This window comes from Capricornis sumatraensis, chromosome 7, assembly GCF_032405125.1.
Source record: "Capricornis sumatraensis isolate serow.1 chromosome 7, serow.2, whole genome shotgun sequence".
Classification (NCBI taxonomy): domain Eukaryota; kingdom Metazoa; phylum Chordata; class Mammalia; order Artiodactyla; family Bovidae; genus Capricornis; species Capricornis sumatraensis.
In genome coordinates, this window is record NC_091075.1 from 116410616 (window position 1) to 116552648 (window position 142033).

The following is a 142033-nucleotide window of genomic DNA, read 5'->3' on the forward strand; positions in this document are numbered from 1 at the left end:
TCAGATTTCAGTGGCTTAGGAGGCACAGCTACCCTGGGAGAAGGGTCCAGAAAGAAAGGCTGGAGGCTGACATCTCCCTGCCCCATGGATCCCAGGGCTTCTGACACAGGCCCAGGCTGAGGCTGGTTCAGGAAGGTTGGTGCCAGTGGCAGACACCAAGGCTGGCATGGAAAATGGGACTGGACTTGGCTTGGGGCTTTGGGGTGGACAGCTCCTTAGAATCTGGGACCACCAAGGCTCAAGAGGTGGGCGTGAGCTCCGGGGCACAGGGGCTGGCCTTGTAAACCTCTAGTACCCAGGACAGTGCCAGCCACAGATGGGGGCTCAGTGCATGCTCTGAGTGACCCTACACACTGGGCACCAAATGGCACTCCACTAGGCAGAATGACAGGTCCCGAGCCCACTAAGGGGTCCAGTCTTTACAGTCAGGGCAGCAGAAGCATCTAATCTAGGTTTGTGCTGTCTAACTGGAAGCTGCTAGTCACGTGTAGCTGCTTAAACTTAACTTTAACGAAAACTTAACTCCCTAGTCACACCAGTCACACTTCAAATGTCAGCAGCTGTCATACTGGACAGAGTGGGTACAGAACATTTTGCAGAAAGTCTGTTGGGTTGGGCTGCTCTGAAAGCACTGATACCTGGGAAAGCTTTGGGCTCCAGTCTCGTTACCAAATACTCCAGTGACATCCTGGGTCACAGAGCACTGCTGTAAAACTGCCAGCCCCCTCGGAGGGAAAATGTCAGTAAGCAGACAAGAAGAATGTGCTAGAGAACTCTATTCAACATCCTGTGATAAACCATGATGGAAAAGAATGTGGAAAAGAATGTACCTATGATTATAACTGAATCACTTCGCTGCATAGCAGAAATTAACACCACATTATAAATCAGCTAAAAAAATCCTAAAGGCAATCAATCCTGACTATTCATTGGAAGGACTGACGCTGAAGCTAAAGTTCCAATATTTTGGCCACCTGATGCGAAGAGAAGACTCACTGGAAAAGATCCTGATGGTGGAAAAGATTGAAGGCAAGAGGAGAAGGGGACGACAGAGGATGAGGTGGTTGGATGGCATCACTGACTCAATGGACATGAGTTTGAGCAAACACCGGGAGATGGTGAAGGGCAGGGAAGCCTGGTGTGCTGTGGTCCATGGAGTTTCAAAGAGTCGGACACGACTGAGCAACTCAACAACAATAAATTAATCATACTTCAATAAAATGAATTCCTAAAAATAACAAAATTAAAAGAAGAGAGAAAATACAAAACATCCCCAAATAAAAGTGAGAATTTGATTTGGGGGAAGAAAGAGAAAGAGAAGGTTGTGTTGACATACAGGCAGGCATGGTGACCTCTGGGTATGGGTGGGGAATTCCTGTAATCAGCAGAGGGCCTGTCTGAGAGTTTGAGTAAACTCCGGGAGTTGGTGACGGACGGGGAGGCCTGGCGTGCTGCAGTCCATGGGGTCACAAAGAATCAGACTCGACTGAGCGACTGAACTGAACTGAACTGGACTGTCTGAGGTGCGAACTTCAGAGCTGAACTGAGGGGGAGAGTGGGGCTCCACCTGGAAAAGAAACAGCAGTCCCCGGCCCTGGGAGGGAGGAGAGTGTGTGTAAATACTCAGGGCTTGTGCTGAAGGAAGGCGGCATAGCTGTGACTTACGGGAGGGGGCAGAGTGCCTGCCGTAGAAAGTGCTGTTGGGACGTTGACGTGATCTGACGGTGGCCGTAAAGCATCAGGTGGGAAATGACCTGCTCCCAGGCAAGACCGGGACCAGACACCTGATTGGGAAGCTGTGTTCACTCAGGTGAGAGGGGAGGGTAGAGGGCCTATGCTCAGGGTGACCACGTGTCCGGTTCGCCTGGGACAGGCCAGGTGTACACTGTGTCCCAGGGCCACTGGTAACTAGCACCTTCTAGTCTCGGGCTGTTTTCTGATCTGGATAATTTCGTGAAGGTGTCTGCTGAGATGGAGAGATGCGGAGAGATGCTTCAGGTAGAACCAGGACCTCTGATGGGCTGTCCCTGGTGAGGAGGGAAATGCTTTCATTCCTGACCTGCATCATGAAGTAGATACTAAGGGCACAGTATGTACATGCGGACAGGGTTTGGGGGCTTCGTGAGAGTCATTGCTGTTGTCGCAATAAGATTAGAGATTGCTGTGGATTAAATGTGTCCCCAGATTCATAGTTCAGTTCAGTTCCGTCGCTCAGTCGTGTCCGACTCTTTGGGACCCCATGAATTGCAGCACGCCAGGCCTCCCTGTCCATCACCAACTCCCGGAGTTCACTCAGACTCACGTCCATCAAGTCGGTGATGCCATCCAGCCATCTCATCCTCTGTCGTCGCCTTCTCCTCCTGCCTCCAATCCCTCCCAGCATCAGAGTCTTTTCCAATGACTCAACTCTTCGCATGAGGTGGCCAAAGTACTAGAGTTTCAGCTTTAGCATCATTCCTTCTGAAGAAAACCCAGGGCTGATCTCCTTTAGAATGGACTGGTTGGATCTCCTTGCAGTCCAAGGGGCTCTCAAGAGTCTTCTCCAACACCACAGTTCAAAAGCATCAATTTTTCGGTGCCTAGCTTTCTTCACAGTCCAACTTTCACATCCATACATGCATAACCGATGCCCTAATCCCTCATGTGACGCAGTAGGAGGGGACCTCTGGGAGGTAATCAGGTCGCGAGGGTAAGGCCCTCAACAAGGGGGTCAGTGCCCTTGTAAGAAGCTAGCTAGGTCAGAAGAGAGATGCTCTCTGTCTGCCAGGTGAGGACACTGCCCACACATCTGAGAGCAGGAAGGGGCTTCTTGCCGGGGCCAGGCCCAACCAGCACTCTGATCTTGGGGCTTCAGGCTCCAGCACTAAGAGAACGTGACATCTTGTTGTCTGAGGCTCCAGTCTACGGCTTGTGTTAGAGCAGCCTGAGTGAACGGAGGTGGAGGCTACAGACTGTTTCATCCCAGGGCACCAGCTGCTAACCTGCTGGGCAGGCGCCCATCCTTTCCTTAGCCACGAGCTCCAGGGCCACAGCCAACAGCCTGCTTGTGGATCCCGGCATGCCATCTCCAGCCCTGTGTGCGCTCCTGTCCCTTCGTTGGCCTCCAGGAATATGTCCTCATCTGGCAATACTTAAGTTTGGCAGCGCCTTCTCAGAAAGCCTCCGCTGACCTCTGGGGCGTTTATGGGGCTTCCTTTGGGGACCTTCTCCAAAGGGTCAGTCTTATCATGGTCTGTGTGCTGTCTGTCTGCCCGGCTTGGCAGTGGCGGGCATCGGCATCTCTCCTGTCAGCACTTTGGCCTGGGTGAGGGGCTCAGCGCCCCAGCTCGAGGGGCTGCCTCTGCCAGGGCTGTCCTCAGGCCATCCTGGGGCCGACACAGGGTCTGTCCCACCCCCGGCTCTGTGCCCACTTCCAGGATGACTGCTTTTAGCGGATGCCCTCCCCAAGTGCTGGCGGCAGAAGGGGGCCCGTGGCTGGAAGTGACAGGCGTTTATAAGAAGCGGCTTTTCACTTTCACAAGTTGTAATACATCATCCTTTATTTTTTCCAGGCTCCCCTGGCCTGACAAGACGTTCACTAGTGAGAAAACAGGGGTTTCCAGCGGCTTGGGCTCAGCTCACGACGTGGAGGGAAGCATATACTAGGTGCTCAGAAACCCCCTCCCTGGCCAAGCCGCGCTGGTGAGAAGCCGGGTGCACAGCAGGACTACAGGGGGCTGAGTCACGCGGACTGAACACGGGAACGTCCAGGACGCAGAGGAAGACGCGGCGGCACGAAGGCGGGGCCCACTCTCTGGGGACACCTGCGCCGTGTTTCATAGGCCCCTCAAAGCGGTGCACCACCGTTCAGGTGCCCCACCCCACCCGCACGGCCGGCAGGTGCTCCTGCCGACTCTGCCAGTCTAGGCAGCATCTCCCACCCCGTCGTCCCGGAGGGTGTGGGTGTCGCTGGTCTCAGGACCGGACACCAGCCTTCCCTCCCTGGGGGTGTTTTACGGGGCGGGGGCGCAAAGTGGGATACCACTGGCCACATGACGAGGAGGACGCGCTGCAAGCTGCGGCAAGCGTTATCCAGGACCGTGGGAACCCTTGATTCAGGGGCTTTGGCCATCAGGGGAGGATGTTTTCTGCAAGACTTGGAAAATGACAGCGAGAAACGCAGTGTGGCCGTGCTTTAGGCGTCCTTACAAACCGCGGTAGGGGGGTGTGTGGGCGGGGGTGGGGTCTGCCTTGCGGGGTGCCTGTGTGACAGGCCGAAAAGCAAAAGAAAAATCCACAGAGGAAACAGACAGGGAACACACACAGCCTGAAAGTACACAGATGCGAAAGTGGGGAATAAGGCTGGGGCGCGCCCTTTCAGCGGGGCCATAAAATTAAACTCTTTATATATGTCGTCTTTGTGTTTAAGTAGGCTCTACTCTTTAACAAAATAAAAACTTCTGTGTTAAGTTTAAAGATATCGTTTAGGCATCTAAGGGATGGCCTGCAAGAGGAACGCAGTGCACGAAGGGCCCCGGCAGAAGGTGCGCCTTCGGGTTGAAGGTCCTCCCTAAACACAGATTCATCACGAAGGCTGCAAAAATCGACCCCCACGCTTCCGACAGCCCCAGGGAGGCCCAGGGCGGGGGACGGGGGCTTGCATGCCAGGCCGTGCCTCCCAGGCTGAGCAGAGAAGTGGGGCCAGGGATACCAGGAGCCAGGTGCCCAGCCACCGGAACCTGCCAGTGCCCGCCACTGATTAAGCCTCCTCGGGCGTCCACTCCCGCCCTCTGTGCACCCCGGGGGGCCAGCGCAGAGAGGGCACTGCAGGGAGGTGGGAGGGTGGGCTGCGTGCGTCTAAGTGGTCCTGCGTCTCTGGGCAGCAACCTCGCCGCATCCTCCTTCCTGATGGCAAGCGGCAGCGGGGAAGGACAGTGCAAAGCCAGGGGTCTGGGCTGCAAACTAAGCGCGGGAGTGGTGCTGGCAGAAACCAGAAACGGGGGCTTTACCTGCTCTGGGAGCTCCTCCCGCCCCCAGCCCCCGCCAACCGGCCCTCCCCAGGCTCCCACCGCCGCCCGCCTGCCATGGACACAGAGAAGCCGGAGCCGAGTGTAAGAGGAGGGGGTCTGGTGGTTCCCACAGGCGCGCCCGTGGTCAGGGTCCCCCCACCCCCCGGCAGCATCAGAACAGCAGGGCTTTCTTCTTGAGGTCATTCCTCTTCCAGAGGGCCAGGCGGTCGAACTCTTCCACGCTCATCCCAAACACTTCCCGGAACTCCTCGGGCGACAGGTGTCTCTGCAAATGAAAAGGGAAACCCAGAGCGGGGCAGTGAGCAACCTGGCCAAGCGCCCCTAGAAGCGGGGCCTCTAGAGAGAATGGGGGTCTCCCTGGGTGCGTTTGGTTCCCCAGCTTCCCTCTGCACCCCCGGAGGCGGGACCTGCAGAGAGGATGGGGGGGGTCTCCCTGGGTGCGCCTGGGTCCCCAGCTTCCCTCTGCATCCCCACCAGGCTGCTCTGCAGTGGACAGAAGCTGGCCCAGAGGAAAGAGAGACGGTTAGGGGACCCACGGTGAGCAGCTGCCAAGCAGGGGCCAGAGCCCTGACTCCTGACACCTGCAGAAGCATCTCCCACCGCAGACCGAGTGCAAATCAGGCCTGGAAATGGCGGGCGGTGTGCACACGTGGTCACGTGTACCGTTTCATTTCCTTTTCACGGCTGCTGTGTGAGCAGGAAGTGTCCCCACTGCTCGCACGAGGACACGGAGGCAGACAGGCCCAGGCCTCACTTCAAATCCTCTCCCCAGCCCACCTCTGCTGTGTGGCCCCGAGCGAGCTTCTCGTCTCTCTGAGCCCCAGCTAGCCTGCCTGGAGTCTCAGCCTGCTCATGTGTAAACGGGGTCACCCTGGCACCCCCCGGGAGTTGCGGGGTGAACGGGTCAGCGCAGGTCAGCCCCCAGGGCTGAGCCCGGCCCTGGGCAGCGACAGTGAGCCCCGGGCACAGTTATTACGATCTGAGACAGAGCCACCTCTGCCGCCGCCTGACGCCACCTGAATTCTAGACTCTTCCTTGCGGGTGTCTGCTTCCTTCGCCCCCATGTGTGTCTTCCTCAGCCGGTGCTGAGTAACTTCTTGTCCTTCAAGACCCGGCTCAGGTGGGCACGGCACCCTCTCCTGGGGGGCTTCCCAGGAGTGAGGCCGGCCCTCCCCCCTGCCTGGGAGGAGCTGGGGAGAAGATGGAAAGGTGGGTAGGCAGCCTGCAGCAGGGCCAGCTCCGACCCCAGAGGGCCTGGTTCAAAACCCCCTCCCGCCCCCATGTAAGAAGTGTGGCTTCCACGCGGCCGTGTGGAAACCAGCCTGGCCATTCCTCCGCACGCCTAGCAGAATCACCTCAAGACCCAGCAGATCCCCAAAGACCAAAACCGGGGACTCACACGGCTGCCTTCACACCCGTGTTCACAGAAGATTATCCACACCGGTCCAAAGCGGAAGCAACTCAAGTGCCCACTGAAGGACCAAGGGGTACGCAAGATGAGGTCGATTCAGACTCTGGAACGTGACTGGTGAGCACTCAGTACCGTCTGACGCTTTGCGACTCCACGGACTGGGGCCTGCCAGGCTTCTCTGTCCATGGGGATTCTCCAGGCGAGAATCGGAGTGGGTAGTCATGCCCTCCTCCAGGGGATCTTCCCAACCCAGGGATCAAAAACCTGGTCCCCTGCACCTGCTGCCGGAGGGTTCTTGGCAGGCGGGTTCTTCACCTCTAGTGCCATTGGGAACATGATTCATCCAGAAAAAGTCGTGACACTCTGACCTTTGCTACAACACGGATGGGCGAGGAAACAAGCTAAGTGAGTCCATTTGTGGGAAACATCCAGAGTGGGGAACACCCTCAGGGACCACAACCAGCTCAGTCATTGCCGGGAGCTGGGAGACGAGGGGGCTGGGGAAGAGCTGGTTGGTGGGCATGCGGTTTCCTCCTGGACCCAACAACCGCGTTCTGGAATTCCGCAGAGGTAGTGGAGGTCACACAACATTGAGAACGCACTAAAGGCAGTCACCCGCACACTTTAAAATGGTTGCAGTTGTGAATTTCATCATTTAAAACCCAGTTCCTGCCAGAAAAAAAAGAGTGCTTTCTTGAATTTAAAACACGTCCTGCTAAAGGTTACTGTGATGATCGAGAGAGAAAATGGTGTGAAGACACGTGGGGAACTATGGAAAGCAGAAACAGCCATCACCGCCAGGCACATCTCTCACAGAAATCACAGCCCTGTGTGACTTGCCCTGGGTTTTGGAGCCCGGTCACTGGCATGATACGGGGGGAGGAGACTCAAGGGACGCCTTTATGCTGAGTCACAGAAAGTGTGAGTCTCTCTGTCGTGTCCGACTTTTTGGGACCCCCATGGACGGTAGCCCGCCAGGCTCCTCTGTCCCTGGGATTCTCCAGGCGAGGATACTAGAGTGGGTAGCCATTTCTTCCTCCAGGGAATCCTGCTGACCTGGGGATGGAACCCACATCTCCTTCACTGCAGGTGAAGTCTTTACCGTCTGAGCCACCAGGGAAGCTCTAAAGGCCCCCTTACCTGAACCTAGGCCTGGAGTCCTCAGAACTGGCACACACAAGCAGACGCACACAGACACACCAACACACGCAGGGACACACACATCCCATCAAGCTAGCCTTGGCCGGGGAGGGGCCACCCGCTGCCTGCTGCCATCTCAGACCTGCAGACAGGAACAGGGTCAGAAAAACGCTCATACCCACGGTGCTGAGCCCAGGGTCTCCTGACCAGCTGGGGAACCCACAGCTCAGCCTACGGGGACTCAGAACCGTCATTCCAGAGAGCAGCACCAGCTTCCGGGGGCCACGTCACGACTTTCCCTGTGACTGTGGGACCAGCAAGATGCCAGAGAGGATCAGGGAAAGCCGTGTCTCCTCCCTCTGGGTTTGTGTCTAGTGGGTGTCTGACGCAGAGTCCCAAGGCCCCAGGGGGGAGGCCGGGGGCGGGGGCGGGGTGGTTAACAGGAGCACAGAGGGGTCAGAGAAAGATCAGAAGCCTGAGTGGGATGCTGGTCCTCAGGGCACAGCCCCGGGGAGGTGGGGGTGAGGGGGAAAGGGCCCCAAGGCGGCGGTGGACAGGGATCCTGGGCAGAAGTTTGGAGTGGGCTCACGGGGTGGCGCCCAGCGCCCTTGCAGCCTATGGTCTCCTGTTTTAGGGCCCTTGGGTGAGTCCGGGGTTGGGTCTCCCAGGTGATGACACGTGGGAGGGAGGAGAGGGGAGGGGGAACTACAGGGGTCGCGGTGTTCTGAGCTGAGAAGGGGAGAAGGGTGCAATGAGGGTGGCCCCGTGTTCCCCACCTGGGGGCCTCCCGCTAGCACAGGGGGGCAGTGGCAGGGCCTGTGGGCACTGCAGGGCCCAAGCAGCTTGTCCCTCACTCCTGGCTGTAGCTGTGGGGTCAGTGGTGCAGTCTTACTGCCCCCAGCTGGCCCCACTGCCTCCCAGGGGAGAAGGGCTTGAGGCGCCCTGCTCCTGGCAGCCAGCCACTGGCACTGAAGGTAATCCCACTCACAGCAGAGTCAGGACCCCCGTCCTGGGTTCCTCCTCAGCTGCCTGCCAGCTGGTGCTAGTTGAACCTGCCTGCCAGTGCAGGAGATAGGAGAGAGATGGGTTCGATCCCTGGGTCAGGCAGATCCCGTAGAGGTGGGCATGGCAACCCACTGCAGTATTCTTGCCTGGAGAATCCCATGGACAGAGGAGCCTGGAGGCTGCAGTCCCTAGGGTGGCAGGGGGGACATGACTGAAGCGACTCAGCTCACGCACTGCCTGCCATAGAGCACAGCTGGCCCCAGAGGCTTTCCCCCAGCCCAACTCCCCCAGTCGCTGGCTCCCGAAGGCTCCCTGGAGGAGGCAGGCCTCCCCCACCCCAGGTACCCGCCAAGGCCAGGCTTGGCCAAGCTCCGGCCTGAGCCGGCAGGAAGGAAGCCTGGGGCACAGCGCTTGGGCAGAGGGACATTCTGGGATGGCCCTCTCTTCTGGGGGTGCCCCGTCTCCCCCAGGAGCACCCCTGGGAAGGAGGCATGGGAGGGGTCACACATGCTCAGCTGGGGGTTGGCCTGTTGGTCACTGTCCAGGATGGGATTGTGCAAAGGCCTTGGGCCCAGGAGCCAGACTCACGGGAACCCCGTCCCGGCTCCAGGCCTGCCCAGCTGTGCAGAGCGGCACGACCTCGGCGGCAATGTCTGTGAAATGAGGATTATCTGCGCCTTCACCCCATTCTTCCTCTGCCTGGAGTGCCGCCCCATCCTGGTCCACCCGGGTAACCCCCCTGACCCTCTCCAAGTTCCCAGACCTGAGTCTGAGTCTCAGCTCCTCCAGAAAGCCTCTCCTGACCGTGCCATCACCACAGGCTCCCGGGTCCTCAAGCCTCCTCCTCCCCCGTGGTGTGGATACCCACACCACAGCCAGTTTCAAGCTTCCAGGAGATGCTACTGAATGAGTTGGAAAGAGGTGCCCAGGGGACCTAGCTGTAGAATGCGCCTTCCACGCAGATGTGATGGAGGCAACCCACCCCGAGGACACAGACGGTAGTGAAAATTGTCAGAGAAATTAGGGAGCAGGGGAGATGTCTCTGTCACCTGTGGTTTAAATATAATTTATGAATCTCAAGTACACTTGATGTGCTTTTCAGTAATGGCTGAGTTTAACAACCAGTGTGGAAAATGCTTGAGAATTTTAACAACAGGAGTAGCTTCACAGCCACCGATCTGAGCAAACTGTACTCTGGTTCCCTCTGCAAGGAACACCCCAGGGTGGGAAGGGGAACCTGCGTGCCTAGGACCCTGTACAGGCAGCTCCTGGGTGGTGGGGTGACCGGAGAGCTGGGAGGGCTGGAGACAGCTCTCTCCTCCCTCACTTGTGGGGCATCAGGTGCCGGGACGCAGAGATAAACCAGACCGGGCACTGCCACCCCACAGCGGTCTCGCACCTGCCACGGAGGAGGGTCGGAGAGCAGTGAAGCCATCTGAGGGCCGCAGATCTGGAGGCCTGATGCCCCGTGAAGTGTCAGGGAGGCTCCCACCAGCATCTCACGGCCACAGGTAGTTTTCTGACTTCACCTTGAGAAATGGAGTATTCCTGCCATATCAGTGCACAAGGCTGTCACAGTCCATCTGCGATTCTGGCCCTCTGAAGGTGAGCTTCTGAGCCCTAAGGGCACTCAGGAAGGAAAACAATACCTGCCATCCAACAGCCATCAGGCTGCAGTCACTCCCTGCAGTGAGCACAGAGGAACTCGGGATGTGAAAACAGGCAGGATTCTGGCCCCCAGAGCAGAGATGCACGTGGAAGGAAAGACTTCCCTGAACCCAGACTCTTCGCCTTCCCATACATAGGAAACTCCTTAGCTTAAGATTTCTGCTGCGTGCTGAACTGCTTCAGTAGTGTCTGACTCTTTGTGACCCTGGGGACCGTAGCCCACCAGGCTCCTCCCTGTCCATGGGATTCTCCAGGCAAGAATATTGGAGTGGGTTGCCATTTCCTCCTCCAGGGGATTCTCCCCATCCAGGGACCGAACCCACGTCTCTCTCATCTCCCACTTTGGTAGGCAGGTTTGGTATCACTAGCGCCCCTCATCCTCTGTTGCAAAACTTCCAAATAGCTTGACTCCTCCCCTCCTCCTTGGAGCCATTCTCTCAGGGCTACTTGAGATGCTGTCTCCTGGGCTTGAAGTCCTAAAAATCCTCACTGAACAAAACATAATTCTCCACGTTTAGGTTGTGACTATTCTTTTTAAGTCGACAACCTTGTAACCAGCTCTGCTGGCAAGAGTTCCCCGGAGACAGGACTCAGTAAGGACTGAGAGGGAATATTTCCTGCCGTATCAGTAAACAAGGATGTCCCAGTCATATCAGAGATTGCAGCCCTGGGTATGAGCTGCTGAGCCCTAAGGGAATTCAGGAAGGAGAATACTACTTGCTATCTAAGACCCATCACACTGCAGCCACTCCCGACGGTGAGCCCGGAGGAAAGGAAGCTCAGGATACGAAAACAGGTCCTGGTGCCAGACAGGTGAAGCGTGTATGAAAGGAATGATTTTAGCAGGTCCCCTCACACAGAGAAGCGCTAAATTCCTCGAGATATCTGGTTTTCCGTAATTAACAATAATCTTTCGATGTCCAGATCACCAGCCCCTTGTCACAAACTTCTTTATAACCTGGATTCCCCGCCCCACCTCAGCTCTCTCAAGGTCACTTGAGATGCTGTCTCCTGATCTTGAAGTCCTGAAATTTCCCACTGAATTAAACATAACTCTCGACTTTCAGGTTGTGACTGTCTTTTAAGTCAACAAGCTTGTAACCGGCTCCATCAGCCAGGGCTCCCTCGAGACAGGACTCGGTAATAAAGAACCTCTGCTCACAGCAAGAGCTCATCGAGGGACCATCTGTGCCAAATACACACTTGTGCTCATACCCAGGGAGGTGGCGAGTGTGCAAGGCGGTGGTGCCCACAGGATGCAGACTGATGGGGACGTCTGTCCCAGATGGGGATGTCTCCTGCGTCACACAGCCCCAGCAAGCGGCACTTGGAAACTCAGACCTTCAGGCCGGGGGTCTAGGGCTCTTTCTGAGAGGCTGCCCCCAGCTGCTCCTCAGGACCACGTGCGGGTCAGACAGGCAGGTCCACGTAGCCGGGGACTACCCCTGCCCGTGGCCGACAGGCCCACTGAGGCCTGTCCATTCTGAGGCCATTGGGGCAGCAATCCCCAACTCTTTCTGGACCACAGACCCTCTGAAACATTAAGGAAGCAGCGCATCTCAGTAGAATTACGCGCACTCACACACCCTTAGCATCCAGGCTTCAGGAGGCGCCATGGACGTCCTGTGGCCTACTTGGGTGAAGGAGGAAACAGACAGAACAGGCTCCATCTTGAAAGCAGAACTCCATCTTGGGCCAGACTGTGGACTTTAAGCTATATCCCAGTATCTATGGAAACGACACACCAATGGAAAACCAGGACCCCAGATGGAAGAGCCCCAGGGTTCATACCTAGACTCTCCCTAAAAGAACACCCTAATTATCTCTGTAACCGAATAGAATCAGACATTCTATTATGCTTATTGGGGTATGACCACAGGCCTATTGATAACTGTCCACTGTTAACTACCTAGGCTTAAGGCTTATGAATCACGGGTTAACTGCGATTGTATCTTTCTTTTCCTTTGTTCAGACTAGTTTCAGGGAATTTGGGGAGGCGAGTTTAGGCACATACACTTAGGGTATATAAGGTTTTCACAAAAACTGGTTGGGGTCCTTGGCTAAGAAGAGACTCTGCCTTGGGCCCGCCGGTATAATGAACTGCACGCCACTGTCTGCATCGTCTTTCTGAGTGGGTTTGTTTCCTGGAAGGCGTGGCTACAGACGGGGACCCCACCACCCCCTGCACTGACGGGGGACACTGCCAGGCTCAGGAAGGGGCTTCACAACGTTTGCTGCCATCCTCACCCACCCTGAGAGTTTGCTCTCACCTCACAGCCTCTGGAAGCCCAGGCTCAGAGAGGTCCCGAGCCTCACCCCAGGGCATGCAGCCTGGGCCCCAGGCCAGGAGGCTCGAGAGCCGGGCCCTTCCCTCAGTCCTGACCGCCTGTCTCGCGGCGGCTCCTGGAAGCGTCCCAGGCTTCGTGGTGAAGGCCCTCGGCCTGAGCTTGCCCGGCTTGCCGGGACTGGCCTGCCTTGATTCCCGCGCAGGCCTCACCTAGTCCCACCACCTCACCAAGCTCAGATGCCCACTGCAGCCCACCAGCTACCACCAGACCCTGCTCTTGGGGGTGCTAAGCAGGTGAACTCAGGCCCAGACCCCCTCAGCCTGTGACTCTAGGAGCTGTGTTCCTTCAGAGGTCTGGGCCCCACAGTGCCTCCCACACTGTCACAAGGCACAAGGAGGCCCTGTCTGCAGAGGGGGCTCCTGCTGAGCGGGGTCCATGCTCCTTGCTCCTTGACCTCATCACCACGACGACATCATCACAGCAATGACACCATCACCATGACATCATCACCATGACGATGACATCATCACCATGACACCATCACCATGACAACATCACCACCACGATGACACCATCACCATGATGACACCATCACCACGATGACATCACCACGATGACACCATCACCACGATGACACCATCACCATGATGACACCATCACCACAATGACATCATCACCATGACATCATTACCATGATGGCACCATCACCATGATGACATCATTACCATGACATCATCATCACCACGACGACATCATCACCGTGATGACGTTATGGCTGTCATAAGGATAATGGCCTCTGCTGTCTGTGGAGTGTTCCTCTGTGCCAGACAAGGGCCAGGAGCTCTCCATCACCGGCTTGTGACCTCACCATAGCTTACTGGGTAGGACGGGGATGGAGGCTCCGAGATGTGGACTGATGTGGCTGCCAGGCGGCCCCGAGGCCCTGCATCACCGTGTTCTCTCCCACCACGGCTCTGCCCCATGGAGGGCATCTGTAAGTTCTGAAGCACGCCAGGCTCTCTGGCACCCAGAGCCTGCAATGCTCTTCCCCCACTTCACAGAGCAGCTCCTCCTCCTTCTGCAGGTCCCAGCTCAAATGTCCCCTCCTCTGGGGGCCCTCCTGGGTTGCACTAGCCAAGCAAGCAGGCCCCGGGCCACATGTGTCCCTCAGTACTGAGCACAGCTGACCTCATCTGTCTCAGCCCCTCTAGGGCAGCATGGGCCTGATTCCTGTCCTCATCCAGGGATGATCTGTGCTTTGCATCCCTGAGTCCAAATCTGTGCTCTCACCTCCCCGGTCATGCTGCCTCCCAGCTCCCCCTCCTCCAGCAGGGCCTGCCCTTCTCTCCGCACGCCTCCCTCTTCCCTCCCCACCCTCCACCCCTAAAGTCCTACCACCTGTCCTGGCCTTCCAGGATGGCTCACATTTGTGTCTCTTCAGGAGGCCCTAGGGGCCCGGAGGCTACGGCAGACGCGTCTCCCAGACACATCTGCGTGGCTGGGAACACAGTCACCATCAGTCTGTCGGGTTCTTCTGAGACCCATCAGACCGGTCGGATGACTCTAAACAAAGGATGTATTCTTTAAACCTCAGGACCTTGGGTTTCAGGTGCATTCCTACAACTCGGGCTTTTCCTGCTTGAGCAAACTCAGGTGTGTGTTGAGCCCCAGGGTCTGGCAGGCAGGGAGCTGCTCAGCCCTGCCTATGCCAAGCACTCAGAAAGGAGCACCCTGGGGACCGCAGCCTCCAGGCCTCGGGAGGACACACCCTCCTTCCCCACCTATTCAACCGCCAGCCTTGATCTCCGCGGGAGTTGGCCAGGCCAGGCCCTGGTGCCTGGCTGTTTGGCCAAACAGTCCAGGGGTGGTAAAGGCATTCTGACCACGTGGCCATGCCTACAATCAGCCTTTAAGTGAAGATGCAGTGGCCGCTTTCACTCTGCTGGGGCAAACACTGAGGGCTTCCCGGAGAAGGAGGAATTCTGTCTCTACATGTCAGCTCCTTCCTGAGTGTCCAGTCGGCTGCCCTGCCCCACGGATGCCACACTTGCCAGCCCCACAGGAAGCCAATACCTTAAATTAAATTTCTTGATGTTGGATTGGCCAAAGTTCATTCAGATTTTCCATAACATCTTGCTGAAAAATCCAAATGAACTCTTGGGGCCAACTCAACACTTGTCCGTCTGCGTCTCTGTCTGTCTGTCTGTCTGTCTACCCATCTGTGTCCTGTTGGTTCTGCTGTTTCTCTGGAAGGCCCTGGCGGACATACTTTCCTACCTAAGGAGCAGACTGCGTGCTCTGGGAGGTTGGCGTGTGGAAGAGGGGTTAGAAATCAATATTCCGCACTGTAATTCATCTGGGAAGACGCACAGCAGAGTGGCCCCACCTGACATCTTAACCAGAACTGCAGATCTGCTTCCTAGAAGCTGCAAGGCCTGGGGACATCCTCCAGGCTTCTCTGTACACCCCCGCCCAAGCCTTCTCTGTACCCGCCCCCCAAAGCCTTCTCTGTGCCCAAGCCCCCAAGCTTTCTCTGTACCTGCCCCACCAAACCTTCTCTGTACCTGCCTCCTCAAACCTTCTCTGTACCCCTGAAACTTCTCTGTACCCCCATAAACCTTCTCTGTACCCCCCCAAGCCTTCTCTGTACCCCCACAAACCTTCTCTGTACCCCCCAAGCCTTATCTGTACCCCCAAGCCTTCTCTGTACCCCCCAAGCCTTCTCTGTACCCCCACAAACCTTCTCTGTACCCCCCAAGCCTTATCTGTACCCCCAAGCCTTCTCTGTACCCCCACAAACCTTCTCTGTACTCCCCCAAGCCTTCTCTGTACCCCCGCAAACTTTCTCTGTACTCCCCCAAGCCTTCTCTATACCCACTGCACCGAGTTGTGAAAACCAAGTACACCAATGACTCGAGTGCTTGAAACAACTTGGTGGTGGTGATCAAGCGCTTATTAAGTAAGCCAAATCTGATAAATTCTCAAACATCCTGCTTTGTCCCAGTACCAGGCATCCAGGAGGGGCTTCCTTTCTGCAGGTGGCCAGGCCCATGCCTGACCCTGCCTCCATTCATCCCCCGGCCACCTCGCTTTTCCGGGAAGTTCTCAGCAAGCACTGTCTGGCCCGCCCATAGCACTCCTGTTTCCATGGAAACCGTTCTCCAATTCTACTGGCCCACGTGGCTCTCAGGTTGGTAAAGAGGGGATGACACGGACAAGACGACTGAAACTGCACACCACACCTGCCTAGGGCTCTCCCATGGCAAGCGCTCCTGACGCTGAACAACTGGACAAGCCGCCCAGCCGGACTGGCACAGTGATGTCATCTGATGACTCAGAGGGGCTGAGTAACTGGTCCAGTGTCACATAGCTAGAAACATTCTGGAGGAACACCAGGACCCGAGGTCTCTCTCCCTCCACCAGGGTGCCACCTTTGGACGGCAAGAGGCTGACACAGAGCGAAATGGCCATGTCTTTCAGCGAATGCTGGGCATATGAGTGCAGGGCTGGCCTTAGTAAGTGGATACTGGAATCTGCCCAGGGCAGGCAAAGCTCTTCCCCTCAGGGTGGACGCTCTGGGCATGGCAGACCCTCAGGGGGCATCTGCCAAATGCAGGAGGACCCAAGAGCCGCCACGGTACGAGGCCCTTGGGTGCTGGGGTGGGGTTGAGACCCAGACCCTCGGGGAAAGAAAGTGCTGGATCTCAGGCATGGCATTAAACTGGCCCCAGACGGGTCTCCCTGGGAAGCCTGGTCCTCGCCCTGCCCATGGGGATCCAGGATTCGTCCGGCTGCCGTCCGTGTGACAGCGAGGAGGGCCACCACACCCTTTCCAGACTCCTCCTCGAGACTATGGGCTACCAGGTGCCCACGTGGCGTCTTTCTCTTCGCCTGGCTGAGCGTCCTGAATTCCCTTGTCCGTGCCGCACAGGCCAGAGCATCAGTCATCGGCAGAACCTGGATCCGTCCTGTTGAACCCAGTGACCGCCATGTACCCACCACCCCATCCCGACACCCTGGAGTCACCCCAGGTGTGTCCCTGCCCCTCCCCACAACACCCTCCCACCTCGCCCCCCAAATACGGCCTGAACGCACCCGCTTCTCACCCCAGCACTGCCACCCCTCTGTCCAAGATGCCATCAGCTCTGGCCCAGACCACCCAACCGCCTCCTCAACCATCTCCTGTGTGCACACAGCCAGCCCAGGCTTCACATGCAGCCTCAGGCACGGTTTTCAATATGAATGTAATCATGTCGTCCCCCAACTTGAAAGTCATTGCTTTTTGGCTAGAAACTGAACTGCTTAACCTACGCTCAGGACCCCACAAGGCTGGCCCTCCTCGCCGCCACCTGCTCCAGCACAGCCTCTGCTGCGTCCTGCCCCGGGCCTCTGTGCCTGCTGTGTGCTTGCCTGAAACGCTCCTCCCACCTGCCACTCTCACCCTGTGTGCAGGTACACGCACACACACGTTCAGGCACACTTACCACACCCACTTAACTGTTCAGTTCAGTCGCTCCGTCATGTCCGACTCTGCAACCCCATGGACTGCGGCACGCCAGGCCTCCCTGTCAATCGCCAACTCCCATGGCTTACTCAAACTCACGTCCATTGAGTCGGTGATGCCACCCAACCATCTCATCCTCTGTCATCTACTCTCCGCCTGCCCTCAGTCTTGCCCAGCATCAGGGTCTTTTCAAAAGAGTCAGCTCTTCGCATCAGGTGGCCAAAGTATTGGAGTTTCAGTTTCAGCATCAGTCCTTCCAATGAATATTCAGGACTGATTTCCTTTACGGTGGACTGGCTGGATCTCCTTGCAGTCTGAGGGACTCTCAAGAGTCTTCTCCAGCACCACAGTTCAAAAGTATCGATTCTTAACTGTATCCCTTTTAAAATGCTCACGGGCCCACGTTCCTCTCCTTTAGAGGCTCCATCTCGGGCTATAATTTTATGCCCTCATTAGTCATCAGTTGATGGACGTCTGCCTCCCCTTCAGGCTGAGTCTGAGGGCAGCACTCCTGCTGGCTTTGGCTTACCATGCATCCCCAAGGCCCGGCTCGATGCCAGGCCCATATTCACCAGGCTGGTGAGGCTCAGCCAAACACTCTGCGGTAAGGATGGATAACAAGCTTTGACCATTGACAGACAGAGCGGTCCTCCTTCCAGGGGCTGATCCCACATCCCTGGTGGTGTGTGGGCACCACCAGCTGTCCCCGCACATCCACCGTCTCCCCTTGCTGGGCACACAGCAGACCCACTGCTTTGCTGGGTGATGGAGCCCCAGCCAATGGCCTGTCATCCACAGCCTGGTCCCTGCCAACCTCCCCTGTGTGGGATGGGAACAGGGCAGGACCCAGTGGGGCTCCTGGGCACGGAAGTCTTCCCCTGTCCCTTGTCTGTCAGGGACAGACTCCAGCCTCTGCGACCTCCCCTGAGTCGTAAAGGGCAGGTTCAAACAGCTGCTAGTCAGGGAAGGGAGAGGATGCAGAGACAGGAGGAGCAGCCAGGAAGCGACAGTACAGCCCTGGGAAGGCCCTGGTTTGCCTCAAGGGATGCACCTAATGATGCTGTTTGAGCTCTTTATAGAACTATTTCTCAGAAAAGTGGAAGTGTTAGTCACGCAGTCATGTCTGACTCTTTGTGACCCCATGGACTGTAGCCCACCAGGCTCCCCTGTCCATGCATTTTCCAAGCAAAAATACTGGAGTGGGTTGCCATTTCCTTCTCCAGGTGATCTTCCTGGCTCAGGGACTGAACCCGGGTCTCCTGCACTGAAGGCAGACTCTTTACCTTCTCAGCCATCATCCCTGGTCCTGTGAGCTGGCATGGACTGAGGAGTCTGCCATTTCCTTCTCCAGAGGATCTTCCCAATCCTGGGATCAAACCCAGGCCCCTGCCCTGCAGGCAGGTGCTTTACCATCTGAACCACCAGGGAAGCCCTCAGAAGGTGAAGAATCTGCCTGCAATGCAAGAGACCAGGGCTCCATCCCTGAGCCAGGAAGATCCCCTGCAGGAGGAAATGGCAACCCATTCCAGTATTCTCGCCTGGAAAATCCTACTGACGGAGGAGTCTGGCAGGCTACAGTCCATGGAAAGAGCTGGACACAGCTGAGAGACAAACACTTTCACTTTCATAGAACTAGTAGGTTGCTGAGAAAGTAACTGTGATTTTTGCACTATTGAAATTTGCCATTTGATAGCAGAATATATTCTAAATAAATGTTGTTAGGTGATACATCATTTTAATATGCATCTCTCGCTTTTTTTTGCTAATGACTTGTTCCTTGCTGTTTATTCTATATTTATTGTAGACGATGGACACGATGGTGTTGCTGCTGCTGCTGCTAAGTCACTTCAGTCGTGTCCGACTCTGTGCGACCCCAGAGACGGCAGCTCACCAGGCTCCCCCGTCCCTGGGATTCTCCAGGCGAGAACACTGGAGTGGGTTGCCATTGCCTTCTCCAATGCATGAAAGTGAAAACGGAAAGTCAAGTCGCTGAGTCGTGTCCGACTCTTAGTGACCCCATGGACTGCAGCCCGCCAGGCTCCTCCATCCATGGGATTTTCCAGGCAAGAGTACTGGAGAGGGGTGCCATTGCCTTCTCAAAAGCAAATTCGAGTGATTTTTCTTACTTGGGTTCAAAATGAGTCATAAAGCCGTGGAGACAACTCACATCAGTAACACGTTTGGCCCAGGAACTGCTAACAAGTGCACGCCCAAGTGCAGTAGTGGTTCAAGAAGTTTGGCAAAGGAGACGAGAGCCTTGAAGATGAGTGGATTGGCCGGGCATCAGAAGTCAGCAACAACCAACCAAGAGCCATCATCGAAGCTGATCCTGTTACGACCACAGGAGAAGCTGCTCAAGGACTCAGCGTCGGCCCCGCTATGGTCGTTCGGCACTTGAAGCAAACTGGAAAGGTGAGAAGGCTCGAAGCCTCGTGAGCTGACCGCAAACCACAGAAGCTGGCGTTCTGCAGTGCCGTCTTATCCCGTTCTGCGCAACAACAGTGGGCCATTTCTTGATCGGATTGTGACGTGTGACAAAAAGCAGATTTTATATGACAACTGGCATCGACCAACTCAGCGGCTGGACCACGAAAAAGCTCCAACGCACCTCCTAAAGCCAAACTTGCACCAAAAAGGGGTCACGGTCACTGTGTAGTGGTCTGTGCCTGTCTGATCCGCTATAGCTTTTGGAATTCCATCGAAACCATTTCATCTGAGAAGTATGCTCAGGAAATCGATGAGATGCCATGAAAACCGCAACGCCTGAAGCCAGCAAAGGTCAACAGAAAGGGGCCAGTTCTTCCCCATGACAACGCCTGACCACGCATCACACAACCAACACTTCAAAAGCTGAACAAACTGGGCTACAAAGTCTTGTCTCATCCGCCATGTTCACCTGACCTCTTGCCAACCGGCTAGCGGTTCTTCAAGCACCTCGACAACTTTTTGCAGGGCAAAAGCTTCCACAACCAGCAGGAGGCAGAATATGTTTTCCAAGCGTTCATCGAATCCTGAAGCACAGATTTTTATGCTACAGGGATAAGCAAATGTATTTCTCATTGGTAAAAACATGTGGATTGTAATGGTTCCTATTTTGATTAATGTAAATGTGTCTGAGCCTAGTTACAAAGATTTAAAATTCACAGTCCCAAACTGCAATTATATTTGCACCAATCTAATAAAACCCCCAATAAATGGAAGGTGCCAGCAGTCTTCATTCCAGGGAAGGCCACCTGAGGCCTTAAGCTTAAAGGAACCAGAAAAGCTCACAAGAGATTACCTGAGACCAGATTAAATGAGTGCAGGCCCTGCAAACACCTTATCAGCAACTCCACCCTTGAACTAGAAAACTCAAGGAACCATCTCAGGTCGGGACACAAAGTCCCCCTTGGCCTGGCAGAGCAGTTCAGCTCTTCTTTCCTACTTAACCCAAAGTCCTGTCTTGGAGATTCAATTTGGCAGCAGTGCACAGAGGCCAAGTTCTGGGCAACAGAACGCCACAGGACTAGCACGCAGCTGTCTAAAGGGACAGGCAGACTCCCATGAGCTGGCGGGGAAAAGGTTCACAACAAACTGATGCCAAGCTGCATCAACAGTACAAGCCTGCTTATCCAAAACAGAATGCAGTTATCTCTGGGCATTTGTGAGAAATTAAAAAAAAAAAAAAGATTTCCGGAAACAGGTCCACCCCGGAGCTAACAGGAGTTATGACTCGGTGGGGGAATTCCATGGAATGCTTATGTTCTTCATGTTTTTCTGGACTTTTACAAGAGTTAGGAACTGTTTTTATATTAAAAATTAAGCTCTCTCCCCTGAGATGAAAACATTATTGTATCTTTCTCTCCTGCTGGGATGCAGCCCACCCCCCACCCCCAGAGCCCTTCCTGGCTCAGGGCCCAGCTCCCAACCCTGGAGGTTGTGAGACATACCACGTGTGGCAACACCTCCAATCTGCCTCCTAGCGTGGCTGAGATCAGGAAGAGAATGACTAGAGAGCAATGCACGCTCTGGGGTGTTCTTGGAAATGGGGGTGATGAAACTCATTACCCTCATGTCCAAGGCTTTTTTTGGAAAAAAAAAAAGGGGGGGGGGGAATGTTTACATGTATTAACCATCTGCTATTCTGCACCTTCATTCTGTATTGCAGCAAAATAAAGGGGGGGGATGGGAGTTGGTGAAAGGGCACCCCACTCCCTAGGAGGGTAACAGCAAGTCCCAACGGGCTGGTGGCCCTGCGGCCGCTGGTGGGTCAGGAGCAGGAGCTGTCGGCGCCCTGCTCTGAGCTCACCGGCTCCCTGCCCCCTCCCCCTCCATGGCGGGAATGGGAGCCCTCAGGGTGTTCACAGTCCATGCACCGCCACGGGAGCCCTTGAGGCGGGTCCTGACAGCCACCCAGCCCGCATGTGCCCTGTTTTACAGCAGTGAGACCTGAGCACACAGCTACCAAGGGCCTCACTTCAGCAGGAGCCAGAGTGTGTCCCCTGCAAAGAACTCAGGAGTTGTCACCCTGAGGCCCGGGCAGTGGCTGCCCTGGGCCCCGTCCTCCAGACCACGTGGCAGGTACTCCCTGAGCTTGATTTGGGGCCTACTCTATTCATTCCAGGCTTCCCAGGTGGCACTAGTGGTAAAGAACCACCTACCAGTGCAGGAGATGAAAGAGACGTGGGTTCGATCCCTGGGTCACAAAGATCCCCCGGAAGAGGGTATGGCAACCCACTCCAGTATGCTTGCCTGGATAATCCCATGGATGGAGGAGCTTGGTTGGCTAAGATCCATAGGGTCACAAAGAGTCGTACACACCTGAAGCGACTTAGCACATATGCAGAACATCATAGACTACGCTGAACAGTTCACAGAACAAGGCCACAGTCTTTATCTCCTTCTGTGCGTGCTTGGGAGAAGGCAATGGCACCCCACTCCAGTACTCTTGCCTGGAAAATCCCATGGACGGAGGAGCCTGGTAGGCTGCAGTCCATGGGGTCGCTAGGAGTCGGACACTACTGAATGACTTCACTTTCACTTTTCACTGTCATGCATTGGAGAAGGCAATGGCAACCCACTCCAGTATTCTTGCCTGGAGAATCCCAGGGACGGGGGAACCTGGTGGGCTGCCGTCTCTGGGGTCGCACAGAGTCGGGCACGACTGAAGTGATTCAGCAGTGCATGCTTAGTCACGTCCGACTCTTTGTGACCCCATGGACTGCAACCCAGCAGGCTCCTCTGTCCATGCAATTTTCCAGGCAAGAATACTGGAGCGGGTTGCCATTTCCTCCTCCAGGGGATCTTCCTGACCCAGGGATCCAACCCGAATCTGCTGTATCTCCTCCCTCGGCAGGCGGATTCTTTACCGCTGAGCCACCTGGGAAGCCTTAATGTCATAATCACGAGCAAATAATTTGTGAAATACTTTCAATGCACGGCATGCTTTTCAGTTTTTCACTGGTAACAAAAAGGCTTCTTTGCAATTAAACATTGCATGGACGATTTTGGCTAAGGCAGGCTGTGAGAAGTGAGAGAGTTCTGTGTTGTTCATCAATAAGGGAATGAAACTAGTACCTCAAATCACACCCAAAAACCAGGCTTGTTATTGTTAATATTGTCCTTACGTTTTCAACTCTCAACAATAGCTGCATCACTAAATAGCTGCTAGTAAAAAAAAAAAAAAGCTACTAGTAAAGAGTTAAGTGGATAAATTACCGTATTTATCCCACATTATGTATTTATACCGTAATTATCTGAGCCCAGCACCTGCCCCCTGTCTCGAGGTCCTAGGTCCCAGGTCCCAGAGCCCCTCTGGGAGCCCCACTGGGTCTCTTTCATCCAGACTTCGAGTCTGGGGGAGGGGAAGTGAACATCTGTCTGTCTGTGAGGCCGACACACAGGGGAGGCACTCAGGAAACAGGAGAGAACCCGGGTCTGGGGGCTTGATCAGACCTCACCTGAAGCCCCGTCGGTCAAACAAGCTAGCAGTTCCCTTCTAGCTTACTTCTGGTTACTCATTGGAAAAGACCTTGATGCTGGGAAAGATGGAGGACAGGAGAAGGGGACGGCAGAGGACGAGATGGTTGGATGGCATCACCAACTCAATGGACGGGAGTTTGAGCAAGCTCCAAGAGATGGTGCAGGACAGGGAAGCCTGGTGTGCTGCAGTCCATGGAGTTGCTAAGTCAGACTTAGCAACTGAACAACAACTTTCGGTCAGGCTCCATCATCACAACAGAAGGTTGATCCCCACCCCCCTACCCCAACACCGCTGCAGCCCCACCAGCGTCCCCGTCCCTCCTTGCCACCACTACCTGGAGCCCTGGGTGAGGGGCTCTCGTGCCTCTCGTGAGCACAGCTCCCCACCCAGCAGATATCAACATCATCTTAAAGGAAGATCAGGGCCCCATAGCATCCACCTGGACCCCTGAGTCTGCGCTTTTTTTCAGATCAACCTGGCCTGGACTGGGATGGGCTTCCGCCTGGCAGCCCTGCTGAGCCCCCGGCACTGCTGGGGCCCCTGGGCCACATCCACGCCCTTACTGCTCCCTCCCGGCAGCCTCCTGAGCCCGCACCCACTCCCACAGCTGCTCCCAGCCCCTGGGCACAGACGGGGCAGGTGGCCCTGGGCCTTCAGGAGCCCCCAGACCCCTCATCCCTGTGAAGCCTTCCTGACACGGCTCGGGAGGTGCGGTCCATCATTGGACACTGGTTTCCTGGTGGGAGGATGGTGAGGATGAAGGAAGTTTTTATGCATGCTGACCACCCGGGACCATGGCTCATGGTGGGGCCTGGCCAAGAGATGCCACCCACACACCCTCTGTGCCCTTGTCCTGCAGGTCCTTTAAACATGCTCTTGCTCCCGGAGTTAAGCACCATTCAAGGTCAGGGTGAAGGTGATCAGATAAGCAACCGGGACCTGTGCCAGTTTTCCCAGCGTTCAAGGAAGAGGCGAATGTTACCCAGTTAGGCACAGTGACGAAGCCTTCCTGGCCCCGAACCGCTGCAGCTGTGCGCCCTTTGGCAAAGCCATCTTTGTTGGGCACATAACCATAGTCTCCGGTCTTGGAGACAACTCAGGTCCTTAATTCCGAGCCTGTCACCGGGCCCTGCACATCACTGTGGGGATCTCGAGAGTGCTGTGTCAACACGCCGGATGGGGAGAGATGTTCCCAGCAGACATGGTCCTTCACCCCTGGGGCCCCCTCACCTCCAGTCTCGTCCGATCCACATCCTTGGGCAGCTTCACTCGGATCCGGTTTGTGACAATAAGGGCGTCATACGGATAGATCTGCAGGGAGAAGAAAGCCCGGGGTCACCCAGGGAGCAGGTGCGTCTGTGAAGAAGGAGGCCAAGAGCTGAGTCGAGGCTAAGGAAGAGCTACGTACATGTATCCACATCTGACACACACATTTCACCGGAAAGCACAAGAAAAGGAATGTTTAACCTGGGCGGGCGCGGCGCAGCAGGCAGAGGTCAGCGTGGGAGCGGGCGGCCCTTACCTTGTATTCTGTAAGAGAAGCAGAAACCACAGGGGCCAGCTCAGAACTCGCACGGGCTTGGCCCAAAGGTGGAGCAATCCCACCCAGACCCCGCCCTGTGGCCGACAGGGCCACGCTGCTTCCACCCCGCAGCATCCTCGGAGCTTGGGGGTGGGTGGGGAGGCCCTGGGGTCTCCGTGGGAAGCCAGGAGCGGGAGGCATAGTCTGGAGACTGGAGGCCAGACTGGGAGCCTGAGGCAGCGCTGTGTTCTCTCTTGGCTGGGCTACTGTCTCCCTGAGGTGGGGGGGGCTCCCCAGACCTGCCTCAGTTTACCCTCTGGGCTTACCCACCTCTTACCGTCTTACTTTCTTCACCCTTCAGCTCCTCCTTTTAAATACAGAGCCCCACACGCTAGCTTATTAAAGATATTTTTTTTCTTCCAGACTAAAAGTGGCTTGTTAAAAAAAAAAATCATACAGATGGGCTGTCTCCATGAGCACGCATCCCCCCCAGGGCGGCATCTCTGGGTCCTGGCGGTAAAGCCTCCCTCTCTGGTGGGAGACATCAGTGAGGAGCTCGGGCACTGGGTGGCTGGTCCCTGAACTTCCCCGTGTGCTGTGCGGGGGCCTGGCCAGGCCAGTTCTGAGCCCGGAGACCTGGAGACCACTTAGAGGGTGCAGGCTGCGACTCCCTCCCCTTTCCCCAACTCCAACATCCAGCGAGGATCAGCCCTGGAGAGCAGGCTCCCGTCACTGTTGGGTAACAGCCATGAGCGAGCATCGCGGCCCTGTGGTTGAGGACTGGCAGAGCCTCCCAGGCGGATACCAGCCATATGAGCAGGTCTATCCAGTAGCGCCAACCTCCCTGCAGGCCATCCTGCCGGTGCGAAGCCCCGGGAGGCTGCACTGTGGGCGCGGGGGCTGGGCGGGCTTTACCCTTCCACTTTGCCTCCGTTGTGTGTGCTCAGTGGCGTCCGACTCTTTGCGACCCCCACGGACTGCAGCCCACCAGGCTCCTCTGGCCAAGGGATTCTCCAGGCCAGAATACTGGAGTCGGTTGCCATTTCCTCCTCCAGGGGGAATCTTCCTGTCCCAGGGACTGAACTCGCGTCTCCTGGGGCTCCTGCACTGCAGGTGGACTCTTTACCCACGGAGCCTCCTGGGAAGCCCCGAGGTGGCTTTTCCCTGCGGCTCTGCCTCCCTAATTATCGTGGTTGCGACAGTCGGTGTTGGGTTGGCCGCCGCCCTGGCCTGAGGTGGTCATTCAAACACAGATCTCTTGCCTGAGTGACTTGTAGTGACAAGTCGTCAGGACAGGGTGGGCCCGTGCTCCAGAGGGGAGCACCTAGAGCAGGAGACGGGGGGAGCCCTGAGTTAGCACCTGGGTTAGAGGGGGACACCCCAGGGAGAAGAGGAAGCATGTCAGATATCTCACGATGGAAGCGAAAACGGAAGCGCGACCACGACCGGAAGAGGCGGGGACACGAGCATCCCCAGCTTCCGCCGCCCGGGCACTCGGGGCCTTGTGCCGGCGGCCATGGCAGGGAGGGTGGTCTGGGAGCGGGACTCGTGGACCCCTGTCAGCGGCCCCTGCCCCAGCCAGAGACCCACGGGGTCCCCGCCTCCTGTACCTCGCGTGGCCCAGCCGGCATCCGGGTCTGCTCCACCAGGGCCCACATTGGCATTCTGGAAGAGAAAGAGAGAGGGCGGCAGGGGCAGGTTGCAGGGGGCAGGCAGTCGCCGGGGTCCTGGCAGCCGGGCGGGGGACGAGGGTCGGCCTGGGGCGCCCGCTGGGACCAGGCTCTGGAAAGGCCGCCGGCTTCCCAAGAGCAGGTGTGCTCACGCGCCTCCTGCCGCCTTCAGGGCGCCCCTGCCTGGCCCGCCAGCTCCTAAGCCGCTGAGACGACAGCCCCTGGGCGCCTGCCCCTCGGCCCCACAGCGGGCCCGGACCCCGCGGGCATCTCACCGGGGCTGCGGCTCCAGCAAGGGGCCTCCGGTCCCGCTGGACGAGTGGGCCCCTGGGGGCTCGCGTGGCCGGTGTCTCTAAAGCCCCTGGCACAGATGCCGCGTGTCATGAGCGTGGCTGACATGCTGGCACTCAAGGGCTGGCCCTCGGAGGGGCGGCGGGCCTGGGAGCCCGGCACCCCCTCTCAGGTGCCTCCTTCACCTGTCCGTGGCATCTCAGCAGCCAACCCTGATGTCTGGCGCTCTCGTTCCCTTTGCCCACCTGAAAAAGTCATCCTGCAAACCTCTCCGGAGGGTCCCCGCCCTGCGACACGGGCACCAGGGCCCTGCACATCAGTTGGCCCCTGTCCTGTCCACTTTGTCTAGGCCTTGAGTCCATTGCCCGCAGTGGAGAAAAGCATTTCACGTGTGCTCACGTCTGGCACCGGGTACAGCACCTGACCCGGGTCAGGGCTCTTGGCCGGTGCTTCTGAAACTGGGCGCAGTGGTTAAATTTCCACGGAGGGAGCCCTGCAGTTAAAGGGGGCGTCACCTCCTCACCCTGGGTCGTATTACAGGGAGAGGGCTTCCAGCACTCATTTACTGCTAGAAGTGACAAGAGAGCAGCTGGTCACAGTCCTCGCGAGCATGGGGCAGGGCGAGGCCTCCGGGAGCACCCAGTCCAACGTCCTTCATCCTGAGCGGGGAAAACTGAGGCCCAGAGACGCCGGGAGGAGGTGGCGAGGCAGGTGAGCGCGTAAGCGGAGGGCTGTGGCGGTCTTTACGTGTCTGATCCTTTGTCCATCGCCAATTAAAAAAAAAAAATTAATTTGGATTGCTCACGAACGTTGTATGAGCTGAGTCCTTTGGTAAGAGCCTGGCACGCCGCACCCTAGTCCCAGCGCTGGGACCTAGGGCCGGCCAACCTCGTACCCACTGAGTCGCCCGTGAAGGACTCCCCTTGGGAGTTTCAAGAGCGAAATTTGGAGACGGTTTCTCAGGCCGCTGACAAACATTCCCTCTGCCCCTGCACCTGTCTGGATAGAGAACTTCCTGCACGAATTCTAGGCAGCTCTGGTCTCCCACCTTGGCCTTCTCCCCCGGGGCCTGTTCGGAATACGAAAGAGAAATGCTGCCACCTAGTGCCCACTGCTCTGCATCGCAGGCGGCAAGCTCCCGGGCCAGGGAGCAGCACCTCCACCTGCGGCTGTGGGAAACCCACTTTCGGGCAGCAGGACCAGCGTCGTCTTGTCAGCCAGGCTCGGAGACAGGGCAGAGACTCTGAGCAGGGGGGAGGGCATCCCCCAGGTGGAGGGGGCACCGTGTCAGTCCAGAGCAGGGGAAGAGCAGTCTACTCCTGATCTTCTAAGTACCCAGTGTGGGAGGACATTCATGTCCTTTTTGGTTCAGGGGAGCCACGGGCCTCTGGCTCGATGTGTCGGCTGGTAGGACAGCTAAGCGGCCCTGGGGGATCCCACAAAGGCCGCACCCACAGGCACACCCATAGCTGATCCCTCTTGCAGTCTCAGCGGAGAACAGAGAGTCTAAAAGCAACCAGCTCCTCTCCCATTTGTTTGGTGTTATTAGGTGCCAGCTGCCCTACACACACATTCACTCATCTGCAGCCTCAGGAGGTGGGCGTTGTTATCAGCGTGTAATGGCTGAGGCTCAGAGAAGATACTTGTCCAAGATCACACAGCTAATACATGGAACTGTAAAAGACTTAACCGAAGCTTTTTAGTTTCCAAAAATTATACTGGGATTAATAACAGGGAGAACGAAACTGGCCACTCACCACTGACTGCTCTTTTCTTGCTAAAGCTCACGCTTTGCTTAGGAGCCGGTGACGTGGAGGTAAGAGAGGGTGGAGACGTGCTTTATCATAATTATTCATTTGGGAACGAGGCTTACAGAGCTTAGAAGGTTTCACACCCGTCACGTTACTTGTCCAAATGATAACTTTAAGAGGTAAGGATGACTCTGTGTGTGTGCGCATGTGCATCTGTGTGTGTGTGCATGTGTGCGCTCAGTCACGCAGTCATATTCGACTCCGCGACCCCATGGACTGCAGCCTGCCAGGCTCCTCTGTCCTTGGGATTTTCCAGGCAAGAATACTGGAGTGGGTTGCCTTGATTTTTTTTTTTTAAAGACTAGGAAATAGAGACTCTAAATTTAAGTCACTTGCCGAAACACACACCCAGTATGTGGCAGAGCTGGGATCTGTACTCGGGGCTGCCTGACACTAATGCATGTGTTCTTTCCAGCATCACAGTTGGAAAATATCAGACTTTTACACTTTGTTAAGGTTTTCTTCATAGTGATATACACTAATTAATGTTTTATGGACATGTGAAAACCTAATCCAGAAGATAAGGATTTTTCATACACCTATTAGTTTAATTTTGTTTTTTGGCACTATTAAATTGCTCTCTATCCTTTTTTCCTTCACTAGATCCTTATCTGATTTCAAAAGAGTCTTATTCAAAATGCTTTCCATACTTGCATTTGACCAAGGTCTCTGGCGTTGCCATGGTGCTCGGTACATTTAAGTTTATGAATGCTGTAACTGATTTATAACTTGGGTCGTCAAGAACGAAATGTTCCCCCTTCATACCACTAAGACTACTAGTTCACTTTACCCTTGACTTCTGCCTTGTTCAGTGTTGGCCACTTAGTTGCGTCCAGCCCTTTGGACCCCGTGGGCTGCAGCCCACCAGGCTCCTCTGTCCATGGGGCTCTCCGGTCTCCTAACTGCAGGCCGGCGGCACATGTTGGAACTAGTGCTCTCTGGTCCACGGGAAGGACTTTCACAGGTGGCTCTTTTCCCATTTACCCTACAGAGAGGTGTGACTGTCCACCACGTGGTAGGCTCTGTGGCTGGCTAGTTACTAGGACATTTAAACAAGCTTTGGGACCTAGGGTGAAAATGAAGGTGAAAGTCGCTCAGTCGTGCCCGACTCTTTGCGACCCCATGGACTATACAGTCCGTGGAATTCTCCAGGCCAGAATACTGGAGTCGGTAGCCTTTTCCTTCTCCAGGGGATCTTCCCAACCCAGGGATCGAACCCAGGTCTCCCGCATTGCGGGCGGATTCTTTACCAGCTGAGCCACAAGGGAAGCCCTTGTGGGGCCTAGGGTGCTGGCTCCAAATCCATCCTGGAACAAGAACCAGGCACATTTCCACCTCCTGATTTACTAACAACTTCCTTCCACTTGACAATGAGCACACACAACTGATCCCGCCAGCCTCTGTGCCCTGGTCATCAGGAAGCTCGCAGCTGAGCTTCGATGGTTTTTCCAGGCAGTGTTCTTTTGTGTGTTCTGACATAATTTTCTCCCATTTCTTTCTTCTTCTTTCCTCTGGGATTTGGTCTCTCTGCATCTGTGCTTTTAATTTAGGTCACCTAGAATCCTTTCAGAAAGTGAAAAAACAAACCAAGAAACAACTTAATCTGACATGGCTGAGCTGTAAAAGACTGGCCATCAATTATCCGGTCTTCTGGCCAAAAACAGGCAAACAGTTATATAAGAGTCTTAGAAAGAGTGAAGAAGAAAAATAGGAGAGAACATAAGTAAGGAAAAAAGAGTCCCAAAGAAAAGTCAACAAGGATTTTCACCAGCCTCCGAGCTAGTCTAATGTGAAAAGCTGAAAGTCCTCATGGGGTGATAAATTCCATCTTTAGCAACTCCCTAAGATGTACAGACGGAGAAGGCAATGGCACCCCACTCCAGTACTCTTGCCTGGAAAATCCCATTGATGGAGGAGCCTGGTGGGCTGCAGTCCATGGGATCGCTAAGAGTCGGACACGACTGAACGACTTCACTTTCACTTTTCACTTTCATGCATTGGAGAAGGAAATGGCAACCCACTCCAGTGTTCTTGCCTGGAGAATCCCAGGGATGGGGGCGCCTTGAGGGCTTTCGTCTATGGGGTCACACAGAGTCGGACACGACTGAAGCGACTTAGCAGCAGCAGCAAGATGTACAGAAGGGCTCAAAGGTTTTCTAACACTCTGCTCCCTACCCTGAGGTCAGCAGGAGAAACATTCCTGGAGGGTTCAGTTGTCAACTCTGTGAAGCTTAAGTGTCTGCTCTCTGCTCTAGGAGAGGCTTGGAGACGGTGTCCCTGCCAGACTATCTCCACCAGCTGTTCCCAGGCTCCTTGGGGGTGGAGCATCTGGAGGTCACGACTTCCCTGCAGGTGCTGGGGGCCACTGACCAGCGTCCTTCCAGCATGGCAGCCAAGAGGGAACTCTCCCTAGACAGTGCACAGCTCGGCCACCAAGGATGCAAGCCTGTGGGTACTGACACTCATCCTCTTAATTGCCTCCCACATTTTGAGAGAAACCCCCCAGACTTGGCTTGGGGGGGCGTGGAATGCCTTGGCATGGATGTGGCCCAGCCAGTGACCCTGGCGCTTGCAGCCCCTGAGTCACAGAGCAGAGACTCAGGGAGCATTCTGATCCAGTCCCTCTGCCCTCAGGCCCCTCATGCTGAACCTAAGGATCTACCTTCTCCCGTGCCCAGGGGATCCTGTGGACAGGACTGGAGGACAGGAGCAGAAAAATCCTTAAAGGAAATTCAGAGAAGCATGCTGCGTGCCCATTCCTGCTTAGCCCATTCTGAACAAGCAGGGGAATGGTCGGTGGGATGCATGCGGTACCCCTGAGCGGTCAGTGGGATGTGCGTAGTTCACCTGCGCCTTCATTGGAATGGGCTCAATTCACCTGAGTGATCAGTGGGATGTGCGCGGTTCCCCTGAGTGGTCAGTGGGATGTGTCTGGTTCACTCGAGCTAATCGTGCAGAGGCTCTGGGGCCCAGGACAGACCTAGCAGCAGGGCCCACAGAGGCCGAGGGTGATGGAGCAGGGCCTGAGGATGCCCACAGCTTCCGTGATGGGGACCCTGTCCTAGGACGTGCCCCGTGGCTGGACCCTGGGTCGGAGGTCAGCGCGAGGGGTCACCGCTCCTTGCATTCCACTCGTGGTGACAGGACCACCCGGGGGAACAAGTGGGGACAAGTCTGAGGGGCTTCTCTGGGAGGGTGGGAGCGCTCATGTGGGCAGTGTCCTCCAAGCGGTGAGAGGCTGCCTCTGGGGAAGCAAGTGTCCTGGGGCTGTGTGTGTGTGGTGTGTGTGTCTATGTGGTATGTGTATGTGAGCATCTGTGTGTGTGTCTTATGTGTTGTGTGTTGTATGTGTGTGGTGTTTGTCGTGTGTGTGTGTGCTGTGTCGTGTGTTGTGTATTCTGTGTATGTGTTGTTTGTGTGTGTGTTGTATATGTTGTGTCTTCTGTGTGTATGTGTTGTGTGTGTGTGGTGTGTTGTATATGTTGTGTGTTCTATGTCTGTGTGGTGTTTGTCGTGTGTGTGTGTCGTGTTGTGTATGTTGTGTGTTCTGTGTGTATGCGTGTGTTCTCAGTGTGTTTTGTGTGTTGTGTATGTTGTGTGTATGTGTGTGGTTTGTCGTGTGTGTCATGTGTTATGTTGTGTATGTTGTGTGTTGTGTATGTTGTATGTTCTCTGTGTATGTGTGTGGTGTTTGTCATGTGTGTTGTATATGTTGTGTGTTCTGTATGTGTGTTCTGTGTGTCATATATGTTGTGTGTTCTCTGTATGTGTGTGGTGGTTGTGTGTGTTGTGTGTTGTATATGTTGTGTGTTCTATGTGTGTGTGGTGTTTGTTGTGTGTGTGGTGTGTGGTGTGTGTTCTGTGTGTATGCGTGTGTGTTCTCAGTGTGTGTTGTGTGTTGGGTATGTTGTGTGTTCTCTGTGTATGTGGTGTTTGTTGTGTGTCGTATGTGTTGTGTATGTTGTGTGTTCTGTGTGTATGTGTGTGGTGTTTGTCATGTGTGTGTCGTGTGTTATGCTGTGTGTTCTGTGTGTATGCATGTGTGTTCTCGGTGTGTGTTCTGTGTGTATGTGTGGTGTTTGTCGTGTGTGTGTCGTGTATGTGTGTGTGTTCTCTGTGTGTTGTGTGTTGTGTATGTTGTGTGTTCTCTGTGTCGTGTGTTGTGTATGTTGTGTTATGTGTGTGGTGTTTGTTGTGTGTCGTGTGTTGTGTATGTTGTGTGTTCTCTGTGTGTCGTGTGTTGTGTATGTTGTGTGTTATGTGTGTGGTGTTTGTTGTGTGTGTCGTGTTGTGTATGTTGTGTGTTCTCTGTGTGTGCGTGTGTGTTCTCTCTGTGTTGTGAATGTTGTGTGTTCTGTGTGTATGTGTGGTGGTTGTGTATGTGTGCATCGTGTGTTGTGTATGTTGTGTGTTCTGTGTATGCGTGTGTGTTCTCTGTGTCGTGTGTTGTGTGTTCTGTGTGTATGCGTGTGTGTTCTCGGTGTGTGTGTGTTCTGTGTGTATGTGTGGTGTTTGTCGTGTGTGTGTGTGTGTGTGTGTGTGTGTGTGTGTCCATCTGTCTACCGCTGGGCGGGTCCGGCACCTCACGCCCACCCCGCCCGGGGGGGCCTCGCTGCAGACCAGGACGAGCTGTGGGAAGAAGGACGAGCACGTGGGCCCGGCTGTGGGACACGCCGGGTGCTAGGCTGTCTGGGCTACATTCTCGCGTCCCCACACTCAGGGGGCGGGGAGGGGGTGCTTAAAGCAGCTGCCAGGAGAAAGCAGAAGACACCAGCCCCTCGTGTGACCCCCAAAGCACTCACGGTGCTGAGGGCACCATCAGAGGCAACCGTGAGGTACCAACAGTGGCGGGGGGCAAGAACACGCTAGGAGAGGAGGTGGACGCTGGGCACACATGGCTCCTGACGCGCCTCCATCCTTTCTGGTCCTTGTTAGGCTCCAGGTCACAGGAGAAGGGAGTCAGGAAGGCCTTAACGAGGGTCTGATCCCTCTGAGTGACCCCATTGCCCCTGTCCCCCTAACCCTGGGGTCTCCCTGGGAGCTGGAGGCAGACAGAGGAGGGGTGTTGCTGGGTGGTGGTCTGGCCCTCGGTGCGGCAGCAGGCAGAGGCAGGCAGGCGGGTGAGCGGGGTCCCCAGGGCCCCTCCTCCTGGCCAAGTGGTCCCCAAGCTGTGGGACCCGCACTAGCCCTGGGAGCTGTTAGCACGCGTGTGCCGGGGAGGGTGTGCGGGGTGGGGGGTATCGAGTACCTACCCGGTGGTCCAAGCCATTCTTGCCATGTCCTGTGACAGGGTCAGACTTGGAATAGGGAAACCCTGGAACAGACACAGCACAGCTGTCACGCAGGCGGCCAGGCTCGGCCAGGCGCGGGAAAGAGGCATGCCTGTGTGGGTGGGGGGGTGACTGGGTGACACGGGAGGGCCCTGAACATCCCACCTGCCTCATTCCAGACCCCGATCCCCCGGGAACTGACTGAAGATGGACATGGGAAGGGGGTGTGTCCCCAAGCCCACCATTGACCCCGGGAACGCCATGGAGCCTTACCCGGCCTGGTAGGCACACGTGTCCTGTCACCTGGCCAGCTCTTCACCCAGCTGACCAGGAGAGCTGGGGGCAGAGGGGGGAAGGGGCCCTGTGTGGGCAGGGCTGGGCCACCCTGAGCCAGAGGTGACCAGCGGAGGCCCAGCTCCACCAGAGAGGGCCTGCAGACTACCTTTCAAAACCCTTGAACTGTTTGCAATTGGGGGCTTTCATATTAAAGTCCTAATTTCTGACTCCTCAAGGGGCCAGTCTGAGACACGGGGCTCTGAATCCCCTGTGCAGATCCCACACCGGGTGCCCCTCCATCGCTCACCTTCCTGGCTCCCCTGCAGGGCGGGTGGGGGGGGGGGTTGCCCAGGACTTTGAGACACCTCCCCTCCCCCGCCCCATCATTAACCACTTCAGTGCCACATCTAGAGAGAACAGAGCGGAAGTTCCTGGCTCAGACATGAGTGTGGGACATGCCCCGGAAGGGGAACGAAGGGCAGAGCTGGGGTCCCTGGGGGGTAGGGGACCCCTCCCCACCCTGGGGGAGCAGACGTCCCCCGGATGTCTGAACATCTGTCTTTCCATAGCCCGTGAAGAGCAGCGGCCATGTCTGGTGATTCCAGGGGATTCCCATTCCCAGCAAGCGCTCCTGGGAGCCACCAGAATGTCCCCAAGGACAGAGGACCGAGCCCCCTGGAGGTGCCTGCCCCCGCAGGCACTGTGCGCAGAACGCCTGCCAGCCCCACGGCCCTGCGGCCCACTCCAGGAAGGCCAGCTTCCGAACAGAGGGTGCTGTTAATCCGGGTGCCTGTCTCCTGGGGGTTGGCAGAGGGAGGGGTGAGAAGACCTTCTGAACAGGCCACATTCACAGGAAAGGCTTCAGCTGGGGGCCTGCCTCGGGGACGCGTGTGTCCCGGGATGGCCTGTGGGAAGGTTCCAGGTCAGAAGGGGCCCTTTACACCGTCAAGGGCAGGGATCTCAAACTTCTTTTAGCCAAGAAGCCTTCTCGTCACGGGAAGCCTGTGTGAAAACTGATCCGTGAAACAGGAGACAGCAGAGCTGGAGAAAGCGAAGCGGGGCGAGGCACCCGGGCCAGGCCCACCGGGCGCCTCTCACTCGTGCGATCACCCTGGGCCCCGCCCGGAAGTGACCCAGCTGGCTTCTCCCATTTCACGGAAAGGGGGACAGAGGCCCAGGGCCACAGAGGAAGCTGGCCAACCTCACCCGGTCCTGAGCCACAAGATGAGGCTTCCCGACTTACAGTCCCGGGGTCCCTCCAGGACACACCTGCTCCCCAGTTTACGCACAGAGCCAGAACTCTTTGGGGGTGTGAGGCTGAGGGCCTAAGGGGCCCTCAGCAGAGACCCAGGAACTCCTGATCAGCCAAGGGTGCTGGCGGCACGTCTCAAAGCAGGGTCTCCGACGAGCGGCGCCAGTCTTGCCCAGGAACTTGTCAGAAAGGGCAGGTTCTCAGGCCCTGCCGCAGACTTACAGAATTCTGGGTCTGGGGTCCTGAAGCCTGTGTTTTACAAGCCCTCCGGGGCATTCTGAAGCTCACTAAGGCTTGGCACCCCTTAGGGCCCCGGGACCAGCTATGCCCCCTCCTCTAGTCTTATCTGCTCTAAACCAGTGATTCTCCACCCGGAAGCCATCACCAGACCAGCTTCTAAAACTCCCTGTGCGCAGGCTGCCAGCCTCTGTCTCAGCATCCTACGCTCGCATGAAGTGTAGAGACCTCACTTCCATCAGGCCACTTCATTTTCCTGACTCATCAGCTATGACTGTCTTAGCTCTTTCTTCTACCTGCCTTGAGCTTCCGTATCGCATGCTGCTATAATTTTTGATCATCAACAATGACTTAAGAAACTCATCAAAATGAAAGACAGTTTGTTATGCTGACCTCTATCTTCACCTACTTGGACGTTGTTCCTTTCTGAATTTCCGAGCCCTCTTATCACTTCCCGAATGGAGAATGTCCTTTAGACAAGTATGTTTGCCAGTGAAAGCATTGCTGAGTTTTCCTTTGTCTGAGAAGGTCTCCATGTTCCATTCATTCCTGAAGGATATTTCCGCCCAAGATAGAATTCGCATCGACAGCAAATGTCTCTCTGCACCTGTAAAATGTGCCCTCTTCCTCTGGCCTCCGTGGTTTCTGGCGGGAAGTTGGCTGGGAGGGAGTATAAAGTGACTTTTCTCTTGAACTACTTTCAAGATTGTTTTTTCTGTCTTCTGGTTCTGAAGCTTAAGTATGTTTGTGGATAACTTTGGGCTTATATCTACTTGCAGTTCACTGAGTTTCTTGAGTCGGTAGGTTTATGTCTTTTTGCCAAATTTTTTGTTTTCAGGCAATATTTCTGTGAATATTTTTTTGGACCCATTTTCTCCCTCTGTGTCTCCAGTGGCATAAGTGTTATCCTACAGGTTCCTGAGGTTCTGTTCAGTCTGTCTTCCTACTTTCTCTCTGCTGTTCAGGTTGGATCATTGCTCTTGTTCTGTCTTTAAGCTGGGAGCCTCTCCTCTGACATATCCTCCTCTTCTGTTAGGGAGCCCACCTGTGAATTTTTAAATCTTGCATATTCTATTTTTCAGTTCCATCATTTCCATTGAATTCTTTTTTTTTTTTTTTTAGATTTTAGAATTTGTATTCCTTCTGTGAGACTTTCCTTTTTTTTTTTTTAACTTTTTCAATTGTTTCAAGAGTATTTGTAATTGTTTGTTGAAGCATTTTTGTGATGACCACCTTAAAAATCCTCCTCAGATAATTCTAATGTCTTTTCAGTGTTAGGGTATGCTTTGAACTATGGTGCTGGAGAAGACTTTTGAGAGTCCCTTGGACAGTAAGGAGACCAAACTAGTCCATCCTAAAGTAATATTCATTGGAAGGACAGATGCTGAAACTCCAATACTTTGGCCACCTGATGCGAAGAGTCAGCTCATTGGAAAAGACCCTGATGCTGGGAACAATTAAGGGCAGGAGGAGAAGGGGATGACAGAGGATGAGATGGTTGGATGGCATCACTGACTCAATGGACACGAGTGAGCAAACTCCAGGAGACAGTGGAGGACAGGGAAGCCTGGTGTGCTGCAGTCCGTGGAGTCGCAAAGAGTTGGACAACAGCAAGGACGTGCTGACTGTCTTTTCTCATTCACATAGTTATGTTCATGGTCTCTGGTGCGATGAGTGACTTTCTCCTGTATCCTGGACATGAGAATTTTATGCCAGGAGGCTTGGATCCTGGTTAAGTCTTCCATGTTAGCAGGCCGTCTCCCTGTTTAGGTTTAACATGTAGGGCCTGGCTTATTGTGGACTGTGCTTCTGAAGACGAGTCAGTTTTCAGAATGCTTGTTAAACTGCTCCTCTGGTCTTCAGAGTCCGCCTGGTGTTGCTGGTGACACCCTGGTGATGAAAGGTGCTTTCCTGCTTGCTCTGTGCCCTGAGGTGGGGGTGGGAGGCACTGGCCACAGATGGAGAGTGTCTCCCTGGGCTGGGCGCCAGGGAGGGCAGTTTACTTGCTCTCCTTGTCTGCTGCGTGGCCGGTGGGAGGCGCAGGTCCTGCATTTTCCCTCACGTGCTCAGGTCTGGCCAGTCCGCATCCGCCCTATTGTTTTAGGGCCTTTCCACTCTACTGAGTGGATAAGGCAGGGAGAGAAGAGTCTCCACTTATCACATCCCTGGGGTGCTATTAAGACCCATTAGAATTGGTTTCTCTTGGGATGGGACCAGCCATCGGTAGATTTCAGGGGTCCCTGGATCCTGGGTGCAGCCAGGATTGAGAACCACCAGGTTAATCCCTTCACACATTCAGAGATTTTACGTGACCATCACAAGCCAAGGCATTACCCATGAGCCCATTTTACAGGTGAGGAAGCTAAGGCCTAGGGAAACTAAATGACCTGCTGCTGCTGCTGCTGCTAAGTCGCTTCAGTTGTGTCCGACTCTGTGCGACTGCACAGACAGCAGCCCACCAGGCTCCGCCGTCCCTGGGATTCTCCAGGCAAGAACACTGGAGTGGGCTGCCATTGCCGTCTCTGAACTGAATGACCTATAGAAGGTCTAATGATTACTCCTGAAGAGGATGAGACAAGCTCCCAGGACTTTATACCTTCTTCCCTAGTAACACTGTCCACTACAGGAGCTCTGCTCTGGTGAGGGTCTGCAGGCGTGGGAGTCTTCTAGGGCCCTGCCTGTCAGCTGGCATCAGCTGGCCTTAAGAGCATGTGAGGTGTGTGGATTAGAGGGAGACAGAGGGCACATACAAAAGGCAGGTCAGTGGCAGCTGGGCACTCGGGGCCCCGAGCTGCAACAGGCCCTAGAGGCCCTGCACGCCTGCCCACGCCCCATTTCCAAGCTCAGCCTAACCAGGCCCCCTTGCCACCTCCTTCCAGAGGCCCTCCTGTGGCAACTTGCCCTCAGCGTTCTGCTGGGACTGCTTGTGGGGCCCTGAGTGGTGTCTCCTTGGGTCTGTCCCTCTTCTGGGCTGGCTCATCCAGGGTTAGAGTAATCGCTGAATGGATGGGCAAGGAGAGGCCCCTTGCAGGTGGATGACTGTTCCAGGTGCAGCTCGAGACACACGGCCCCTCCAGGATGCCTTGTGGATAAGGGGCAGGGAGCCATTCCCCTGGGCAGATCTCCGTCAGCTTCACCAGCATAGCAAACGGGTTTTGCTTCACTGATCACGGATACGGAAGTCTGCAGCTGCACGGCCCTGCTCAGGTTCAGGTCCCCTCTCAGCACCTCAGTGTCCCCATCCAAGGAAGGAGGGCCTGGAACCACCTTCAGCCCCAAGGAACATGGGCAGGAGGCTCCTTGGGCAACCTGAGCTTCAGGCTTCAGAAGCAAGTGAGAGGGGTCCATTTCAGGCTCACCACGGCTGGCCTGTGGACCTGACCAGCTCTGCATGACACCTCAGGGGTCAGCCCACAGGATGCTCACGTTGGAGCACCAAAGCCCAGGTGCTTCCTGCCAGGAAGACGGCAGCATGCCCGCCTTCACAGATGAGGCGATGGCAACTCCACACTCAGAGAGGTCTGCTCTTGTACCCAGGGTCACGCAGCAAGGGAGAAGCCAGGATTCACCCCCAGGGGCACCGGCACCCCAATCTAGCCGCCTCTGCTGACCCCTCACGTGATCTCGTGTCCACAGTCACTGCTGTGGTGCCCCCACCATGCTGGGACCCATGAACGAAAGTAGGCTCTGCTCAGGGAAGCCCTGGGCACCCTCTGCCCCACGGGCACTCACTGGGGGGCTGCTGCAGGCACAGAGAAGGCGCAGGGGGCCCCCTGGACCCTGCCCCCAGGGGCTGACGGTCCTTGAGGGGGAAAGGACACGGAAGGCCCCAGATAAGGTGCTCCCTGCTGGGGCTGGGAGAGGAGAGACAGAGCTCCCAGGTGGGTACCGCGAGACCCAGAGCTGGATTGTGAGGGGTCATAAGAAGCCTGAGAGCTGTGACCCGAGATGTGGGCTCTCACCCCTGGACACCTGAGGGTCTGGGCCTGGCCTGTGTCCCTGCCCACAAATCCGAGGTCACACCCATCCGGTCCCCATGCTGGGGGCAAGCCTGTCCAGCATGGGGGACACAGGGACCTTTGCTGAAAGCAGAGTCCCAGCCAGCCCCCAGGGAATGGCAGGGAGGCTCTGCCCTCACATGCGAGGGGGCTTCTCTTGGGCCAAGGTCCCCTCCCTGACGTCTGGAGCCCCCATTGCTCTTGCTGGGACTGAACGTGAGCGGGAGGGCATGGGACAGGCTGTTCGTCCAGATGGAGGCCAGGCGGGCCACACTCTCCTGGCTGTCTCTGCCCCAGGGGCCCCTCGGCTGCTTGCGGGACGCTGTGCGCCTGACCCGAGCCTTCCAGCCCCCTTGGGCCTTTCTCGCCCAGGCTTCCCCCATTTCCCCCCGCCCCGGCCCCGGCTCTCTCCACCCCTGGGGCTCTCCGGGGGCCCCCCCTGCCCACGCTTTCTCTCCACCCTTGCCCCAGGTCCTGCAGGAAAGGGGGATGGAGGAGGAGGATGGGGGCAGAGGTGGGTGTTGAACAGGAGAATCACAGCTTCTCTGGGCCCCAGACCCTTTGGAAAAAGCAATGCAGCTCTGGAACCCACCTGGTGGGGGGTGGGGGCTGGGTCTCAGGTTGCCCACACCCCACCTCTAGGCCCGCCTGGGAGCCAAGGGCCCCAGGGACTCTGCCTCCAGGCTAGACCTCTCCTGAGGGCCCCACCTGCCCATCCACCTCCATGCATCTCTGGCTCGGTGTCTCCCGTCCAGTCTAGACAGGAAGAGCCCACCTTGCTCCTGCCCCGCCTCTGAGTAAAGGTGACCCCGCCCACCTGAGCCAGGAAGACCTGGACGGTCATTCTTGATCCTACGCACTCCCCCTTGACCGCTCACACCAGTCCTGCTGCTTGGACCATTCAAGGGGCTTCCCCGCGGCTCATCTGGGCCCCGCAGTCCCCTTCGCCCTGGCCCGGCAGCCTCTAGTCTATGTTCTGCAAAGCTGCCTGTCTGCATTTAAATGGGTAAAACTGTCAGCCTCGTCTCCCGCTCACAACCCTGCTGCCCTGACTCTGGTCCCTGAAGATAGAGAAGAAAGTTCGCAGCCACCGCACACGGACCACTGGCTTCTGGCTGCCGCCCCCAGCCTCCTGTTTCCCAAACGGCCACCTCGCTTCTCGCCCCGAGCCCCAGGGCAGTCTGCTCGGAGGGTCCTTCCCTGGGACACCCCCAGTTCATCCCCAGAAGCCTCCTCCGCGATTCCCCCCGCCCCAAGCCTGGATGACTTCAGCATGCCCGCCCCTGACAGTCCTGCTGGGGGCTCAGTCAGAGGCGGCCCGGGTGCTGCTGAGAACCCGTAGGCCCACCCGCCACTCGCAGGCCAGGCCGGGCCCTCCCACGGCCCCCAAAGCCCTTTGGCGACCCTGCACATCCCAGCCCCCACGCCACCTGCGGCCCAGCAGCCAGGCTTCACCTTTGTGGGGAGGGTCCTCTCCCCCAGATACCTCACTCTTCGAGCCTGCTCACTCAGCGCCCTCCTCCCCCAAGCCCAGCTGGGCCTGGCCCCCTGACTTGCAGGCGCTGTTGCTCAGCTGTGTCCGACCCTTAGCGACCCATGACTGCAGCCCGCCAGGCTTCCCTGTCTCACCATCTCCCAGAGCTTGCTCAAACTCATGTCCGAGTCGGTGATGCCGTCCAGCATGCAAAGGCAGGCGCCATACGCCTCACCTTTTCATCTGGACTTTGTGTCACCGCCCCCCCGCCCCCCAGCTCTAGACCATCAGCTCCTGGTGGGGGGCGGGGTGCTGTCTGTGCAGACTCCGCTGTGCCCCCAGCACACACCCAGGGTCAGGGCGCAGGAGCCCTCACCAAAGCTTGGTTGAGGTTGGGCGGCCGCGCCCTGCCTCCAGGCCTTCTCTTGCTTGTCCGACAAGGAGGGCTGGGACTGACGTCCCATCAGTGTGATGCTCATGGATTCTGCCCCCTGGGTCTCAGGTCACAACACCCAGAACTGAGCACACCCCCACGCTCTGAAATTCACATGGGGTTGGCACACTGTAAATCGGTTCTCTCTCTCTTTCCGCCGTGGACTACGCAACGTGAGAACGATCTATTTTTCTCCACAGCCTGGAAACTCCCAAGGACTAACAGAGGACGGGGAAAGCCACTTCGGAGCGGGCCTGACACCCGCTTCTCTGCTGCTGTTGGCAGGGAGAGACAGACAGCAGAGACGCTGTCCCCCGACCTTCCCTGCTGGGTACTGGGGCTGGTGACCCAGGGGGCAGGCTCAGACCCCAGCTTCCAGCCAGGCCCTGACTGGGTGGGCAGCAGGTGGCAGACAAGTGGACGGGACTCCACGGGGTCGGACACACAGAAGGTGGCACAAGATGGCAAAGTCACAGGCAGCGTGGGGGGCGCTGGCCCCCACAGGACCAGCCCTCTGTGCTGCCTTGGTTTCCATGCAGAGAGGTCCTCCCCTGACCTCCAAGCCCACCCTAACTCCACCCTAACTGCCGATTCCCTTCCGGAGGGTGGGGTCCCCTCCAGGGCTCACGGAGTCTTCAGGGAAGGGTCTCAGCCAGCCTGGGGCTCTGTCTGACATCGGCACACCTCTGAGCCCCTGAGTAGGGGGAATGTGGGGAACCTCAAAAGGGAGAACAGGACTCGGAGGGCCGGGGGGGCCGGCTAGAGCAGCAGCAGGCCGGGCCACAGGGCCCAGGCCAGGGGAGGGGCCCGCACCTCCTGGTGTCCTTCATCCTGTGACCCGCATCTTGTGAGGCTCAAGACCCTCTCCTTATAACAGAAAATCAGTACCATCCCTTTCCTGGGCAAAAATCAGATTCAGCAATAATACAACTGACTACATGCAAGAAAGCAAGCAAGCAAGCAAGCAAGTGAAAGCATTGGTTTGGTTGTTCAGTCATGTCCAGCTCTTTGTGACCCCGTGGGCTGTAGCCCACCAGGCTCCTCTGTCCACAGGATTCTCCAGGCAAAAATACTGGAGTGGGTTGCTGTTCCCTTCTCCAGGGCATCTTCCCAACCCCAGGGATCGAACCTGGGTCTCCCGCTTTGCAGGCAGATTCGTCACCAACTGAGCCTCCAGGGAAGCCCAGCCAACTGCACGCATAGCGCAGATAATGAACACAGGAGTGGGCTGCCGTCTCCTTCTCCAGGGGAGCTTCCCGACCCAGGGATCGAACCCAGGTCTCCTGCGTTGCGGGCAGATGCTTTAACCTCTGAGCCACCAGGGAAGCCCAGATAACACCCTGGGTGTAGCATAAAGGAAAAGAACAGCAGTCTATCATAAAACGTGTGTTTCGGTGAGACCTCTCTGGAGGGACGAGCCGTGCCGGCTGAGAACCACCGTCTTAGAGGAGGGAGATGTCACACAGGTTTCTCAGTCATCTGCTTCCCTGTGGGAGAGCGGGGACTGGGCCATATCCACCACCTCCTCTCTGCTGCCTAGCGCTGTGCCCAGCACATAGCAGGTGCTCAGTTAATGTTCGGTGAAGGGATGGGTGAGTGACTGAACGATGAATTCAGCCTCAGGTGAGATGTGCTGATGGTGTCACGAGCGGGATGAGGTCGCGCCTGGCACCTGTGAGCCCACGGAGGACCCCAGGTGGGCAGCGGGGTGTATGCACTGGCTCCCAGCAGCCCCTCTGCCTGTCCCAGCTCCCTGCGCACTTCTCCAAGACGGGGTCTCCCCCTCAGCGCCCTGCACAGCGTCTGGCACAGAGTGGGTGCTCAATAAATACCCGTTGAATTTAGCGCATCTCAATTCAACAAACATTTATTGAGCGCCCACTGTGTTGAGTGTCACAGTCCTACCCTCTGGCGCGCTACAGATGACATCCCGGAATGCAGGCGGGCCTGCCCTGCTGTGTGCAAACCGCTTTGTTCAGTAATGACTGCAGATTAAACTGGTGTTGATGGACTCACGACTGGGGGCCACTTGCATCTTCTCATTGCAACTTGAGAAAAGAAGGTGGGCACCCCTCTCTTCTCAGTTTAGGCGTGCTGCTCATCCTGCCCAAATTTCTCAAGAGGCTGGCAGACAGCAAGGCACACCTGACCTAGGCAGGACCAGTAGCCTGGGTCCTCGTTGCTATTTCCATGCATGATGGGAGCAGAGCGATATCACCAGGGCAGAGATGAAGTCACAGGTGCAGTGGTTAGACACCGTGGGCTCCCCACTTGCAGGAACCAGTGTCAGAACACCAGCAGAAAGTGAAGCGATGACAGAAGCATTATCACTTCTGCACAAGCATTATTATTTGTGAGCCTGCATCCCTGAAGGAGGACATGCATGCACACGCACCCGCACATAAACATATACAGATGTGCACACACACGTGCACACAATGTGCACACATGCACACACATGTACAGATGTGTGCACACATGCACACACACGCACACACAGCACACATACATGTACAAATGTGTGCACATGTGTATTCACACGTACACACCCATGTACACACATACATACGTGTACACACATATGCATACATACAAACACAGACGCAGGTTTTTGTACTTCAGAGGGCTCACCCAGTTCGAGCACGAATTCCAGCACAGACACTGCGATTCCTGCAGGCTGGGCACCCCTGCAGCTTGCGATGGGAACACGGCAGCAAGGAATGGGGTTGACACAGACCTTGCAGGTGTGTGATTGCCCAAAACAGCTGCACAGCCTCCAGGCCTTGCAGGGTCTACTGCCTGGGGGGAACACCTGGGACGACTCCAAGGCACCTTGTGTGGCACAAGATGAGGAAGTGGTGCAGGGAGGTGGGCAAACACGCCCAGGTCACAGGCAGGTCAGTGCGGCACAGGGAGGCCCCTAGGAGGCAGCCTCTTCCTGCCTGGGCTTCTCCCCAGATGGAGCCCCCCACTAAGCCCCAAGCCAGAGGCAGGCCACGAAGGGACTCTCTGGGGACAGCAGCTACTGCCCCCCACGCCCTCCCCGAGGAGAGACTTGGGGAGACCACCAGCCCTACAGACATGGGCCCGCCCACCATCCAGCAAGGAAGAGCTGATGCTGGCAAAGCCCGCCTGAGAACTCGAGTGTCCGCTCCCGGGAGTGAACGCTTTGGTGCCCCCAAGGGGGGTGCTGCTGGGGCACTGCTGGGGGTGCTCTGGGGGGCTGGTGCAGTAGGAGGTCTCCACCTTCCAAACAATTGCCATTTGGAAAAGCAGAGGGGCCATGGTTGGGGCCACAGGCAAGTCCTGAACCACCCCCCCTGCCGCCACCCCACTTGGGCAGAGAAGGGCTTGGGGGTCTGGCTGAAGCTGCCGGGTCTGGGTCTGCCCCTCACTGCTCCTGTGAGAAGCCCTGCACCACCCCTCACCCCCGCCCGCCTGCCTCGGCCTTTCGTGCCCCGCGCCGCCGAGTGAACGAGTCTTGCTGAGGGTCTTCCCTGGTGCAACCTTCCCGAGGGGATGCCAGCCCTGCAGTGACTCTGGCTTTCACTCGGACAGCGGCTGCCCAGGCCGGCAAGGCGCCTACAGAGATGGCACACAAAATGACACGCGCTTGCGGTGCTTAGACGTCTTCTTTAACAAGCGGTCGCCTGCACGCTTCCCGGCCCCTCCCACGTCGGAACACACGCGCCTTCGTTTGTGAGATGGTTCACAGTCAGGAGGATGAGGATGAGGATGGTGGTGAGGAAAAGCAGTCCATCTGCTGAGCATCTACTACGCGCCCGGCTGAGCGCTGGCGGCTCATGGCTTCCCCGCCCCGGGTGGCAAACAGCCCCGCCAGGCACACGGGTGAAACAGGCCCAGGACCGGCGCAATGGGCCCAAGGTCAGTGTCCAGCAGGGACTTGAACTCGGGCCTCTCTCAAAGCAAAGCCAGTGTCTTTCCTGGGCTTTCTCACATGCACACCCATCCCTTCCTGGCCTTCTCTACTTCCAAACTACACCTCTAGCTGGTCCACAGAAACCCACCCACAGCCGCTGAGACCCAAAGAGTCCATCTGCCATCTCCAGTGTGCGCCAGGCAGCAGCTTGCTGCTGCTTCCTCCATAACTCACAGCCTCCGGACGTGCAGAGCGTTACGGGGAGGTCTGCCCCACATCTGAAGGGCACACCGACTGAGTGTCACGATCCCCCGGATCAGGCAGATGCGGGTCTTTGTCCCACCTTGCTCCCTGAGGACATGGGGTCCCGGGTCCTGGCCCCTTGCTCAGGAGGGGCACACAGTAACACGGGCCAGCGTTCTTGCACACGGGACAGCGCTGCTCTCGGCCCCGAGTCTGGACTCACCGCCTGGACCACGCTCCATCCGCTCCGGCGGAAAACAGGCCCTCACTTCCAGCCTGGAAGCCCTTTTCCCCCTGAGGACCCCAGGAGCCTGAGTCAGCCTCCTCCCAGCCGTGGAGAGTTCAGGGGGTACACTGGCACGGCCTGCAGGCAGCCTGCTGGCTCGGACGCCATCGAGGAAAGAAAGTGCGTGGCTACGGGTCTGCTTCCTACCCGACTTGCCCTTCTGTCTGTAGGTGTGCTCTCAGAGTTTTTAAGGAGCAAGGCTTAGATCTGGGGGGGATCGGCTCGGGGTCATGGGCCCCTTTTCTGCAAGGCCTTTCATCCCGCACCGACAGCCTCTTGCTCAGAAGAACCACTCACGTGAGTAGAAGTTGTCCCCTGGCACTGTCTGGGGAGGGCCTCTGTCGGTCCCGCTACTGAGGGACAACGACTGGCTGTCTAGGTCCGGAGAGTTGGTCCTCGTGTCTGCCTCCCCCTTGAGAATCAGCCAGCTGGTCTTCTGCTAAGAAAAAAAAAACAGAAACTCTGTGAATTTCAACTTGACCTGCAGGGGCACTGCCCCATTTTACAGATGAGGAGACTGAGGCTGGGGAGGTCAGGGCCCCAGGTGAGGTCATACGTGGCGGGAGTTGGGTAAGCCAGCCTTGGGCTCCTGCCACACTCACCCACCTTCCTTAAAGACCAACAAAGGGTCTTAGCTCTTGAGCCAGGGTGGACTCAAGATTTCTTTTCTTTTCTTTTCAGTCATCTTCTTGGTTAAAGAACCAAAAGTGGCTCAGACAGTAAAGAACCTGCCTGTAATGCAGGAGACCTGAGTTTAATCCCTGGGTCTGGAAGATGCCCTTGAGAAGGGAATGGCTACTCACTCCAGTATTCTTGCCTGGAGAATTCCATGGACAGAGGAGCCTGGCAGGCTACAGTCCACAGGGTCACAAAGAGTTGGACACAGCTGAGCGACTAACGCTTTCACTTTCAAGTTACACAGCAAAGAATGAGGACTTTGGTAGAAGAGGTACTATTCCTAAGTGAGAGGAGGCTGGTGGGACTGCCTCTTAAATGTGGTTCCATGTGGCCTGCGCCAGACCCCTAAGGAGCAGCACCTAAGGGGAGGGGCTGTGGCTTCGAGTTGGAGAAGGGCCCCCAACACTGGGCCTGCCCCTCATTACCTTCCTGTTATCCAGGTCGAAACCTCCATCCTCCCCATCTGATCGCCTCGCAGCTGGAAGGGAAACATCAATCGGTCAAGGCAGCGTACCATCAATGGCAGGTTTGCATGTCCTGGTTCCCACTTCACAGTCATGCTCAAAATGGAAATGAAAGAAACGTTGCCAGCACTTGTACTTTTGAGGACTGAGGAATCAGATCGGCTGGGGGACTATCCCCGCAGGAATGGGGGCTGCGGGCCTTGCATAGGATTCGCTAACAGAAGAGCTGGTGTGTGATACGATGTCTCATTAACAATCCAGCTGACCCCTCCTTGGCCGCTTGGCATTTCGAAGATCATGCTTTCTACCTTCCAAGTTTAACTTTAAAATAACAGAAGGGCCTCGTGGTCCAGCCCCCAGTGGGTCAGACTCTGCTGGGTTGAGCTTCAGAGACTTCACTGCTTATCCCCACGTGACCCATTTCTCAGATCAGAGGACTGAGGCTCAGAGCCTGACATGACTTTCTCAAGATCACAGATCAGCGGGCGGCAGAGGCTGACATGGGACTCCAAAGGCCTTCCTCTTGTCTGCCCCACCTCACTGCCCGCAAGATGCAGAGCGGTGAGTGAGCGATGCACTGGGAGGACTCCAGGAAGAGCAACGAGGGGGCGCAACACAGACCGGAGGTGGGCTCGACGAGAGAGGGCGCGAACGTCCGCCGCTCGGCAGACTCTCTGGAGCTGAGTCAAGAGGTGTCTGCATTCTCTGTTTCCCTTTTTTTTGCGGGGGGAGGGTGGGGATCGCCACCCAGCAGGGCTCATGTTATCGTCTCCAAACTAACATGATGAAATAAACCACACGAGGGCAAGGCCAACAGTTCTCAGCATCCAACTCAGTGACAACCCATCCCGTGCGTCCCGGGCTAAACCACTGACCCCATGCACGCACGGAACCATGAAAGGAAGACCCCAGGGTCCTTCGCCACCTGCCACAGAGGCCGAGGACGCACACAGGGCGGGCTCCTTACCTGCAGCCTGCGGAGGGCTCAGACCTTCTAGCCCTTGGGAGCACCCTGCCTTGCGCACCACCAACGACAAGACTGACATCAGACCCGAGAGCTTGGAAACGGGGGACTGGGCTACAGGACCTTGACAAGATAAGGCCACAGTTGAAGACTGTCCTGGACGCTCTGACATTTCGTTATTCCCAACGACTCCCTGTTTCTCCTTCTCCCGGGAGAGACAGCAGCTTGCAACGTGAAAAGAAAGACCTCGCTCTCTCCACCGACAGAGGGCAAAGGCTGCCAAGCCTGTGTGCAGGGCACTGTGATGGAGCGGCAGGGGATGGGGCCCAGAAGCAGATGCACGCCCAGCGGCGAGGGCGCTCCCGCTGCCCAGACGATGGCTGTTGCTGGGCAGCAGCGCCCCGGGCGTCGAGCCATGCATCAGCCGGACTCTTGGTGGCTGGCGCAGCACCCTCAGCAACAGTCGGGCCAGCGGCTACTGGGGGCTCTGAGAGCTCGGCCACTGTCCAGCACAGAGACGGCCTCCAGGGCTGGCTCTTCTGGTAAAAGTGAGTGATCCTCACTCCTCACCAGCCCGCAGAGGCCCCTGCAGGCACTGCTGCGATTAGGGTACCTTGCAAACGCACAAACAACAGCCAAAGGGCTGTGGAGGGCGTGAGAGTCCCAAGGCTCCGCGTCCCAGGGACCAGCACGCCTCCACCCCACCTCCTGGGTCTGAGGACCCCACACGGCCTTGGGCGTCACACGGGGGCAGGAGAGCTCTGGCTGTAGAGCCACCTCAGGGCTCAAAGAACTGCCCCACCTCTGATGGGGGGACCCCACCAACATGCAGCAACTTTTCTCTGCAAACGCCTCCAGCTCCAAGAGGTGTGCACGAGCTAACCAGACTCAAACAGGGGTTTTCCAGAGCCGTGTAACACACGGCGGGGGTCTCTCCAAAAATACGAAATGGGCTTAGGGACACAGAGGACCCTGGCGCTTCGTGTGGCTTGCGGGCTGCTTCCTTAATGGCCCTGAGCCTCAGTTTCCTGATCTGTAAAATAGGCAAATGCCACCCACCCCACCCCCTTCACGTGAAGAGGATCACGTGAGATGAACATGGATACTGCCACATATGAGGAGCTCAGCTCACAGGTCTGAAATATTAGGAATAAACGAGAGGCGAATTGTGCAGCGAATTTGTAGCAGGCCATTTCGGGGTGTCAAGAACAGACAGATCGGTTCAGGACAAGCAGAGAAACAGAGCTGTGTGTGTCTTTCCTGTCACAAAAAGTGGCTCCATCTGAGCTGCGGAAGGTATCTGTCATGAGAACCCTTTTGGGCTAGGCTGATGTCCTTGCTCCTGCTTGCCCAGGACCTTTGCGGGAAGTACCCTGATGGGAGGGCCGATCTGCCCAGAGCCATCCCCTTTTCCCCCAGAGCCAAAATGCGCCTCCACCCCACTCTGAAGGAATCCCAGAGAGACACATGAGATGTGATTAATTTCTTTAAAGGATTAATCACTGTGTCATTTCTGCCTCTTTGCAACCCCATGGACTGTAGCCCACCAGGCTCCTCTGTCCATGGGATTCTCCAGGCAAGGATACTGGAGCGGGTTGCCATGCCCTCCTCTAGGAAATCTTCCCAACCCAGGGATCAAACCTGGGTCTCGGGCATTGCAGGCGGATTCTTTGCCGCCTGAGCCACCAGGGAAGTAGTTACAGGTTGCACGGATGGCCCCTGTGGCCTGGTGCGGGTGGGTGGCTCTGGGAGGCAGGAGGGAGCCCCTTGCTGAGAGCAGGTGTGGGAGGTGGTGAGGCACCCCCCACCCCCTGGGCCGGGGCTCCCACGCAAGCCGCCGCCTGACAGCTCCCACGCACTGGCCGGTGAAACGGAACATCTGTCCTCGCAGCTGGACAGCTTCCTGGGAAGTCTGGAGGGAGGCATTACATTTCCCTCTTGAATTCCCTTTTAGCACTGAGCCAGCTCACTCCACTGGGAGGAAAGTCCCCCGCTCTGTGCCAGGCATCACGTGGCTGCACACGGAGCTCCTGGGAGCCAGGACCCTCCTCCCCAGAGCAGGACTCAGAGCTGGTGGGGGAGTCCTGGCCGCCTCCCAGAGGGCCAACACTGGGCTCAACACTGCAGGTGACTCAGGGCTGTTCAAAGAACCCAAAAAAGGTCCCCGTCACAGCTGGGGGTTTAGCGGGTGGTGGGAGGCCTCCTGCGGACCCCCAGCCTGTCCAACACCCTCCGCTGATCCGACAGCAGCTCTTCCCAGTGGGATGTGGTTCTTCTTTCCCTTCTTTCTTATTTTCCATTCAGTTCCTTTGCTTCCTTTCCTGTTTCTCATTCTTTTTTAAAAACATGTCATTAAGTTGTAACCAAGCAGAGACATGATGAGAGACAGAGGAGCCTGATGCGCTGAAGTCCATGGGGTCGAAAGAGTCAGACGCGACTGAGCAACTGAGCGACAGGAGATGGAGCTAACGTAGTCGAAGAAAATACTGCTGGTCCCCAGTGACGTTCAGTGAGAGCAGCGGGTTCAGGGGTCGGGCAGACCTGGGGTGGCTTGCCCGTCAGCTGGTCACGACGGCCACTTCATGGCTCTGACCTCAGCTTCCTTGCCTTGGACCGCAAGGAGATCAAATCCGTCCATCCTAAAGGAAATCAGTCCTGAATATTCATTGGAAGGACTGATGCTGAAGATGAAGCTCCAATACATTGACCGGCTGTTACGAAGAACTGACTCTTGGAAGAGACCCTGATGCTGGGAAAGATTGAAGGCAGGAGGAGAAGGGGGCGACAGAGGATGAGATGGCTGGATGGCATCACCGACTCGATGGACATGAGTTTGGGTAAACTCTGGGGGCTGGTGATGGACAGGGAGGCTTGGCGCGCTGCAGTCCACGGGGTCGCAAAGAGTCAGACACGACTGAGGGACTGCGTGGCAGCTAACAGGGCTATGTCGAGATGGGGCCCCAGCACACACGATGCATTTGCGGCAGCTATGCAATCACTAATCCTGACCCTGATCCTCATCCTCAATGTCAGTGCCCCCCGCCCTCCCCTCCCTGAGTCCCCAGGCCTGGCTGGAGGCTCATTTCCCCAAACATACAAGTGGGATGAAGGCATCAGAAAAAAGCGTTGCTAAATTAAAAACAACTTTTGATGACTTGGCAATAGAAAGTTAAATAGTAAATACATTAATTAAAAAGCATACATTTTTAAAGCTCACTGAATGTATCATCTTAAACTAATTAATAGGAAGGCATGTCAACCCCCTCCAGTATTGCCTGGAGAAGGCCTGTGGACAGAGGAGCCTGGCAACTTCAGTCCATGGGGTCGCAAAGAGTTGGACACGACTGAAGTGACTTGGTGGTTTAGTTGCTAAGTCGAGTCCGACTCTGCGACCCCGTGAACTGTAGCCCACCAGGCTCCTCTATTCATGGGATTTCCCAGGCAAGAAACACTGGAGTGGGTTGCCATTTGGCTTCCTAGGTGGCCCTAGTAGAGAACCTGCCTGCCAATGCCGGAGAAGTGAGAGATGCGGGTTCGATCCCTGGATCAGGAAGATCCCCTGGAGGAGGACGTGGAAACTCAGTCCAGTATTCTTACCACTGGGATTGCTGAGTGGCTAAGGCGTTGGACTTAAGGTCCAATGGACATGTGTCTGCGTGAGTTCAAACCCTGGTCCCGGTAGTAGTGACATAGCAAACTAATTAAATGGCCCAGGAACTCAACGTCACTGCCCGGAGTTTGTTTCTGGCAAGTCGGGAGATTAAACTGACGGCTTCTCCAGCCTGAGGTGTGTTCCTCTCTCCATTGAGAGATGAGTGGACGGTCGGCTTGCTGCTGAGATGGGGAGAAGGGGCTGCACATGGACTGGAAACACACAGGACACACGCGCATGCTCACACACATGCGTGCTACACACATGCATGCTACACGCATGCACGCCCCCCACCCCCGAGGCACTTCCGGTGGACACGGTCCAGCTAGATGGGGAAACCTTATAAAGTCAGAACATCTCAAATGCACCCCATCACACCCATCCATCTCCCCCAGGGGGTTGTCCGGGGAAAGCAGGACGAGAGGACTCGCGGCCCCTGAGAGCGCCTGCCTCTCTCACGGCCCCTTTACAGTCAAGCAGGGGCTGACTGTGTTCCTGCTCATCCCACCATGAGGCTGAACGCTCGGCAGAGAGCAGGCGCTCTATAAGGTTCATTTCATAACATAATCAATAAGCTCAAGTTCCAGAACGTTAAAATAGTGTGGGTTCAAATAGGAATTCACTTGCCTTTCAATAGCAAAGGTGTAAATATCCAGATTAAAAAATAATATATGAAGATCACCCCTGGTAAGAACAAACTGGGATTTCCCTGATGGTCCAGTGATTAAGACCCTGAGCTTCTGCAGGGGCCATGGGTTCAATCCCTGGTCGGGGAATTTAGCGCCACAAGCTGCACGGTGCAGCCAAAAAAAAAAAAGTAAATGGAATCTCTGTGGCACGATCCAGTTAAGAGACTTAGTGTGAGAAGTTCTCTGTCTTGGATCTCGGCCTCATCAGATGCTAGGGAGCAATTTCACAAGCTGATTTACCGCCTGGCCCCCTCCTACCCTGTGTGTGTAAGTGGTGTGTCACTGGCTGATCAAAGGCCAAGTCAGTCAGTTCTCCCCCCGCAGACAAGGACAGCGTCAAGGCTGGAGCATGGGCGCCCCGAAGGAAAAACATCACTGTCTGCCTGCCCCTGCCTTCCTGAGCTCAGTTTCCCCACGGATGACAAGGGGGGCTGGTCTGGACAACCTCTGAGGGTCCTGGGGTTCACGAGCCCCGCCCTCTCTGATCCCTCGGGAAGATCTGGGTTCCCTGCTTCTCCGATCAAAGGGGAACAGTAAAAGGCATCACCTCCTGGAAGCCCAGGAGTTCCCAGTCATCTCTTGCTTTCTTGGGGAGAGGAAGAAATACCCAAAGCACAGGGCCTACTGCAGTCAAGGAGAACATTTATAAAGCAGACAGACCACGGGCTTGTAGTAAGCCCCAGCCAGCCAGCCAGCCAGCCAGTCGTGTCTGACTCTCTGCGACCCCACAGACTGTAGCCCACCAGGCTCCTCTGTCCAGAGGACTTCCCAGGCAAGAATATTGCAGTTGGTGGCCATTTCCTCCTCCAGCGCATCTTCCCGACCCGGGGATCGAACCTGCATCTCTCGTGTCTCCTACACTGGCAGGTGGATTCTCTACCAATTGCGCCACCTGGGAAGCCCAGTAAGCCACAAAAAAACACGATCTTTGGCCATACTACGTGTCATGTAGTATCTTCGTTTCCTGACCAGGAATTGAACCCACGCCCCCTGCGTTAGAAGCCTGTAGTCTTAACCACGGGACCGCCTGGGAAGTCCAGAATACATGCTCTGATAGCTTTCACCCGACAGCATCCTTCCAGTTGTCGACAGGGGTCGAGGCCGTCTTGGGGATGCCTCTGGGCAAGAACTTTAAGCATGGGAGCTCCCTTTCCCATCTCTCTAGGGATTTAATAACAATCCCGGATCACGACAGTTTAGAATGCGATTTCACTTTCATTACCCGAGCCGGGCCCTCCCAACCAGCCTGTCCAAAAGGCAGGACGGAGGATCAGTCCTGTTCTGCAGATGAGGAAACAGAGGCTCAGGATGGTGAAGCAACACATCCCAAATCACCAGAAATTCTCTGAAGAAACAGAGGTGAGACCTGGAGCCTCCTGTCCCCTGAACACCTGACTCCTGCAGGCTCAGTGGAGTGCAGACGGCTGGTCACATCTGGGAGGGAAATCGGAGGCAGGGCCGGGGGCGCGGTGAGAGACACCCTCGCCAGCAGAAATCACCTGCCCCTATTTGCTGAGGCTTGAAATCCCTTTAACCAAAGGCCAAGTCGTTAATTCTACCATCAGAGAGTCTCAAAACTCAGGACTTATATTCTCACGGAGGGCTAGAGGACTGATTCTGGTTTGTGCTATTTTCCAAAGACCAGACTGGGCCACCCCGGGGTCCAGGCACCTCCATCCCTCACCATCTAGGCTAAAATCAAGCTGGCTGCTCCCCTCAAAGCAGTGCCCCTGAAGCCACACGTGGGGACCAGCTCGCGGTTATAAGCCCTCATCTGCAGCCCGGCCCTCGAGTCAGCCCTCGGTTCACACACACACACACACACAGAGGCGCTTACTCAGACACACTCTCCGCTGCAATTTACGAAGGGGTCTCCCGGGATCCCACCAGCAAACACCACGCACCTAATGCTCAGGCCGCAGCCCCCGCAGCCCCCTCCCCGTCACGCATCAAAGCACAGCAAGAGCAAGCACGCAGAAGCAAAGGCCCCGGCAGGCATGCAGGGCAGACGCAGCAGCAGGGGCTCCGAGGGCATGTACCATGCTGCTTGTAGATGGGGGGTTTCCTATAGATGTTATCTTTGACGCCAGTGTCTGGGAAAGGAGAAAGGAGAAAAAGGAGAGAGATGGCAGGGTGAGCAAGCGCACTGTGGTGGTGCCCATTCTCCCGCCATCCGTCAGCAAGCAGCCCGCCACCCAGAGTCCCCAGCAAGGATCGAGGACCCCAGCGACGGGCGCCCGGGCCCCACACACCTCAGCTGCACTCAGCCCAGATGCCACCCACCGTTGTGAAGGGGGCAGAGGGCCGGAGGGGGCCAGAGTGGGTGTCCAGTGACAACCTGTCTCCAGTCCACTCCCAGAAGGGCAGCCACGCCTCCCCGGGATTTGCGGGGCTTCGGGAGAGACTCAAACACGTGCCGGTTTGGGGATGTGCACACCACCCATCTGTGGATTTTTAAAGCATCTCAGAATATGGGGGTGGGGTGGAGGATGAAGAAGCTTGGGGAACATGCGAATCCCAAGAGGTAAGGGCAGACGCCCGCCCCGACAGCTCAGGGGCGGCCCATCTGCCTGGTGGGTGGCCGTGTGTCCTGGGCGCCTACCTGGGACGTGGAAGTGGCGAGGAGCCTGCTGGTAGGTGGAGGGGGGAGGCTTGCTGTCTGAGAGCACGGAGAGGCTGGGAGTGCTCCGGCCACTTTCACTGCCTCCAGACGGAAGAGCGAAGACAGCAGACAGAGGCGGGAGGGGAAAGCAGAGGAGAGCATTTCAAGCGTGAGAGCTTCGGGAGCCCCTGTCTCCCCTGCCTGGTGGGGCCTCCGTGCCCTCTGCCCAGGGGAGAGAGTGTCACCCCCCCCTCCACCGACACCTCCAGATGGGGCCCCACGACTCATTAATCCAACCTCGAGGGACCGCCTTCCATGGCCTCAGAATGGGGGAACAGGAGCACCCAGGGCAGGGCCCAGCCCGCTTCCAAGTTCCCGGGATGGCTGGCCGGGCCATCGACAGTGCCCCTCTTTCCTTGGGTGGTGGGAGTGGGCATGGCCAGGCTGCTGCCTGAATCTAGGAAATCACAAATTCATGAAGACTAAGCACCCCCACTTTTTCCTAAGTATTCTTGTGTAAAAAGATGCTGACTTCTTGGAGGATTCACAAATCAGCCATTCACAACAGGGGCTGAAGTGCTAGAACTCATTGACATCTGTCTTTCAAAAACCACTGAGGATAATTTTATCAGCTACAGGAGAAAAAGAGGCAACTGGTGTTCATCAGCTGCCATGTTCCCAAATAAAGCAGTTTTTTTTTTTTTGCTAGATTGAAGGGGAAGAGCCCTCTGATTTTGGCTCCGACTTTTATCCCATCTGGATCTGTCAGTTCAGTTTTTGCGGACAAGGTTGGATTATCAAGTCACAGACTTTAGACAGCCGTGGTCACCCGGTGGCCCTCCCCGCCCCACCCCCACACCTCCTGAAGGGATGGTGCACGGCTCGTCTCAGCAGGACATACAAAGGCACAACTCACTCCCCACTTGAGCTCAGGGAACGTCACGTGACAGCTCGGTGAAAGGAAAGGGACGTCTCGACCTGAAAACACCCCGGACTGGGAGTCACAGGACCCCAAGGCGACACGTGATGAGGCAGCACGGGCCGGCCTGGAGGTGGGCTGACGGGGGTGGAGCGGCAGACGGGCTTGGGGGGTGCTCTTGCCTGGGGGTGGTGCGCTGGGGACCCCAGAGGGCCCGAGGGGCAGGGTGGGCACAGCATACCACAGCCAGCTCCCCAGACTGACTGCAGCTTCCAGCAGCTTCCCGCCAGGACACCAGTTTCATCTGTCAGCGTGGACAGAACGTCGGGTAGAGAACTGTACCCCTCAGGGAGGGGGTGTGAAGCCCGCTTTTCCCTTAGCACCGCCCTCCAGCACAGCTCAGACCTTCTGGAGCCTCAGGCGAGGCTGACGCTGAAACCGCACAGAGCTCCTCGTGCCCGGACGTGTGGCCCCTCCCGGAGGTGGGTCAGCACGGAGGTCGCTTCTGACCTCTGCTACGGACGGTCCTCAGCGCCCTCAGGGAGCCGTGAGGGCCTCGGTGGGGGAGCCATCCCAGAGCCCAGGAAGCGCTGGCCCGTGAACAGCCGTCTCCCCTGCCCCCGGGAGTCAGTGCTTTGCTGCGGAGCAGTTCCGGTCGGCACGGAGGTTTCCCGTGAATCCCACGCGGTTCCATCTTACATGCAGCCAGCGGTTCGCCACCCTGGTGTTGTCCAAACGCCTTGCTTCACTCAGATTTCACCTGTTTTCTGCTCGTGTCCCTTGGGTATCCCGGGACCTGTCCAGGACGCCAGGCGACATGGTCTTCATGCCCCCACAGACCCCCCGGGGCTCTGACTGCTTCTCTCTGTCCGGCACCTCATGACCTGGGCAGTTTTGAGAAGTTCCGTGCAGGTGTCTGGCAGACCGCCCCTCAGGGAGGATTTGCCGGGTGTGTTCTCATGACCAGACGAGGTCACAGGTTTGGGGGGAAGAGCCCGGAGGGGAGGAGCCCTCCCCTCGTTGTCAGGGGTGCTGCCGTCCATGTGACCTGGTGCTGAGATTGACCTTGACCCCACAGCCAAGGTCGTGCTGGCCCAGGATTCTGCATGTCCGGCTCCTCTCCGCCCCTAACTCTGCACTCTTTGCAGGGAAACTGCCCGGCACACGCCTCTCCTGGCGGCAGGGAGGAGGGCACCCCTCCTGGAGGGCAGAGGGTCCCCGTGAATCACTGGGGTCTCTTCTGCCGGGAGCTGGCCTCTTCTCCCCACTGGTTGATTACTCGGCCATGCTTTACATGGCTGTGGACCCATGGACGTTTGTACCCTACTTTCCGAGCCAGCACCATGCCCTTCGTTCCGCTGCTCAGCTGTCCTCACTCAGCCCTCGGGAGCGCCCCCACCTGGCTCCATGGATCTTCTCAAGGTGACCAGAGGCGAGGCCAGCCCCCAGCCCCTGCAGGGCTCCCACGGGACACCACGACGCAGGCGGGTTCCACCTGCCCGGCCTGCTGCCTCAGGCCACCTGGGCCGACCACGGCCACCAGGCGGATGGCCCCAGAAGGGGGTGAGATGAAGAGGTGCCGACAGGCGCCACCAGTGGGTGGGCAAGGGGGCTCCGATGAGAGGCTCCGCCTCTGCAGCCCCTCCTCGCCCCCTCACACTGCGGGCGGGGGGCTCACGGGTCACTGCCCCCTCCTGCCCAGCAGCATGGTCCTGCCAGCATCACCTCTCTCTGCACTCACCTGCTGGTCCCTGCGGCCTGCTCCTTAACAGGTGAGAGGTCGGGCTTAAACCTCACACTGCCCCGGGAAATACACCAGGGACTGAAATTTATACTAAAGTGCAAATGGCTGCCACGGGCACCTAAGCTGCACACAGGTCTTGTCAGGAGGGTGGCCCTGGGTGCCAGGACATGGTGGGAAGGTGTGTCTGTGAATGGAGGGGTGAGGTGGGAATGGAGGGGCATGTGGTCAGGTCAGGGCAAGCGCTGGTCCCTCCTGGGTGAGCCCTCAACCTGTAGCATCGTCCAGAGGGAAAATCTCCAGCTGAGCAGCCAAGGAAGCTGAGCTGCTGGGAGGAGCGGCCAGGGAAGGCTTTCCTAGAATGCAAGTGGACACCAGGCCCCATGACCAGCTGAGAGGAAGGCAGGTGGCCCTTGGCATGGCTCGCCACAGAGCGCCCACAGGCTGTGATGCACCAGACCCCGTGGGCCTTGGGGAGGAGCGGTCCCACAGCCTGCAGGTGGACGCACCTGGTAGGTGAGGGCCTGCCTCTGGGCCCAGCCCTGCAAGCTGGCTCTGCACCTCCGTCTCCTCAGGGGGGAGTCTGGGAAGGGGGCTGGGGCTCCTGAGGTCACAGGCGGCCCTGGAAGTCAGCAGCAGGCAGACCTGGGGGTGCCAGGCAGGCACCCTCCACATCCTGCACAAGAGAGGAGGGTCGGGGCTTTGCCCGATTCCTGGACAAAGAGAACTGGGGGAAAGAGCCGGCAGAAGGGAAGCCGGGTGGCCCACTGTGGAGCCAGTGCCCACCTGGAGCACACCGTGACCCCTCCCTGACCTCAGGGTGCTCTTGGAGGGGCTGTGATACAGTTTCTGAGCCATGCTTCGGTGGAGAGCTGAAGGGCAGTCCCTGGGGCCGCCTAGATGGGTGTGGACAAAGCTGTTTCCCTGGCGGTCAGCCCAGCTCCCAGGGTGGGGCAGCTTGCCTGGCCTTGCCTCTGGGCCATACCTCTGCCAGGGACCCAAAGCAGGGCCACGTCAGGCAGGAGGAAAGCTGTGTGCTCAGCTTTCTGACCTTCGAGACAAGAAGGGGCACCGGCGTGGGTGACCTGCGGGGCCGCGTCTAAACATCAAGCTCCCTCCGGTTTGCAGTGAGTCTTCTGTCCGCTTCTGGGTGAGGCCACATCCCAGCCACATGGCACCCTCGTCCACATGGATGCACGTAAGCCACGCTGCTCTCCTGCCCACAAGATCTGGGGCTTTGCTCCTTCTCAGAAAAGCCAGGACGTCCAAAATAGTCTGGGAGCTGTGGGGCCAGGTCCACAGAGAGGAGGGGAAAGCACCCCACTGACCAGGGGGCTCTCTTCTCAGTTAGACTAACGGGGTCACTCAGATGGGTGGTGACAATGCATGTGAAAACCATCCAAATTCCAAGGAGCCGGGATGGGTGACCATCAGTGATGCATTAATCCCGCTGGGCTGGCCTCTCCCGGTCCCTCGGGGTCAGAAGGTTCTCCTGAAACATTCTGCACTTGGCAGCCATGAGGAACGGGGACCCTAACTCACTCCGGGGGAACCAACAGACCCACCGCTGCTTCTCTTGTGCTCTGGGGGATCTTTCCGGGGTGTATCAGTCAGTTAGGGCTGCGTAACAAAGCACGTCGGTTGCCCGGCTTGCACAGCAGACATTCGTTTCTCCCGGAATGGAGGCCGGAAGTCCCGGATCAACGTCTAGCCGGGCTGGGTCTCAGGTGCAGCCTCTCTCATCGGCAGAAGACGACTGCTCTGGCCTCACACGGCCTTTCCTCTGAGCACACGCAGACAGACTGTCTGTTCCGCCTCCAAAAAGGCCACCCACCCCATCGGATTAGGGCCCCACCTTTATGACTTCACGCAACCCTAATACTCTCCTAAAGACGCTTTTTCCAAATGCAGGCTCACGGGGGCTCAGGACATCAACAAATGAATCTGAGGCCACAATGCAGTCCAGAGCCCAGGAACTGGCCCTTCTCCTGGACTGATTCACATACATGTGCCTGGGCATGGGTGGGGCAGACGGGCAGGTCTGAGCCCTGGGAAGAGCTGCAGCCACGCGGGGTGCCCGGCCACCATCAGATGAAGCCGCGGACACCTCCTGGTGACTGTGGCAAGCAGTCCCCCGTGCCCGCCGAGCCGAGGGGGAGATAACACGGGGTGACTGAGGTAAAGGCTTCGGAGCCAGCCCAAGGTGGGCGTTGGGTAGGTCCTAGAACCCTCTTCCCTCCTTGCCGCTCGCTTTTCTGACACAAGCAGCTGCCTCCTGGGAACACGGACACACCAACAGAGCTGGACACACAAGACACACAGCGGGGAGCACGGGCGTGAGACGGGGGCTTGGGGAAGCCATGCGGCAGCAGACACAGGGCAGCAAGACAGGACGCACTGCGGGTGGCCCGGGGCACAGCCCGCAGCCTCGCGCGCCTTACCTCGGAAGTACGGGATGTAATGATGTCTGAACACGGAAGAAGGGCTTGGGTGTTGGGACAGGGACAGGCAGCTACTGGTACCGACGCTCGCAGTACCAGCTGCGGGCGACAGAGAGCAAGTCAGAGTCAGCCCACCCGGCCACACGGCCGCAGAAGAGCCCCAGGCCCCGCTCTGCCGTCTCGACCCAAGAACACACACCTTTCTGAGGCACCTCGAGGGGCTGAGCCGCCAAGCACACTCGGGGCACCTCTGCTCCGGGCTTGGAGGGAGGAAGGCCTGCCCGCTGGGGTCAAGGTGCCCAGGCCCGCTGCAGGCCTGCTGGGTGGGAGCAGCTGGCCCCCTGGGTCTTGCCCACTGCCCCACAAAGGGGCTTTCTTGGGATCCGGGACCCAGGCGGAGGGCAGTTAGCCAGACTGGGGAGGGGTCGGTCACCGGACAGGCACCAGGCCTCACCCAGGAGAAAGTCAGGCCTTGATCTTGGGGTGGCCATCTGGCCAGGCACCAGCTGGCCAGCCCAGCTGACTCAAATACAGCGGTCAGGGGTCAGCAGAGGGGTCCTCAGAGAGGCTGATGGCCCTTCTCCCTGACCTACCCACCTGCCTGGTCAGTCACCCCCTCATTCCCTCACTTGCTAATTCACTCTCTCACCCACCCACCCACTGACTCACTTACTCATCTATTCATTCATTCCCCCACTCATTCGCTCATTCCCCACTCATTCATTCATTCACTGCTCATTCATTCATTCCCCCACTCATTCATTCATTCCCCCACTCATTCACTCATTCACCCACTCATTCATTCATTCACTACTCATTCATTCATTCCCCCACTCATTCGCTCATTCCCCCACTCATTCATTCATTCACTACTCATTCATTCATTCCCCCACTCATTCATTCATTCCCCCACTCATTCGCTCATTCACCCACTCATTCATTCATTCACTACTCATTCATTCATTCCCCCACTCATTCATTCATTCCCCCACTCATTCATTCATTCCCCCACTCATTCATTCATTCACTACTCATTCATTCATTCCCCCACTCATTCGCTCATTCCCCCACTCATTCATTCATTCACTACTCATTCATTCATTCCCCCACTCATTCATTCATTCCCCCACTCATTCGCTGTCACTCACTCATCATTCATTCACTCACTCTTTCATTCACCCACCGACTCATTCATTCCCTGAGTCAGTCATCACTCATGCATTTACTCACTCGCTCACTCACTCATTCATTCATTCACCCACTCTTTCACTCATTCACCTACTCATCCATTCACTGAGTCAGTCACGCATCTCTCACCACTCACTCACTCATTCACTCACTCACCCACTTTCCAAACTTCTATCGAGCAGGACGTACCAGGCACATGGCAGGGAGGTAATGAAAATAACTTTGCCAATGAATGGAGCTTTGATTTTTCCACAAGCTCTGCAAAACTCAAAAGCTGAGTTCATGAAGGTGAGAATGGAGCCATGCAACAGCTGGCCGAGGAGAAGATGCTTGGAAAAATCCCTCAGAAAAGCAGCCTCTGTGTGGAGTCCCTGTGACTCGGACACACTGAGGCAGCTCAGAGTTTTAAAAGGGAAGGGAAAGCAATACACAGCTGGGCGCCAGGCAGGGGATGAGGCTGGGGCAGGGGAGAGAGGACCCTCCTCAGGCTTGTCCCCACGGCTGTCTTTGGGGCCACTGACCCAGAAAGAGGTGAAGCGTCCATGCGTATGCTGATGCCAGTTTTTGCCCGCTGATTTCGCCTTCACAGTGCAAACCTTCCAAGAATTCCGGGAGCTCGGAACTCAGTGACTCCTGCACTTTGCGTGGTTTTCATTCCTGACACTAACACGTGAGCTGGGTTCTACGTGCCCAGCACTGCCTCGCGTGTTTCCCAGGATCGCTCCTCTAATCAACAGGGTAACCTGCCGCCTCTGCACTTCACCTCCCCACCCAGACCGCAGAGGGCCTTTTGTTTCTGTCACTAAAAGCACAGCCCTCCATCTCCCAGCCCGTCCTTTTTCCAGCTGTGCAAAGTATGAGACAGACCTCTCAGGAAAAGCAACAAGAAACACAGGTTCAGGGGGGTGAAAGGAGCTGTGGGGGCGAGGCCAAGTACCTGGACGGCTATAGTGCTGGGGTGATCGCGAGGTTGGGGTGTAGCGGCCGAGGCTGACCGAGCCGGTGGAGCTGGGGCTGGAGGTCCGGCACTGCTTGTAGGAGCGGTCGTCCTGCTCCCCCTGGGAGGAAGACAGCCTGGTGAACGCTGAGCCGGGAGCACCACCCGCCTTATCCCACCCTTCCGCCCTCCACGCCCCTTCCACACGCCTGACCCAGGAGGCTGACTCAACGTGGCCTCAGGATGGAGTCCTCGAACCTGCACCCGCCAGGACACTTCTGAAGAGCCGGGCGGGGCGCTGGCCTTGGTGCTGACGCTCCCTTCGGCCTGAGCATCCTTTAGCAGCTATCAGCTGCTAGAGGGTGGGATTGTACGCATCCCTTCACAGCACCTCCTTGAGGCTGGGCTCCAAGGGTGGGTAAAGGCACCTGGCTCCCCTCACTTCCTTCACTCCCCATCTTGCCCAATCCTTGGCCCCCAAGAGTCCTTGGGAGACACTTTGAGACCCACGGAGATTCTGTATTCTACCAGCCTCAACAGGGGCTCTCCAGGTGTGGGAGGTGAGAAGCCCCTGAGCCGGGGCCCAGAAGCTCAGTTGAGTCAGACGCACGGTCACCAACAACACAGACTCCACTCAAGCAGGACGGGCACTCTCTAGAGTGGTCAGAGCAGGAGGCGTGAGATGGCATGGCACCGTGGGTGGGGGGTGGAGACCGCTGGACCACCGCAACTCGGCACCCTGGCCAGAGTCATGATGTGGCCTGGCATCCTGCCGTGGGTGGGCCCCACTCCTTTGCCCACCAGGCCGGCATGGGGATGAGGACTGGGAGGGTCTGGGTCTGGCACTCACGGCTCCCACGCCCTTCCCAGCTTACCTCCCGCCTCCCAGGGCTCCTCTTCAGCTAAGCCCGCATGAGCCACTGTCCCTAAACCTTGCCTGCGTGCCCACCTGCATGCTCCGCTCAGGCCGCCCTCATGCTGGGAGTGCACTTGTCAGGGCCTCCCCCCTCCCCGCGCTTAACACTGACCTCCTGGCCCGCCACCACCCCACTCCCCACCGCCAGCGACGGGCACTTAGTCTCCTCTGGGGCTGCCACATTCCAGCTGTCTCGTCTCCATCCCTGGGCATTCTCTGCACAGCCCCACTGAGCAGCTTATATTTTACAGGTGTCTTGTCGCCTCACCTGCCCTGTCCCTGGGGCTCGCGACCACACGTGCACGGGCCACTCGGTGCTAGCTGCCCACCCACAGGCATCTGTCGTCACCTTCCTGTGCCCAGGATCTGATACCTCTGGAGTCTAACTGGCAGCCATCTATGTCATGGGTTAATTTTGAGAAACAGACATGAAGGGCGGGCCGCTAATTATAAATGCTATTTGATACAGAAACGCTTTCAGCACGTCCACCCTCAAGGCTCCAAGGATGCTCCCACAACCCCGCTCAGGCGGATGAGGTGGCCCCTGCTACCCCAGCCCCTGGACCTGCCCTCTAAAGGAAGCCGTGGACCAGACCGCAGGACGCCTGTGTCCCAGGTGCCCACATCGCCAGACTGGCAGACGCACAGGGAAGCATGCGGATGAGACACCATTATAAAAATAACCAGCGCTGAGGAGGGCACCCCAGCCTCAGAGGGCCACGGCCTGATGCCAGGGCCAGAGGCCACGGCGAAGGGCCTGGGGGGCCCTCCTGGGGGAGCCTCGGGCGGTCATCTTTATAATCTAGGCAGCGGAGCGATGAGCAGATGGGCGGGCTGGGGGGCGGTTACCTCAGGCGGCGTTGGCGAGAGCAGCTGAGGGGACTGTGGATACAACACAGGGGACCCCGTTAGGCCCGGCACCAGGGGTTCAGGAGGGGAGGGGCCCACACCCGGCCCAGGCACATCCACCCCAGGGACCCTCCTCCTGACGGGAAGGGACTCCTCCCTGCTAGATCCCACACAGGTTCCAAAGCCTTCTCTTTGGAGACCTACCATCAGTGGACGCCGAGAAAGAGGCCCCCAGGACGGAGCTCTGTGCGGATGAGCGTGGACCTGTCTCCTGGCTGGCCTGCCCTGCCCTGCCACCCTCCCGTGAAGACACATTTCCAGTAGGAGGACTGTTGGCTCAGGGCATCGGGTCACCACCCCGTGAGCCCACAGGTCTTCTCCAGGAGAGATAAGGAGCCGGGAGAAAGGAGGGTGATTCGGAGCCTCGGGGTCTGGGGAGAGGACCAGAGTGAGCGGCTGGGGGCCATCGGGGCCCCGGGGAGCGGTTGCCAGTCAGGCACCTCCTGTTAGAACAAGCGCACCTTCCACCATGTGTATAGGGGTCTGTATATGGGCCATCCACCACCTGTATACAGGCTCAGGGAGGCAGCAAGTAGCAGAAGGGGCTCTGGAAACTGAGCTTCCAGGCCAGAAAGCTCACCTGTCTCCCCCACACCTGGACAGCTAGGAAGATGCTGTGGAGAGTTTCCTAGGAGGAGGCCTGAGTAACTGGGGGCTCTTTCTTGTACCATCCCCGCCCTTAGAATGGGAAGGGGGAACTTGTACCCCAATCTGCCCATTTCACAGATGGGGAGACTGAGGCTCAGAGAGGCTGGCAGAGCTCTGTGCTTCTGGCCCACTGCTCTTTCCCCTGCGAGCTTTCCACCCTGGGGTGAGCGGCTGTAAGGCTGCAGGTCTAGAGAAGCAGGCGAAGCTGTCCAGCCCTAGGCCATGTCTGCCCAGCTCAGTGCCCCAAACCCCGTTCTGGGGCTTCCCGGGCCCCCCTTCATCATCTACTCACATAAAGGGCCCCCTCAGAGCCCACCTCCGAGCAGGCCCCCCGGTTGGTGCGTGGTGGGGCCTGCAGAGATGAGAGGTCCCCGGAGACGGAGGTGGGTCGGGACCGCAGCACCTCGCTCTGGGCAATGGTAGTAGCCGGCACGGAGGCCGCAGTGACCAGAATCGGCCACCCGGGCCCACGCCCTAGCTCTGCCCCGAGCCCCACGGTCCTGGGGCCAGCACATCCCCCCTCGGTCTCCTCTTTGCAGAGCGCTGCGCCATGAGCGGTGGGCAGCGCCAAGCCCGGGGTCAGGGCAGAGTGAAAGCGGGTCTGAGCGTGGGTGGCAACTGTGGCCGCAGCAACCATGGCGGGGGTGGCGCTGGGCAGCTGCTGTGGCATACGGTGAGTGCACCCCGGGAGGACCCCACCCCGCCTTCACATCCCACAGCAGCGCCTGCCAAGCTGGGTTCACCTGCATGACCCCCATCGAGCCTGGAGACCCCAGAGCCTCGGCCACACCTCGGGGAACTCGGTTACGGCCGGGGCTGAGCTCTGCCCCCCGAGGGGCCGCCCTGGCCAGGCCACCGCATGTAACTGGCCCATGGACACGGCCGGCAACTGACAAAATGCTCCTCCCCTCCAGCCCAGCCCCCAGGGTCACACCCAAGTCTCAAAAAGCCAAACCCAGCAACAAGTTCCAGGTTAAATGAGAGGTGCAGCCGGGAGGCCTAGACGAGGGCACCGCCCGAGGGACAGAAAGGAGGAGTCAACTGCGGTCCCACCAGGGGTCAGACCAGCTCGAGGTGCTCACGGGGCAGAGAAGCGTGTGAGCAGGGAGCGGGGCCAAGAGCGGGCTGGATAAGGGAACACGGTCCATTCCCCGGGCGTGAGCATCAGCCCAACTGAAGACAAGGATGAGATGCTGGCTTTGCCCCTGGCACTTTCCTGATCATCCTCGAGCTTCCCGCTCCCTGGCCCCCACTCCAAAAGGGCCTCCCTGTCCAGAATCACGGGGCGGTTTGGGGCAAGAGCACTCTGGGGACTCTGTAAAGAGGAGGCGCGGGCTGTCTGAGGGGGTAAAGGAGGTTGAGGCCGCCAAGGCGACCCACTGCGGGGGCCCCGTACCTCGCTGTAGCTCTGCCGGTCCCCCACCGAGTGGCTGACATAGGGCGAGTAGGAGATCATGTCGGGGCGGTCGATGTTGTAGATGGCCTTGCTCTTAGGGAGGGCGGCCAGGTCTCTGTAGTCCAGGATCTCATCACCCAGCTTGGCCTGAGAGAGGGCAGGAGGGGCCACGAGGGCTGGTCAGACCCACACCTGGGGCCGTGTCGCCCAGCAGGTGTGGGAAGAGGCAAGTCTGAGTGAAGCGGTCGGAGGGGCAAAGGCAAGGGGGCGGGGAAGCCTCCTGGCCCTACAGACAGTGAGAACTCAGCCTGCGGTCTAAACACACACTCACACAGTTATGCTCGCATACACACAGACACACACGTGCACAAACAAATACACGTGAGAGCACAGCAAACATATATACACACACATACACGCACGCATGCAAATACACGCTTGGATGCAGACACACAAACACGGACACGCACGGACACACACACTGTGCGTGCCGGCACAGAAAACTCATCGCTCGGTCGTGTGCGGCTCTCTGCTGCACAGTCCACGGAACTCTCCAGGTCAGAACACTGGAGTGGGTTGCCGTTCCCTTCTCCAGGGGATCTTCCTGGCCCAGGGATTGAACCAGGGTCTCCCGCATTGCAGGAGGACTCTCTACCAGCTGAGCCATCAGGGAACGTGCACACATGTGTACGAACGCACACATGGACGCATACTCACAAACGCTTGCCCATAATAGACCTGCATGCATGCGAACACAGATACATATGTGCTCACATAAAACACACACGTACATAAAGGACACACACACGTGCATTTAAATGCCTGCTCAATGTATGCACAGATGCAAACGCCCAGCTCACGCATGCAGGCCTGCACATGTAATACACGTGTGCACACAGAGAATGTGCCCGCCCACAGCTATGGAGGGGGACGCTGACACACCCACAACTCCACCCACTCACACTCACCAGCACAACCTGCAGGCACCCACACACTCGCACACACTAACCACACACACCCAAACCAGTACTCATGAACACACCTGCATACCCAGCCACTCGTACACACGCTCAGGGCTTTGGAGCACTCCCTACACACAGCCAACGGCCTGACGTGACAGGTGACAGCCCGAGGGCGTGTGACCTCACGGAGGTCACCACGGAGGTCACCACAGAGGTTCTCACTCGTGGCGACGCACCTGGAACCATCGCATCTGCTCGGCTGAGGTCCACAGGCGGGCTCACTGTCATGACTGGGCTCGGTCTGCCCCACTGCCCACCAGCCCCTCCTCCTGGCTCTGGGGGCTGCCTGGGGGCGTGCAACCAGACAGGCCTGGGAGCTGAGCTCCACGAGACTTGGCTCTCACAAGGGCTGAGGTTCACACCCAAACACCGGACTCAGCCCCGGTGTTCCCGTGGCACACCCCCCCGGCAAGTGCGCATGGAACGTTTACAGCTTGCGATCTGCACAGAAGAAGGGATGTGCGGCCCCAGTGCGCTCCCAGCACCGCCCAGTCCCTGGTGGAGTGGACACCCAGTCTCCTATCCCTCCTGGAGCAGACACGCCAGTCACCTCCTTTCCCCCATGTCCCCTCTGAGGGTTAATCTCAGCCTGGCCTTGCCAGTCATGGGCAGAGCTGGCCAGTCGGGCTGCCCCCATTAGCTCAGCTTGACCCCACAAACCTCTTGAGAACCCTCATCTCGACCTCAGCCTCCCTCAGGGATCCCCGGTCCAGTCAACGCAGCCCCTGCCCGCCTCTCTGCCCCCCTCCCAGCCCCAGGCAGCTTTGGTCAAGGTCCTCACGGCCCGAGTCCAGATCTAACCTCTGCCTCTGGGTGTGGGGGTGGCCGCGGGGAGAGGCGTCCTGCCAGCAATTCTTCCAACAAACCCCAGCAGCAGCATGAGCTCTGTGCTCCACCCCAGACAGCAGTGGGCCAAGCCCACGAAGGGGGGCACGCACAGGACCTCCACTCCACAGGGGAAGAAGCGGAGCCCAGAGAGGTCAGGTGACGTGCGCAGTCCCACAGCCAGGGAGCACAGCAGGCGGTGTGCTCGCACGGCAGCTCTCCTCTCTGCCCGGGCCACGTCCCTCGGGCTCCAGGGCCCCCTTCGCCCTCCAGCTCACATCCTCCGGCAGCCCTCCCGGGACAGGTGACATGGCCCTCACTGCCGTCTCCGATGTCTGGAGGCAGATGTCCCCAGTCTGTCTGCTGTACAATCTCTCCCCTTCGTGCCCTCGTGAGCCGGGCTCAGCCCCGACGCCCCAGCTTTCCCACTTCCTCCCAGGTCTGGCAGCTCTAGCCCACCTCCTCCAGGAAGCCTTCCCTGACCACCCAACTCCTAGGCTCCCGGGAGGCATTGGGTACCACATGCCGTTTGTGACACAGGTTGAAAGAGTGAACACCCGATGTCTCAGACTCTGGTGATTCCCTTTGGAACCCTGGGCAGCGCTCGGAAGACCTGAGTTCAAACCCTGAGTGTGCCATTTGTCATGACGATGACCCCTGATCAGCGTTTCTGAGCTGCTCCTCTCTGTACTGGGGAAATTGGAACTGAGGCCCCTGGAGGTCCAGCCTTGTGTATCCGCTCATCGGAGCCCCTCACTTCCTGGCCCAGGAAACCAGCCACACCCAGCTCCTTACTGCTTCCTCACGTCCAGAGCCTGAGGGCTCCACCACGTAGATCCCTCCCTCCAACACACCCTCCCCAGACCTCTTTGCCCGGCTCATGGTCTGGTCCTTCCAGAGTCAGCAGAGGCCTCTCCTCCAGGAAGTCTTTCCTCTCTCTCTCCCGTCTGGGTTGGATGTTTTCCTCTTTTGAGGAAAGGTGCTGATCTTCGCTGGTGCATCAGTGTCCCCTCCCCGCAAGGCTAGCGGCTTGTGGACCCAGGACTCTGCTTCACCATGGAGCCCCTCCCCCTAATTCCATGATTGACATGACACGGTGGTCAGGGCAAGCATGCCGCACTGAACTAAAATCAATCGAGCACTCGCCAAAGCCAGGTGCACTCTCTGGGCCTTTGTCTCCCCCTGAAAATGGGAATGCCACCTGGGCCTCGCCATCTGTGGATTTCTGAACATCCACACGGCTTGACCTAAAGGGCAACGTTGCCATGGGGCTGGGGGAGGCTGTGGCCACCCACTCTGCCCCCTCTGCCCTGCTGTGATCACAGTGCTCAGCTGCCCGCTGGGTTGTTCAGCCCCAAACGCATGGTCAGTGAGGCCCACCTGGCCCTGGGTCAGCCCCTGACTGCAGGAATCAGAGAGAGCGCTTGACAATGCCATCAACATGAGCCAGGCTCAAAAAGAGGCCCCCAACCCTCAACGCCCAGCCAGGTGGCTAAGTGCTCCCGGCTCCTGACAGCCACACCAGCCAGCGGGGCTCACACATCCATTTCCGAGCATCCAGGTCCTGGGGTGGTTGCCGTGACAACGGGCTATGCCCTCCCATTGGCGGAAGGCCACTGGGCTGTGTGCGTCTGCGAGTGTTTTTCCCCCGCTTTCTCCTCCCTACACTGTATCCAGCACACGTGTGTGCTAAGTCACTCAGCCGTGTCCAACTCTCTGCGACCCTGTGGACTGTAGCCCACCAGGCTCCTCTGTCCATGGGATTCTCTGGGCGAGAATGCTGGAGTGGGTGGTCACGCCCTCCTCCAGGGGATCTTCCTGATCCAGGGATCGAACCCACATCTCTTATGTCTCCCGAACTGGCAGATGGATTCTTTACCACTGACGCCACCTGGGAAGCCCCTAGGATGTGGCCATATACGACGTTACAGCTGTAATATAATCCTGCCGATAATACAGTCTGATGATGCACTTGTACACTACGCCACTCACTGCTTTACTGGCTGGGGAAGAAAGGGTGCAAAACAATATAGCCCCTGTGACTTCGTTTTGTAAAAAAGAAAGAAAGAAAATACACGCACACGGAGAGAAAGAGACCAAAAGCGTGTACTTCAACATATAAACATGGGCTACTCTGGCTGGGAGGACTATAAATGGTATTCATGTTTGTCTCTATACCAATCACTGTTCTTCCCTAATAAATGTGGGTTACCTTTGTAATAAAGAAAAAAGCAGTGAAAAGATTACTTTTTTAAAAACCCACCATTTATTGAGCTTCCCTGGTGGCTCAGATGGTAAAGAATCTGCCTGCAATGCAGGTGACTCGGGTTCAATCCCTGCGTCGGGAAGATCCCCTGGAGGAGGAAATGGCAACGCACTCCAGTATTCTTGCCTGGAGAATCCCATGGACAAAGGAGCCTGGCGGGCTACAGTCCATGGGGTTGCAAAGAGTCGGACACGATTGAATTACACACACACACTGTGCCCATGTTTTATCCTGTAAACATACTAGCATGAATGAGGCATGACCTCTGCCTGCCAGGCACTCACAGCCCATGGGGAAGAGGTTAGCCACAGCGCACGATGAATTCCGCCCCATTCCTGCACACGCAGACCTCAAGGGGGAAGCGATCTCTTCCTGAATGGGGGAAGGAGGAGGGTGGGGAGGCTGCATTTAATGACAGCAGGTGCTGCAGGATGGGGTGGCCGGCGCCCTTTAAAGCTCACTGGGCTGGGGCGTGGATCGAGGCCCCTGCCCTGAGGTCCTGAGTGTGCCCAGCACCGAGCAGAGTCAGGACCACAGGAGGGTGGGAGCAGACACCAGCGGGAGCGGGAAGACGAGCAGGAGCGAGCCCGAGGAGGCGTGCTTGACTGGACTCCCGTCTCCTTGGTGAAGGAACTGCAGGGGCGCACCGCTGACCGGAGCCGACACCAGCCCTGACCTGGGAGGGAAGGCGGCGGGGCAGGGGTCGGGGATCCAGGCCGGGCACCGGCCACAGTGCTGGGAGTCCATGTGTTGGAAATGCCCGGGTGTCCTTGGATGGCGGCTCCCTGACTCAGAGGCTGGGACAGACTGGCTTCTGCCCCTCTCTGAGCTACATCTGAAAAGTGGGATGCCGAGAGCTGGAGGCGGCAGCAGGCGTGGGCCTTGTTACCTGGTACTCAAGGCACCTCAGCTGTGTCAGCTGAGAGCAGGTGTTTCAGACTCAGGAGTCTGGGTTCAATGAGCCCTCTGGAGGCCTTCTGTTTTAAACCCTGGTGCATGGGTATTAGCCGAGCAAGAAGCCTGTCTCAGCTGGGATGGTGTGACCAGGTAGAATCCACTTCGGCTGAAGGCACGCCCAGATGGTGGGGACCTTCTCGGCCCACCATCACCCTCGGCAAACTCCTGTTGCCCAAGGGTAGGGACGTCAGGGGACCTGGCCTAGGGGGCATGGCCGTGGCTGTGCTGAAAACAGCCTGGTGAAGAAGGCTTTCAGCCCTGAGCAACGGGCTTTCCTGAGCAGAACCCAAGCTTTGGGGTGAGAAGACCTAGTCTCAAAGCTAGCTCTACTGCTTACTACTGCGAGATCTTTAAAGTAACAGGGACTGCGGAGACCAACGTCCTTGCTGACGCCACTGTTTTACGTCAGCACTGTACTCAAGTCCCTTCAGTTCAGTTCAGTCACTCAGTCGTGTCCGACTCTTTGCGACCCCGTGAATCGCAGCACGCCAGGCCTCCCTGTCCATCACCAACTCCCGGAGTTCACTCAGACTCATGTCCGTCAAGTCGGTGATGCCATCCAGCCATTCTATCCTCTGTCGTCCCCTTCTCCTCCTGCCCCCAATCCCTCCCAGCATGAGGGTCTTTTCCAACAAGTCAACTCTTTGCATGAAGTGGCCAAAGTACTGGAATTTCAGCTTCAACGTCAGTCCTTCCAGTGAACACCCAGGACTGATCTCCTTTAGAATGGACTGGTTGGAAAGCCCCTTACAAACAGCAACTTGTTCAAAACATAATCATGGTTAACCAGTCCATCCTAAAATATTCATCCTAATGAATATTCATTAGAAAGACTGATGCTGAAGCTCCAATACTTTGGCCACCTCATGCAAAGAGCTGACTCATTGGAAAAGACCCTGATGCTGGGGAAGATGGAAGGCAGGGGGAGGAGGGGGTGACAGGATGAGCTGGTTGGATGGCATCACCAACTCGATGACGTGAGTTTGAGCAAATCCCGGGAGATGGTGAGGGAGAGGGAAGCCTGGTGGGCTACAGTCCACGAGGTCACAAAGAATCAGACTGAACGACAGCAACGAGCAGTTACTGACAGTAGCTGCCATCTGTGAACAGGGCCACACTCAGTGTGCCATGAACGCGATCTCGTTCAAATGGTAACAGTCGCTACCACTGGTCCTGATGATGACGGCATTTGGGGTGGATCGCGTCCTCCTCCTTTTTTCATGGAATCGCTAACCCCCAGCACTACAGAATATGTATTTGGTGATAGTGACCTTTAAAGGGGTGGTTAAAGTGAACCGAGGTCAGCAGGGTGGGGGCCCCTGAGCCAGCACCCTGGGGGTCCTCCTGTGACGAGCAGGTCAGGACAGACGTGCACAGAGGGACAACCACGTGAGGACATGCAGAGAAGACGGCCATCCACACGCCCAGGAGACGGGCCTTGCAGGGAACCGACCCTGTGACTCGGACTCCCAGGCTGCGGGACGGTGAGAAGGTACGTCTCTGTGGTTGAGCCCCCCTGGTTTGGGCACTCGGTACGGCAGCCCCACAGACAAGCACCGATGTCACAACAGTAACTCCAGTGAGCGCTTCCTGGGGCCCCGCTCTGGGCTCAGGGCTATGCCCAGGGCCTCCCACTCAGGCCCTCCGTGGCCCTGGGAAGCAGGTGCTGTGGGCCCCCAGGTATGGGTGAGCTCCCAGAGGCTCAGAGAGGCTAACGCCTTGCCCGAGGGCACACAGCTGGCCTGGTGACATCAGGCCGTCTTTCTGAACCTCTGAGTCTGCAGCTGCCCAGGGTCATCCGGCTACTCACTCTACAGACTACAACCTGGGCTCTTATCATTAGAGCAGGAACGGCCCTGTGTCCAACCAGAGTGAGAGTGCCGGGGGCTGAAAAGAAGTGTCGAGAGGAGGGAATCCGATCTCCATCGTGTTAGAGAAAGACCAGGCTCTGGCCGTGAGTGGGGGGAATGGGAGAGGAGACTCGTCCTGGCCGACCAGCCTGCAGGGGTGAAGCCGGGCTGACCAGCCTGCAGTCCAGGGCTCACCCCGCTTTCCCATTCCCTCCCCACAGCACAGGCTCTTTAGACTAGCAAACCAGCAAGTAATTATAACAGTCACCTTCCATTTCTAAAGCCACCACCCAGAGGTAATTGCTGTCAATAATTAGTTAAAATGTTCTCAATTGTGTTTAGACTTGTATGTGCACAGACACACAGAGACACACACCCACACACACAATATCCATACCCGTACACACACGGACACACACACGCACGCATGTAGACACACTCACACACATATCCATCCATACATGTGCGCACACACATGCCTACATACACACACACTCAAATACACACAATACACATACGTGCACACAAATACACACACACATAAATGAGAATGGGATCACGGAACGCATGTCATCCTTCACACGCTCCTTCGAGAGACACGTCAGGAACTTTCCACACCCACAGGCACGGGTCTGCACCGTGGCTGGCGAGCGCTGTGTGTTCAGGCGAGTCCTGGCTGCGGGGTGCAGGCAGGTGTCCTCACCGGCACAGCTGTAAACCACGGCCGTGAGCACACCTCTCTGCACGCCGGACGCCACATTCCGGGGCAGCCGCGGTCACACAACACATCCACGCAGGAGGCCCCAAGTCAGCCTCAGAGCCTGTGCCAATCTCTCCCACGGCCCCATGCCCCGTGCCCCCGAGGGCACACTCAGCAAGGACCCCAGGCCCCTGGTCTCCTCCCCCTCCACAGAGAATCCGACTTACATAAATCACGCGGCTCGGAGACCCTGAGGTGCTGGAAGCAGGTACAGAAATGATGCTCTCTGAGGAAGTCCTGGTTTCCTAGGAGACGAGGAGACAGGGAGAAGCTGAAGCAGGCTCTGTTGACGCAGAGAACCTTCCGGAGGCAACTATAGCAAGCCAAGCGCCAGCAGAAACGCTGGAGCTCACGAGACCCTTTCTATGGGCAGGTGGAAAAATAAACACGCAGGCTTGGATGAACGACAAGGAAGCTGTAACCGGGAGACACAGCGGGTGACCCTGGCCGCCAGCAAAGGGGCCGTGTGCTCCCAGGGCAGGATGGACTCGCTCCGCGACCACGAAGCTTTCCCGTCGCTGAAATGATCTTTCTATTTGGAGGGTGAGAGCAAGCGATGATGCGTTTTCAGGGATTCTGCACGCCCCGCCGGCAAAAGCAGGATTGAGGCGCTCGGGGAGCGGATTCTCCGCGTCAATTCCGGGGGGCGCGCTGCAGCACCTCCAGCCCCGCCTCTGTTGGCCGCTGTCTGGCCGTCCCGTCTGGAACCTGCTCCTCGCATGCGTCTGGGGACCATCCCCCAGCCCTCCTCGCTCATCTCTGACCATGACGTCCACACCCCGGAGGTGACAGACCCCACAACCATCCATCTCCTCTGCTCTGCTGGGTCAGGCCCTCCACCACCGTGACGACCCTGTGTTCCTCCAGCTCCAGCCCCCCTCTCTGCACCCAAGTCCATCCCCGCCTGCCGGGCATGACCTGGCAGCTCCTGGACTCTCTCCTGGTCTAGCCCTCTGGCTGGCCAGGACCACCCAGCCTCCTAGCTTTCCAGCCCCGCTACTCGCCTCATCCGAATGAAACCCGTCTCCACGAACGGGCTCCCGCTTCCCGCCCCCCACTCACGGCTCCTCCCGTGTTCTGCTTTTTTATTTGGCCAGGCCACAGGGTTTGCGTGCCTCCTGCAGTGGAAGTGTGGAGTCCTAACCACAGAAGGCCAGGGAGGTCCAACTCCTCTCTCGTTTTCTAAACAGGCCCCCCCTCACCCCTGGAGTCCTGTCCAGCCCCTCACAGTGGTCCACACCTCCCATCGGGAGCCTCGGAGGGGCCGTATCGTGAACTGAACCACTCCCCTCCAAAGCTCATGGGTTGAAGCCCACACCCCAGGACCCCAGAACATGACTGTGTTTGGAGACGTAATTAGGTTTAAATGGAGTCTTCAGGACAGGCCTGGATCTGACTGTCTTCCTCATGAGAAGAGGAGGCTAGGGCACAGACGGGTGATGGGTGAGACACAGGGAGGCGAGGCTGCCCACACGCCCGGAGGTGAGGCCGGCCACACGCCCGGAGGTGAGGCCGGCGGGCCCTGGAGCTGCAGCCTCCAGAGCTGAGAGAGGACAGTTCCGTTCGCTGTTTAAGCGCATCTGGTGTGGCTAACACCTGGAGAAGACTCTAGAGAGTCCCTTGGACTGCAATGACATCCAACCAGTCCATCCTAAAGGAAATCAGTCCTGAATATTCACTGGAAGGACTGATGCTGAAGCTGAAACTCCAATACTTTGGCCACCTGATGTGAAGAGCCAACTCATTGGAAAAGACCCTGATGCTGGGAAAGATTGAGGGCAGGAGGAGAAGGGGACAACAGAGGATGAGATGGTTGGATGGCATCAGTGACTCGATGGACATGAGTTTGAGCAAGCTCTGGGCACTAGGGAAAGACAGGGAAGCCTGGCGTGCGGCAGTCCACGGGGTTGAAAAGAGTTGGACACGACTGAACAAAGACGCCTGCCATGGAGCGCGCCCTCCTCCCCTCCGGGGAGATGACCCCCAGCGCCTCCTACACTCAGCACAACACCAGCGGGGACGGGACGACACCAGGACCAGACGAGAGCCCGATAGGCGGCGACAGGGGCAAACCTGACAGGTGTAGGGGGTGGCACCCGGAAAAGCCTGGTGGGAAACCTGGGTCTGCATCTGGAAAGGAAAGAGAAGGGCAGGGCGTGAAGCTCCGCGGAATCGCCATGCTCGGTCACTCGCCAGCCGGTCCAGCCGCCTCCTTACCCCAGGCATCACCCTGGCATCCTCTGTGAGGCCCCACGGCCCGGCTGCACACACGGGATGGGGCATCAACTCAGGAATCTGCCTGTCCCCTCGGACCATGGGCTCGCAAAGGTCGGCAAGAGGCTGAGGTCCCTCGAGAAGCTCAGCCCAACCCCTGAGGCTCGGCCACCCCCAGGAAGACACACATCACGTGCTGCAGTTTCAAGGGAGACACGCCGTGCGAGGCGGGAAACACAGGGTCTGTGTTTTACTGCTGTCCCAGCGGCCAGGTGGCCCGTTTTGCTAGGCAAAAATGCTGTGCCTGTGAGTTTGGCACATCTGAGAAAAACCTTTGACGCTCAGCTTCCTTCTCTGTGAAGTGGAAAAGCCTGCCTGGAAGGCTCTTTCCGTTGCTGAGGACTCAGACGCGCAGCCTGCTAAGGACTTGGCTCTGGTGAGTCACTCTTGCTTTTATCTCAGTTCAGTTGATTCCAGCTCACGACAGGAAGTTCCTTCTTCACAAAGCCGACCAACACTGGGTGTTTCAGAAGACAGTGCCGAGCTGAGAGCGACAGCAGAGGGCCTCGAGGGGCGCTCCCTGGCATTGTCAGGGCAGCACCGTGGTTACTGCCACCACGACCCCAGTGGAAGGGGGCTTGGGCTGTTTGCACGGCAGCAAGAGGGTCCGGCTTTCTCCTGCACGTTTCAGGGTCCCGAGCAGGCAGCTGAGCAGCTACACGGTGACCCCCGTCTCTGTACCCCGGTTCCCGGCCCAGGAAAAGCGAGGGCGGGGAGAGGAGCAGCGCCCCCACCCCCGCAACGTCCTCCAGGTTAGGGAGCCCAGATGGAAGGGGGCTGAGTCCAGGCGGTTCCCCCAGAATCAGGAGACCTGGGCCGTCTCTCACCTTCTCTCTACCCTGCCTCCAACTAGCCCAAAGGAGCCTCACAACCAAACCCAGCACCCAGCTGCGTTCTCCGGGGTGCTGTTCACACCCACCCAAGGCCAGGCAGTCGTCCAGCCCTGTCCACCCAGCCCAGCCCCAGGGAGCACCGTCTCACAACAGGGTCGAGGGGTGCCTGGCTCTCATTAAGGTCAGACACAAGCTACTTGGACACACAGAGGGAGGTCAGTGCCCGCTCGTCTCCACGTTAAAGCCGAGGGGCTGAGGCTCCGAGCGGGCCGGTGGTTGGCCCAAGGCCACAGAGGCTCCAACAGCGGGTCTGGCTCTCCCACCCCGGCGGCCGCTGCGAATGCCGCTAGAACAGCCTCGCTCGGGGTCAGTCTCTCCGTCCTTGTGTTCGGGCCCCCGGGGCAGCTTCACCAAGCCTGGCTTCTCTCTGTTCAGCAGCCCCACAGTCAGTGCAGGGGCTCTGGCTTCCTCCTCTGGGTGCCCCCCCAGCCCCGCAGTAAGCAGCCAGGACCTCCGTGTGCCCCCAGGGTAGGTGTGCCCACAGACAGCCGCAGCCTGGGGGAGACCAGCCCTCCCATCCAGGCTCCCTCTGGTCCCACCGGAGCAGGAGCCGCCAGGCTGGCCCTGTCCCGACCACCTTCTCCATGCACCAAGGCCTCTCCAGCTACTCAGCAGACATAGGGCCGCCCCTTCCCACGGCTCTGAAACCTCCTTCGATCCCTGCCTGCCTGTTCACAGTTCCTCAGACTCGGACCCCACACCCAGAGCAGGGCTGGCCCCTGTGACCCACCCTTCCGCACACCTGCCAAGCCCTGGCTCCAGGAAGCCAGGCTCTCCCCCAACCCCGCCGGCCAGGCCCATCCAGCCAGCCCTGTCCCTCCCTGCCTGGCAGGCAAGCATCCTGCACCCTGGAGCTGGCCCATGCGTCTCTCCCCAGCCAGACGCTGTAGGGCAGGGACCCTCATTCACCTCTGTGTTCCTGGCGCCCAGCCTGGAACGCACAGCAGGTTCTCGGGGACCATGTGCTGAAAGACGGTACGATCCGACGCCCAACGAGGCACCCGGGATGAGCTGTTAGGACCACAGCCTTCCACGGGACCCCCCCAGGCACCCTCGGCAGACGTGCATCCTTGTCCTGAGGGGCAGCCCTCCCCCCGGGGGGGCACACAGTCAGGGATCTTCCAGGAGTGAGGAAGGGCTGCTCTCCCTCTCCTGGCTCGCTCGCAGGGACCCCGGAGCTGGCCTCGGGGGCTGGACGGCAGTCCTGGAACCCACTGGGCCTGGCATGCCTAGTTAGCTGACTGCTGAGCACCCCTCCAGATGGGCAACTTAGCTCTCATCTGGGTTGCCAGGTTACAGCAGAGCCACCTCTGCCCAGAGGCTGGACTCAGAGAGTGATGCCACCTCTGCAGTATTGCCCGGGCTGACGGCCGCCGAGCCGACTCCGCCAGGCTGACTCAGAGCTGACCAGGTCCAGCAGGTTCATGCTCCTTAGCTGGCTCCCACTCAACACACCCTACAGAAAAACACGGCTCTCTCCTGCCGCGCAGGCCAGGGGCGGTCAGCTGGCTGGGAGAGCTGTCTCCACGGGCCCGAGTGACCGGGAAAGTCATCTATGCCCTCCCTGTCCACCCGCTGCTCTGCCCACCAACTGCCCTGCACACCGACTGCCCCATCCACCCACTGCCCTGTCCACTTGCTGCCTGGCCTGCCCAGCATTTAGTCTCATTTCTCAGGCAAGACGGAAGAGGCTCTGAGGGGCAGGGGTGGGGAGGGTGAATCAAGGGACACGCAGGGCATGACCAGGGCCTGGATCCTGTCACCGGATATGAGGGACAGCTGTCCCCAGGCTGCCGGCCTCTGCCCTCAATGTTCCCGAAGCATCTGTGGAGACGAGCTCCGGAAGCCAACTCTGCGGCCATGACCGGTCCCCGAGACAATGGTCCTTCTTTCTGCCCTGACCTGCTAGCCTCCAGCACCCAGAGGGCCTCCTTCCGGCTGGGCCAGTGGCCCACGGTCATCCAGGGCGGGGGCTCCAGGCTGAGAGCAGACACGCCTGCCACCTCCAGGCCCGCTGGGTTCCCTGCAGGCCCTGACGCCAGCTCAACAGTGAGTGGGTCCAGCATCCAGGGTTGGCGCTGGTCCCCCTGACTTGGTTAGAGGAGGCGCAGGGCACGGAGGACCCTGGGCACTTTGTCCTCCTCCATGGAGCCCTCCCGCCCTGGCCCAAGGCCACCTTCCCCAGGCCCTCACGCCACGCCGGGTATAGTGGGATGGTCCCCATGGCCCTCAGACGCGACCTGCAGATAAGTCCCCTGCTCCTCCGAACAGCAGCAGCTGCGGGCCAGGACTTGTGACAGTCACCTTGGCGCCCCAGACTGAGAACCAGGCTTGGCCCAGCCAGACTCTCGCTGAAGGTGTGCTGAATGAATGACTCATGAAGGGGTGGAGCCATGAAAAGCAGAGGCTTCCAGGCCCACTGAGATCAACAGCTAGAGGAAAAAGGAGTCTTTCCCTCTGCTGACTTCTTTCAGAACGGGCTTGGCGAGCGTCTGTTGAACTGCTGGGTCCCACCCTCCCTGAGGGGCCCACACGAGGAGAAGGGGCCCCTCCACCAGCAGCGACCCATCCCATCTCCTAGGACAACGTTCATGAGGGTGGATCTCCGAACCAGCCCCTACGCCGCAAATTCCCAGCCCTGAGCACCACCGCCTCTGCTGGCTCAGGGGACGGTTTCCGCTCGGGCCCCACCCACTCCCCATGGCTGAGGCATCCCTGGACCCCCTCACTCCCACAGTGGAAGTGTCACTAAAGGACTCAATGAGCAGAGCCAGCATCCCCAGCAAACAGCAGAGTGCCCCCAACAGCAGAGCTCTGCTCCTATCGTTCCGGGCCCGAGTTCCTCGGGGCAGTGGTCTCCTTCTGATGCACGCAGGTGCCGGAGACCCTCGGGGGGGCACTGAGAATCACCCCTCCTAGAGCAGTCTGCCTCCCACGCTCGTCCTGGGGCCCTGCCTCACTCTCCAGCCTCCACTCCACTCAGACCCTCCCCACCCCCACCCAGGGACCGCCCCTCCCAGGGACCGCCCCTCCCCTCGCCGCCCCTCTCCCCACCGCCGCCGCCATTCAGCTTGACCTCCAGACCTGGAGCTGCCACTAGCAAAGCAAGCCCTTCGCTCCCCCCAAAAGGAGGCCTGGGTCCCAGCTCTTGCAGTGACTCCGCACACCCCGCTTGATTTCCCGCAGGCACGTCGGCCACCCTGCAGTCCCCCAGCTGTCGTTTCCAAGTCCGGATGCAGAACCGCCCCTGCTATGGGGCATTTGAGTCACCAGGGTCTTCAAGGGCCCATCTGCCCAGTGGCTCACCCGTAGCCTGTTTGGCGACTTTCAAAGTCTTGGCGAGGCCTGGGCACCCTGCATGGGGGCGGGCGTGGGAGCCCAGGGGTCGCTGGAACGAGGCCAGGAGTTCTGTGGGTCACACACGACTCACCCCCTGGGGTGGGGACGGGTGCACTCGCTCCCGGGGTCTTCAGGGTGTGGATCCCAGCGGAGGTCGTGCAGGGGTGGGGGTGGTCCCTGCCAGAGCAAAGCTGGCTGCCACACCTCCCCTTGAGGGGCCTGGGGGGCTGGCGCCCTGAGCTGCAGTTCACCCAGATTCACTTGCTCCCTTCATCCCGCAAACACTTCTCTGTCATCGGCCAGGGCTTGGGCCGGGGCCAGGCGGTTCAGGATGGAGGCGCCTGGAGCCCGGTGAGGAGGCTCCGAGTGGAGGCGTCTGTGAGGTTTCAGGGGATGACATTCTAGGCAGATCTGAGAGCCCACAGGATGCGTTTGCTGGGAGGCAGGGTGCCAGGCACGAGAGGGCAGCCCTGGTGGGAGGATCGTGTCTCTGCAGGTGCGGGCGGAGCACCCCTGCCCTGCTGACCGCCCCAGCGAAAGGGAGCTTGCCTGTCCTGCCCCGGGGCCTCTGCCTGAGCCCCCAGCCCTGCCTGGGACCCCCCACCCTTCTTCAGGGTTCTGCTCCCACTTGATTCCTCTGGAGGACCCCCTCCATGTCCCCACCGTCACCATCTCCATGAAAGTTGGTCCTTCCCCTGCTCTCCGGCCCTGCCAGCCTGTTGCATCACTTGCTTGTCGGGGCACTGATTTCTGTCTCTCTTGGGGACACCAGCCCAGGAGGGTCCCGGGGCGGGCCGGCCCCCTCCCTCACATGGCACCTCCGGCCGGGCACCCCAGCAGGGCCTCTGCAGGATGAGGAGTCTCCCTTGGCCCAGAGGGGAGGGCTGGCCTGGCCTCGACACAGGTCCTGCCCTGCTTCTGGAAGGTGATCGGTGTCACACCTGGTTGGAGCTCTCTGTTCGGGGGGAGGGTGCTCACCACACCCCTAAGGTCTCAGGGTGGGGCAAGCCATGCCAGAAAGACCAGCCCTGAGATGCTGGCGGTCCTGGGTGATGTCACCAGGAGAGTGAAAGCAACCACACGGGGCAATCAATCAACAGGCCAGTCAACCGACTAACGGAGCCCCGGTAAGATCTCGGGGCTTCCGTGGTTGGTAACGCCTGGTGTGTGCCAGCGCTGGGAGGTGCGGAATCCGGACTCCACCAGGCGAGGACGGTGGCAGCCTGGGTCCAGGCCTCCCCCCGGGACCCTGCCTCACGCTGGGCTGAGTCCACTCCACCCTCTTAACCGGGCTGCGACACTTCTCACTGAGTCCTTCTTACTTGTTTTTGAACCTGAGGGCAGTTGGGGAGACGCTGAGAAGCAGCTGTTGGCGTCAGAGGCATGGACGTTCTTGGGGACTCAGGAGAGGTGCTAACTTTTCAGTGGTCCCTGAACTTTCACAGCCATCGGCGTCCACTGAACAAAGGAGGGCCAGGGCAGGGAGCCCCCGGGCTGGCTGGCCAGCAGCTGGTCTGCTCTTTCTACCTGGACACTTGCGGGCCTCGGGCCACCTGCCCCATGGCCCATTAGGACTAACCACTGAGCCGCCTCAACTGTGTGATGTAGCTCGGAAGCTGGGGAAAGGGCATCGAAGAGACTGACTTCCACCAACCTTGTTTTTGTCTTCAGTTCTGGCTGCTTGTCGACATGCTGGGTGCCAAATGGAAGAGCCTGCGGACAGATGGCCAGGAGGAAGAGTTAGTCTGGACTCCCAGAGGTGGGGCTATGTGAGGGTCAGGAGGAGGGGGTCGGTGTCCACACTAGGATCCCACCACGCTCTTCTCTGCCGAGTCACACTGAGACCCCACGAACCTCCTCTGTGCTGAGTCACACTGGGAACCAACCACCCTTCCCTGTGCTGAGTCACACGGGGTCCCCACAGGCCTCCTCTGTGATGATCACACTGGGGCCCTACCGCCCTCCTTTGTGATGATCACACGGGGGCGCCACAGGCCTCCTCTGTGCTGATCACACTGGGGCCCCACCGCCCTCCTCTGTGCTGATCACACTGGGGCCCCACCGCCCTCCTCTGTGATGATCACACTGGGGCCCCACTGCCCTCCTCTGTGCCGGGGACCACACTGCCTCCTCTGTGATGATCACACTGGGACCACACCGCCCTCCTCTGTGATGATCACACTGGGACCACACCGCCTCCTCTGTGATGATCACACTGGGGCCCCACCACCCTCCTCTGTGATGATCACACTGGGGCCCCACCGCCCTCCTCTGTGCCGAGTCTCGGGTTGTTCCTGGGTCTGCGGCTCTCGGGGCTCTGGGGCTCACAGTCCCACTGGCGACATGGAATAAACAGCTAGCGCATCGCCATGAGCCAGCGCTCCCACAGGGCCCCTCGGGTCCCCAGCTCCCAGAGGAGGCTTTCGAGGAGCGCTCTGGGGGTGGCTTCTCCTCAGACCCAGATAATTGAGGCAGCAGATAAAGGGCGCTGCTCCTCTCCATGAGGTGGGCAGGGGCCAAGCCCAGCCATGGGCACAGTGGAGGGTGGAGCTGGGCGCGATCTGAATGGGGGGTGAGGGCTTTGGGGCGGGGCTCTCAGCTGGAAAGCAGGAAGGAGGACCTCAGGTGGGAACCTGAGGTGTGGGCTGGAGAGTGGGACTGTGGGCTGGAGGCCCAGCCCCTCACTGCTTCCCAGGGTATCTGAGCTGTCTCGGTCATGCCAGCCCCACCCAGCTGGCCCCACCATTAAGGTCACAGGTCCCCCAGGGCCCCGAGGGCCCTGCGTGTGTGCTAAGTTGCTTCAGTCGTGTCTGCCTCTCTGGAGCATAGCCCGCCAGGCTCCTCCTATTGTTTATGATTGCAAAGGTAATAGATGTTCTTTTTTTAAAAAAAAAAAAATGTACTTATTTGGCTGTCCCTAGTCTTGGTTACAGCATGCAGGATTCTCCAGGCAAGAACACTGGGTGGGTTGCCGTGCCCTCCTCCAGGAGATCGAAGGTGTATCTCTTGTGTCTCCTGCACTGGCAGGCGCGTTCTTTACCACCAGCGCCCTCCCCGCTCCCCACCCAAGGGTCCTGCTCTTCTCTAATTCAAACTCGACCTCCCCAGACCTCAGGCTTTTCCCACGTTCACTCGGGGCCAACAATAATCCTACCTCAGCAGGCCACTGGGAGAACTTCACACGATGAAGCAAGGGTAATAACTTCAGGGTCCGGAAACCCTCTTCCTCCCTCACTGAACCTCAGCCGGACCCCCTGTGGCCCCCACCCACCCACACCCCACTCACACAGCCCTCTGCCGGGGAAGGTTTCCGCCCTCTGGTGCCAGGCCAGCCCACGTCCCCTTGGAGACGGGAGCTGTGTCCACACCACTCTCAGGCCCCCCGGAAGGCCACACAGAGCAGACGTAGTGGGGGGCCTGACTCGACGTGGGGGCTTAAACCTGGGGCAGGACGGAGCTGCAGCCCGTTTCTGCCTGCAAAACCTCTAGGTCACGCGCGTTAACCCTTGTGGAGGGAGCTCATTTCTGCCCTTCGCTGGAAAAGCACCTACACCAACCTGGAGCTCCCAGAGAGACAGGGAATTGATTGGTGTGTGAGAGCTTTTATTAAAAAAATATATTGTTTATGATTGCAAAGGTAATAGATGTTCTTTTTAAAAAAAAAAATGTACTTATTTGGCTGTCCCAAGTCTTGGTTACAGCATGCAGGATCCTTAGCTGCAACACGTGGGACCTAGTTCCCTGAGCAGAGATCGAACCCAGGCCCCCTGCACTGGCAGTGAGGAGTCTTAGTCGCTGGACCCACCAGGGAAGTCCTGGTACTAGGACTTCCTATTTTTTAAATTTTTATTAAAATTTAACCAAGACCTTAAAGGAATAAGCAAGAAAATGGGAGTCATCTGTCGCCTCCCACTCGCTGCCGTCCAGCGCGTACGCGCACGAAACACGACGTTCACACAGCTTTGTGTTCTGTGAGTTTTGCTTTAAAATGTCTTAGTGGTCCTCCACATAAGCAAATACCAAAAGTGTAACTTTTAAGGGCTGCATAATATTCCTTCGTAAGGATCAATAGGAATCTCTTTATCTGCTCCCTGACCGTTATTTCCAACATTTTATTTCTTAATAAAGTCATGGGAACTCCATGAAACACAAATTCCACTTCGTCTCTCTTACTGGCTTGAAGGCTTCCTAAAAGTGGGTCCTCCTGGCTCAGAGAGTCTGGGTATTTTTAAGGCTTGTGAGGCATTTTGGCAATTTCACAATTTTCGCTCCATCAGCCTGGTAAGAGGTCCGTCTACTCCAATTCTCCAAATAGTGGGATATGTCTGTCGTTTTTACCTTTGTTGATCCAATGGGGAAAATAGCATCTAATCTATTTTAATCTGGGTACCCCTGATAATTGGGCTTCCCTCGTGGCTCAGTGGTAAAGAATCCACCTGCTAAGAAGACTCGAATTCAATCCCTGATCCAAGAAGATCCCCTGGGAGGAGGGAATGGCAACCCACTCCGGTATTCTTGCCTGGAGAATCTCAGGGACAGAGGAGCCTGGCGGGCTACAGTCCATAGGGCTGCGAAAGAGCTGGACACAACTGAGTGACAAACGTAACAACCACCCCTGATAATGAGAGAGTGCCAACCTTCTTCCCCTGTGGGTACCGAGTCTGCAGACAGGCAGGTGCGTCCAGGGCTGGGAGGCGGGGCTGGTATTTGGTGGGAGTTTGGTGGGGGGCTGCCTCATCTCCCTCAGAGGCCAGAGCCTTCGTGACCCTGCTCCTCTGAGCTTTTACTGCTCAGGATTCATCCATCAAACAAACCCTCCTGGAGCCCAGCACGCAGGTGGACCAGGCAGGCAGCGGGTCTCATGGTGTCCATACAGGGCGGGGGCCTCACCGTGCGACTCCCGTGCTCCGTGGAGCAGGCGTGAATACCACCAGGTGGGTCTGCACCGTCAGGACACAGACTGGGAGACGGGAGGTGGGGGGACGGGCTTTGACACCCCACAGGAGGTCAGGGCAGGTCCAGCTTTAGGAACGGCGAGCTGGCCTCAGCCCAGAGCCGTGAAGAGCGTCTTTGTCCAGAGACCGGGTCCCCTCGATGGCGAGCTCGTGTCCCGAGCTTCCGTTCGTGGTGTCAGCACGTCCCGAAAGCGGTCGTGGTGGGGGGTGGGCGCCTCTGGCTGCAGGGGGCTTCCTCCCCACCCAAGACATCCTGGCACAGCTGGGAGGGGCCCAAAGGACCCCTTTGATAAGCTCTCAAGACTAAAGAACAAGAGGGGACACTGGGGACCAGGCCGTCCCGGCTGACGTCAGCCCCCGAGCTTGTCTCAGAAAGGCAGGCCTGTGTGACACATGGTCCCCGGGTGAGGTCATCCCACGGCCCATCTGGGGGACACTGTGCAGCCCGCTCAGCTCGCCTCCAGGGTCAAGAGACAGAAAAGACGCTGTGACTGCGGTGGGGGGCAGGGGAGGGGTCTTGGCATCCCACCATCCCCTGCCAGGCCCCTCAGGGAAGGCCTTCAGCCTGCGAACCCAGGCCCAGCGAGAATCCTGCTGAGCTGCCTTAGCCGGGGGGCACAGGGACTTCCCAACCCTTGACATATGCCCAAGCTCCTCGGCCGCTGCCTCCGACTTGGCGTCTAGGCCCCGGGCCTGCCTTCAGCAAGGGGTCCCCCTCCGGTTCTCCTCTTGATAATTTTCCATCCACACATTTCCCCGACCCCCAGCGCCTTGGCTATAAACCCCCCGCACTGTCCTTGTAGAATTCGGCCTGATCCCTCTCCCCGACTGCCATGAACTGCAAAACGTCTTCCTATCGTTTTGACAAGTATGTGAACAATCTTTATCAAGGTCAGGAAAGAATGAGCCACAGGTGGTGGTGGTGGGGGTGGGGTGGGGGACAGGTTCGTCAAAATGATAAAACTAAGTGCAGTTCAGAGGAGAACTGCCTGCACCCCAGGCAATAAACGCGTAAAGAAATAGCTGGGAGCTGGGTGCGCCGGTCTGAGTGTTGATGTAAGTTTTTTTAAACAAGCAGCAATGAGCTACGAAGAAGGCCCCCTGCAGAAGGAGGGAGGGGACGACCGGCCGTGACCTGCTGTTCCTCCAGGTCTGGGGCCACAGGACGCCTTTAGTCTACTGTTACTGTGATTTGAGTGGTGAATGGGTCCGGGATTTCCCACAGAATGGGCGACAAGGTTGGCCACGCCTTCCTCTAAAGCTCTCTTTACCGGTGCTTTGGCGACTCCCCTGACCGGGAAAGAAGCCTCAGGAGCAGCCCGTGGCTTCCACTCCCCCTCATCAGCCTGCAGAGGTAGGAGTAGGGGTGGCGGGAAACCCTGAGACTTGCCTGCCCACCCCACCCTGGGCTAAGGGCCTTTCAGGACAGGCTTGAAGCAACCACAGACCACATGCTACTGGGACCCACACGTCCACCAGTCCTGGGTCCTGCTCTTGAACAGGGTCCCTGTGGGGAAAGCCTGCCAGCCCTACCCCCAACCTCCGGCCCCGCTGGGAGGCGGGGCTCCCTAACCAGCGGGAATTCGCTCACTGAGCTGCCAGCACCCCGGGACAGGGCGCGGGTCCCTGAACGCCTGTCTGGCTCCCTGAGTCCCGGGCGGCACGGCCCTCTTCTTACCTTGCAGGTACATCTCCTCGCCTTCTGCGAACATCCGGCCGCACCGGACACAGAGCGCACACAGAGGGTGGTAGTGCTTCTCCCCCGCCTGGAAAAAGCACAAAGCACAGGCGTGTCTGCCGGGGCCAGGGGCTCGGGGCAGCAGCATCAGCTGGGCCACACCACCCACTGCCCCCACCGCCCCCACCGCCGACGCAGGTGCTCAGGTGAGGCGGGAGGGCCGGCCGTGCGGGGAGAGTCCACATCCGTGGGGATGGGTCGGGGCCCATGACGCTCCAGGCTGTCCAGGGTGTGTGTGTGTGTGGACGTGCCCCTGTCCGCTGGGGGCCAGGCCTCGGAGCAGAGACCCACCTCCAGAAGCAGCCACTTCTCCCGTCTCCACCACCGCCAGGAGGCAGAGGGGGCCAGGTCCTCTGTATGTCCGTGCGGACACCGAACTAACGTTACTTCTCCAGAGGGAGGGACAGGACAGGCGGGGTGAAAACGACAGGTCATGTTTGTCTCTATTGTTCCCTTTTCTCCATGAGTGTTTTACTGTTTTTATTGTTCTTAAAATTCATCCAACTCAAAGTTGGAAAGAGAAAGTTGCTCAGTCGCGTCCGACTCTCTGCGACCCCATGAACTGTACAGTCCATGGGATTCTCCAGGCCAGAGTACTGGGGTGGGTAGCCTTTCCCTTCTCCAGGGGATCTTCCCAACCCCGGGATCGAACCCAGGTCTCTCGCGTCACAGGCAGATTCTTTACTAGCTGAGCCACACCCGGGATTATTTCTACACGGTACCAAAAAAAATCACCCCAAATACTGTCTTCAGCATGACGGAACAGTGACCATTTCCCTCACCCGCGGGAGGGGGCAGCCCGCTGCTAAATGTGGACGTAACCCTCGCTCACTGCCTGCTGAGATGTGAAGGTTAATCACCCCTCCATGAATCTGAGTCAGGAATACTCACTCTTGCACCAGTAAGTGACAAGGTGAAAGTTCATCACAAGCCTCTCACTTTCCTGCCCCTTCCCCACTGGTGACTTTGGTGCCAACCAGGTAACCCTCGAGTACTGGGGGAAAAGTTGAAAGTGAAAGCCACTCAGTCGTATCCAGCTCTCCAGGCCAGAACACTGGAGTGGGTGGCCATTCCCTTCTCTGGGGGATCTTCCCAACCCAGCAATTGAACCCAGGTCTCCTGCACTGTAGGCAGATTCTTTACCAGCTGAGCCACAAGAGAAGCCTGAGTATCGGGGAAGAAGAATCCAAAACAGACTCCTCTCCTGCGCGGGGCTGGCGGTGCCAGTCCACGCGGCCCAGCGTCTCCAGGCCAAGAGCTGCTTCCCCCCGGGGCCACCCAGAACGTTCCCAAACTCTTCTCCAATGCCACCTCCTCTTGGAAGCTGCCCCTGATTGCTTCCCTGCTCGGGGTCCCCCACAGCCCCATGGTCACAGGGTTTGATAATTCATTCGGAAATTCTTCCCCACAAGACAGTGAGCCTCCGAGAGCAGGACTGGCTTGGGGCCACTGCAGGAAGCCCTGTTCGCAGGGATACATCTGGGGAGCAGGTCACAAGGCAGTGGTGGGCCCAGATGGAGCGAGAGTGAAGCTGCCATTTCAGTGAAAACGCCACGTGCTCACAGCAGCTCCTACCCCGAGGTGTAAGTGGAGGGGTTGGAACAGCCCTGGCTTTAAACGGAAGCCACCTGTTGCCAGGTCTCTGCTGTCAACTGAGGACTCATGCGCTCTAAACACCTGTCCTCACACCCTCCCCAGGCAGGCACCCCCTTCACTCTCGGCGGGGGGAGAGGGGACAACCCACCCTCATGATGTCACACAGCAGAAATTCTGCAATAGCCACTTGGGGGTCTATATGGCATACACCCACAAGGCACGTCCACACTGAGGCAGGTGGGAAGAGAAAGCCATGGGGACGGTTTCAAAGAGGACAGGCTTGAAACCCCAGCCAGACCAAGGAGAATTAGGGATGAGTGGAGAGACAGCCCCGCGGCCACCGTGAGGGGCTGGCCCTGCGTCCACTCGCTTCCCTCCACTTGGAAAGCTGAGGCTGAAACTCCGATACTTTGGCCACCTGAAGCAAAGAGCTGACTCACCGGAAACGACCCTGATGCTGGGAAAGATTGAAGGCGGGAGGAGAAGGGGATAACAGAGGATGAGATGGTTGGATGGCATCACCAACTCGATGGACATGAGTTTGAGTGAACTCTGGGAGTTGGTGATGGACAGGGAGGCCTGGCGTGCTACCATCCATGGGGTCTCAAAGAGTCGGACAGAACTGAGCTGAACTGAACTGATTCGGAAAGCATCACCCAGCCCAGCCCCCGGCAGATGACCTCACTCCCGGCTCCAAAAACAGCAGCAACCAGCAAACTGTTTCTGCAAGGAGCAAGGGGATGCCACTTCCCACACTAACGGGTCTCCACCCCTGGGACAGCCTCATTTCCATCAGGGTGCAGAGAGGTGGAGGAAGCTGGGCAAGGCCACACAGCAGGAGGGGCAGAGCCAGGAGTCTGGTCCTGTGACCCCTGCCCTGAGCTGGGCGGTCCCTGACTCTGCAGCACGCATCCCATGTTCACACGCATCTCTCCCCCCACCCCTGCAACAACCCCACTCCCTGAGCAATCAACACGGAGGCCTCAGAAGACCCAAGGCCTCGGAGACCAGACACTGCAGAGCAGATCCCATACAGTTAGAATCAGGGTGGTGGCTGCCTTGGGGGCCCCAGGCGGTGTCTGGGGTGTTGGGCACGTGTTCTCCTGGTCGGGATGCTGGTTGCCTGGGTGTGCCCAGTTTGTGAGATTCATGGATTCCTCTGTGTGTTACATGCCAGTAAAAGAGTTTTCCCACAAAAGTATAAAACCACAGAAGAAAGTACATTTTGCTGACCCCAGATTTGGCAGTGGACTCTTGGATAGGAGGTGCAAAGCACGAGAGGCAACAACGTGAGAGATAAATTGGGCTTTGTAAAGATTAAAACGTGTGTGAATCAAAGGACGTTATCAGGAAAGTGCAAAGATAAACCACAGATGGGAGAAGGTATCTGCAAATCATAGATCTGATGGGGCTGAGGATCCAGAACACATGAAGAATTCTTACGGCTCAACGACAAAAAAGACAAAGGACTCAGCTAAAAAACGTGTAAACGACGAGAAAGGACATTTTCTTCCAAAGAAGATACAGCAACAGTTAAGAAGCAAGTCAGAGATGCTCACCACCACCGTCATTAACGAAAAGCAAACCCAAACACCAACGAGATACTGCCTCAGCCCACCAGTGGGAGTGAACACGTGAGTCACTCAGTCGTGTCCGACTCTGAGACACCATCGACAGTAGCCCGCCAGGCTCCTCTGTCCGTGGGATTCTCCAGGCAAGAATACTGGGGTGAGTAGCCGTTCCCTTCTCTAGAGGATCTTCCTGACCAGGGATCGGCCGAGTCTCCCACACTGCAGGCAGATTCTTTACCACCGGGGCCACCGGGTCTAATTTAAATAAAACAAAATGGAAAATAGCCAGTGCTGGTGAGGATGTGGAGAAGGTGGAGCCGTTGCACACTGGTGCAGCTGCTGGGAAAACAGTGCCAGTGACTCCAAAAGGGAAACATAGAACTACCCCATAACCCAGCGATTCCACTCCTCCGTATGTAGGAAAATGAAGAGCGAGAGAAATAAGGGCACACGCCCACCCAGAACCTGCACATAAATCCGCATAGAAGCGTCACTGCCAATAGCCAGAAGGTAGAAGCAGCCCACAGGGTCGTCACCGGGCGAGTGGGACAAACACGACGGAAGACTATTCACAGATCTGTCCGCGGAAAGAAACGAAGTCTTGACTCTTGGGGCCCCGATGGTGTTTTATAAGGACCTCAGTGTCTTTATGAGATGAGGCATCAGCATTTTCTGCCGTGGGGGAACACAGGGAGAAAGTGACCATCTCCAAGCCAGGAACCCAAAGGGCTGGCACCTGGATCTCAGAATTCCAGCCTCCAGAAATGTGAGAAATGAGTGTCTATTGTTTGAGCCTAGCAGTTCACAGCATAGCAGCCCAGGCCAACCAAGACAGGCGCATAAGCTCAAACACAGTCGAGTCTTCAGGCCTTCCACCAGTCCCGTCGCTGCTCGGTACTGCTGGTGTGGTCACACTGGCCGGGCGTTCCCCATCATCGGAACATGGCTGCACCTCCTGCTCCGTCACCCCCCAATATTGTCCAAGAAGGGCCTCAGCCGTCAGCCCCAGGGCGGCACCTGTGCTGCCGACCCCCCAGCCCCCGCCCGGCAGGCGGCACAAGCCCTTTAAACCCAGGTGGGGCTCAGGGTGGCCCAGACTGCCAAGGGGATCAAAAGCCCGTGAGATTCTGCAGCGCGCGCCTTCACAATGATGTCGCGTGCCTTCCGACAAGCGGCTGTCGTCTTTAATCAAGCAGAACAAGGCTCGTTAGGAACGCAGCCTCCAGGGGCACTGAGCGGGCTCTGCTCCTCGCCGACCCCCAGGCAGAGGGGAGGGCTCCAAGCACTGCAAACGCGGAGGGCTGGGCTGGTAACACGAAGTGGCAGAGCCTCTGGGTCCCCAGCCCTCTCTCCTCCCTGCCGAGAGGAGCAGGCCAGCCCTCCCTGCTCCCTCCTCCACAGGGGAAGCACAGAGGCTGGGGCTCCCGCAGCACATCAGAGGCAGGCACCCCCTGCCCCTCCCAGATTCCTCCACGGCCTCTTCCGTCTCGGGAGAGCCGGCCTGGCCTCTGCCTACTTTCTGAGGCCTCCCCTGGGTCCCCACCCCGCAGGGCCAGCCCTGTAGGGCACACGTTCCCCCCCAGCCCAGAATGGCCAGCTCCCTGTGGCTGCTCCTGACACATCCCCGGATTTGAAGCTAATTTAGTCTCCTTTGCGAATGACCAGAACCGGATCCAGATCTTTAAAAGGTCTAATCATAGAGCATACCGACAAAATGAAATTTACCAGGAAGCTCATCGACAACCTTTATTTAGCAGGAAGCATGCAGCGGGGATGGGTGGGGGTGGGGTGAAGGAGCCCACACAGAGGGCCCTGCAATCTGACTCGCCCAAGGAGATTTTACCCCAAAAAGAAGAGCCTGGCTGTGTGCCATGTCAGCAAAGACCCTCCCCAGAGCCCCTGAGTCAGCCTGGACCCACGGCTGATGCCACTGGCCTCAGGACAGGCTCGTGCTGGGCTCAGGGGCTCGGGGGAGCATGTCGAGGCTGGTGTGGCCCCCTGGCCCTGCCCCTCTCTCACCCTCACTCAACCTGGGGAGACTGGTCCAGGACGGAGCCACGTCCCCTCATCCTCTGCTGTCCCCAGGCCCTAGAGCAGAGCTGCACGCAGAGGGGGTATCTCATAAAGACGTTTGGAATAGGGAAACAGTGTCCACCCGTCATGCATAACGGAGTCCTATGCGACAGGGGGATCCTGGTCAGAGTGTGGGAGCAGAGAGATAGCACACTCCACCTCCAGGCACGTCAGCTGTCAAGGCTCTGAGAAGTCCTGCAGCGAGCACGTCGGCCCAGGGTCCTTGCACGGGAATGTGCTGACGGATGGACGGCTGAAGACAAGGAGTGGAGACGCCACTCCTTGCTGGTGCTGAGCCGGGACGCGGCGTCAGGCTGCAGGCAAGTCAGCACGTGCCTGCATGGGGGTCTCTGTGTGTGTGTGTGTCTGTGGGTGTCTGTGTATATCTGTTGTGCATCTATCCTTGTGTGTGTCTGCATGCCTGTGTATATCTCTGTGTGAGTATGAGTGTGAATCTCTGTGTGTGCGTGCGTGCATATATCTGTCTTCATGTGTCTCTGTGTGTCTATGTATATCTGCTTGTGTGTCTGTGTGCCTATGTGTGTATCTGAGTGTGTGTCTGTGTGCATCTGTGTGCATCTGTGTGTGTATCTGTGTGTATCTGAGTGTGTGTCTGTGTGTCTATGTGGGTGTGTGTGCACACAATGAGCAAGGATGACATTTAAATGCTAACGGTAGTTTTTTTTCTGGGTGATGATATTCATTACAGGTGATTTTTGATTTATGACAAACAAGTGTTCCTTCTGAGCGTGTTTTTAAAATAAACACATTCATTAAACTTTAAAAAGAGAGAGAGAGAAGCTGGGGCCTTGAGAAGTTGACTTCACATTCATTAAATTTAAAAAAGAGAGAGAGAAAAGTTGACTTCACCTCTGTCCTTCAGAAAGGCTTTTATTTGTTTAGAGTCGGGGCTTGCTTTCTCTCTGTGATAAAAGTCCTGCCAGCTCACAAGGGTGAAAAGGAAAGTTCTGGAAAGGAGAGGGGGGCACAAATCTGCCAGCTCTGGAGTCATGGAGACGGTCCACTTGAAATGGAGAAACATTCAGGTGGCCAGCCCCGCACCCCCCAGGGGTCCTCCAGGCAGAGGAACTCCTACCACGGTCATCCCTGGGAGCCCAGCCCCCAGGCCGGGGTGGGACAGTGCTCAGGAAGGGTCTGCAAGGTGAGTGGAGGGCAGAGGAAGGAGGGGTAGGAGGAAGGGAAGCAGAGAGGAAGCAATAAGGGAATGAGGGGGTTAATTAGTGGTTCCGGAGGGACCCTGGGCTTCTCGTTACCATGGAGACAGCCAGGCTGCAGGAGGCAGGTGGGACCGAGGTTAAGGAGGTGGGGCTGAGCAAGAAGTGCCCACCCCCTCCCCCAGGACCCACCTGTTCCTGCTAATACCAGTGAGAACGAGAGGAGAAGGTGGTGATGGGGCCACCGAGCCAGGGACACCCCCTCACTGGGCACCTCCTCTCCGGATCAGACGCTGGTTGGTCTTCTCAGAGCCCGGTCCCCTGGCCACGCACCACCAGCCCACTTTCCAGCTCGTCCGCAGAGCAACTCCATCCCCCGGAGCCAGCCCTGCAGGGCTGCTCCCACGCTCCAGGGGGCCAGCCAGCCAGCGACTGGGTGGGGGACCGTGTCAGCCTCTCCCGGGTCCCCTGCGGACCCAGTGTGGAGCGGGCTCATGGGGACAGACACCCCAGACACGCAGGATGTGGGCATGGGGCAGAGGATGCTGAGTATTTAGCGTGGCTGAGGGAGTTAAAGGCACATTTCGCGGGCGGGCAGGCGCCTGCATGAGATGGCTCCAGGCCCAGGCACACAGACGCGGCAGACTCCTGCAGGCGGGGAAGGGGCCCCCGAGCTGCTCTCCTACTCGGGCTCTGGAGAGGAGAGCCTCTTGGGAGGCAAGTCAGCAGGATCGGGCTGGTGGCAGGTGCCTCAAGGATCTCACCCCTGCTGATCGGCCCGGCTCCCAGCAAGCCCACCCCACTTCTGCCAGCACAGCCTCCCCACCGGCCCAGGGAGCTTCCTACCTGCACGCAGTCCTGGCACCAGAGCTCAGTCCAAGCAGTCACCCCCCCTTGCCTTCCCAAGGCCCCTCTGCAGCGCCCCTCCAGGGACAGGCCGGCAGGAACAGACACCGTCACCCTCCAGCCGGCAGTCTGGATCCTTCTTGTCCTGTTTGCAGGTCCTGTCTCGGCCGGCCACCTGCCGCACAACCCCCGCCACCGCTCCCCAATAAGAGCCCTCCGCCTGGCCAGCCAGGTCGCCAGCAGGCTCTGGGCCGAGCCCAGGCAGCGCCGCCGTGGTGACGGCAGCCCCCCTTCTGCGGAGCCGGCTCGCGGAGGATGCTCTGAGCCGCGCAGGGCCCCGCCGACGACTCAGCCACCACCGCGCCGGAGCTCGCCCGCAGGGGCGAAAACAAAGCATTCATCTTCCCAGGAGGTTCCTGCACCCTCCACCGAGACCTGCCTTTCTCCTGCTCCTCACGGTCAAGGCGGACCAGGGGACACCCCACTCACAGTGCCCAAACCCCGGAGCCTGTGTTGGGCCCAGCATTGAATGTCAATCAGGGAGCTAACAGGCAGACCCAACAAAGACAACATGCAGACGGGGTCGCTCCCTGGCCTCCGAGCCTGATCCGTCAGGGGAGACCCCCCACCCCACCCACCACCCCCAGGGCCACCGCTGAGCGGGGGGGCGTCCTGTAGGGTCCCCTGAGGAGATGCTGGCTCGCTCTGCACAGGGCGGGTTCAGGACTGGGAGAGGCAGGGCGGCCACAGGGTCCGGGTCAGGAGCGTCCCACCCACACCTGCAGCAGCGACGCCCAGACCACAGAGCCCAAGAGGCCCCCACTCAGGGCATCGGGCGGCACCGAAGCAGAACAGCGCCCACCAGTGACTCCACAGGGCGAGAGGCCGGGGGGCGGGCGGCGGGGGGCCTGGCTGGGCAGCCTGGGTTCAAGTAGGCTCGGCCCCGCGTGGGGTGGCCGCTGGCCAGCACGTGTTTTCCCGGACACAGAGACGGGCCTGGGGGAGGCGAGCAGAGCATGGTCTGGGGAGGGAGGTGGGGGCTGGATGGGGGCAGGTCAGCATCCCATGGAGACACCTGACTGTGAAGGGGGGGACAGCAGAGGGGGATGGGAGCTGTTCATGGAGCCCCTGGGGGGGTGCCTTGTGAGAGGGGAGGTGAGGGGGAGGTGAGAGGGGAGGTGAGAGGGGAGGTGAGGGGGAGGTGAGGGGGAGGTGAGGGGGAGGTGGGCCCCCCGGGGAGGAAGGGGGCCGGCAGGGCAGGGTCAGGCCCCAGCGGAGGCGGGGATGGGGGGCATGCCTTGTGAGAGGGGAGGTGAGAGGGGAGGTGGGGCCCCCGGGGAGGAAGGGGGCCTGCCTCCCACAGGAGGCACAGGGGTTCAGACCAGGACCAGGTGGGAGAGAGTGTGAATGGGGGGAGGGACAGACCCTTGCCCAGGGAGCTTCGCAGACAGCCCTGAGTGACCCTGGACCCTCTCCCGTTAAATCTCAGACAAGGCCGTTGTGGCTGGCAGGCTGGGGTGTGGGGGGGGTGGGGAGCAGCCCCTGGGAGGATGGAGCTCGGAAGCTCTGGAACAGTCTTTGGGGCCCTGTGGCAGGTAGGGCCCCAGTGGGGGAATTCTCCAGAAGCCTCAGTCCTGCAGCTGGGTCGGGTGGGAGGGGGGCTGACTGCCCAGAGCAGGATCTGCAGCCAAGGGCTGGGAGAGGAGAGAGGCCCAGGACGAGGGGCGCCAGGCGGGGTGTCACGGTGGGGTGCAGGGGAGGGGCGCAGCGTTCATCCGGATCCAGAGGATGTGGGTGCAATCGCTCAGCCCGCTCACCACCCAGGAAGACACAAAGAGGTCTGGCGGACGGGACGGCAACCATCTCATCGTGCGGCCATCGGCCCAACTGCGCCAGAAGCACACGAAGACCCCGGCGCAGAAGCAGACAGGTCTGATGAAAGACAAGTGCAGCGCAAGAACGCTGACTGACTGACCCCAGTGTATAAGCAGGCAGCGCTGATGAAAGGGAACTTAAATTCAAGAAGAACTCTGATTGGTTAAAAATGACAGAACACAGCACCTCTAGGGGTGGAAGGGGGACATATGACAGCGAAGTTCACATTCTCACCTGGCGCAGGATTTCATAAAGATTACACCCAGGGTGGGAGATCAGAATAGACTTTTTGGAAAGCACTTTACAACTTTCAAGAGCCCTGAAAATGCTCACAGTTGCTGGCTCAGTTTCTGCACGTCCGCGAACTAACCTTCAGGAAAACTAGAAAGTCAATAAAACAGATGCTCATCCCAGTGTTATTTATCACAGCCAGAGGGTGGTTAGCAGTGCTGCGTCCAACGACGAGCGATCAGCTTACACGTTTCTGGTCTAGTCCTGTGATGAGACACAGGGCAATACTGAAGCGCGCTCGTGTACCAGGCACCTGTGAGACAGAGGCCGCCGCAGAGGACAGCAGGGCGTACTTCTCCATCTGTAGGAAACGCCCAGAGGTGGAAACGCTACAGAAACCACAAGTGGACCGGCGCCGCCACGGGCTCGGGGAGTGGGCGAGCACCGGCTAAGGAGCACAGGCTCCCTTTTAAAACCCCCAAGCCTCAGATTCGCATCTAGATGCCAAAGGGCTGAACCAAGATCACACAGCTGAGAGAGTGTGGCAGGGAAGGCTTCCTGGAGGAGGCGGCACTCACTGAGCAGAGCCTGGACTTGTCCTCTGGCAGAGCTGGGAGGAAGAGGGGGGCAGAGGCTCAGGGGCGTGGATTCCTGCACAAAGGAATCCTTTCGGATTCTCTCGGTTAAGTTCCAGGGGGGCAGGCAGGTCCCAGGGCCCACAGCAGGCCTTAGAGCGGCGGAATCTGCGAGGCCGGGTCCCGGGTCCCACCTCCAAGCTGGCCTCCTCACCTCCAGCACGTGTCCCGTGATGTACTTCTCACAGCCGTCGCAGCGGATGCCGAATTTGGCGTGATAGTCGGCCTCACAGTAGGGCAGCCCATCCCTGCAACAGAGCCGGCAGTCAGGACGGTGGGGGGGCACCCTGAGGACTCCCAAGGCCCGACAGTCCTCACCAAGGAGAGGGGCTGTGTCCAAGGGGCAAACGCCCACTGCCTCCTACTCCAGATAACAGCGGGCCCTTGGACGGCGTGTGCTCAGCACTTACCTGCCGAGCACAGCACGGCCCCTCAGTCCCCCTAGCAGCCCAGTAAGAAATACCACAAAGATGGTCCCATTTCACAGGTGCAGAAACCAAGGTACAGAGGTGGGGCCGCCTGCCCAGGGGTGAGCGAGGGGCTGGCGGAGGGCTCCAGAGAGCCCAAGGAACCAAAACTGCATCTGGGAAATAAAAGAAGTTTCTGCAGACGTGACTCTTCATTCCAGTTTGCTCTGTCCAACGCTCAACAGCCGGGTTGGGTGTGAAATGGTCTGTTTCCTCATCAGGTGGCTTCCTGTTCCTTCTGGGGCATCCTTGCGAGCTGACAAGGGGGTCTGACAAAGCTGCCCACGTCAGAAAACAGGTCTGGGGGTGACAAGATGCCAAGCAGGGCAGGTATGCCTTGCGACTGACCCTCACTGTCCCCGGGCATGGCCTGGACCTTCCGCTGCTTCGGAAGGAGCTGGAGAACCACACGCAATGTGCTCACGCTGCCCGCGAGCAGCGGGCCAACTCTGCGCGGGGTGTGGCTTGAGGCTTTGGGGATTACGGATGAGAGGGGCGTCCTGGTGGGCGCTGCTCCTGAGTATCCATCCAGGCAGCTGCAGGCGGGCTGCTCAGACGCTGGGCTCCCTGCACTGGGCTGCAAGGTCACAGCTGGCCTGCGGGTGTCGAAGGATGGGAATGCAGGCACGGGCCTAAACAGTGTGTGGCATGTGGTCGGAGCTCATTAGAAGTTGATCGGAGTTATCACGGTGAGGTCGAGCCATGGGGCATGTGGCAGTGATGGTGTCAGGGCAGTGCCAGCGCTCCATGTGGGGTGGGGTGGGGTGTGGCTGGGCAGTGGCGACCGGACAGGCCGGCACTCAGATCCCCAGTCCCAGCGGTTACCTAACCTGCACAGGCCTCAGCTTCCTGTCTGTAAAGTGGGGGTCGTAAGAGCATGGTCTGTGTATGACAAGGGGTGACCGGTGCCTGGCACTCGGTGGGCACCTGCCAGCTGCTGGCTGAGGCCACTATCATTGTCATTGTCATCGACAGCCAGGACGGTGCTCCTGGCCCAGGCCCGGTCCATCAGGAGTCGGGTGTGGAGGCGCCTGGCACGGTGGGTGGTGATGGGGCGTCTGGTGCTCTGATCCATCTCCCCCTGGCACTGCTGGTGTGTTGCCGTGCCATCAGTTTGGTCTTGATTTCTGCTCAGCTGCCAACAGAAGGTAAGGTCTCTCGAGCTGTCAGCAGAAGGAGCTGATGGCACCCTCTTTTCCTCAAAGCTCGGGACCTTGTCTGGGTCCCACGGATGCTGGCCGGAGTGGACAGGCCTGGGGCGGGGTCCTGGTGCTTCTCGCACCCCCAGTGAGAAAGCAGTCCTTCCTTGCACAGGCGATGGAACACGTCAATTGAGCCCCTAGGGTCCACCTTCAAATGTCCTGACCTCAGGGCCCCGATCACAGCCCCCAAAAAAGGCTGTACATGCAGCAAACCCAGGAGATTCAAAGAAAACATCTCCATGGCAACCCCAAGGCCCCTCCTCATGAGTTCCGGAGGCTGCTAGGTAACACGCACGCTGTGTGGGTGAGCTGCTGCACTCTGGGGGCTGGGAAGCATTTTATTTTAAGTGCTCGGTCCCCAAGGCCGCCTTTGCATGTCACTCACTCCTTCTCCTTACTCTGAAACAGGCAGCAGAAACTCACCCAGCCTGACCCAGCCTGGACAGAGGCTCATCTCGGTTTCCCTGGAAACGCTTGATTTTGAGATAACTGTAGGTCCAAATGCTTTTGTAAGAAGCGATACAGAGAAACCCGGAGAGCCTTCCCCGGGGTTCCCCAAAGCTCACACACCTTACAGAATCAGGGGACAAGGTCCACCAGGAAACTGATGCAGGTGCACACAGTGACCGGATTCTCCCGGTGTACACGCACCTCTCACGGACACGTGCACGCATGTACATGTGTGTGCTCCATTCTCTGCAATTTTACTGCAGGAATTATTTTAAACCAATCAATTCCTGTGATGGTTCTGCTCCCCCAGAGCATCAAGAGCCAGCACAGCCTTTGACAGAAGTTGCCCCCACGCCCCTGGCGGGCAGGAGACAGCCGCTCTGCCCTCGGAGAAGCTGCTCCGTGAGCTCAGTCCACGACCCTTCCTTCCCCTGTGCTGTCAGGAGGCTTGCCATCCCTGGTGTTTCTGGGGATTCTAATGCAGCCCCCTCCTGGCCAACCAGCAGGGGCTTGGGCCCTGATCCGCACAAGCTCCCTCCCCACGCACCCCAAACCAGCCACCCCTGTACTCTGAGCACCTGTCAGGGACCCCACGTCAGCACCATGGCAGCGGACAGCTGCACCCATGACCCCTGAGCCCCTCATCCCTCCCTGGCTCTGTGGCCAGTAGCCTCAGCTGACCTCCACTTTGTGCTTGGCGGGGATCTGGGGGCCAGCGAGGGCAGCAGGTCCCACAGGGAGGGCGACACGCAGGGATAGCACTTGCCACAAGGTCAAAGGTGGGAGCGCTAACTAACGTCCGGACTCAATGAACAGAAATGAGTGTCTTTGTAGCAGGGAAGCCAGGCTGGTGGCGGGGGCAGGGCGAGGGCTCTGGGACAGACAGGCCAAGTCCTGCCGTCCTAGCGGGGCTTGCCTTGCAGACTTGGGGTGGGGGCTGAGAGGCCCAGAGTGCAGAATGGGCACTGGAGGAGCCCTGCCCCCTTCCAAGCTGCAGGTGGGCCGCCCCGCCCACTCACTTGCTGATGCAGGGTGGACACCAGAGAAGCCCCGCCCACTCACTTGCTGATGTACTCCGCGTTCAGCTGTTTGCCGCAGGTCCGGCACTTGAAACAGCCCAGGTGCCAGTGTTTGTCCAAGGCCACCAAGGACTGGCCGTTCTTGATCTCGGCTCCGCAGCCCCCGCAACCTGTAAGAAAGAACGCAGCACAGACGTCATCCTCCCGGCGAGGGCCGCGGGGCTGGGGGCGCCAGCAGCGCTGGGATGTCAGGCCCACGCCACGAGGGCAGGGACAGCGGGCAGGACAGAGGGGAGCGTCCAGCGTTGAAGGGGGACGCTATTACACGACAGCCGATGTGACCATGTGGAAAACAAACCCTGAAGCTCATTCCTGCATGCATTGAGCGCTGACTGCATGCAGTCCGGGCCGCGAGCCAGGGATACCCGGATGAACCGATGGTGGCTCCGCCCCCCAGAAATGGGCTTCCGGGCCTCGGCAAGATGTGGACTCGGACAGAGGCCCCTTGCACTGGGGGCTGTCTTGAGAGGGAGCGTCCCTGGGCCGCAGGGTGCCATGCTGGCAGGAGCGCTGGTGGCCCCTCTGCCCTCCTCTGTGGGCAGGTGAACTCTAACCCTAACCGTGCCCCCTTAGGAAAGGTGCGGAGATAGAGGTCGGAGCCCCAACGCCTGACCTCCAAGTGCTCCCCTCCCATAACGCCCCTTCCAGGAAGCCTTCCAGCCTGGCCTCTGAGCTCCTTCTGTGCTGCATCTCAGACACGGGACACACTGACCTCGTCCTGCACTCCGGGTCCGGGTCCCAGCCCAGGTTGGAACCAGGCCCCTGGCACTGCCTTGGTCCCCAGGTGACTGGTGCTTTCCCACCCACGGCCCCCAGCCTGCTCTGGGCTCCCGGCCGGACCCCTGCCCTGCCCTTCCGGCCACGCCCATCCCTGATCAAGCCACCCTGGGCCACACACACTCTCTGCCAGTCTCAACCAGGGCCATTTGCTCCCCCAGGCTTTGGGCAATGTCTGGAGACAATTCTGACCATCCCAGCTGGGTAGGGAGGGGTGCTCCCGGAGCCTGGAGGCCAGGGATGCTCTGCACACCCTCCAGGACACAAGTCACCCCCGCAGCAACGAATCATCAGGCCCCAAATGTCAATAGTGCCCAAGTCAAGAAAGCCTGCTTGGAGCCTCGGTTCGGGTCTCCCCAACTGGGCAAAGCAAAGGAGCCTCCTGGGCTGTGCCAGACAGACCTGGGAGGAGGCAGACTGCTGGCAGTGGCTGGAAAGACGGACCTGGGAACCAGGCTGCCCCCCAAGCTGTGTGACAGTGACCTCTCTGTGCTCACTAAAACAGGGATGCGCTTCATGGGGACGATAAAGGAACCAGCCTCACACAGCTGTCAGGGGATGAAGAAGAGTAACAGAGGCCCGTGGGCTGGCAGATGCATTTGACAGACAAATGAGCACACGTGAACACTGGAGTCACCCCTGCTACTGCTGAGAGGAAGCCCTGGGGAGAGGTTCACGTCTCCTCTCTGCCTCTGGCCGCGTTAGCAGCGCGCCCTCCCCCAGGGCAGGGTCCAAGTCTCAGCCCAACGTGCCACCTGCAGCTGCCGGGGGACGTTCCCCTAACCCCAGCCCCCTCACTCATCCCCTCTGAGTTCAGGGTGCAGCCTCATTAACAGTGAGCCGTGAACACAGAGGCCAGAGCAAGCTGCAAGGACCGTTGTCATGGAGACGCACTCATCCTTTTCTGAAAACATCTGGAGCTCAGCATGGTTCGCACTGCTTTGCCAGTGACGGTGGAACCTTGTGTGAGAAATCCAGTCGACAACTGCTGTCAATGACGGGATGTCCTTGAGGGAGTGTGTCCCCACAGCCCAGGGCAGAGGTGGGGCAGAGGTCACCTGGAAGGCCTCGTTCTTGCCACCTGGGCCTGGCTCTGCCATCACAGCAGCATGACAGGCCTGGGTCCCTTCCCCAGCATGACCTTCTAGAATCTTCCAGATAGTTTCCCTGTTTCCCTTCAAGTGCCCCCTCCTCTGCCAGACCTGGTCATGGGTTCAAGGCCCAGCCCTGTCACTAACAGGGTGCCTGAGACCCAGGACGTGCCGGGGGCCTCTGAGCCCTAGCTGGGGTCTTGGGGCGGGAGTGGGGTGAAGCCCACTGTCCCCTCAGATCTAACCGGGTCAGGGAGCTCTGGGTCTAATCAGAGGGTGACCTTTGATGGCAAGGAACCCACTGGGTTCTAATTCTTAAAAGTGCCTGAGAAATTATGGGCTCGACCTGGGATTTCTCCAAGGAACTGGACTGAGTGGGAGGAGCTGTGAGCAGCCACTGGGAAAGATAAAGCACGTTCAAGTGCATCCGTCTAGTCAAGGCTATGGCTTTTCCAGTCATGTATGGATGTGAGAGTTGGACTATAAAAAACGCTGAGCGCCGAAGAATTGATGCTTTTGAACTGTGGTGTTGGAGAAAACTCTTGAGAGTCCCTTGGACTGCAAGGAGATCCAACCAGTCCATCCTAAAGGAAATCAGTCCTGAACATTCATTGGAAGGACTGATGCTGAAGCTGAAACTCCCAACACTTTGGCCACCTGATGCGAAGACCTGACTGATTGGAAAAGACCCTGATGCTAGGAAAGATTGAAGGCAGGAGAAAAGGGGACAACAGAGGATGAGATGGTTGGCTGGCATCACCAAGTAAATGGGCATGAGCTTGAGTAAACTCTGGGAGTTGGTGATGGACAGGGAGGCCTGGAGTGCTGTAGTCCATGGGGTGCAGAGTCGGACACGACTGGGCGACTGGGCTGAATTGAAGTGAACTGAACTGAAGTGCATCCCACCCTCTCCCAGGCTGTGACTGCAATGCGGTGGGGGTGGGGCAGGAGGGATGTTGGTTCCGGGCACCCTACAAGGCCGCTGCACCCCACAAGGCAGCCGCTGCACCCCACAAGGCAGCTGGCGGGCCTGCTCCTCCCATGGGGCCTGGTCCCCCCCTCATCTCCATGTTACCCCTTCATCGAACCTCACAGTCTCGCCAAGGGAGAGGTTCACCTCATTTCCAGAAAGGGGGACTGAGGCTCCAGCCCCATCACCCACCTCTGAGCATGAGGACAGAGCAGTCACACGGGCAGAAGACACAGAGGAGCCCATGGCCACTGCCCCGGTGGTGAAGCCCCAGCCCACCTGTAGCTCCTCACCAGCACACACCCAGCGGAGGCCCCGGTGCCAGGGCCCCCCCGCCCACTCCTGCCCCTCTCCCCACCCCCTGCCTCTGGTGGCCTCCAGGCCCTCGATCCGAGGGGGGATCTCAGGTTCAGGGTGTGACCCCATCCTGGCTGGAACCATGGGGGCTCCTCAACTCAGACAGCGCTGCCCCGTCCAAGGCCCCAGGTTCCCACCTCCTGGCTGCCCCTGCCCCAGGCTGCCCCTCCAGGCCACCACCCACACCCACTACTGACCTTGCGTCCATCCCCAAGGCCCAGAGCAGGGATACCACTCACCCAGGGCACACAGGTGGTGAGAGGCAGCGTCCATTCCATGCAGCCTGGCCTCAGTGCTGCCCCTCAACTGGCATGGCACTGGGTCTCTGTGAGCCAAGCCAGGGATGCTCCGCACACCCTCCCGGAATACAGGTCACCCCAGCAGCGAAGAATCATCAGGCCCCAAAGGTCAACAGTGCCCAAGTCAGGAAAGCCTGCTTGGAGCCTTGGTTCTGGTCTCCATACATGGGCAAAGCAAAGGAGCCTCCTGGACTGTGTCAGGAGGCTGTGACCAGCTCCAACCAGCCACCAGCTCAGAGCTGGAGACTCAGGGGGCAGCCTGGAAAAGGGGAGCCTGGCTGGGAGCAAAGGGGGCCCTCTGGGAGGACACTCTCTCCCAGGCAGTGGAAGAGGCAGCCCAGGGCGCAGCATCGTGGAGGCTCAGGCAAGAAGGGAGGTGGTGGGCACCCAGAGGGAGGAATGCATCCCTGCCCAGGGAAGGCTTGGCATCCAGCCAGAAGCACGATCCTGTTACTAAGCAACAGGCTCAGGCCAGAGAGCGGAGGAGGGAGGTTCAGGGCCCTGGGACTGAGCGAGACTCCCATGGGAGGAGCCGGTCACTCTACTTCCCCTGGGGAAGGCAGCACCCAAAAGTGGCCACCTGTAGCTGTGCACCCTAGGCAGGAAGGACCGGGGGGCAGGAAGGACAGAAGCCAGGAAGGACAGGGGTCGGGGGGGGGGGCAGGAAGGATGGGGGTACAGGAAGGACCAGGGGGCAGGAAAGAGGGGGCAGGAAGGACCAGGGGTCAGGAAGGGACTAGGGGCAGGAAGGATGGGGGCAGGAAGGACAGGGGGGCAGGAAGTGGGGGTCAGGAAGGGACTGGGGGCAGGAAGGGACTGGAGGCAGGAAGGGACTGGGGGCAGGAAGGATGGGGGCAGGAAAGATGGGGTGGGCAGGAAGGACCAGGGGGCAGGAAGGACGGGGGGGGGGGCAGGAAGGATGGGGAGCAGGAAGGATGGGGGCAGGAAAGAGGGGGCAGGAAATGGGGGGCAGGAAGGACCAGGGGTCAGGAAGGGACTGGGGGCAGGAAGGACCAGGGGCAGGAAGTGGGGGGCAGGAAGGGGCTGGGGGGCAGGAAGGGGCTGGGGGCAGGAAGTGGGGGGCAGGAAGGACCAGGGGCAGGAAGGGACTAGGGGCAGGAAGGATGGGGCGGGCAGGAAGGACGGGGGGCAGGAAGGGACTGGACCCCTCCCCTAAGGTCCCCCCCCCGCCACCCCCTGTAGGGCAGACCGCTGCTCAGGCTCACACTCCCAGTGCTCCCAACCCACGTGGGCACTCCCTCCGTCAGTAGCCATCTCTGGCTCCCTACTGCCTCCAGGATGTAGCTGGAGCCCCCTGGTATGGCTTTGCCACCTGATTTTGGTCTCTTTGGTGTCACTTCCACCCCCTGCCCCCACACAGAAGACCCCTTGTCCACTCACATGGGGGTGGCGGCTGCCCCCACCTCATGCAGTACCCTCACCTCAATGCCCACTTCCTGAAGCCTGTGCTTCAAGTTTCAGACCAAACAGCATCTCAGAAAAAGCCTCTGTTCACAGCAGGGCAGGTTCCCCTCTTTGGAGTTTAAAGGGATTGGCTCAAAGCTCAGCCCCATCTGTCCCTCACTGGGCACCCAGCACATCCGCCCTCCCGGCCAGGCTCAGGGCACGTATGCTCCTGGAGAAGGAGGGAGGAACCCCTGCCCTCAGGCTGCTCTGGGGACAAACGGAGGCAGGAGCTGGGATGTGCAGATGTCCACACAGAAGCCACGAGCTGGTGACGGGCATTCAGTGCTGTCCAGGCCCCAAAATGCAGCTGAAGCTCCAACACTCTGACCCCCTGATGCGAAGAGCCGACTCATTGGAAAAGACCCTGATGCTGGGAAAGAGGAGGAGAAGGGGCCGACAGAGGAGGAGATGGTTGGATGGCATCACCGACTCAACGGACGTGAGTCTGAGTGAACTCTGGGAGACAGTGAAGGACAGGGAAGCCTGGCGTGCTGCAGTCCGTGGGGTCTCAGAGAGTCAGACATGACTGAGCGACTCAACAACAGGGCACAAAAATGGCTCTAAGCTGCAGATTATTGCTGTGGACTGGGAGGAGGGGCAGCTTCTATTATTAGACCATCCAGGGGTCAAGCGAGCATTTGTTTTTGAAAACACAAATTTGATATTTTAAAATAAATTTTCATTTGGACAGGGCAGCCTTTCTGCCCATGGCATTTTTTAAAAATCTCAAAAAGAAGTCTCAGACAATGAGTCTGTGGTTGGACAGGCTTCCCTTTTCGCTCCGGCTACCGGGATGCTCTGGACAAACTGTTTAAACGAATCCCTGCCTTTTGAATTAAGCTGTAGTTGTTGGTTTTGTTTTGTTTTTTTGTTTTTTTTTTTGCTATTTCAGATTAAATGATAATAGGATTGTTTGTTGGAGCACATCCTCAAATTCTTTAATCAATTCAAACCTCAGCTGCAGAGAAAGCTGGAATGGAGACCTCTCCCAGCAGACCCCAGAGCCACAGCCTCCCCAGTGGGACCTGCTGTGAGCTTGCCTCCCTGGGGATGAAGGCTGCACCTCACTTATCAGATAAAATTCTTAGCAGCCCCTGAAGCTGACATTTGGCTCCAGAAGGATATGCAGCCTTCTCTGTGCAGATTCCAGTGTCAGGGACAAGGTGGGCTGGTGGGGAGGGGACTGTGAGCAAGGGGCTGGCTCTGGGGGTCAGCAGAAATCCCTCCTCTGCCTCAGGACATATGGCTCTGGCCCTGCATGCAGGGTGGGCTCTGAACACCCCGTTTCTGCAGTGGGAGCTTGTGGAAGCCGTCCCGGAGTGCTGGGCTCCCTCCCTACCCCTCTGTCCCATCTTTGGTCCCAGAACAGCCACCCAGGCCATGAGGCCAGCACCTCTCTGCCCCCACCCTGCTCTCACTCTGCCTCAGGTCCACAGCCTCCTGACAACCCCCTTCTCCATTCAGAAGCATGTATTGAGCACCCACTGCATACACACCTTGGCTCAGCTCCCAGGGGATGGAGCAGTTATCAGAGAGCCGGAGACCACAGGAGCCCAGAGGTCACCGCTCTCCTCATGGCCCTCCCTACGGGCTTCTGGGTGGTGTGGAATGAATGGTGGGGAGCTGAGTGTGGGTGCTGGAGGGAGAGGGCCAGAAGGAGGCCGGGAGGCTTCCTGGAGGAGGTGGCCTAGAGCCAGGCTGAAGGCGGAAGTGCACACAGGGGCCAGAGGTGGGGGCGTCCCGGGCTAAGCCAAGGCTCGGAGGCGGGAGCGCCCGAGACCCCTGGCCCCGGTTCCCTGCGGTGTGTTTATCCACAGCTATCCGTTCCCACTGCTCCCCAGAGTCGTCAGGCCCCCTCCCAGCACCGCAGAGGCCGCCCCCCACAGCCCTGCCTCGCCCACTTACTCCAGAGGCCCTGGCACAGGGGCTCGCTGCTGCCCGCTGACTGGGGCAGGGAGCACTTCTGGCACACGCAGTCCTTGCCGTTGAAGGTCACTCGGTCCCCCGGCGGGAAGGGCGACCTGGAATAAGACAGCGCGTTACCAGCCAGGATCCCCCCAGCCCGGTTCTTCTCCTGGGAGAACACCACCCTGGACACCACGCGGCCCTCCCCCGGAGACCAGGCCCAGGACGCAGGGCCTCCCCGCGCAGGCGCCGCCGCGGCCCCTCCAGGCGACCTCAGACTGGTCACTGGACGGCCTGGCGCGGTCTCCTCATCACGCCAGCAGGAGGAACCACGCGGCCGTGGGGAGGGCAGGCGGGGGCCGGCTGGCGCTTACACACGGCGGCGAGCCACCGGTCCACCGGGCAGTCTAGGCTGTGGGCCTCCCGCATCCGACCCCGCCGCCTCTGACCCCCCGGGCCGCTGCTCACTTCAGCAGTCAAGGCAACAGTGCCGTTTACTGAACGCCTGCTGCTGCCAGCCAGGTTCCATTGTGGTCCAGGGTCCAGAGGGAGCGCTACACGATTCCCCGCACTCTCGCTCTGCACAGCGCCCTCCCCTCGGCCACGCTGGTCGGGCTCTGTCTCTAATCCAGGGAGGACGCCATATCCTCCTTGGCTCAAGAAACAGCCTGGGGGCGGAGTCTGGGTGCTCACCGGGGTCCGGCATTCGACTCCTCTGTTGGTCCTGGGCTGCCTGGGCCCCAGTATCCCCCAAAACAACTGTTTTGTCTATTTTTTTTTTTTTTTTGGTTTGTTTTCTAGTTGTTTATAGTGGATGGATAAGTCCAGGCCCGGTGACTCCAGAACCACAGAGCCATCAGCTGTTATTTCTAAAAGGGTAGATCACAGAGGGGACTCTTCAAAGACGCGGTGATTATGTCTCTAAGCTACGCGCAGAGAAATCAGACATGCAGACCACCCTGGGGGAAACTCGACCCAGACAGGCTGCCGCAACACGCAGTGGCCCTCTGCTAGAAATGCCCCTTGTCATCCTGGCTTCCTGGCTCAGCACCTTCCCCCACCCTTGACAAAGCTCCCATTTCTGTCTGGAGCAGAGGCTGTAACTACAGAAAACAGCTTCAGGAACAGCACTCCAGAAAGTCCCCTTTCAGCTGGGTGGGGTGAGACAGAGAACAGAGAGAAAACAAACCCGGAGGTTTTCAGTCTGTTTTCTAGAAATGGAGCATTCCCCTGGGAGCGATGTATCTGGGGCTGCACAAGGAGGGGGAGGGAGGAGGAGGGGGAGGGAGGGGGAGGGGCAGGATGCCCACTGCCCGCTGACCCCTCTCCGAGCCCCAAAGGTGCAGGGTAGAGAGAGGAGTGGGTGCGGCCCTGTGGCTGAGGGTGAGCCCCTCAGTCTGCCTCCAGGGATGACTCACTGCCCACCTGCTCCGTGCCAGGCTCTGGGCACCAGAGAGAAGTCTGATCCAGCCCCTGCCTGTGGGCACTCGCATTGGGCAGCTCCAGGACACGGTGCCCACTGGGTTGTGGGGCTAGGATGGCAGCGGGCCCACGAGGAGAGAGGGAGGGCAGAGGCCCCAGGGGAGGCCAGTCTGGCCATGCCCTTGTGTCGCTGGACGCTGTGCCCTGCAGGGTCCGGGCTAAGGCGGCTCCAGTCACCAGTGCCAGCCCGGGGCCTGGCCCCTGGAGGTGCTGAGGAACGCCTGCACAGGCGACCGAGTGAGCGAAGGAGCGCAGGGACGGGAGCACACCGCGGCGCTCCTCTCAGCAGGGCTGGCAGCCCACACCTACTCGTGGAGGCCATGGGGGCGGCGTGGAGCAGTGACAGGCGGGGACAGCAGGGGCCCGGCACCGAGGCCCTGGTGGGACTCCAGGCACACAAGTTCTGGGCCCGAGCGGGGCCGAAGCTCGGGGGGGGTTTGGAACGGGAGGGGCCTGGGGAGATGCCTGCGCTGCCTAGTGGATTTTGGGGCCCACAGACCAGGGGCGGGGGCCACAGGTGGGCTGCTCCCGGACAGCAGAGGAGAGGGGAGCGCCAGCGGGTGGGCTCAGAGGGGATGAAGCGAGGGCATCGCAGCACCAACGTGAGAGAAGGCAAGCCGAGGCGGCAGACGGGACAGGACCGGGCCGAGGGGGCCACGGAGGCCGGGGCGAGGGAAGGGGAGCACACCCTGGAAGCCATCGGCGGCCATGGGCTGGTAGCCTCGGCACCCACGGGCCTCGGCGTCCCCGGAAGAGGGCTCAGTCCTGTGTGGCAAGGGGCAGGGGGCCCGCAGGGCATGGAGCCGGACAGGTGTGCCTCCAGGCAGGGTCAGGGTGTGTCTTCCACACTTGGCCCTGAGCCAGTGGGAGAAAGGGAGGGGGAGGGAGGGGGGAGGAAAGGAAAACAGAGGAGGGAGGCAAGGAAGCGGGAGAGGGAGGAGGAAGGAGGGAGGAGGGGGAGAGAGGGGGAAGAGGGGGAGGAGGGGGAGAGAGGGGGGAGGAGGGGGAGAGAGGAGGGAGGAGAGAGGAGGGAGGAGGGGGAGTAGAGGGAGGCAAGGAAGACAGAGGAGGGAGGCAAGGAAGCGGGAGGGGGAGGAGGGAGAAGGGAGGAGGGGGAGAGAGGGGCAGGAAAGGGAGGAGGGGGGAGAGAGGAGGGAGGAGAGAGGAGGGAGGAGAGAGGGGAGAGGAGGGGGAGAGAGGAGGGAGGAGAGAGGAGGGAGGAGGGGGAGAGAGGAGGGAGGAGAGAGGAGGGAGGAGGGGGAGTAGAGGGAGGCAAGGAAGACAGAGGAGGGAGGCAAGGAAGCGGGAGGGGGAGGAGGGAGAAGGGGAGGAGGGGGAGAAGGGAGGAGGGAGAAGGGGGAGGAGGGGGAGAAGGGAGGAGGGAGAAGGGGGAGGAGGGAGGAGGAGGGAGCAGGGGGAGGAAGGAGCAGGGAGGAGAGGGAGGCAAGGAAGAGGGAGGCGGCCCCACTCACCGGCACACGGCGCACACGAAGCAGTCGGGGTGGTAGGTCTTGCCCAGAGCCGACACCACCTCGCCCTCGATGAAGCGGTCGCAGCTGAAGCAGCAGGTCCCGTACAGCCTCTGGTAGTCCCGCGTGCAGATGTACTCGCCCTGCCGCACGAAGAAGCCGCCCTCGGCCAGGTCACAGCCGCACGCTGGGGACACAGGCAGAGCCGAGTTAGCAGGCGACCACCAGCTCCCCGGTCCTGACGGGCCACACACGGGCCACGGGGGGGAACCTGGGGTGGCTCGGTGAATCCCTGGGATGCCGGGGTCCAGGCTCAGACTCCAGCCTGGGCCCCTCAGCCTGGAGCTGAGTGAACCTCCTTGTGGAAGCCTCTAGAAAGGGACACCAGCCCAGGAAGAGAACGAGGCCATGCTGGGGGCCCAGTCCAGGGTCTCCTCGCCTCCTTGAGGCCCCCAGGGATGAAGGGGAGATGCCCATGAGCCCCCAGCCCCTCCAGCTGTGCTGTCCCCAGCACAGAAATACCAGATGGGGGAGGCAGTCAGTACCTGGGCACCTACTATGTGCTAGGCCCTGTTCTGGATGGGAAGATTCCTTAAGGACAAATGATCACCCCCAGGCCACAGCGAGGCTTCCTGACTCTCCGCACCGGTTTCCCCCAGTGTGGATGAGGCCGGACCTCCTGCAGGAGGGAGATAGGCCAGGCACGCAGGCACTGACCCTAATACACACCTCCTGCCCTGGGAGGACCAGGTAGGGGGGACTTGCCGGGTAGAGGAGGAGGCACCTTCCCCCAGGACGGGCCCCAGGGCACGGGGGAGCCAGGCTTGGTTCCCAAGGCAGCAGCCTTCATGCCCCTCCCTGCGGAGGACCAGCCTGCCATCCGGTCCGTCTAGGGTCTTCATGCGTCTAAGCCCCTAAGCTAGGGTCTTCAAAAACTCTGCAGCCCATCTTCTAATCAATGCTTAAACGTTTTCATCAAAACATTAACTGAGGGAACCTCCCTGGTGGTCCAGCGGCTAAGACTCACTGCTCCCAGGGAAAGGGGCCTGGGTCTGTGCCCTGCTCAGCAAGCTAGACCCCACACCCCACAGCTAAGAGTTCACATGCTGCAACAGGCAAATACATAAACAACGTTTAAAGATTAACTGATTGCAGAGGTTATCATTTCTGGGAAGTTCTAAGAATGGGCAACTTTAACTAGTCGAGTGGAGATGCCAAAGCAAGACCATGGACTTCTGTTTAAAAACCCAGAGCCAGGTTCTGAGTAAAGGCAGGTGTTCATCCCCCTTCTGCCTGGAAAGCCAATTTCTGTCCCTCCCCAACAGAACCGTCTGCAAGAGGGGCGTTTCTGAGATGGAAAACGCCAATGGTTCCACAACAAAAACCCCGCAGTCCACACGGAGCTCAGTTTATCAGAAATTTCTCATGGTCATGCGTGCATGCTAAGTCATTTCAGTCGTGTCTGACTCTTTGCGACCCCATGGACTATCGTCCGCCAGGCTTTTCTGTCCATAGGATTCTCCGGGCATGAATACTGAGGTGGGTTGCCATGCCCTCCTCCAGGGGATCTTCCCGATCCAGGGATCGAACCGGCATCTTCTGTGTCTCCCGCATTGGCAGGCGGGTTCTTTACCACCAGGGCCACCTGGGAAGCCTGCCTTATGGTCAGTTCAGCTGAGTCGCTCAGTCCTGTCCAACTCTGTGACCCCAGGGACTGCAGCACGCCAGGCTTCCCTATGCATCACCAACTCCCAGAGCTTGCCCAAACTCATGTCCATCAGGCCGGTAATGCCATCCAACCATCTCATCCTCTGTCATCCCCTTCTCCTTCTGCCCTCAATCTTTCCCAGCATCAGAGTCTTTTCCAGTGAGTAGTTCTTTGCATCAGGTGCCCAAAGTATTGGAGCTTAAGCTTCAGCATCAGTCCTTCCAATGAATATTCAGGACTGATTTCCTTTAGGATGGACTGGTTGGATGTCCTTGCAGTCCAAGGGACTCTCAAGAGTCTTCTCCAACACCACAGTTCAAAAGCAATAGATCTTCGGCACTCAGCTTTCTTTATGGTCCAGCTCTCACATCCATACATGACTACCAGGAAAACCACAGCTTTGACTAGAAGGACCTTTGTCGGCAAAGTAATGTCTGCTTTTTAAGCTATCTAGGTTCTTATGGTCACAGGTTGTAAATATTTAATAGCTTATTCTGGATGGGGTTGTTATTACAGCTACTAGTACAAAGTAGTACTACTTTACTAGTACTAGTAAAAAACTAGTTACTAGTAAAAATTGCTAGTACTAATCTATGAGAGTAACACATATGATGGGGCTCCCCTGGTGGTCCAGGGGTAAAGAATCGACCTGCCAATGCAGGGGACACGCGTTCCATCCCTGGTCCGGGAGGATTCCACACGCTGCGCGGCAACTGGGCCCATGCGGCACAGCTGCTGAGCCTGAGGGCTGCAAGTACTGAAGGCTGCGTGCCCTAAAGCCGGTGCTCCACAGCAAGAGAACCCACCGCAATAAGGCCACACACCGCGTCTAGAGAGCAGGCCTGCCCGCCACAACCAGGGAAAAGCCGCACAGTGACGAAGGCCCAGCACGGCCAAGACCAGCGCAGAACCTCAGACCGCAACACATACGTTGTTATTACATGGAGACGATCACTACACGGGGAGGGTAAAAGCCTTCTGCAGTGCAGTCTTGATGACACGGACGCTGGCAGTGGAGAGGAGCTCCTGGTGTCTGATCGGGGAGCCCCGACCTCTGAACAGCGCCCTGCAGGTTTGGGAGGCAAGGGCAACCGGACAGCCTCCCTTCACCGCAGGTGGCTCCTCAGGCTGGTAGATTCGGGAAGAGCTCTCTGGGAATCAGAATCTCCGGAGGGTCTCAGGGTCCCTGGGGCCGGGTTCTGCTCGGTCCAGTCAGCAGTGCCTTTCAGCACGTGGACTGGTCAGCACGCACAGTGCACTCTCCCACAGCGACCTGGGGGCTCCAGTGGCCCTGCTGGGAGGGACCCACTCAGCGCAGCCCCCAGCCCCACATGGGGCGAGGCAGTGGGGGTCTCCCCGTCATCCCCTGTCCCCCTTGCTTAGGCCACAGGGCTGCACGTACCATTCTGCACTAACAGCCGCCCGCAGGCTTGGAAATCCTTCCTTCCACGACTCCAAGGAGCGGCTGGCTCTTTGGACAGAAAGCTGAGCAGCTGAGAGCCGGGACGCCGGGGCTGCCCGGGTGATGCAGGCTCACCCCGCGCACCGTGCTGTGGGCCCCTGGGCAGGTCCCCGGCCTCTCTGGGCCCCACGTCCTCAGCCGGGAGGACGGCAGCACACAGGGCATCCCACGAACTTGCATGACGTGAGCCCCAACTCGTGCGGGGCCACCGGCCAGGTCGTCGTTGGACTGATGTCACTCACCTGGCAGACCCAAGGCCGGCACTCGGTTCTGGATCTGCCCCCCTCCCAGGCGAGAGTGAGACCCCTTTGTTCAATCTTGCGCCCCAGTGTAGCCCCAGCAGCTACACCCCGACTTGGGAAAAACAGGCTTCCCGGGGCCTGTGCAGGAGAATTATTGTCCTTTGCCAATGCCGCCTGCAGTGATTCAGCCCTGAGCGATTCAGGCTCCCGGACACCCTTGGCTCTGGGGTTTGGCTCATTTTCCAATCTTCTTAAAGCTATGACGGCACTGACTATTCCTCAAAGGAGAAGAATGTGCAGAGGGATCGAGTGCCCCTTTAAACCCGAGTCTCCATCACAGAGGAACCAGAAGATGGAATAAAAGCAGCGTTTCTGCCCTGAGAGCTGGGTCCCGCGAGTGCCATGATGCGCCCCCACCCATTCCCAGGTCATCTCTGCTGCGGAGCGGACTGTAGCTGCCCAGGTGCCTAAGCTTAAGGCCAGACAGTAAAGCCAGACTCTGCCTGCTAAAAACAGAGTCCAAATACATTCAGTTCAGTCGCTCAGGTGTGTCCGACTTCGCAACCCCATGCACTGCAGCATGCCAGGCTTCCCTGTCCATCACCAGCTCCCGGTGCTTGCTCAAATTCATGTCCATCCAGCTGGTGATGCCATCCAACCACCTCATCCTCTGTCATCTGCTAAAAGTCCTCATGAAGGCAATACGCTGTCCTTACACTCCATCTGCCTAAGCAAGTAGCCGAGAGTCACGAAGGGCTCCGAGCAGCTGTGAGTGACCCCAAGAGGCCCCCTCTTTGGCAGTTAACCATGGTCATTTCTGAGAAACGGTCAGGAGGGGGCGGGCCGTGGTGGGAAGACAACCGGTATTCTGAAATACCATTTGGCACCGACTCAAAGGAGTGTGCGAACGGCTCCTACCCTCTAACCCAGCTGTCTGTCTCTGGGACTCTATCTCAAGGGAATGACTGTGAACGTCCACAGAAGTCCACCCGCACAGTGTCAGCTGCAGCATAACTACAGGATACTGTGAAAAGTGAACGCTGGGCTTTAGAGACAGGAAGCCTGGGCGTGGATCCTCGCTGCTGTGTGACCTGGGGCAAGTTACTTAACCTCTCTGGGCCCCAGAGGCCTCATCTGTAACAAAGGGTTAATCATGCTGATCTTCCACGGTTGTCACAATAAATCAGTAAGATGAGGCAAAGGAAACTGATCACCCAAGCGCCGGCTGGAATCCATGCAACCGTTTAACAGCTGAGGAATGGCTCCAAGTTTGCCATGGGCCAGGCAACTGAAGGAATTTGGGCAGGTATTGAAAGGTGCTGACAACCGCACGACAGGGAAAGGGGTCACGCAGTCCCTTAAAGAGACACAAAAGTCTGTAGACAAGAGGACTCCGGATGGAAAAGACTCTCACAAAGGAAGAGACTGGGATGTGGATGGCGGTCCCTCGGGGTGGTCAGCTAAGGGGCGCTCTGGTGCCGGTGCCTGGGGCGAGGAGAGAGCGGCTAACGCCACAGCGCCAGGCAGACCAAGAACTCAGGCATCCGCAGAGCTGGAGCGAGCTGGCTGGGGGCAGCGGGTCACCGCCTCTGGAAACAAGAGGCCCACGTCAGCTGAGAGTCCTTCCTGCCCTGAATGTCCACCGCTCTCCCCGGCTTCCGGTTCCCACAAATGCTCTGGAACACAGGCGTTTGGTCCCTGTCACCCCCCGACATCCAGACCAGCTCTGGGCATGGCTGTCCACCCCACCTGCTGTTACCAAGTTACAGGCAGAGCTGATGCACGACACACACACTCATACACGCACATGCACACTCACAAACACACATACACACACATGCACACACACATACACACAGGCACACACACACATGCACACTCACAAATACACATACACACACACTCACAAATACACATACACGCACACTCACAAATACATATTCACACACACTCATACACACACATCACACACACACACACCCCACTCTCATACACACACACATGCACACACACATACACACTCACACAGGCACACACACATACACACACAGGCACACACACACATGCACACACACATACACACACAGGCACACACACACATGCACACTCACAAATACACATACACACACACACACACTCATACACACACATCATGCACACACACACCCCACACTCTCATACACACACACATGCACACACATACACACTCACACAGGCACACACACACATCCACACTCACAAATACACATACACACACTCACAAACACACATGCACATGCACACACACAAAGCACACACACATGCACACTCACAAATACACATACACACACTCATACACACACATCATGCACACACACACCCCACACTCTCATACACACACACATGCACACACACATACACACATGCACACACACATACACACTCAGGCACACACACACATGCACATGCACACTCAAACACACATACACACATGCACACACACATACACACACAGGCACACACACATCCACACACACACATGCACATGCACACTCACAAACACACATACACACATGCACACACATACACAGGCACACACACATGCACACTCACAAATACACATACACACAGTCACACACACTCATACACACACCACATTCACACACATGCACACTCACACACAGCCACACACATCACACACACACACTCCACACTCATACACACACACACATGCACACACATACACACTCACACAGGCACACACACACATGCACACTCACAAATACACATACACACACACATGCACATGCACACACACACACAAGCACACACACATGCACACTCACAAATACACATACACACACTCATACACACATCATGCACACACACACCCCACACTCATACACACACACATGCACACACATACACACATGCACACACACATACACACACAGGCACACACACATCCACACACACATGCACATGCACACTCACAAACACACACATACACACACATACACACTCACACAGGCACACACACACATACACACACACATGCACATGCACACTCACAAACACACATACACACATGCACACACACATACACACTCACACAGGCACACACATACACACTCACACACACATGCACACACATACACACAGGCACACACACAAATACACATACACAGTCACACACACTCATACACCACATTCACACACATGCACACTTACACACAGCCACACACATCACACACACACACTCCACACTCTCATATACACACACACTCACAGACACATGCACACACACACTCACACACATGCACACACACATGCACACATGTACATGCACAGTCACACACATCACACACACACATCCCACACTCTCATACACTCACACACACACTCACAGAGACACATGCACACTCACACACACCACACTGACAGACACGCATTCACACACGCACTCACATACACACACACATTCACACACTCACACAGTCACACCTACACACTCATACTCACACACACACACACGTCCCTCCCCCCATCTTCACTCTTTCTGCAAACGCGAGCATGCTCAGCCCCTGGGCCGCAGGGATCAGGAAGCACCGGCTTTCCTGTCTCGCTGCCTCATCTTCTCGTTTTGGAGTCGGGGCCTGTGCCTCCAGGCATCGCGAGCAGGGCGACAGATGACCCCAGCTGGAAACAGACACTCTGAAAGCACAGGACTCGGCCACACGTGGAAGATCCAGAGGACCAGATTCACCGTCCTAGGCAAGTTTCAAGCTGTTTGTAACAACAGTAACAGCTTTCATTGTTTCCCGAGGACCTGCTATGTGCTGGGTGTTTGGCCTATTTCCGTCTCACCCAGAGTCCCACTGTGCACCGTGAACCTGGCTGGGTTCTAAGACAATCCAGAAGCAGACGCCCCCTCAGACTCTCGTCCAAGCTGCCATGGCCTTGGGCCGGGGCTCCAGGCCCGTCTCCCCACCCTGCCGTGACCCCCCACATCAGCATGGCACCCAGAGGCCACGACACTAAGACACACAGGTCCCTCCTGCGTTCTTCCTCCTCCAGGGTCAGGGCCTGGGTCCTTGCAAGAACCCCTCCAGCCCTCCTCACTCCCTCCTCACTCTACTCCGGGCAAGCAGGCCTCCGGCTGTCCTGGAAACCACCGGGCACAGCTGCCTGCTTCACAGTCACTGCCCTGGCTGTTCCCTCTGCTTGCGATGCCCTTCCCTTACTTCCTTCGAGTCTTCATGAAAAGGTCACCTCCTCTGTGAAGACTGCCCTGATTACCCAACTTAAAAGAGTGACTTCCTGACACTCCCAACTCCATCTTCATCTTGCTCCTTGTCCTCCCCTCCCTAGTACTTCACTGTCAGTATATAATAAAAATCTACTTATTTACGCCATCTAGTGCTTCTTCTCCATCTCCCGGCCCTAGAACGTGATCTCCATGAGGACGAGGATGCCTGTTTTGCTCATGGATCCGTCCCAAGCACCCAGAACGCTGCCCGGCTCAGAGCAGGGGCCCAGTAGGGTTGCTGGATGGAAACCGAGGCTAAGAAATGTGTCTGAGACCCACGTGAGCAGGGAGTGGCAGAGCTGGGATGGGAACCCAGAGCTGGCAGCAGAGCCCGAGCCTGACGACGTCGAGAGGGCCTGGAAAACGACGCGACTCCTTTCCCAGATTTTCATATTCGGGTGAACCAAGTCACGCCAAGCAAGCGTCTGGGTGGCGGGCCCCCAATACGCTGGGATCTTGGGTCAGAATTCAACACAGCTGTCTTCCGTGCTAACAGACCCTGCTGCGGCTGATCTGTCAACACACCCACCAAGGGAGGAACCTGGCTGGAGTCAGTCAGTCCCCGCCCTCCCTTTCCTCTTTACTGGTGGGAGGGAGTGTGACCCAGTTCCAGCCAGTGAGTCATACAGGAAGCCTGTGAGGGCCTCCAGGGAAATGCTCTCCTCCCTGATGGAAGGGTCCCTGCTGTTCAGTTGCTCAGTCGTGTCCGGCTCTTTGCGACCCCATGGACTGCAGCACGCCAGGCCTCCCTGTCCATCACCATCTCCCGGAGCTTGCTCCAATTCATGTCCATTGAGTCAGTGATGCCATCCAACCATCTCCTCCTCTGCTCTCCTCCTGCCTCCAGTCTTTCCCAGCATCAGGGTCTTTTCCAATGAGTCAGCTCTTAGCATCAGGTGGCCAAAGTACTGGAGCTTCAGCTTCAGCATCGGTCCTTCCAATGAATATTCAGGGTTGATTTCCTTTAGGATGGACTGGCTGGATCTCCTTGCAGTCCAAGGGACTCTAAAGAGTCTTCTCCAACACCACAGTTCAAAAGCATCAATTCTTCAGTCCTCAGTCTTGTCTATGGCCCAACTCTCACATCCATACATGACCACTGGAAAAACCATATCTTTGACTATATGGACCTTTGTTGGCAATGCGGTTTCTCTGCTTTTTAATAAACAGTCTAGGTTTGTCATCAAAGGGAGATTATCCTGATTAACCAGACAGGGCAATCATGCGGGAGGAGGGCACCTTTGCCCCACATCCCTGCCCAACCACTTCCCCAGGGTTGAGTGTCAACCTGTGAGGATATGATGTTTGGAGTTAGAGCAACCATCTTGAGACCATGAGGACAGGCACTGCTGAAATGCAAAAGGCTGGGGGTGGGGCAGTTGGGGTGGAGAAGTGGGAAAAGAAGCCAGTCTTTGATGACTTTGCTGAGCTGTTACATTAACAAGCTCTGGGGGTGAGAAGGCTGCCTGTCAAGATGATAAATAGCCATGTAGTCTAAGACACTGTAAGTTGGCCCTTTTCTTTTATTCATCCAAGAGCATCTTCAGTGACTCACAGACTGTGCATTTTCACAAGCAGTGAATAAAAGGTCAGGCGAACACTATGCCACCCTCGGGCGTGGATGAGCACGACTTTTTGAAGGCTGGCAGGGACTCCTGGCTGTCCTTGTCGTTTTCCAGCAGGCTGAGCAGACATGCCTGCTCCTGAGGGCAGGGGCCCTGCTGTGTCTGCAGGCTGACAGGGCTCCTGGCACACAATGAGCCTGTGGGTGGGTGGATGCCTGGGGGTCTTGGAACCAGGCCTGCATGCCCACAGACTCCTGCCACTGCCCCCACTAACACGGCAACCTGCCTCAGGTGCCTGCTGGGGCTCAATGGTGAGGCCCAGATGCTGGCCCAGCACTGCCCACCCCGGCTGCTAAGGACTGGGCCAGACCCATTCCCATGTCTACTCGGGAGGCTGGAGCTCAGAGAAGGACCCTGGGAGAGGGTCACCGGCGGCAGCCCTCCCCCGCCCCACTCGCCGCACCGACCAAACCCTGTGGGCCACGGCAGGTGATGGGCTGGCTGCTGGACATCTAATGCCTTTTATCCAGTTCCTAAGGTCGGTGCTCCCAGACAATCCTAAACACAGTGAGTACTTCCCCTGGATCTTTTCAAATCAGCTAACGGCTTTGGCTTTATGCACGAACACAGCGCGTGCTTCTGCGGGAGCGCAGAGGAGACTGAACCTGGGCAGCTCTGATGAGCAGAAGAAACGGGTCAGGCAGGGCCCTGGCCAGGGTGTCGGGCCACGTCCGCCCCGGGAAAGGTCCCCAGGCACCGGCGCGGCCCTGTGGGCCTAGGGTTGAGTGAAGGGCACAGGGTCACGGCTGAGGGCAGGGCAGAGGTCCTCAAGTTTTCTTTTCAAACGACTGAACTCAACACAAGAGCTCCCACAGAGTCTGTGATGCGGCTATAGATGGGGGGCTCCTAGGGGGGGTAGGGGCTCTCCCCGCTGCCCTCCTTCCCTGCCCTCCTTGTCCCCCTGTCCAGGAGGCCCCTCCACGGAACCCGAGAGGGAAGACCTTCATTCAGGGGTCTTAGCAAGAGGCAAGGGTGGAGGACCCAGGGCCAGGGCAGTGTCTGCGTGCCCCTGGGGAGACTGAGTGGCCAGCAGGGCCCGCCGCCCCCAATGCGGACCCCCGACAGGGAGATGGGAGCTCCCGAGAGAGCTGGTTCACAGCCCTGGGAGGCACCAACGGGCGTCCAGCCATGGGCCATCACGGGGTCTGGCGGGAGCCTGGGCCCAGAGGGGTGGGGGCAAGGCCAGGCCCAACACTCGCTCCAGCCAGGAGGCCTGGCTGGTTGCAGGGTGTGCGTCAGGGCAGAGTGGCACCCTGTCCACTCAGCTCCAGCCAGCCGACCGGGCTCCCGTCTGCCCCATGTCCACTCTCCACACGCCCGTCAATCCACTCCGCAGTCAACCCCCACCCACTCACCCTCACACTCCACCCGCCCTCCCCGCTTCCTTCCCCACCCCGCCCCATGCCCTGCCTGCACACACAGCCAGTTCCCAGGTGCACCAGCTGCACCTGCTACCTGGGGCCAGGTAAGCTCAAGGTGCTACCTTCATCCCAGGTGATGGGAGAGACCGAGGCCCACTCTGGTCCCCACCAGGCAGACGGGCTGGAGGCAGGGGCCCGCTGGGGACCGTGGCACTGACTCGAGGCATTGGGTGGGGTGAGGGGCGGAACACACCTGGCCCTTGGGGTTTTCTCTCCTTCCGAGGCTCACGCGAGGTTTGCTCTTTCTGTCTCTCCCATTCATCCGTATCCATCCTTCCCTCCCTCTCTCCCCCGGCTTTCTCCTGTTCTCATTTGAAGATCTTCGGGTCTAGGGTCTCCAGCAGCTGACCGGATTTGCCCCCTTGGGCAAGCAGGGTTCCCCCATTGCCTCAGTTTCCCCTCCTGGGAAAGGACGGGCATGGCCCAGGAGGTCCGTGATTCTGAAGCTCCGGGGCAGCCAGGCGGGGAGGCAGTATAGAGCACAGGGTCCGTCTTTGTTCACTGATGACCGTGGCCCCCCTGACCCCGCAGCCCTCGCCTCCTGCCCCCTCTTCACTGGGACACAGACCCTGCTTGGGGCCCGCACCCCGTCCCTCCACGCTGGGGTGGGGCAGAGCTGAGACTCATGGGAAGGACCCCCAATCCTGACTCACGCCAGTGGCTCCCCCAGGCGACAGCTGTGAGTCACAGCCACCCTTGAATCCTCATTTTCAGTGGAGATAACACCACAGCCACTCCCCACCCCCCAAGACTGTGGGGCTTTAGAAGGAAACACACAAGAGAATGGGCTCACAGGAAGCGCTCAGCAGAGGAGAGGGCCAGGGGAGATGGAGCCGGCTTCCAGTGCCTCGCAGGACCAGCGGGCTCCCTGGGGCCCTGCTGCACCCCCGGGGGACCCTTCCCAGCCTTCAGCTTCGACCACTAAGGGCCAACTTTCCCCACTGAGCTGGTAGATTTACCTCCTAACAAGACCAGACCAAGCCTCCAAGCTAGCTCTCAAGCCTTCCTACTCAGCGCTTTCAAAGGCTGGGTCTGGCACACAGCAGGACCTCATGGGACCACGATCGGCTGAAGGGACTCAGGCAGTTAACGGGCCCCATGGAGCTGATAAAAACCACGGTGCTCCGTGATCTTACATGTGGCGTCTGCTTCCCTACCTCGACCAGGAAGCCCAGGCCCTCACCGCCTAGGGCCCATCAAGGTCCATCTGTGAAGGTCCCTGCATCTCTGGACGGCGTTCAACCCACGGGATGGCAGGCTGTAACAGCACCCTGTGCTGCTCAGAGGTAAGGTGGGGGTTGCAGGGTCATTGAGAGAATTCCTTAAAACTACATGGGCTTCCCAGGGGGCGCTAGTGATAAAGAACCCGCCTGCCAGTTCAGGAGACATAAGAGATGGAAGTCCGATCCCTGGATTGGGAAGATCCCCTGGAGGAGGCCATGGCAACCCACTCCAGTATTCTTGCCTGGAGAATCCCACAGACATAGAAGCCTGGTGGGCTACTGTCCATAGGGTTGCAAAGAGTGGGACACGACTGAGCAACTTAGCTGCTGCTGTTTAGCCCCCACGTATGAATCCTCTGAGTCTCGGCACTGTGTCAGATGGGTTTGATTCATCCATTCAGTTCAGTTCAGTTCAGTCGCTCAGTTGTGTCCGACTCTTTGCGACCCCATGAATCGCAGCACGCCAGGCCTCCCTGTCCATCACCAACTCCTGCAGTTCACTCAAACTCACGTCCATCGAGTCCGTGATGCCATCCAGCCATCTCATCCTCGGTCGTCCCCTTCTCCTCCTGCCCTCAATCCCTCCCAGCATCAAAGTCTTTTCCAATGAGTCAACTCTTCGCATTAAGTGGCCAAAGTACTGGAGTTTCAGCTTTAGCATCATTCCTTCCAAAGAACACCCAGGGCTGATCTCCTTCAGAATGGACTGGTTGGATCTCCTTGCAGTCCAAGGGACTCTCAAGAGTCTTCTCCAACACCACAGTTCAAAAGCATCAATTCTTTGGTGCTCGCTTTCTTCACAGTCCAACTCTCACATCCATACGTGATCACTGGAAAAACCATAGCCTTGACTAGATGGACCTTAGTCAGCAAAGTAATGTCTCTGCTTTTGAATATACTATCTAGGTTGGTCATAACTTTCCTTCCAAGGAGTAAGCGTCTTTTAATTTCATGGCTGCAGTCACCATCTGCGGTGATTTTGGATCCCAAAAAAATAAAGTCTGACACTGTTTCCACTGTTTCCCCATCTATTTCCCATGAAGTGATGGGACCAGATGCCATGATCTTCATTTTCTGAATGTTGAGATTCAAGCCAACTTTTTCACTCTCCACTTTCACTTCCATCAAGAAGCTTTTTAGCTCCTCTTCACTTTCTGCCAAAAGCGTGTTGTCATCTGCATGTCTGAGGTTATTGACATTTCTCCCGGCAACCTTGACTCCAGCCTGTGTTTCTCATGATGGACTCTCTGCATTTTTTCCGTCCCTTCCCCCAAAGGCTACTTTTCATTTGTTTTCAGGAAAGTGAAAGTCGCTCAGTTGTGTCCAACTCTCTGCGACCCCATGGACTATCCGGTTCATGGAATTCTCCAGGCCAGAACACTAGAGTGGGCAGCCCTCCCCTTCTCCAGGGGATCTTCCCAACCCAGGGATTGAACCCAGGTCTCCCGCATTGCGGGCAGATTCTTTACCAGCTGAGCCACAAGGGAAGCCCAAAAATACTGGAGTGGGTAAGCCTATCCCTTCTCCAGCGGATCTTCCCAACCCAGGCATCAAACCAGGGTCTCCTGCATTGCAGGCAGATTCTTTATCAGCTGAGGTATCAGGGAAGCCCTGTTTTCAGGAAACTAAATGTAAATTCTCAAAATCCCTTTGGGCACGACAGAATATGCGCCATCTTTAGTGCAGGGAGGCAGGGCAGGCTGGAAGGATGCTCCCAGAAAGGCTCAGGCAGAGGGATTTCACGTGAGTTATTTTACTCTCTTATCTTTCTGATGTTTGAATATCAAACTATCTATCTGAATTTAGTACATGCACATGTCACTTTGTAAAACCAGATAAAAAGTCATTTTCATCTGGAGCAAGTGGTAACGTTCTCAGTCCCCCTCTGGTGAGGACGGGGCATGCCTGAGGTTCATGGTCCAGCTCCGGCCCTGTGCAGCCCAAGGCGCCGAGTCCATGCCACCAGGAATGGCCATTTACTGCGTGGCTCTGGGGCCCAGGTGGCTACTTTGGCCAGGGGATCCAAATCCTCTGACATGGCTACAGCCATCGAGGACGCTGCCCAGGACCAGACCCCGTCCTCTGACCCACTGTCACCCCCGTAAGGGATGCAGGCAGGCCACACTGAAAAGATCACATGGGTATATGAAGGCTGGGGATCCGTTTCTCCAGTAGCCCAGACCTAACGAGTTTCTGGGGACACTGTGGGGCCCAGCAAGGCAGCCGGGAGGCAGGCTCCGCCACATGGCAGGGCTGCGCCTGGCCCCGCGGTGGAGTCGGGCCGGGCCGCTCACCTTTGCAGATGAAGCACTGGATGTGGAAGTACTTGTTCTGCACCCGCAGCACCTCGCCCCTGCACACGTTCCCGCAGGTGTGACACAGGATCGCCGTGCTGGGCGGCTTCTCCGGGGGGCTGGGAGCAGCCTGCGGCTCCGACACTGCAGGGGAAAAGGAGCAGCATTAAAAAGCGGGATGGGCCGGGCGCAGGTGAGCAACCCGGCACCTCTTCAAGCACTCAGGGCCCCGCATAACCCCCTAGCATGACCCAGAGGGCATCGGGGGACCAGCGGAGGTCAGGAGATGGGAGACCCTGATGGTGGTCCTGGCCCCCACCTCCCAAAGGGGAGCCGATCCCCCCTGGCCCTCCGGGGCCTCAGAAGCAAGGCACCCCAGCCCAGCTCTGCTGAGCTCGCGAGTCCTGCAGACGGGGACCCAGGTCCTGTGCCATACGATTGCATCCTCCTGTGAGCTCACTTCAAATCCACCCTGTGGCCTGGGGCCGGTGACCTGAGTACCGTCACTGTTCCCCCTTACAGCCAGCCACAACTGAGGGTGGTCATGGAGACATCCAGAGGGACGAGTCAGGGTGGATGGCCGAAAGGCCACCTGTGGGGCTCTGGGGTTTCCGGGCAGGGCCACCGTTCACCGACACCCTCTGGAGGCACCTATGGGGGTCAGCGTGAAGTCACTGGGGCCCACGGAGTGTCTGTGCCCAGGGAGCTCCAGCCCAGCAGTGGCCACAGCCAGGTGGTCAGGGGACGACCAGGGGCTGGGGACCAGCTCCTCTCAGGCCTGATGGGGCTGGAGACCTGGGGGACCTGGGAGGCTACTGAAAGGGCATGGTGGGGAGCCCATATGCCTGGCTAGGGGCAGGCTCGCCCTTCTCAGGCTGGTCCTGGGTGGGAGGTCCAAAGCTCAGGAGCCAGGGAGCTGCAGGCATACAGACACACGTACACAGAGACACACAACTACACACACATGGACAGACACACACACACATACAGAGACACACAAATACACACTCACACACACATGGACAGACACACACACATACAGACACACACAGACACACAAGTATACACTCACACACACAGACACACACACAGACAGACACAGAGAGACACACAAGTATACACTCACACACACATGGACAGACACACACAGACACACAAGCGTACATTCACACACACGGACAGATAAACATACACACATACACACACAAACACAAACACACAAGCATACATTTACACACACAGACAGACAAGACAAATACACACACAGACACACAGAGACACACAAATACACACTCACACACACATGGACAGACAGACACACACATACAGAGACACACAAATATACACTCACACAGACATGGACAGACACATACACATACAGACACACAGAGACACACAAGTATACACTCACACACACATACAGGCACACACAGAGACAGACACAGAGAGACACACAAGTATACACTCACACACATGGACAGACACACACACAGACAGACACACATAAACACAAACACACAAGCATACATTCACACACACGGACAGACAAGACAAATACACACACAGACACACACACAGACACACAGAGACACACAAATACACACTCACACACACATGGACAGACACACACACAGAGACACACAAGCATACATTCACACACACATGGACAGACAGATAAATATACACACATACACACACAAACACAAACACACAAGCATACATTCACACACACGGACAGACAAGACAAATACACACACAGACACACACACATACACACAGAGACACACAAATACACACAGACATGGACACACACATACAGACACACAGAGACACACAAATACACACTCACACACACATGGACAGACACACACAGACACACAAGAGTACATTCACACACACGGACAGATAAACATACACATACACACACAAACACAAACACACAAGCATACATTCACACACACGGACAGACAAGACAAATACACACACAGACACACAGACACACAGAGACACACAAATACACACTCACACACACATGGACACACACATACAGACACACAGAGACACACAAATACACACTCACACACACATGGACAGACACACACACATACAGACACGGAGAGACACACAAGTATACACTCACACACACATGGACAGACACACACACAGACAGACACACACAGACACAAGCGTACATTCACACACACGGACAGATAAACATACACACATACACACACAAACACAAACACACAAGCATACATTCACACACACGGACAGACAAGACAAATACACACACAGACACACACACATACACATAGAGACACACAAATACACACACACACATGGACACACACATACAGAGACACACAGAGACACACAAATATACACACACACACACGGAAAGACACACAGAGACACACAAGTATACATTCGCACACACGTGGACAGACAGACACACACACACATTCACACACAGACATACATACAAAGAGACACACAAGTATACATCCACACGCGCAAGGACACACACATATATACACACATATATAAGTACAATATACACGTGTACAACACGCACACACAGATACAGATACACACAGGTACACTGAGACGCTGCTCAACACCATCCCTGACAGAGTGCCAGGCACAGAAGTTCTCCTCACTCTTGTAAAGATGGAGGAGGCGGATGTCACACAGAGGACGTTTCCCCATCCAGCCTCCAGCCTGCCCCCCCAGCCTCCAGGTCCCCTTTCCCCACAGTCCCCAGCGTGGATCCGCAGATCCGCAGTGCAGAGCTCCCTCCTCCCTCCCGTGGTGAGGGCCGGGCCATGCAGGGGACACCAGGCCTACCAGGAGGAGGCTCTGAAGACCCCCAGGGTAGGAGCTGTCTGGGGCCAAAGCCATCCTGGGGCTTCCCTGATAGCTCAGTGGCAAAGAATCCTCCTGCCCACGCAGGGGACACAGGTTCAATCCCTGGTCCCGGAAGATCCCACTTGCCGCGGAGCAACTAAGCCTGTGTGCCTCGACACCTGGGTCTGTGCTCAAGGGCCCGGAGATGCAGCTACTGAGCCTGGGCACCCTAGAGCCCATACCCTGCCGCGAGAGAAGCCACAAGGAGAGACCCACGCGCCGCCACTAGAGAAGAGCCCTGCTCGCCGCAACTAGAGAGGAAATCGCGCACCGCAAGGAAGAGCCGGCACAGCCACAAGTAAATAAATGAGCAAATTATAGGCACATCTATTTTTAAAACTATACATGTACACCAGGACTGCCCTGGTGCTCAGATGGTAAAGCATTTGCCTGCAATGCGGGAGACCCGGGTTCAATCCCTGGGTCGGGAAGTTCTCCTGGAGAAGGAAATGGCAACCCACTCCAGAACTCTTGCCTGGAGAATCCCACGGACAGAGCGCAGAGCCGGCCACGACTGAGCGACTTCACTTTCACCTTTCACTTTCATATTTTAAAAAGTCACCCTGTCTGGACAAGCAGGTGCAGGAAAGGAGATCATTGTCACAAACAAGTACCCTGGCATCACCCCCAGTACCCCAGGCCCAGCTTTAAGGACCGCCTCGAGGTTTCAGATGGGTCAGGACCAAACAGCACACTGGACGGTACGGAGTCTGGCGAGGGCTGCGGAGCCCCGCCGGCCATCCTGGGTGCCGTGGGGACACTTCCCTGGTGTAAGCGTCAGCAGCAGGCTTGCCCCTCGCTCTCTTTTCCTATACGATCATCACAGAAACCCCTCATCCAGTACTTAATAAAACTGCTGGGGGGTGGGGTCCTGGGCTGGAATTCAAGATTCCCCACTGGGCCTGAGGACTGAAACCTCAGGCAGAGCCAACTCCCGGCTGTACACCGCCCCGGGGCTGCCTGGGACTCACGTGGGGCTGAGAGGGTTCCGAGTCACCCCGTCCGCATCCGAGGCTAAATCAAGATTTGGGGGAGGGTTGGTGGCGGCACGAATGTTGTCTTCTCACCCACTAAGCATACAAAGGACGGTGTGCCTTGTGGCTCCATAAGTGGACACGCAAGGTCTCACACCAGCACCTGTGTGGGATGGATCAGTGTAAGGGGCAGGTGAGGGGGGGTGGCAGACCTGGGTACAGCCCAGCCTCACGTCCAGCAGGCAGTGACCGTCAGGGGCGGGGGCGGGGGGACGACCTGGGTACAGCCCAGCCTCACGTCCAGCAGGCAGTGACCGTCAGGGGCGGGGGCGGTGGCAGACCTGGGTACAGCCCAGCCTCACGTCCAGCAGGCAGTGACCGTCAGGGGCGGGGTCGGGGGGACGACCTGGGTACAGCCCAGCCTCACCTCCAGCAGGCAGTGACCGTCAGGGGCGGGGGCGGTGGCAGACCTGGGTACAGCCCAGCCTCACCTCCAGCAGGCAGTGACCATCAGGGGCGGGGGCGGTGGCAGACCTGGGTACAGCCCAGCCTCACCTCCAGCAGGCAGTGACCTGGAACTCCCAGCCATCCAGGTGTTTGTCCATCTGCCCTCTGCTCCCAGCACCTGCCCCAGGGCTGGCTGGGACCTCAGGCAGAAAGGCTTGCACACCGAGCAGCCCAGAGTCCCGCAAAAACCATAAGAGATCAATGCACAGCAGCTCAGCTCAGCTCAGTCGCTCAGTCCTGTCCGACTCTTTGTGACCCCACGGACTGCAGCACGCCAGGCCTCCCTGTCCATCACCAACTCCCGGAGTTTGCTCAAACTCATGTCCATCGAGTCGGTGATGCCATCCAGCCATCTCATCTGTCGTCCCCTTCCCCTCCTGGCTTCACAGCAGCCGCTGTCATTCGCAAGAACTCACAGCCTGGCACGAACAGTTTCCTGGTTAATGGACACATACTTGACCTGGGGTGAAAGCTGCTCTAAGAGGATCGTTTTGTGAGAGCACCAGCCAGGCTGCCTGGGGGCTCTGGGTGGCTGGGTGAGCGCAGGGTGCTGCCCCCTGGTGGCGGGAGGTAGACACTGCCCAGAGGGGGCCTGTCGGCGTGGGTACCCCTGCTCAGGTGTCCCCTCCAGCCCGCATCTGCCTGCTCGTCCCTGGGGTCCCAGCCTGAGGATCCTGCGGATCTGAGGTTTGGGACTTCTTACCCCTCGAGGTGGACTCAGTCCTCGGACCTCGTGCAACTGCACAGGCCAGGTGCTTTGCAAACAGGACCAGTGCTCACAGAAGCCTGCAGAGCGAGGCCCATGGGCACGGCTCCTGCCGCCCAGTGAGTGGACTGAGGCCGGGGGAGGCACCCGGCTGGCACGTGGACACAGCAAGAGGGACTCAGGACCCCCTGCGTGGCAGGACTCAGGACCCTTAGATGGGGAGGGGGCAGTGTGGGCCAGACCTCGTCGCGTAAAGAACTCTTGGGATGAGCTATGAAGCCATGAAAAGGCCTGGAGGGGCCTCAGGTACTTGTTACTGAGTCACAGAAGCCGGTCTGGAAAGGCTACGCGCTGCACGACTGACCCCACGACTTCATCAAGAAAGGCAAGACCACGCAGACAGTGAAAGAGCAGCGGGCATCAGGGCCCGGGGGCGGGGAGGGATGAGCAGGCGGGGCTCAGGGGATTTCACGCGAAACAGTTCTGTGTGATCTCACGGTGGTAGACATGCATCACTACGCTCTGCTGGGCTCCGGCGCTCACTCGTGTCTGACTCTCTGTGACCCTGTGAACTGTAGTGTGTGAAATTCTCCAGGCCAGAATACTGGAGTGGGTAGCCATGCCCTTCTCCAGGGGATCTTCCCAATCCAGGGATTGAACCCAGGTCTCCTGCACTGCAGACAGATTCTTTACCAGCTGAGCCACTAGGGAAGCCCAAGAATACAGGAGTGGGTAGCCTATCCCTTCTCCAGGGGATCTTCCTGACCCAGGAATCGAACCGGAGTCTCCTGCATTGCAGGCAGATTCTTTACCAGTTGAGTGACCAGGGAAGCCCATATATTATTATACGTTCATCCAAACCCAGAGAACACACAACAAACACCACCCAGAGCAACAGCTGACGCAAACTGCGGGCTTTATATAATAACGTATCAGAACTAGTTCACCCATCTTAACAAATACAGCACACACAGGTCACAGCAAGTGTAACACGCAAGATGTTAACAGGAGAGACTGGGGATTTGGGGGAGAGTGCATATGGGAACCCCCTGCTTGCTGTTCAACTTCCCTGTAAACTGGAAACTGCTCTAAGAAATAAACCCTATTAAAAAAAAAAAAATTGAAAGAGCGCGGGAACCACCACACTCCAGACCTAACCCCAAACCAGCAGGTTCATTTCGCTACAATTTCCAGATTGGCTCTAGCATTTGATTTAACAAGTCCCTAACTGCGATACTAACACGAAACAGAAAGTCAAGTGGTAAGGATCAATCCCACGGGGCTGTGACCACTTAATCCCCACCGTGATAATGAAATCCCAGCACAGGGAAGCCTTGCTGGGAATAAGAGAGCAATTACCAGTAACATCAACACGGAACTCGCGTTCAAAGTGGAGGCACGTGGCTTCCCGGCTCTGACCCGGCGGTTGCTGTGACCCCTCTCTTGTGATCCCTCTGGGTACAATTCTGATCCACCAACCAGGTCCGAGGCCAGGAGGAGCCAGGCCAGGACAGCAGCTGGCAAGGCTGGCCTTGGGCCCACCATGCAGGGGGCAGCTGTGTGACCTTGAGGGCTGGCTGAGTTCCAAGAAGGCACAGCGCTTGCATCTGTGATGTGGAGCCTGCTCTCAGGAGGCACCGTTCAGAATCAGGTGAAGTGGAGAGAGCTCGGAGGTGATGACTGACAGGTGTTGCCGACCAACAGCTGCCGGCTGAGTTCTCCAGGGTCTCGGGGGAAACCAGTCACTCGGGGTGGGGAGGGCAGAGGCTTTGGGATGGGAGAAGGGGACCTGGAGCTCCTGGGGGCCACACCTTTGCTCACCCCAAAGCCTCATCAACAGCCTGTCCTGGCTTTGTCTTCCATCCAAATGGGATCCATCCAGACCCAGCACGGAAGCTTGCTGGAGCTCGACGCGGGGAGCAGTCCTGGCGGCTGAACCCCACAAGCGCTGCTGCCAAGGTTGATGTCAACCTCTCAGCTCATGTCCACCACAGTGCGGGTCCCCCAGGACACTGGGCAAGAGCATCCGGGGGCCTGTAGATTTCCCTTCCGGCTGGTGTACCCACCAAACGTTCGGTTCTCCACTTCACTCCCTTAGCAGACCTGCCTGGGGGCGATCTCCCACTTTGTTCAGAGAAATTCACCAGCCTGGCCTCATTCAAGGCTCGTGAGCAAATGTGCCATGCGTTCCCATCACGGGACCTGGGAGCTGCTGAGATGCCACCTGAACACGTGTCCACTGCCTCCTCTCTGCGGGATCCTTGCTGTGCAGGACCATGGCGGGCTGGCCTCCTCCTGCCTCAGAGCATCTACCCTGACCCTTCAGTTCAGTTCAGTTGCTCAGTTGTGTCCAACTCTTTGCGACCCCATGGACTGCAGCACGCCAGGCCTCCCTGCCCATCACCAACTCCTGGAGCTCACTCAAATTCATGTCCATCGAGTCGGTGGTGCCATCCAACCGTCTCGTCCTCTGTTGTCTCCTCCCGCCTTCCATCTTCCCTGCATCTTTCCCTGACCCCGCCTGGCACCCTAACCGTGGAAAGCACCGCAGGTCGCCGCGACGCCATGCTGGCGGCAGGGCTGCAGGGTGCTAAGTGTGAGCAACTCCCGACTCCAGCCAGCAAAGCTCTCCTCCCTGTTCACCATTCATGCACCCACCCAACAAACGTCTGAGACCTGCTATGCGCCCGGGTCCCACAGGAGCAAAACAGACCCAGTCCCGGCCCTCACTTGACCCATATCACACACACCCCCACGGAAACGGCCTGTCACCCCCATTTTATAGGTGACAATATGGAGGCTTCCCTGGTGGCTCAGACAGTAAAGAATCCACCTGCAATGTAGGAGACCTGGGTTCCATCCCTGGGTCGGGGTGATCCCCCTGGAGAAGGGAATGGCCACCCACTCCAGTATTCTGGCCTGGAGAATCCAAGGATAGAGGAGCCTGGTGGGTTACAGTTCATGAGGGGTGCAGAGTTGGACACCACTGATTGAGTACACACAGAGGTTCAGAGATGCCTGGGGACTCTCCCAAAGCCACGTGGCTGGATTAGGGACTCGGCCAGGGTCCCTGCTGCTCCGGCGCCCAATACCAGCATCCCCTTCGCCGCCTGCCGCTCTGCAAGTCCGTCATGCACTGGCTTGTTCACCAAACAGGAACAGAGGAGCCGGTGGGCATTCAGGGAGGCGGGTGTGCAAACTGGCCAGGCACAGGTGTGGCAGGTGGCAGGAGAGGGCACACGCAGGGCCCAGCAAGTGGGGGTGGGGGGCAGGTGCCTCTCTTGTTCCAGGGACTCATCTCACCCCTCCCGCTCCAGACAGCAAAGCACACGGCGTTCTGCAGTCATCGGGGACTTTTTCAACTGTTTATCTCCACTCAATCTGCTCAGCTTCAAAGCCTCTACATATGGTCCTGTCCCTTCCCCAAGGGTCCGGCTAACACTGGACCCCCGAGCAGGCACGGCTGGCTTGGCCAAGGACCAACAGCCCTTGTTCAGCTTATTTTCCAGCCTTTGCTCTCGGGGTCAATCCACTTCGCTAATGGGACATAGAGTCCCTGCATCCTCAGGAAACCCGAGGGGAACCCATGCTCCATCAGTGAGAGGGTTCTGTAGCCCTCTCCATCTTGCTCTCTGTGTCACACCAACAGCTGGCGTGGAGTCTCCACACTTTATAAGTCTGCTTTAACACTGAATAAGCTTTATACGACCGTGCGTCACAGCCTCTCCTGGGGCTCTGATGCACTCAGAGCGGGTCCCAGGTGCCGAGTTCTCACCTCCCCTCTCTGGCTTTTCTAAAGATGACAATGAGCACAGAAGGACCAAGGGAGGCTACGGGGCCGTGGGCAGGTGCTGCGGGGAGGTGGACCTGTGTGCAGTCAGGGAGGGCTTCCAGGAGGAGGTGACGCACGCTGCACAGGCACCTTCAGGTCAGCAGCAAGCACACGTCACCACGCTCTCCTCCTGGGCCAGGGGCCGGGTCTGAGAAGTGCCGCTCCCTAGGGCCAGGAACCAGTGCAGACAGAGCAAGGGGCGCCCGGCCAGGCCCAGCTGGGCGACGGCACTCACACCGGGCGGCCACGGGCATCCTGCAGCTAGTACAGCCTCCAGCACGGGGGCTGGTTTCGACCGGCTTTCTAAGCAGGGAGTTGACGGCACGGAGCCCTCAGGGCGTCTGCCTCCCCTGCCCTCAGGATACTCTTTACGGGCCGTCGGGTTCAGGAACAGGCCTGGGCCTCTCCTACTGTTAAACGTTGGTAAATCAAAGCAAAGCGCCTGCAGTCACTCCCCGTCTTAACCCCCTTAAGGGCTGGCTGCGAACGAAACCGGGAACCAGGACACAGCCCTCTGATCCGGCCCGTCTCGCCAAGGCTGTGGGCAGCCTGAGCCCAGTGAGCTGGCTGCACGGGTCTCCGCACTGCCAGGCCTGAAGCCTCTGCAGACACGTCATGCATCCGTCCTCGGCGAAGCCACGGTGGTACTGGCTCCTCGCCGAGCTCCTGCTGGCACAGGGCCAAGGAAGACACGGTTCCCCACCCTGAGGAGCTTACACCCAAGGGCACGGAGGTGGAGACACACATGGAAACCCCTTGCAGGAAGCTCACCGCACTGATGCTGACCCCCGGGCACAGGAATGTTCATCCTGAGACCCGTCCCCAGGCCTGTGTCTATAATTTCACAAGTGAACGGCAGGGACCCGCTGGGGTGCCACCGCCATGTGAAGCTGTGTATCCTCTTAGATTCCCAACAAGCATGGTCTCTGTGACCCCTCTGCAGCCCCCTGTCCTCAGCTGAGCCCAGGAACAGCCCTGCGGCCAGACAGCAGCTCCTGGAGGCCAGTGATGAGCGCAGCTCCGCCTGGGGTCTCAGGACTGGACCCGGGGCTTCAGCACAAGTGTCTGATCACGTGTCTGACTGGACACGTAAAGACGGCTGGACACCAGTCCCACGTGCAGGCTCCTCTCCACACTTGGCTTTGACCCTCCTCCTGCTCAGCAGCGAGCTCTGAGACCCTCCCTGGGACCGGGGTGGACCTTTGCCGCTGCCCCGACCCAAGTCACAGTGCCGCAGACCTCTGCCCAGCTTCCTAGGTTGCCAAGTCCGGGAGCCCAGCGGCCAGGGTGTGAGGAAGCCCAGACCACCCCACACATCCCCCAGACTTGCGAGTCGGGGCGCCTCCAGAAACGCCAGTCCCCAGGGCTTGAGTCACCCCAGGCTTTCTTGCTTTCCAGCTGAAATCACAGATGCTGTGGAAGACAGATGCAACATCCCCACGGAGCCCTTTCTGAATCTCTGCTCCTCGGAACCGTGAGTGTCACAGAACACCTATCTGATGCCGTGAAGGTTTGGGTGGTTAGTTACCCAGCCTTGGAAAACCAGAACACCACGCCAACCTCCAGCCCAGGCAGCCCCGCCCCACGTCTGTACAAGCCCCGCCCCCCACCCCTGCGCCTGCCCCACCTGAGGTCTGCTCCGGAGACGGTAAGGTCACCTCCTCCACAGCCTAAGTCCCACAGGTGCTGGCCTTTTTGACCCAGGAAAGGAAGTGCCCAGAGTCTGGTGTGACCTTGACTGGAGTCGTCACAACCACCCGGCAAGGTGGATATCATTACACGCATTTGGCAGAGCTAGAAACTGAGCTCCGGAAGGTCAATAACCAGCCCAAAGCCACACAGCCAGAGGGGTGGAGCTAGAGTTCAACCCCAGGTCTCCCTCTCTCCTGGTACTCTCAGTTCAGTCGCTCAGTCGTGTCTGACTCTTTGCAACCCCATGGACTGCAGCACGCCAGGCCTCCCTGTCCATCACCAACTCTCGGAGTTTACTCAAACTCATGTCCATCGAGTCGGTGATGCCATCCAACCATCTCATCCTCTGTCGTCCCCTTCTCTTCCTGCCCTCAATCTTTCCCAGCATCAGGCTCTTTTCCAGTGAGTCAGCTCTTCGCATCAGGCGGCCAAAGTATTGGAGTTTCAGCTTCAGTATCAGTCCTTCAATAAATATTCAGGGTTGATTTCCTTTAGGATGGACTGGTGTGATTTCTCTGCCCTAGGACGAGTTCATCACCTTCCCGGTCTGGTTCCAGAAACAGGCTCTGCCTGCTCCAAATTCAACCAGGGCCACCCTAGCCAGTTCCCACACAGATGGCACACCAAAATCCCCCAGGCGCCTGGGCCCAGCTGCTCAGCCAGGGAGATGCCAGGTTAGGACTACAGGCCAGCTGTCCTAGCCCCAGCGACCAAGGGCAGAACTCAGGCAGAGTTTAAGCGGAGAAACCCCAGATTCCTGCTTCATGCAGGGACCGCCCCACACACACACGATGACCCCCCAGCCCATGTGATGACCTCCACCCACATGACGACGCCCCCACCCACACGATGACCCCCCTGCCCACGAGATGGCCCCCCACCCACATGACGACCCCACCACCCATGCGACGACCCCCCCGTGCCTGGAAAGAGGAGCCTCCATGGATTCCCAGCCGGCAAGGATAATGGGAGGCCACACAAGGGAACCCGTCCATGGCAGATGGAACCGAATCCCCCTCACGTCGGAGCCCTGGCCTTCAGCTCCTCAGAACGTGACTGGGTCCTGGAGAGAGGCACGCAAGTTACAGCGAGGCCTCTCGGTCTGTCTCCAATACGACTGTGTCCTTATAAACAGGAAACTGGGGCAGAGACGCACAGAGGTTCGAGGAGTGGAGACACAGGGAGGAGACCGCCATCGGCAGGCCAAGAAAGGCCCAGTCCCCACAGACCTCAGAAGGAGCCCGTGCCGGGGACAGGGTGATTTCAGGCCCCTGGCCTCCAGAGCCGTCTGAGAAGAAATGTCTGTGGGATTCGTTCCCATGGCCCCTGGAAACCAACCCTCCCGGAGCGGGAGGCAGGGCTGGGGACTCGCCACTCCGCTGCCCCCAGAGCCTGTCTTCCTCTGCACAGAGGGATGGTCACGCTGCCCCAGGCCGGGCTTCTACAGGCTGGCATGTGTTAGGGGCTTTGCAGGAGTGGTGTCTGCTGGCAGAGGCGTTCCCTTTGGAGGTAGAAGCGGGGAGAACACAGCAGTGAGCACCCCCACCCCTGGAAGCTCAGGCCGCCCACGGGGGGCGCCCAGCCACCTTCGGCTCCAGCTTCTGGCAGTTCACAGACTCCTGAAGCTTCGAGCAGCTGGTCCAGGCTGCCCAGCCACCCACGTCCCTGGAGGATGTTATTTCATCGCCGGAAGAGCTGCCCTTCCTGACCAGCAAGGCATCTAAGTATCTCACGGGTGGCATTCCGGAAGGTCAGGGCTTAGGTGGGCATCTGGGCCCATCCCCGCCCCAACACAGGGGAAAGCAGAGGGAAGGTCTGAGGCCAGGCCGGGGCCAGGGCTTGGGTCCCTGGACTCCCAGGCAGGGCCATGGCTTGTCCCTCATGTCACCTCGGGTGGGCCAGGCGGCCACCACTGGGACAGCCTGGGACCTCGTCTCGGTCTTCGGCGTAAGGCTCAGGCCCAGCACACAGCAGGTGCCCCATGAGTATTTCTGACGTATGATGGGAAATGGGGGGATGTGTTTGGTGACTCAGAGCACAGAACAGCGCCCCACAGGGGTGAGAATTAACAGTCTGAGTGACGACATCAGCTTTCAGCTCCTGGGCCTGGACTATCCGCCAGACACGGCGCGGAGCAATTCCCACCAGTGACCTGGGTCACAGCCGGGAGTGGGCACACGGCACCACGGACACTGGAGCCCAGGCCTGCAGGACCCCGAGCCCCAGCTGTCAGCTCCCACCGGGCGGCTCCATGCGTGCTGCGTGCGTGCTCAGCCGCTGCAGTCACGTCTGACTCTGTGACCCCCGTGGACTGTGGCCCGCCAGGCTCCTCTGTCCGCGGGATTCTCCAGGCGAGAATACTGGAGTGGGTTGCCATGCTCTCCTCCAGGGGATCTTCCCGACCCAGGGATCGAACTCAGATCTGTCTGCATCTCCGGCATTGCAGGTGGATTCTTTACCCACTGGGCCACCTGGGAAGCCTGAGGGTCTGTGAGGGCTGTGCTAATCCTGCCAGGGACCCTCACTCTCCAGGCAGAGTGGGGGGGGCGCAGCCAGCTGGAGGGCTGGCCGACAGGCCCCTTGTGCATGCGGGCCCGCTCAGAGTCAGAAGCTGCCCCCTCTCCTGCCCAGGTCCCTGGAGATGGGGCTGCAGCCTTGGCCTGGAGATACCACCCGCCTGGCGGGGACCCAGCTGCCCCTCAGCTCACCATCAGCGAGTCTCAGTGGCCCAGAAGAGCCCTTGGCTTTGAACCCAGCAAGGATGGCGTGGGCGTCTGAGGTCACCACACCCGGCACCCTGCCTCTCCTCCTGACCCCTCTCCCAGGAGGACACTGTCCATTGTCCAGAGCCTGCTGCCAACCCATCACTTAAGGTCCAATTATCCTGTTCATTCTGCACATCAGGGAACATCCTCTCTTGACCATTCTGAGATGGACAAACAGGTTCCAAGGACGGAAGCAGCTTCCAGGCCGGAACTAGAAGCCCTGTCTCTCTGGGTCTTGCTCTCCCCTCTGTGGCACGCTGCGTGGGGCTGGGGGGGAGAGCAGACAGCTGAGGGGTGGAGGGCAGGGAAGGGGCCAGCTCTGGGGGAGATGGGTCCACCTTGGACCTAACTCGCTGTGTGGAATCTTCCCGGGGTGCCCCAGCTTGGCAAACCTTCCTGTCCGCGGCTATTTTCATGGACTCTGAGCAACCTGAGGGCTGCAAGCTCACATCGTTTGTCAAAAGCATCTGTTTCACCTGCACTGGAGCCCAGCCCCATCTCCTGTGGTGGAAGGGCCCTCCTTCACTTGAGCCTGGAGTCCAGGCTCTCTGCGTCCTCCTGAGGGCCAGCAGCCCTTTCTTGGAGTCTGAAGACCCCAGTCTGACCCTCCTCCAGTGCCCGGCCTCGTGGCTCCATAATTGCCCCCCAGATGCTTGCCTGGCAGACAAAGATCCTCTTCCCCCAAGTCACGAAGCAGCTTCCCGTGACCGAAGCATGCAAAACCCATAGCAACGTTCAATTTAAAATTCCTCCAACCTGCTCCTCGGGGCCACTGCCCCTCTGTCCACGGATGTGCACAGGATTCCAGACCTACAGGGAAGGCCAGCCCTACAACCCTCGCGTTTTCTCCACAAAAGGTAGACCTTAAGAGCCTACTTAGTGATCTGTGTTGCTAAGGAAGGGGTCTCAGCTGGGGTCTGAAAATCTGAGCTGGACGATCCTCACCCAAGTCAGACACCCCGCCCACCGGCTTCGGTGCTGCCTGGCCCCTGGCGGGAGTCTGTGGACGGAGCAGGGAGGGATGGGTTGTCTAGTATCCGCTGGGTGGTCCTGCAGGAGCTCCAATCTCCTCTCTTTCCTCGGAGAGGCGGCCAGGGCTGGGGGAGGGTAGCAGGGACAGCAGCTGGCCTGCGACTTCCGAGGGCAGGCTCTGTCCCCAGCGGCCACCCAGAAATACCCACGACTCTCCTTTCTGCCTGGCTGTGGGCTCTGCACGCCAACTGGCTCAAGACACACGATCACCTCCCACAGCAGCCGGGGAAACCGAGGCTCCGAGGCTCAGCAACTGGCTGAGATCCCACAGCTTGTAACCGGCAGGGGAGGGATTCGAGCCCAGGTCTCTGTGTGACCAGCCTGGTCTTCCGTTTCTTCTGGCTTCCCCGCCCTCCCCACTTCCTTTAACCTTCTGCCTTTTTTGCGTGTTCTCCACCTAACCCGCCGGTCCAAGGAGGGTGATGGCAGGGGAAGTGTGTCCTGTGTGTGTGTGTCTTGTTAGAACTGGGGGTCCGGATGGTTGTATGTTTATAGACGTGCGCCCACCACCATGATCAACTTTAGAATATTTCCATCCCTCTGAAAAGTAAAGCCTCTGCCTGCAATGCGGGAGACCCGGGTTTGATCCCTGGGTCAGGAAGGACCCCTGGAGAAGGAAATGGCAACCCACTCCAGTACTCTTGCCTGAAAAAAACCCATGGATGGAGAAGCCTGGCGGGCCACAATCCATGGGGTCGCAGAGAGTCGGACACGACTGAGTGACTTCACTTTCACCCATCACCATCCCTCCCCATCCCCGCCCCCCCGCCCCCGCAACCAATGACCTTTCCGTCTCTGTAACGGATTCATCTACTCTGGACATTGTGTCTGGCTTCCTTTACTCAGGTTAAGGCTTTCAAGGTTCATCCACGCTGTAGCAGGGGTCAGCGTGCCATAACTCTTTTTGTCCAAATAATTGTCCGCTACAGGACACCCCCAGACTCCGGGGTGGTTTCCACCTTGTGGCTGTTACAGCTTCTGCTCTGGGCGCTCCGGCACAGGCCCTTTTGTGTGGACGCCCCCTTTCTTGCGGGTCACACGGTAACTCTGCGTCTAACCGTGTGAGGAACTGCCGGGCTGCTCCCCTAAGTGGCTGCATCACTTCACCCTCCCGCCGGCAGCTTCTCCACGTCCTCGTCAGCACCTGTCACCACTGGCCCTTCTCGTCACGGTCAGCCTAGTGGGCGTCCCAGGTGGCGCCGTGGTAAAGAATCCACCGGCCAAAGCAGGAGACGCAAGAGACACGGGTCCACTCCCTGGGTCGGGAAGATGGCAGGGACTGGAGGAGGAGGGCATGGCAACCCACTCCAGTCTTCCTGCCTGGAGAATCCCCTGGGCAGAGGAGCCTGCTGGGCTACAGCCCACGGGGTCGCAGAGTCAGACGCGACCGAGCGCGCACTGGCTCTGATGGGCGCGAGATGCGTCTCGCTGTGGCCTGGGTCTGCATCTGCTGATAGCCCCCGATGCTGAACACCTTTTCACGAGCTTGTTCACTACCTGTATATATTCTTTGGGAAAACGTCTATTCAGATCTTTTGTTCCTTGAATGGGGCTTTTCTGATTGAGTTATAAGAGTTTATATGTTCTAGACGGGCGTCCCAGGTGGCGCTAGGGGTAAAGAACCTGCCTGCCAGTGCAGGAGACGTAAGAAATGCGAGTTCCATCCCTGGGTCGGGAAGACCCCCGGAGGAGGGCATGGCTACCCACTCCAGTACTGTTGCCTAGAGAATCCCATGGACAGAGGCGCCTGGCGGGCTACACTTCATAGGGCCGCAAAGAGTTGGACACGACTGGAGCGAGTCAGCATGCACGCACACACATATTCTAGACACAAGCCCATCCTCTGATACATGATTGGCAGATATCGTCTCCTGTTCTGTGACTGGTGTTCTCATTTGCTTCTTAATGCTCCTCGCAGCGTAAGACTGCTTCATTCTGAAGAAATAAATCCAACATATCTATGTCTTCCTGCTGTGTGCTTAGTGTCATTTCTAAGAAACCCCCAAGATCAAAAATCCTTATGCTGATATAATATTTTCTTCTAAAAGTTCTACAGTTCTTTAGCTTTTAGCTCTTATTATAATTTTACATAAATAGAGTCATGTCTCCCTCCCTGGTACTTTTATCACAAGATGCTGTTTCTTCATCTGTGAGTCGGGAACAACAGGGCTTATCTCACTGGGTTTGTGCAGTTTTTAATATCACGATTGTTTTGCCCATCGTCCGCTGAGAGCAGGGCATGAAGGACACCAAGTTCTCAGCTGAGTGGAGAGACCCGCCCAGCCGCCGGCATGGAAATTCCATCTGAGAACTGAACATCGTCACATGGCTCAGCTCCTGGAATCCGCCGGTGTTTTCAGAACAATCCAGTACACACGGCAGGTCAGGGGATGTTATCTGACCCCCAGCCAGCGGGAGCTCTAAGGCCAGGAGTGAGACCTCCACGTGGGGCTGCGTCCAGCCAGCCCGGGGAGGCAGGGGCACCCACAGCTACACATTTGGGGGGACAAACGTGGAGAGTCTGCTAGGAGGGTTCAGGGCACCGTGGGTTCAGAGCACCATGGGAGGGAAGAACTGTAAACACCCCCATGTTACAGAGGGGGTCTGGAGCAACCCCCCCACCCTGGAGCAAGACAGTGCCCAGACCAGGCCCACAGTGGGGTCAGGCCAGAGGCAGGTCCGGCTTCAAACCTTTGCCGCCGCTCACCCGGCACCCCAGGGGCTGCTTCCGGCATAAACCCCCCTGAGCCTGCAGAATGCTGGTGGGGACACACGGACGAGGGGTCCCAGATCCCGCCTCTGGACAGATGCCACAGCTGGGACAGAGGGTCTGGCTGAGGCAGGGTCTGCTGGGCACTGAGCCTCATGCCAGGACGGCGCCCTGAGGACCAAGCTGGGAGCACTTCAGGATGGAGGCTGGACACTGGCCGGAGCCCCCCCGCCCCGCACACCTCGGCTCTCAGAGGCTCTCCCTGCTGCACCCCACCTCTCTGCTCCGGGGTCCAGGCTCGCTCCCCTGCGCCCCCCCCCCACATACCCCGTCTCCTCCTCCAGCCCCTCCCCCTGCCCCGGAGCTTTCATCCCATCATCTGCCATCCCCGCCACACGCCACCTCGTCTGAGGTGGGGTTGGAATAGATTGGAAGCTCCTTAGCGTTTCTTTCTACCTTGATGGGCCCTGCTCTCCACATCAACAGCAGAAGGACCAGAGTCATGACGATATCTCTTAAGGCCGGTTTCCCGGCCTCAGGCCCAGCCGACACTCTGGGCTGGACCACGCTTCTGTGGGCCCGCCCCATGTGCCACGGGGTGGTGAGCGGCGTCTCTGGTCTCAACAGCCCCCCCAGGGGCCTGTGGCACCCCCTCCTCAGCCAAGCTGAGACCATCAGAAGTGGCTCCAGGCAGGGCCAAACGCCCCCCACCCTCCCCTGGGAGCAAAGTCACCCTTGGTTGAAGACTGAGAATCTCTAGGAAACAAGCAAAGGGCAGGGGCGGGAAGGCACAGAGGCTCAACCCAGAGTAGGAGCCCGACAGCAACGCCCGCCGCGATGAACCTGCCCAAACCTTCCCCTTCCCTGAGCCTCAGCTTCCTCATCTGTAAAATGGGTCACATCAAGAGTCCAGAGGAGAGTCTCCAAGGCCGGGCATGAAGTGGGCATGCGTCAGCTCTGGCCGCCATCTGCCTT

At 58.1% G+C, this 142033-nt stretch overlaps 1 protein-coding gene across 1 annotated transcript; it reads right to left on the reverse strand.

Moving 5' to 3' along the window:
* Positions 1–5120: 5120 nt before the first annotated feature.
* Positions 5121–112905, reverse strand: ABLIM2 (actin binding LIM protein family member 2). The gene is made up of 20 exons (XM_068975420.1): positions 112781–112905; positions 109674–109857; positions 106720–106835; positions 99837–99963; positions 96810–96903; positions 86594–86681; positions 81615–81673; positions 73622–73699; positions 65775–65921; positions 61906–62026; positions 59781–59879; positions 54680–54781; positions 54117–54170; positions 46734–46786; positions 45928–46066; positions 33534–33595; positions 26120–26174; positions 24510–24517; positions 24218–24298; positions 5121–5274 (listed from the first exon to the last, which is right to left on the reverse strand). Exons 6-20 carry the CDS (start codon positions 86625–86627, stop codon positions 5161–5163), a joined length of 1206 nt encoding a protein of 401 aa, XP_068831521.1. The 5' UTR covers positions 86628–86681; positions 96810–96903; positions 99837–99963; positions 106720–106835; positions 109674–109857; positions 112781–112905; the 3' UTR covers positions 5121–5160.
* Between the last annotated feature and the right edge of the window lie 29128 nt (positions 112906–142033).

What these genes read in the sequence shown, in the direction of transcription:
- ABLIM2 (XM_068975420.1), bottom strand. Translation starts at nt 86,627, where the DNA reads ATGTTCGCAGAAGGCGAGGAGATGTACCTGCAAG. An exon ending in CGAGGAGATGTACCTGCAAG is followed by an intron (nt 81,674 to 86,593) that starts GTAAGAAGAGGG and finishes ATCTGTCCGCAG; the next exon opens with GCTCTTCCATTTGGCACCCA. An exon ending in GAACTGAAGACAAAAACAAG is followed by an intron (nt 73,700 to 81,614) that starts GTTGGTGGAAGT and finishes CTCGTCTCCTAG; the next exon opens with GAAACCAGGACTTCCTCAGA.